Here is a 134613-nt window from a genome sequence, read left to right as displayed (position 1 = left end):
CGACAACCTTCGTTTTCTCGCTAAAACTGCGCATTCCCACGTGGTAGGTTTCTTACCGAAGTCGAAATCTCTATTTTTAAAACCCGCGGCCGCGTTTGAATTGCTTCCGTGTAAGCTCCGCCGTCTGAAATGCGTTCCTTTAATCAAACAATAAGCGCCCGTGCCCTACCAAGTACGCTCAAACGAATAGTTCTGCTGTCGCATTCCACGTAATGAGTGCTTTAATTAAATTTTGGTTGAAGGGCTACGAACCTGTCTTTTCGTTGTCATTGTCGACTCTATGAGAATACTTAACCAATCTTCCTAAGCAGTGTTTTATTGACAGTCTTCCAAACCAGCCGAGGAGAATTTTCTTGGGAAATGGCGAGAGATGAAAGACCGTGTCTTTCAAGAACTCAGGAATTTCCCGTTTACAGTTTGACGCAGTTATAATTTAGTCGAGTGTGAATGCGAGAGGAAAATATTTGGATTTCGATGCAGTGGAAGTCAACACGAGGTCAGAATATGGTTAGGGAGTGGTTCTCTTTCAAGTAATGGGTTTATTTTTTAATAAATAATTAGTGAATTTGCCTGACATTTTAACCTGTGTTTCATTTTAAAAAATCTATTCATGTGTCTACCTAGCTTCCGCGTTCTAACTAGCTTCCGAAAGGTCACTTTAGCATGTAAGTATTCGTTATCTTCGCCATTTACAATCTTAAGATTTAGGAGATGTATTGCTGGGCTCTGTGTAATGTAATGTTCAATTATTTGACGTGGTAACATTTTAGTAGTTTGATGAAACTTTAATTTGATGACTTTCTTGCCTTAAACTTATGCTCAGTATACGCTCACTTACAAATGTGTTCAGGGGCTTCAATATATATTCTTTCCGAGGGCTGAAGGGAGGATTATCAAATGAAATAAGTTCTGGGATTGCTATGATTGCGATGTTGTATTGTGTTGATAGTTATGCAGGTAACAGACCTTGGAGATACTACCTTGATCAAAAATTTCCCGGAATTTATTCAGAAAATTAAAAATACAAGTTTATTCATCTAAATCTATATTGTCCCCTTCAAAGTAATCCCCATCGACTGCAACACACTTATGCCAGCGCTTGATCCAATCCTCGAAACATTTTTTATATTCGGTTTTCGGTATGTCCATCAGTGCTTCCTGCGATTTTTCCATTACTTCCTCTCGGCTGCTAAAACGCGTTCCCCGTAATGGTTTTTTAACTCGATTGAACAGAAAGAAGTCACAGGGAGCCAAATCAGGTGAATTCGGTGGCTGTTGGATGGTATTTGTTGCATTTTTCGTCAAAAAATTACGAATAATGATAGCACTGTGCGACGGTGCGTTATCATGGTGCAAAATCCACGAGTTTTCTGCCCACATTTCTGGTCTCTTTCGGCGAATTGCTTCACGCAAACGTCTCATAACGCCCAAATAATACTCTTTGTTTACTGTCTGGCCTTCTGGCAAAAATTCATGATGCACTACACCGTTGTAATCCATGAAAACCGTCAGCATTGCCTTCTTTTTTGGCTGAAAACGACGTGGTTTTTTTGGTCTCGGCTCATTTGGTGAACGCCATTCACTTGCCTGATGTCTGGATTGCGTGTCGTACTCATAAACCCACGTCTCGTCTCCAGTAATGATCCTTTTGATGAATGTGGGATCGGATTCAGCCTCGCAAATCATGTCTTTTGCGACGTCAACACGGTCTCTTTTTTGCATGAAATTGAGGTCTTTTGGCACCAACTTTGCTGCTACACGACGGAAACCCAAATCATTAACCACAATGTCTTCGGCGGATCCATAGGCAATGTTCAAGTCCTCCGCTATTTCTCTGATGGTTAATTTGCGGTTATTGACCAACATTTCTTTTACTTTATCAATTTTTTCACCGACTTTCGATGTCGATGGTCTGCCACTGCGTTCATCATCTTCGATTGACTCACGACCACTTCTGAACCGCTCGTGCCACTGGTAAACGACCGTTTTTTTTAGAGAATCGTTGCCGAAACACTTTTCCAACATTTCCAACGTCCGTGCGCCACTAAATCCGTTTTTTACGCAAAATTTAATACAAGTTCGTTGTTGCAAATTTAAATCCATTTCTGAAATTGTAAAAAATCGCCAACACACACAGAGATAGATGTACTCTTGGCTACGTAACTTTTGCAAATGTCAAGTTATGACACTAAGATTTAAAGGGAATATCAACAACAGATGTACCAATTTAACAAAAAAAAACAGAACTCAAATCGGAACGATGGGAGCGCCACACGGTGGTTATTCCGGGAACTTTTTGATCAAGGTAGTATTGTTCCTGTTCAATGTGCAAAGTGCCAGAAGAGCAGCTACGCTCATTAAATACCGAAAAAAATGCTAACTCCACTCATTCAATTTTGGAGTTCTGTCCTAATAATTCACCTGGACATTTACATTTTCTTGTCTGATTTACCCATCGCTTAACGGGTAAGAGTGGATTATAAAAGGAGTTTCAGTTGAAGGGCTAGAACTCTACCGTTCAGACTATGCGATGTCGAGTATCGTGAAGTCGATTGGGTATGGGAAGGATCAAGAATAGAACTCTTGATGCGGAAACTGGAGAGCGTGAATGCATGCAGTCGCGGTGAAACGAGAGACCAAGGAGGAGAGAAGAGAATGAAAAGTCTTAGATACAGCCGAGGAAGAGTTCCAACTCCCTCTTGGCTGTACAGCATTAGGAGCATATTATTTAATTTTCATAAGCACAATGCTATATGTAGTTTCGAATTTCCCCATAAGATACATATTCAAGATTCAATTACCGCAAAGATATTATAACATTTTATCCCACACGTAGTGAGTATTAGGGCTATTTTTTGAGTTTACTAGTTTTTTTTCCTTGAATCTGAGCCTTAATCGAGGGAGTAAGATGTGCGCTGGGAAACTAGCACTACTCTTAATCCTTCCTCATATGGTGTGTGTTTGAGACATCGAGTGATCTAATGAAAAAAAAGTTTAATATGTTGACTAAGACAACATGGCACACACTAGTTTATTCTTTTCCTGAAGATTTAGATTGACGTTATTGATGTGTTCTACCGAATAGGATTAGAATGAAAGTATCAAAACATTAAGAGGGTTAATCTTTCGGCAATTCCGTGAAAATTTTCATATTTTATTTCTCATTCAGAACCAAAATTCGAAGAAGTTTTTATCCGTATATGTTATCATACTTCAGAGTGATAAGGAATATCTCCGGTAACCGTTTATAAGCATTTAAAATTTACTGGTATTTAATCCATTTCGTTTTAGTTTCCACTCTTGTGCAATAAAACAGGAAATTTCTTGTGTGTTTTAAAAAGTAATATTACCAGCCCTTTATGGTGCAAAGTTATTAATAGGCACAGTTAGATTATTATTAAAATGTTCAAAAGAAAATCCCTGTCCTGTCACTCAGCATCAATTGGAAGTCTACCGTTTAAAGTAGGTTTGGGATGGATGTAGATTGAACACCACATTTCTAAGCTTCCCCTTAAAAGGTACAACCTTACACCCCGCACCACAATAAACTCTTCTTTAGTCCCTCATACATTCTACCTCCCTTCATTCCGTCCGAAATCTTTATCCTTTTCTTCCCCATCCAAGTTATGCATACTTGCGTACTTCTAATGTATACTTGAGTACGCACTTTAATAAATTCATTAATTATACCCAATTCTCTTAAACGCCTTCTCGAAATCTACGACAGACAAATACATATATCCTATTTGTATTCTACGAGGGTCATCCGGAAAGTAGTACCCGTTCGTGAAATAAAGACACAAAAGTAAATATTAACAAACATAAAAAATTTTATTTGAAAGAGGATACTTTAAACTACTTCTCAACATAATCTCCAAGCAAATTAAGGCATTTGTCATAACGTGTGACAAGTTTCTGTATTCCTGCTGCATAGTCCTTCGCCGCCAGCTCATTGAGATACGCGAGGGACCCATCTTGCACAAATTTTTGCATAATGCAGATGGTGTTTAACAATTTCATGAACAATTGTTCGAGAAACATTGGGAAAATGCTCACAGATGTCATCAATTGTGACGCGCCGATCGTTCCTCACGAATTCGTCAACTGAGCTCACCAGTTGGTCTGTAATGACAGACGGTCTCTCCGAACGCTCATCGTCGTGTGTGTTCCCCCTCCCCATGTTGAAGTTGCGACACCACCGCCGAACAGACGACTCGTCCATTACATTGTCTCCATACACCTCCTTTAATTGGCGATGAATATCACATGGGCGAACGTTTCTTGCATTGAGGAATTTAATCACTGCCCTCACTTCACAACTGGCGGCGTTCTCAATTTTTTTAAACATTGTAAACAATCACAGAAACAACACAGGCAATGCTAGCGTCACGCAACTTGGCTCAGAGAAGGCAGACAAGCCACTGAAGCTATCTGACCTCGTCCAGCGGCTACTCGCGTCGTCAGCACTTCATGCGGCACGAACGGGTACTACTTTCCGGATGACCCTCGTATGTTCATTTCTATTAGTGTCATAATCATTATTACTATTATAGCATCACGTGTGCCCCAACCCTTTTTGAACCCAAGGTTATCATCCCCTAAGTTATCATTAGCCCTTCTCTCAAGCCTTTTATTGACGATCTAAAATATTACCTGAGCTGCATTTGAAATCAAACTTCTAACTTCAAAAAAAGGTTCTGTAGCCCTCTCGCATGGTTATCTTTCCTTTTTTGGGATGCGAACTAACTCTGATTTGATGGAATCTACCGGCCAAATTCCTCACTCGTAATTGCTCAGAATTAGACCATAAAAACTCCAACTTCCACGTATTCCTTAACCCTTAAGTAGCTCCGCGGCGATGTTATCTATCCCTGTGGCCTTACTTGCTTTCAATTTCCTTAATGATGGACCGCTGAGCATATACGAGCTCGTATTTTAAAATGGAAAGTGTTACTTCCAACTCCATAGATTTGACAAGGGCCTAGATATCTCAAAGGGAGCTGTGCCTGTTGTACTTAAATCAATATCGGCGATACCGCCTTCAAGATTTTTTTCTTGCCTTTCTATGGAGTCATTACTTAGGAACACCCATACTTACAGTATTTTGAGTCCTAATCTCGAGAATCCTAGAAAATCAAAATAGATGGAAAAATTGGTGCCTTTAGATAAATTAAAATGTTTCAAAAATACAAAAATAGGAAAATCAATTGGTACATTTACATAATTATTCAAATTTTCAAAGGAAAATACCTGTCCTGTCTCTAAGCATTAATTTGAATTCTACCATTTAACTTAGATTTAGGATGGATTTAGCCTCAATCTGGGCTCTGGCAGTGACTTTTCCAGATAATGTGTGTTCATCGTACAATTAATTCTTCCGGCTGAACTTAAATCAGTCTCACTTGTGCTTTTTTCCACTTTCTTTTCTTAAATAATTTCTAAGCTCAATTTTAAGTTGAAGAAATGTATTCATTTATATTTCGTAATGTATTTTCGCTCATTTAAGTACCAATCATGCTGCAAAGAGACACTAATTTCTTTGTAAAAATATATACGTTTTTGATTTTAATTTTTTCTTCTGCCTAATTGCCATAAGTTATCCTATATTTCCAAAACAGTTACTTTCATCCAAGCCACCAATTAAAGATAGTCAACCGGTTAATAAAAGCTTTCAATTGACGCAGATGAACTACCGTTACATTTATAAGCTTCACCTAGCAATCGACCAGCCGTAATACTTTACATTACATCGGAATTTACTTCAACTCCGCTTTCTATCTGCCTTTACGAGGGTGGTCTGAAAAGTTTCCATCCTCAGAAAATTTCAGAAAAAAATCTTGTATCTTTGTCAGGTCGGAAACTTTTCAGACCACCCTCGTATTCCGTCCAGCATACTATTTTTCCCACCCTCCTACCTCGTTTACTTAACATTCTCCAACCACAGTGTACACCATTCAATCGACAAAATGACCTGCATCCACTTTTCTTGCCTTCTTGATCTCTCCTCTCTTACCATGCCTCCAACTTTGCGTATTTTCTTTCCTTCCCATCCATTTTACATTTTCTGTTCTTCTCCACACCCGCATTTCCAAAGTCCCCAAACTAATTTTATCTTTTTGCATCAATGATCAGGTTTTTCTCACGGTAAAAAACTACTTCCCATATCAAGGATAGATTGAAGATGTCATTTTTCCTCGATAAATATCAATATAGAATAAAATCACGTTTGTCCGATCGCTCTATGAGAGAAAGGTGTTTTTGGTCAAAATTAGTTTGGTGTGTAATCACCCCCTGCCACACATCCTACTGGTGGCTCGCAGGATGCAAAATAAAACTAAAAGCAAAACTTTCCATTCATCCATCACATCTGCAATGTTATTTCAGTTTTTTGTCTGCAGCACTCTCCGTTTTATTTAAGTTTTTTTACCTTTCGAAATTCTAAATCTATGTCCCTACTATTTTGACCATTTTGGTCCGGAACACTTTAAAGACAATTAAATTTCCTCCTGCTATGTCTATGCCTTAGCTTGGTTAACATAATTTTTCATTCCATGCCTATCACAATGATTTTCTAATGCATTCAACAATGATTGTAATCCTTAGGCTGACTGTCTTATTAAAGCTTGGTCATCTGGAAATCTAACCGATTTTATGATTTCATTCTTAACTTTAACTCTTATCGAACCTCCTTCGCCATTTCCCTTTTGTAAACGTTCAAAAATGCATTTGATAGTCTCCACTTGTGCGGTCTGATTCACATACAATATCCGGATAAGTCGCCTATCCAGTCTACCGAAGCTGTCGAAGAAAAATCAAATTGCTCAATCAAAAATAAAAATTGCGATTGAAAATTCTAATATATATTCTTAATTTGAATTTATCTCATTTTTGCGAATAATAGTTTTTGAGGAGTTCAGTTATCTCGGCAGGTCTCCCTCTATATTTATGACACTAAGAATCTGGTTCTCCGTGATCTCGTTCATATAACGTACGTGAAGCATGAAAACCATATTGATAGTTCCACTGAATGCTTGTCTTAAATAATTAATTCGTTCATGAAAGTTGTTTTTTTTTCAGTAAAAGCAATTTTTCCTTTTGTCCTGCTTCAGACAACCTGAAGTTTGTTTGAAGTATGTATGTTTAAGTATGGTTTGTGTAGAATTGTATTTATTTTGCATCCTTTTCTAAAATTCATATTTTCATTGTAAATTCAACAAATTCGACTCTTCTTTGTTACCAAGCTCTAAAGTAATACGCACTTCATTTTTATTTAACGGTATGCCCTTCACAAATTAACGCACCTTTTTTTCTTCAATATTTCTTCGGGGGAGTAACTTTTAACCAAAGAATATTTATTTCGATTAATGTCGCTAAATTGTGTCTCCTTCAAAATCCGTCTACATTTTAGTGAAATTACTGAGGCCAATCCGAAGTGATTAGGTTTTATTTTCCGTCTGAAAGGTAAATGTCAGTCTCAGCCTAAAACATCCACTGCATGTCGATTAGGTGCGGAAAAATCTTAATATTGGTTTGCATAACGCCATGACATCAAGAACATAATACGAACCCCAACGTATTACGGGCGGAGGGATCACGAATGTAAGATTAGAGAGATTGACTGCAGGACAGACAGATTTAAATGGTCATTTTTTCCGAGAACAATAAGAGACCAGAATTCTTTTAATCGAAATCGCCCAGGATCCGGCTCGACATAATAAGTATTAACCTACAAGGTAGCAACTGCGCAGGGTTATACGCTAATATTTATATTTTATATATATATATTTTTTTTTTGCAGGTTCCCCTTACTTTTCCCCATCCATTTGAAAAACCCTAATCCCCTCATCCCTTACCCTTTCCTCCTGGTGATGCACCCCCTGCCACACACCTTTTTGGTGGCTTGCAGGGTATTGATGTAGATGTAGATGACATATGTATCATTCATGGAGCTAGAGAAATTAGGTTGAGAAAAAAGGGGTATATTTATTGCAATATTTTATTTGCAGATATTTTTTTAAATTATCCTGTGAATCGAAAGGAAAACAAATAAAGTTCTAAAGCATGATAGGTCAGGAGAAAGATTTTGTCGGGAGAAACTTGAAGGAGAGGGAAAATAGATGGATAATAAATTGAGTGCCTCTGAAATGTTGAAGATTATGTAGAGAGAAAAATGTTGGGCAGGCGATATAGGGAAAGGTAAATGCTAGGCATTTAGGACTGAATGGATGGTAGCAAAAGTATGTGCTGTTGAAAAATGGTTTTTGTAAAATGTAGAGTTGCGGTATAAAGTATCGTGTTCAGGGGCTCAGAGTGTAGCAGCGCTTTGTATCAATGTACATAAAAAAAAGTCCACGTAACCAAAGTCTACCGTTGATAATAATCAAAGTCAGTAATATTTATTCTATGGTGCTTGTAAAAGTTGCAGTTTAACGTGAAAATTGATTCAATAGATGTGATATTAGCTCATTAAAAATGTTATTATAGTATATCCTATCCTTTGTTTTCAGGTGTCTCTTGTTATATATTATCTCTTTCCCTTGATTTGTTAGTAGGTTATGTTGACCTGAGACAGCAATAACAAACTGTTTTTGAAAGTTTGCCAAAAAATTATATGTATTTTAATAATGAATGAAAAAAACTACTCTAATTAAAAACAGATAATGTGTACCTTCACGATTTAGATTAATAAGAATGACAAATGAATGAAAATAGAGCGACCACCGCTTTTACGAATTTGTAAGTACTCGTATTTTCCCTGGGCTGGAATAAAGACTTTTTGAATGGTCGCGTATAAGTGGTATTCATAGATGGTGTTAGCTCTAAAACAATAGAATTCACTTCATTTGCTCCTCAGCGAAATTTTATCGAACCTCTTTGATGCCATATTTACATTTACGACATTAAATCTGTGATTAAGTTTATTTGCCAATGTTGGAGTGGTTAACAGATGCATCCTTAGTCCTGAGTTATATTGCGTTTATTCCACTGACGACCCTCTATTCAGATGCGATCTCCGATCTGTCGGCAACATATGAGAGTGGAGTAGCGCACCAAAACCAATCTTATCTAACTAAATCTGGGCATGGTTACATTGTAAATTGTATGTAAGTGTTACATTTTATTTGCCACTATTTACGCTTTATTTACTTTAAAAAAATAAAGTAATTAATTTCGAATCTTTCATGTCCTTTTATGAAGTGATAAAGCATATAATAGTACTCCTTCCATAAAATTCTAATTTTGTTATTTCCACTTCTGAATTATGCATCAAATATCTTTCTTGGCTGAATTGCATTATGAGGCGGCCCGTAGTTTGTCGGTCCACGCTGAACATAAATAAGACCTAACATTAATAGTCCATGCTAAATGAAAAGTTTCTCTTCGTGGCGTAGGGATGATACAGCCTAATAATGGTGATTTTTTATTATTGTTAAGTGTTACCTGCTATGCTGTGGTTCACCACTTTCCGAGAGAAATATCCACACGCGGGACACGTGGAGAGTAGAAGGGGTTCGGGGTTAGGCGATGAAGGACGGGAAGGGAAGGTTTGAAGGCACCGGACGCGTTAGGGGTTCAAAGCCACTCCGGGTAGGAAGATTAATAAGTGGCTGGCACTCGACGGCTGCGACGCGGTCCCCAAATAGACCCATCCTTGGGGGGGGGGGGGGGGGGGAGCGGCGGGGGAGAGTCGCGAAAAAATGTCGGGTTGGCGTATTTCGCGGATTCGAAATGCGATGAAAAGGATGAAACTTAAACTGCAGGCCACTCAGTCTGTGTCGACGGAGATGGGGGGTGAGGGGGAGGGCAGTGGGTGTTGGTGGAGATGGGAGGAGGCGGGGAAAGAAGGAAGGCGGTGATGGGTCGGGAGGCTGACGAAATCCAATACATCGGATAAACGCCTGGAGGAGGAGGGGTTTGTTGAGAGGTCCCACCTCCAGGGGATCGAACTTCTTCGCAAACAGATACCGTGACTTTTCACGCGGAGGATAGGGATTCATTTTCCAGAGGTTTTCTTCCAGCGATATTCCAGATGACGACTAAAATTTTTGAATAATTTTTTTACATTGCGGAATCACCTATCCAATCTCGGTGATAATCTGGAATGGCCACATTCAATAGCTTAGCTTATTGTAACTATTCTACGGAAATATATTACAAATAAAAATTTTGGAAAATACAATTTAACTCGATTGGTTACATTTAATTAAACTCTGGGAGCGAAGACTAAATTACGTATTAAATCTCTTGCGTAAAATGGAAGGATGTCTTTTAAACAATGATGTTGAAAATGTACAATTAGCCTGCGTAGGTCCTACGGTAAGAGAGTTCCAATGTCTCGTTCCAATGGAATTCGAGAGAATAAGTGCGTGGAAAAAAAACTTAAGTAGTCATTCTTCCCACGAACGATAAGGAATCAGAATAACGTTTTCCGACCAATCTAGGAGGTATAGGTGATTTGGGTCCAGGGTAGTCTGGTTTTTAATCACCCCCCTGCCACACACCCCAGCGGAGGCTTGCAGGGTACTATGTAAAAAATTCTTTTTTGATGTTGCATACCTGGTGTGAAACCACCCCGTGCGACATCCCTCAGGGGTGGCTTGCATGATACCACGTAGATAGAAGAATGAGCGAAAGATACTATTTCTTATTAACCTTTTTATCGCATTCATCCAGTACTCTTCTAATAAATACTAATTTTTAGTTAGCTTGTCCACATATTCCCCGTATGAGTTTCACCCAGGAGATGTCGTGAGTGAGGGTAACGCCTAGGTATTTAATTGAGTCTACGCATTGTATATCGGTGTTACCAAAGTAGTAGGTGTTCGCGAGGGAATTGCTCTTTTTCCAAATATTTATCGCTACACCCTTATTTAGGTTTAATTCTAATTGCCAAGTATCGCACCAGCATTGTATAGAATTAAGGTCAGCTGATAAAGCTGGTGTGTCCTCAGAATCACGGATATCACGGTAAACCACTGGATCATCGGCAAATAAACGTATCTTACTAGTGACTACGGAGTTAATGTCGTTAACGTAAAGTAGAAAGAAAAGAGGTCCGATAAGACTTCTCTGGGGAACACCTGAAGTAACTTTTACTTCATTTGAGCTAACTCCATCTATCACTGCTCTTTGTACCCGACCATTCAAAAAGTCTTTTTACAAACCCCGAATATTTTTATCAATGCCATAATCTTCTAGCTTTGTGAGTAGTATAATATGAAGTACTTGTAATAAACCTTTTTATTTTGAGTAGTAAGCTATTCGTCGGTTAATAAGTATTTAATGCTGAACTAAGGCAGTTTTTCTGAAAAATATATGGAAAAGTTATCTGAAATCAATCTTCAGTATCGTTTTTTTAATCACTTCCCGCGTCTTTCAGATATGTAGTTTGAGCAGGTTTATTTTCATAGAAAGTGATGAAATAAAAGAGGTGGCCGCAGTAAAATGGTGACGTCAGTAAAAGTAAAGTAACGAGATATTTTAAATTGACTTGAACTTTAAAGAAATAGGGAATTCCGCATTGCTATAGTACCAGTTCCTAAGTTTTTCCACTTTTAAACCTTAAATCATCTCCCTGACTCGTACACAATCATGATGACCTTTTTAGAAATCACTAAAAAGTACAGTTGATCTCAGCAGTAATGCGCGCCCCGCAGTAACCTCCATGCTTCCTCCCTTCCGGCCATCAGTTTTCCCTTTTGCCCGCCGACATATTAATCGGATCGGAACCGAGTTTTTTCTCGAGTACAATTTAATGTTCCCAACTGGGCGATTGTTTACTGCGTCGCGGAAATTAAACGTAAGCACTTTCTCATTTTTCTGGCATATTTATATCATCTTGAAGACAAAGCAAGCGCGCGTTTGCCCCATTTAATCATCAAGCCGGCAATACAAAATCGGTAATGTGCAAATGAATTTATTCTGGTACCGCATATAAACGAATACTTATCTTAGGAACTGTGCCGTTACATACACCTATTCAATCTGTTTAAACGTAACCGATTTTTTAGATTAAAGTGTAGGTCAAATATCTTAAGTCCTCTTTGTCAAATTATTTATCTTCAAATGAAGTGAGGATTAGTGCTAGAGATGCATACAATACTTAATATGCCTTGATATCATCTTCACGTAACATGAATCACATATCGGTCGGAAAATTTCATAAGGGATTCGATAATAATGAGAAAAAGATCCCTGTTGAATATTCTGGCAACCGTAATGTCAAGGAAACGTTATATGTATTTGTAGTTAATTGCCGAAGTTTAAAAAATAAAGTCGCTGAATATCATCACCTGCAAAGTTGCAGATATAATTGTTGGATCTAAAAGCCGGTTATCCACTGATATCGCCGAAGGTAAAATTTTTCCAAATTTTTTCCGTTTACCCATATGATGGAGAAAATATAATCGGGGGCTCGGTATTTATTACAGTCAAAAAATTTTGCGTTAGCAATGTTGAGGTAACTCCAGATAACGGTTTGGAAAGCGTTTGGTGTTCAATCCTGAATCCGAAAGAATCCAAGAATGCGCATTTTAAAAGGTCGTCGGATGACAAAGATACTCGTAATTCAATTCTAGATCCAGACCAGCAAATCAAAAGTTTCTTTCGTGGCTTAAAGTGCGTATTGAAGAGTTCATTTAAAAATTTTATAAAAATAGTAAACACCGAAATATTGTGTATACGTGTAATCACTTCCTCGATACCGCGCGCTCAACAGTCAATTGGTTCATTCCGAATAAATTTATAAAAGATAAGGTGGAACCTAGATGGTACAAGGTGGGTGTTAAAAATTTGTTTCCACGTCACAGGCTATGTCGCGCCCAGATGAAAAATCTAAGGAACGATATCTTTAGCGACAAAATGAATGAGATCACTAATGATTGTGATATATCTAGGGCGAATGCCAAGGAGTAATTTTAGAAGGGTTCAGAAGGAAAACATCATCAAAAAATTTGAAAGAGAATCCAAAACCATTTGGCCATATGTAAGAGAAGTTTAGGTTCACATCTACGGTTAATTCACTCAAAAACAATAAAGGCGAGAGAGCAACCAGCAGTTTGGAAAAGACCAACTTATAAAATTCCTTATTTCAAAGCGTCTTCACCAATGTCTCACCAAATGTCTGCGATAGCTTAACAATTCCTTCCCGTCAACCGATACTCAAAATTGAAATCTCATGAATTGAATGTTTGCTGAAAAATGTGAATCCTATAAAATCCTCCAAGCCCGATCATATAAGAGATCGTATTAAGGATCTAGGGTCCGAATATTGCGCCGTATCTACGATTCATAGTCAAGGAAACGCTATCAGATCACAAGGTTCCCAGTGATTGGAAAACGGCTAATGTAACACCAATATTTAAAAACGGAAACTAGCAGAAATGGAACATTTACCGACCTATTTCCCTCACATCCATGCCATTACAAGAGATATCTGTGATCCTGAGGATAGAGCAGCTTTTTCAGATGACCTTAATGCTATACAACGCTGGTGCGAAACTTTGTAATGAGAAATACTACCTTGATCAAAAATTTCCCGGAATTTATTCAGAAAATTAAAAATACAAGTTTATTCATCTAAATCTATATTGTCCCCTTCAGAGTAATCCCCATCGACTTCAACACACTTATGCCAGCGCTTGATCCAATCCTCGAAACATTTTTTATATTCGGTTTTCGGTATGTCCATCAGTGCTTCCTGCGATTTTTCCATTACTTCCTCTCGGCTGCTAAAACGCGTTCCCCGTAATGGTTTTTTAACTCGATTGAACAGAAAGAAGTCACAGGGAGCCAAATCAGGTGAATTCGGTGGCTGTTGGATGGTATTTGTTGCATTTTTCGTCAAAAAATTACGAATAATGATAGCACTGTGCGACGGTGCGTTATCATGGTGCAAAATCCACGAGTTTTCTGCCCACATTTCTGGTCTCTTTCGGCGAATTGCTTCACGCAAACGTCTCATAACGCCCAAATAATACTCTTTGTTTACTGTCTGGCCTTCTGGCAAAAATTCATGATGCACTACACCGTTGTAATCCATGAAAACCGTCAGCATTGCCTTCTTTTTTGGCTGAAAACGACGTGGTTTTTTTGGTCTCGGCTCATTTGGTGAACGCCATTCACTTGCCTGATGTCTGGATTGCGTGTCGTACTCATAAACCCACGTCTCGTCTCCAGTAATGATCCTTTTGATGAATGTGGGATCGGATTCAGCCTCGCAAATCATGTCTTTTGCGACGTCAACACGGTCTCTTTTTTGCATGAAATTGAGGTCTTTTGGCACCAACTTTGCTGCTACACGACGGAAACCCAAATCATTAACCACAATGTCTTCGGCGGATCCATAGGCAATGTTCAAGTCCTCCGCTATTTCTCTGATGGTTAATTTGCGGTTATTGACCAACATTTCTTTTACTTTATCAATTTTTTCACCGACTTTCGATGTCGATGGTCTGCCACTGCGTTCATCATCTTCGATTGACTCACGACCACTTCTGAACCGCTCGTGCCACTGGTAAACGACCGTTTTTTTTAGAGAATCGTTGCCGAAACACTTTTCCAACATTTCCAACGTCCGTGCGCCACTAAATCCGTTTTTTACGCAAAATTTAATACAAGTTCGTTGTTGCAAATTTAAATCCATTTCTGAAATTGTAAAAAATCGCCAACACACATAGAGATAGATGTACTCTTGGCTACGTAACTTTTGCAAATGTCAAGTTATGACACTAAGATTTAAAGGGAATATCAACAACAGATGTACCAATTTAACAAAAAAAACAGAACTCAAATCGAAACGATGGGAGCGCCACACGGTGGTTATTCCGGGAACTTTTTGATCAAGGTAGTATACTTAAAAAGTGTGTAGTGATGAAGTTTTGGAATAGGAGTACATCCGTCCCGAACGCCCCCTGCATCAGGAATACCGACATAGAAAGTAAAGACTTTATTAAATACTTAGGCGTTACCCTCTCTCGCGACCTCTCTTGGGTGAAACATACATTTAAGGGTTATAGGTGAACAAGCTAACAAAAAATTAGCATTTTATACAAGGTATTGGGGAAATGTGACGAAAAAATGAAAGAGCCTTGTCATCTTTCGCTGGTCATGCTTCATTTAGAACATGCTGCTAATATGGGATCCTCATGAAGTTGGATTGATTCCCGAATTTGAACGCGAGCTCGTAGAGGAGCTAGATTTGTGGAACGTTGTTATAACAAAAAGAGTAGCGTATCAAAATTATTAGAGTAGCTAGATTGGAAATCACTCACGAGCGATGGTTAAGTTACCCATTAGATCTCTAGCATAAATTGGAAGGATATCTCTTTAGCTTGATATTGAAAATCTATTATTAGTCACATCATATTACGGTGGGATAGATCATGTCAGTAAAATTAGAGAGAATAAGTGCGGAACAGACTTGAATGTCATTTTTCCCTCGAGCGATAAGGCATCAGCATAAACTTGTCCTACCGCGCAATGGGAAAAGTATTTTGTGTCTGGATTCGTCTGGTGAGTAATCACCCCCTGCCACACATCCCTGCGGTGACTTGCAGGATGTTTTGTAATGTATTGTATAATGTAAATGCAATGTACTGAGTTTCAACACTTCAACGTTCCTGGATTTCGCCTAGGTAGCGTTGATGGCATTACATGAGTTAAGATTGCTTTGATCATAAAATGCCATTGTTTGAAAATTGCAAATTTATAATTAAATAAATATGTAGTAATTTGAATAGTATAACTTTGGATGCGATAATTATAAAACCTACAATTACAATTTTGCATAGGTAGTGAAATGCGCCATTAAATGGAAATTGTAGATTGAGGAGTGATTTGGTTCCTACTTGGCGCTTTGGAATGATACCGTTCATACTCGTAATAGAAATTGTAGATTTATTCCGAGAGTAAACTGGGAGCATTCAAATTATGGCTTACAGAAATAATGCACAAAGCATTATGTGATGCCTGTAGGTAATAAATATGTATATTCTCGCGAATGCTTAGAGGATTTTCTTAAAAAAAAACAATAATGCAAGTATTCAGATTTCCGAACGGAGGTCTTAGAAAAACACTTGCTCTAGACTCTAAAAACCGCACAAGGAAAGCGATTGATCCATTCTGAACTGTTCAATATAATAAAGATGGGTAGCTAGTTATTGATATCTTATTCATAAACCATATCCAGCCTCATTCTGGCTTGCAGGTTACAGCCACTTTATTTTGCCACCGAAAGAGTCTTTTACAGCATTAACTAGAACATACCCTGCGACAGTGTTAGCCATGAGAGCAGTACACATAGCGTACACTGCACGTCGCAAATATGATTGTGTATTTTGATGCACATGTATATATTTTATCGGTAAAATTAAAGTCCAAGGCCTGACTAAATGGATTTTCATATGAGGAATCGGTTCAGGGAAGAAAAACCTATTCAGTAGTATTGAACATACCAAAATAATAAAAAAATGAGTGATTAAATGAACACAATAATAAATTAATAAAAGTTTAGATACTTAGAGATATGCTCAAGAGAAGTTAAAGTTTACACGTGGAACTTCAGAATATCACTAGTAAACTGAGATTTTACTAACTGCATCATCTGTATGCCTTATCAATAATGCAGGGCATCGCCGTCTGTGATCGAATTCAAATCGGGTGAATCCCATTTGCCATCAAAGGTGTCAAAATTCTCAGTGACTTAAAATAATGTGAAATTCGGACAATCTATTCTTTCGGCTAATACGACTTGAAAAGTATTCTATCAGGAAAATGAATTGCCTTGCTTAAATTTTGTTTTTTCTGACCTGCATCGGATTCTGAAACTTTTTAGCAGCCGCAAGACACGCACGTACTTTTCACAAAGTGAGACGTACGACCGGAAAAATAACAGCAATTATGGACATGAAGAATCCTAATATGGCCAAAGGACACACGAGTTGCTTCCACCTCTGACGGCAGTAATAGGTGCCTGAAGTCGGTGGTCAGGAAGTGTTTAACGTTTTGGGCATCTTTCCAGACGGCATTCCTCTCAGCGAATGGAGCATCTAGGCACTTAACTAATGGGCTCGGACTTGGTTATAGATAACTGAATCACGTTAATTGCGCCCAGATAATAGTGGTAATCTTTCCAACCAATATCGCATAATTTATGTACAATACAAGCAAAGCTACTACTGGTTGTGAAACCTCCTGCGAATTCAAATTACAAATAAATTAAAAAGGATTAACATTCATAGTCATGTTGAAGGTCTGGGTACAGTACTAGGTATAGAGTTCAAGGTGTAAAACTTCTACACAGGTAAAAGAAGGTAGGAGTGTGCATTAAGCGTTTTAAGCAAGCTATTACAAGTATAATTTAAAATGTAGTATTCAACGGAAGCGGTATATAAAAAGAATACCCCTCACCAGGATATTCAGTGATTTGTTGCGAGCATACTTTAGAGAAAACAAATCGATCACACGATTAAGTATGGTTTAATACTTGATAAAACGTAAATTGCTTTAATAATTAAGGGAAGCTTTAAAGAGGATTTGGGTATGCTGAAAACAAAGTTAATATATCCATTGAAGGCAAATGGTTCGCAAAATGTGTGGGGAAGTTAATTTATGAAGACTGATATAATCCGCGGTGAGCGCGTGGTGCTCATCAGGGATTCAGCCAGCCGAGGGCAGCGAGGGGTGGGAGGCCGCGGAGGGGATTGCCCGGCAACGTTGGTGAAGGGGGTCGTTTGAATGGGAGCGATAAAAAGGTTCACGGGAGAGCGCGTGAGGCGCCCTTGGCGACGCCTGACCCAATTTCTGCCTCCCCACCCACCACTGGTCCCTTGCGACCGCCTGCTAGACGCGTCCTGAGTGGGCTTTAATTAGAACCCCTTGAAGCTAAGTGCTTCCAAGTTCGCAGGTGATATGTTATGGTTGAGACGCAAGCGACATTCCGAACTATATATATACCCCCTCCCCCACCACCAACAACTGCATGTGCTTGCATAGAGACCATCTCTTTGCTTTTAAAAAGACCACCGCCGCCTAAAAATAAAAGTAAATAGCAGTCCTGGTAAACATTGAAAAATCTCATCAAAAACCTCATTGATGGGAAATTAAATGCGGCGGAAGGAAAAAAAGCAATAATTCATCCCGATTCGTTCGTTATGTTTTACATTAAAAGTGTGTCATTTCATAAAGGATTTGCATCGTAAAAGCGAAACTATTCACTCGTATTGAATTATTCATTGAATTTTGGAAATTATGTTTTCTGCTGACAGTGGTCAGCGAGAATTCCGCCATTTGAACTTTTCGTAAATGCAAACGACCGCTTATTTTTTGCACAAAAATATTTTAACGGTATTTTCAAGAACGGTTTTTTGATTGAGTTTTTGTCATTTTTAAACCTTTTATGTTCCCATTGATATCAGATTAACGTTTGAAATGTATTAAGGAGCAATGCAAAAGATGCCTCTTGATATTTAAAATCTTGATTTCGTGCTGGAATCATTTTGCAGTCGCACAAAAATGGAAGATGAGAATCTAGTCATTTCCATATCATAGCAATATTTTATTGTGAGATAAAACATTAGATTTCCATAAAATAATGGAATAAATCTATTCTTTGGTGCAATTTTAATATTTTAAAACAATAGTGAATTGTATTTGAAGTATATTTATATAATTAATTTTATCAAATAGAAGTATTTTTATAAGTAATTTTTATCTTTCGTTTCTTTACTTTGACAAATGTTTTCAATATCACTGAATCTGCAAGCGAATTTCAACGTTGCTGGATATGCTTGCATCAAAAGCAGGCAAATAAACTAAACAGAAACCTTCCTCCGAGAGAAAGGCGATTCCTATGGAATTATTATCGTAAGTGGACTTGTTAGCGTGACAGATATTCTTAATTTCACAACATTAGTCAACATGAATCTTGTACCATCTGCAGGTGTTTCAAATTCTCAGTTTTTCTTCGAGTTTCATTGCAGTATTGCAATTTTACTCGAATGTTTTATGACGGAATTATAACTGAGCACTCAATTATCGGACGGCATATTTAAGAGGGGATAAGTCGGAAGGAATTATATTTGATTGCGATTTTTTATTAAAGTAAGTTGATATCAGTTAATGGATTTGAATTTTTAAAACTCGTGCAGAGATATAAACAGAGTCTAATATTCCTGAATAATCAAAATCGGATATGTATAATGTTAGACAGTCGAGCAATTCGCTTTATTGTCACCAAAGTAATTTCGTTCACAAAGAGCGTAATCAGAAGTTATGTTCGCCAAATTTTATTCAGAGCATTTGAAATTACGAAAATAAAAACCTCATCAAAGTTGTTATTTTTTAATTTTATTTATAAATGTCTTATAATAAGCATCAATATTTCATTATTAAACACAAAAGTTTCAGGTTTAACTTTGCGGGATTCCTTCATTATGAGGGTAAAAAAGAAACTTTACACTTCCGCAATAAAGATTTGATATATCACGACCATGGTTTCGATGCTGCGAATCATCATCAGGTAACAAACATAAACATTTTTCAACATGTAGATACATATATATATATATATATATATATCCGTATTCGGTGTGTGTATATATATATATATATAAATATACATACATATATATATATATATATATATATATATATATATAATGAGGCTTTCCAGATGGGCGACAGAAGCGCTGTTAAAGTCGCTTTTCAAATCCTTATGGAAGGATGAACTCCTGCAGATTGTTTTTATATTTAAACCACAGGGTCGTTTGGGAACAGACGACCGTGGACCGAGGGAAAACAGTATGACGATCAACACATTTCTTCATATGTCCATAACTTACTCAGAACTCGAGGGCGGGAACAGGGGGGTGACGTTATCTTTGCAGTAGCTTTAGTAATAACATTAGTTAAACTTCAATTGGAGGGGGGCGCAAACGTATGTACATGAGCAGGAATGAATGTACTCGTAGATAGATGTATAAGTAGTCGTCTTTATTTTGGGGCTAGATTGAGTCTCTTCTACCACCTAACCCCTCGTCACACATTTACAATTTTTAACTTAATCATAAATTGCGCATATTATGCATGAACAGCTATAAAATTAATGCATAAAATATCTTAGGACTAACGTACAGCAATACAATATATTAGTTGCTTTGTTAATTAATAACTATAACACAAAATCATATACCACAGACACGAACACAATACATAAAAATGCCATACATAGACATACCAATACATGCAAACGATTCTTGTAAAACAGTATTCCTGGTTGGAACAACATATAACAACAGTAATAAGTTATATTTACAAGCACCAATACAGAGAATGATGCCCATGCGAAATAAAAAGGAAAGATCTCGAAGTCTGTTTACAACTGGATATTACTACTAAATTGTTTTGCAGGGAAATTAGTGATTTATGAAGTGCGCGGTTGATTAATGGGAGAGACGGTGCGATAGATGTAATGGGTAGCTCAGTCCACTGATGACATACTGTGACTGAAAATGACTAGTTGTCCCGGGTGCGTTCCAAAATTAATGCAATTAAATTTCCCGCGCCGCTCCTATTGGTTGAAGTGGAATCGAACTACTTAAAGTAGGTGGGGGGCGTTAATCTTTGCCGTAACCGGTGTCAGTGCTTTCCAAGCTGTGGAAGCGGCAGGCCGTCAGTTATTGTAAACCTCTGAGCGCCGACCGTGTCACGAAAGACCAACCGAGCGGAAATTTCAAGTGAACTTTTGCAACGTATTGAAAATGGACCTGATTATTTGGACAACGTCATCACTGATGATGAAACCTGGGTTTTTGGATACGACCCAGAAACAAAACGCAAAAAGCTCTGAATGGCACACTGGCCAGTACCCCAAGCCCAAAAAGGCAAGAATGAGCAAACAAAAAGTGAAAACAACGCTCATTGTCTTTTTCGATAGTAAAGGAGTGGTTCATAAGGAGTCCAGTCCTCAAGAACAGACAGTTAACGCTACCTACTACATGTATGTGCTCAAAAGACTCCGAAAAAGGGGAATCAGGACGAGAAAAGACATCTTCGCTACATGGAAATTCCATCACGGCAACGCGCCTTGCCACAACGCGCTAGGAGTCCGCGAGTTCCTAGCCAAACACCAGGTGCCAACGCTGCCCCAGCCCCACTATGGTCCTGACGTCGCCCCAGCAGACGGCGAGAGAATTGAGGGAATTGCACTCGCTCGGAAGCACTGCTCTCAACTCTCGCGCGAAAGGCGGGCTCACAGCGGGTCCCAAATTAATTTACTCTTCTTTGAGCCTTATTTTATTTCTTCCTTCTCCCTACTCCGCTTACCTAACCCTCTCCCTTCTATCACGGCCCTCAACATCCTACTACCTATCACTAGCTCTCCCAAATACGTTTTCCTCCTTCTTCGGATTCCACATTGTAACGCCTCATCTCCTCCCACCATCAATAAAACTTTGCTTTATTGTTATTCCATCGCAAAGTTTTGCGAGACCCCTATGGGACTCAGGATTTTAGAACTCAATATTTAAATACATAAAAAGATCAAGCGCAGGAGGGGGCACGTGCGCACATCATATAAACATCACACGCCGGATTCAAGCTCCCCTAAAGTGCTACCACAACCTCATAGGTTAGCTCATAGGCACTTCAAGCCACCTCAGGCTAAGGGTCAGCAACCCAATAGGTCCAACGACCAATCCGGCAGACATCTGCCTGATCGTGTCCCACGCAGGACCGGTGTGATGAATTACAGGTTTTTATTAAAATACCTACGAGTCGCGGTAGTCCAGGGGTAGAGCGTTGGACTACTGGCCGGAGGCCCCGAGTTCGATTCCCGGGTAAGCCTCTCTGGGCACCTACAGCTCCACCCAAGCTATGTGATTTTTCGGAATCACTACCAGATCTTCATCGGAAACCATTACCGGCACAGGGAAAGGACCTGGCCCCCCTACCCTGATGTGTGAATTTCACACGCCGTCGGGCTTAGTACTGGGTGAACTCTACCATCACCTACTAAACCGACCTTCGGGTTGATTACTTTGTTAATGATTTTTTTTAAATTACCTGTATCATTCCACTTATTGGATCGGAGCATAGAAAAGCACCACATTTAACGCAAATGTATTTATCCATCTTACGACCAGAAAGGGGGGAAGTGTGGGTGGATGGGTGGCGCGGAAAGTGAGAGTAAAGTTTGAACGGCTTAACGCCTCATCGGCGTACACCGATGGGACGGCGTACTCACTCAAAGTGGCCCCCACGAAGCACCTGAAGTTGGAATCGAGATACAACTGAAAAATATGCAACACCGCCGGTGGGAAGCCAGTACGATAGCCACCGCAGCATCTCGATCCCCCACGAGTTCCGATTTCGGTGCACCACGAGAATAGTGTTGATGGGAGCACGTGTAGACGATTCTCTAGGGAAGGAAGGAATGGGAAGGGATGTGGAAATAGGAGGCAAGAGAGGCGATGGGAGGGTTGAAATGACTTTTGGGGGATGATGAGTGGAGTTAGTTTGGGAGTGGGGCGGCGGGATGAAACAGGATGTGGGGGTGGAGGGAGGAGATGATCGGCTTCCTCCACTCCACGGAAACCACGTCGACAGTAATCACGCGACTCCTTATGTTTTCGGGACTGCGTTCCATACTTCGGCTCTACTCTGCCGACTCGATTGCCGGGGGCGTGCGATGGCTATAAAAATACATTCATTCGAGTGACTGCATCCCTTCGGTGATCCTTCTCCCACTATGCGAGGCCCTGGTATATTTCAAGGGGCCTGAGTGGCCCTGGTTTCCATCAAAAAGATGACCATATTATTGGTTAATCGATGGCGTATTACGCGAGGCGATGTGGGTCATCTAATTCGGGGTACTTCTTCGCACGTATTATTGTAAGTCACCATGCTAAACATTTGACGTCACCTCTCCAAACAACATTACCAGTGGGTCAATGAACCTGCCTCCTGCGACTGACACGTGAAAGTTACCAAATGGATCAAAGTAAACATTTCTTGAAGTAGCGTATGAACACAATTGATTTGTTAACCCTAGACTTAGCTTTGTATACTCACATTCGCTCACTTAACCGAAAGTAGCATATCATTAACTGGGGGGGGTCTTTCAATCAAGTCTGTTTGCAACTTGTAATTTTTTTCATAGTGTCTTTTATTGAAAAATTTCCACCATACATCATGTCTACATGATACAGAATGAGTTATTTAGAATGTTCAATGACGAATTTTACATTGATTTCTTGGTACTTTTAAATGCATGCACTTTTATATTTGTCATTGGGTTCCTTGTTAGTCGTTAAACAGTGGCTGTAAATATTAAACTAAGACTTCGTATTCCATGCATGGGATTTTGAGATCATACCCGATTGCGACGCTGACAGCATGTAATTAAAAGCTCGAAGTACTTGCGTAGAAGCGCCAGGTGGGAACCAAAAAGAAATAATGTCTCCCGTATTTATTTAGAAGTGCCTAAATAGAAATTCTAACTTTGCTTTTGGATTCTTCGTCTCACGGCCTGCTTCCGAGAAGACTGCGTGCTCATTTTCAAAAGAAACGCAGTACCTCCCTAATCCTTTCCGAGGAAACGTAGTCGGAGAGCGTCGTCGCAACGGGCGCGTGGCCTCCAAAATTAAGTGCGCCGCCTTAAAAGAAACGGGATGACTTCCTGGTGGAAACTAAGATCTGCGTAATTATTCGCACGGGGTTGAGGGAGGCGGCCAGGGGTCTACGCTCTCTCCGCGAGGGAACTCCGCGCCTCGTTTACAAAACATCGCGACCACGCAATGTTTCGTGTTCAATGCGTATTCGAAATGAGTAAAAAAATGCCTAAAAATTCTAAAAACGGAATTAATGTAGAGCTTAGATGAAACTGGGTGTAACAGTATATTCAAATTTATGAAAAAATGTTGCATGAATTGGGAAGACAGAATAATAATCCATCATTTCTACAAGAATGTAGGTGAAATACGGAATCAACATGTAAGGCAAAATATTAGAACCTGAAAAGAATTTTTCTGTTACGAGACTTTTTACTAGATGTATATTTTTAAGAGGCAATTAAAACAGTACAAGGAATTGTAGTCAAAAGAATGAAGTGGACAGCAAAAAAAAATAATTTGTTCCGTTTCGTATGTGGCATAGTATTTGTATTAAAGGGTGAAGAAGCCCTGCAGAGATCCTTGAACTCAATAGGTCGAGTGATTCACGGACGTTGCATGAAAACCAGGTATAAGAAAACCACAATCTTAGTACCTAAAGTGGGATGCTAAAGGTAGGCATCTCTCGACGAGGAGATAAATTAAAAAAGTGGAATATTTTTCCTGCCTCGTAAGCTGCTTGCCACGGAATGGAGCGCGTACTTTGTTCAAGAGTAGATAAGTTCTAAAGGGGACTGCATGATAAGAAGCAGCCACCATGGAACGGAAGATACAGCTACAGACGGGGAAGCAAGATGGGAAACATTCCCGTGGAGTTCAATACTCTCGGATCAGAAACATTGACGGTTACTGGATTGGCTTCCGTGGTTGGCTGTCTGTGGAGTATATTTTGGTTCGATGTTTACTTCGCTTCAGAGCGAGGGGCTTCAACGAGGGAAGGGAATAATCTTCCCCGGAGACGCTCGCTGCAACGCGAGGGAAACGTCGAGTCAGAAGATGGTCCACACGCGTCAATCCTCGGAAGACACCTAAGCATTTGCGAACAGCTGCCCTAAATCGAATTCAGAAAAACATTGGTCATCGGAAAAACAAATTAGAGAAGATGGGAGCCCTTAAAATCTTGAGCTGAAGATGGATAGTGAATTTTAAATAGGCAGATAAGATAAGACACGAGCAAACGTGCAGAAGAATAAAAGAAAGACTCGGAAAATTAGAACCAGTTGGATTAGGCTCTACTAGACACTAAACAGAAAAATTTTAAGAGTAAAGCCAAGGGACACATGCTCTGTACAAATAAAGAGGTACGTAGCAAGAGAAAGCTATCCGGGGATAAGAGAATTAGTATTGGATTTGGAATAATGGAAGAAGCTTGCAGCCAACCACTCATGTGATTGGAATTAACTCTTTTCGATTTCGGCTTCTCAGTCTTTACGTCCATTTGCGAGAGAAATATAAATTCGTTTACCGGAATAATAGTCGAATAAAGGTTTTCTAAACATTTAAACTTTTAAGTTTTAATCATATTTCGGAAAATAGTTTTAAAAGCATAGTATTTCTGAGATATTCAATCGTGCCAGGTGAAAACATCGAACTTCTATGGAATTGCAAAGAGCAATCTACATCTTGTAGCGTTTAAATTTCTTACCGAAATGCATGACTATTAATGCATTCGCATTATTACAAATATTGGAAGACTAACGATTTAAAAAAAACGAATAATGCAGTATTCACTGCATAAATAAACTTAGTATTTTTTCACAAAAAACAGTAATAACAGCATGCAGTATTAACTGTTGTTTACAGTTTGCTCTAAGGAGTGTATAAACTACAATTCTTAAAACATAAGCTCTACAATTTCAGGCATTCTTATTCAGCTGAGCTCAGTATATGGTTGAAGAGTGCTCGTCCGATACACCAGACTTTAGGCATGAAAGGTTCAAGGAGAGTTTTTTACACGAATGATTTTCTCTTCAGTGCGATATCAATTATATGTGTATTCGTTTTGAATCTGAAAATTGCGTGAGAGATATTCACCGATAAAATGATCCTTAAATTTCATAATACTCTTTTGCGTCTGAATTGATTTCACTTTCATCGTGCTTAATTCTCTGCTTGTCCGCAACAATTATGCCTAATTGAATCCCAAGAGAGCAAAACACAAAAACAATTATTTATTAGAATTTTTCGAAAGTATTGATAATTGACAATGCGACCTTAATGCGAATACACAGTAACATTGAGAGAGAGCTTTGATCAGCATCTCACTGCCATCCGTGTTTCTTGAACCCAGTCCCTTTCATTCATCCCCGATGCGCGAATAGCTTTGAAGGGCAGGAAAGAAGGGTAGGGTACAATGCATTCAAGATCAAATACTACCTTGATCAAAAATTTCCCGGAATTTATTCAGAAAATTAAAAATACAAGCTTATTCATCTAAATCTATATTGTCCCCTTCAAAGTAATCCCCATCGACTGCAACACACTTATGCCAGCGCTTGATCCAATCCTCGAAACATTTTTTATATTCGGTTTTCGGTATGTCCATCAGTGCTTCCTGCGATTTTTCCATTACTTCCTCTCGGCTGCTAAAACGCGTTCCCCGTAATGGTTTTTTAACTCGATTGAACAGAAAGAAGTCACAGGGAGCCAAATCAGGTGAATTCGGTGGCTGTTGGATGGTATTTGTTGCATTTTTCGTCAAAAAATTACGAATAATGATAGCACTGTGCGACGGTGCGTTATCATGGTGCAAAATCCACGAGTTTTCTGCCCACATTTCTGGTCTCTTTCGGCGAATTGCTTCACGCAAACGTCTCATAACGCCCAAATAATACTCTTTGTTTACTGTCTGGCCTTCTGGCAAAAATTCATGATGCACTACACCGTTGTAATCCATGAAAATCGTCAGCATTGCCTTCTTTTTTGACTGAAAACGACGTGGTTTTTTTGGTCTCGGCTCATTTGGTGAACGCCATTCACTTGCCTGATGTCTGGATTGCGTGTCGTACTCATAAACCCACGTCTCGTCTCCAGTAATGATCCTTTTGATGAATGTGGGATCGGATTCAGCCTCGCAAATCATGTCTTTTGCGACGTCAACACGGTCTCTTTTTTGCATGAAATTGAGGTCTTTTGGCACCAACTTTGCTGCTACACGACGGAAACCCAAATCATTAACCGCAATGTCTTGGGCGGATCCATAGGCAATGTTCAAGTCCTCCGCTATTTCTCTGATGGTTAATTTGCGGTTATTGACCAACATTTCTTTTACTTTATCAATTTTTTCACCGACTTTCGATGTCGATGGTCTGCCACTGCGTTCATCATCTTCGATTGACTCACGGCCACTTCTGAACCGCTCGTGCCACTGGTAAACTACCGTTTTTTTTAGAGAATCGTTGCCGAAACACTTTTCCAACATTTCCAACGTCCGTGCGCCACTAAATCCGTTTTTTACGCAAAATTTAATACAAGTTCGTTGTTGCAAATTTAAATCCATTTCTGCAATTGTAAAAAATCGCCAACACACACAGAGATAGATGTACTTTTGGCTACGTAACTTTTGCAAATGTCAAGTTATGACACTAAGATTTAAAGGGAATATCAACAACAGATGTACCAATTTAACAAAAAAAACAGAACTCAAATCGGAACGATGGGAGCGCCACACGGTGGTTATTCCGGGAACTTTTTGATCAAGGTAGTATACTGAGGAAGAGATCATTTGGGAAATGGTTTTACTTGTTTAAAATCCAACCGTAGGAAACTCAGTAGCGTAAAACGAGTTTGGGGTCAAAAGAAGACATCTATAAATCCATCCTCTAGAGTTCCGTGTTCTTTCAAGTTTCACTGTTTGGTTCCATTGATTTCTTAAGAATCAACTTTTTCAATAATGTTCACTGGAGTGATATACATGTATGAGGAATGATGTATGAGAGGGGGCAAAGAGTGGACAAAGAGTGAACGGTGAAAGAACTAATGTCCAATGAAAAGAGGTAAGAAGTAAATAAGCAAAGCAGGGAACGGAAATACAGCATAAAAGGGGCCATAAAGTTGTCAATGAGGAAATAGCTGTATTTTATTTTATATCGGATATCAGACAAATATTGAGACAACCTTCTGTAATACTATGCTTAACGCTTTACTTTATCTTACAATATGCTAAATTTTATTTTTATTGTCTTTAGTGGGATTCACATCGCCCGAAAAATATGCGCGATGTTTCACTAAAATATATTAACATTTTTAAGAAAAGATGCCTATTGAATATGAATTCTCGTTCATTTCAAATTGCTAAAAGACTATGACTAGAATTATTTTACTTTGTAAATTTAATTCATTGGCACAACGAAACTGGACCTGTACCAGTGTCTTATGAATTAACAAACAACTCTATCGCCTAAAGTTCAAATATGTATGGTCGATCGATTTTATGGTGAAGTTAGCATATCTATTCTCATTACTTTACGAAGGAATTTGGTGTCAGATCAAAGAAGACTTTCATTCGAGCACTGTGTTCATCTTCCATTCTTTCTTAATTCCCCCGCGGAGAAAAAAAACTCACTCAAAAGTCTCAATCTATCAATCATAAGGGTTTAGAATAGACGCAAATAAAAGCAGCATACTGACTCCGGAAGGAAGCGAAGGAATCCCACCGAGATAGATTAATGGCCCAGGTCACATCCGTCCAGTTCTTAGGCAAAGTTTTCGTTTGCGGCCATGAATAACTCCGTCCTTAAAATGATGACTAAGTGCTTCGGAAAGGAAAAATAATGGATGGGGAATAAATGTTGAAAGACTAGAAATCATCATGAATGCATAATCGAAAGGGAAGAAACGAACATCGGTAGCATCTTGCGGGCAACGGTGAGCGGATCAAAAAAAAAAGAAACATAACGATCGGAGTGCGTAAAAAGGAAGGAGAAACAACAGTGCGCAGCGGTGGGGTCGAAGAAACCGAGAATGAAGGAAAGGAAAGGCGGGGGAGCGAAGAAGGGAGGGGGGGGGGACTTGGGGAATTCCGAACGGCGGTGGAAAGGGGACGGGGTAGGGAGGGGGTTGTTTCTTTGGGGAGGAGGGGCTCGGAGTGGGGGTCGAACGGACTTCTGCGTCGTAGGAAACCCGCGCCCCTCCTGAGCGCATTGCCCAGGAAACCCCTCCCTGACTGCGCCACAAAGTTTACCGCCCGCCATCGTATTCCACTTCCTCCTCGCCACCCGCCCGCAGACACATCATTTCCCCCTCATCGTCCCCCACCCCCGCCCCATTTTACAGCCCGGCCATTTCAATATTTCATCCATGTTCCTCCACCCGTGCGTCTCTCCCCCCTCCCCCTCGTACGCACTTGTTTCACTGTTGGGTGCGATCCCCAGCCACGTGAACGGGTTGAAACGGCGGGGGGAGTAATTTACGGCCGAAAACAAAGAGTTGAATGAAATCAATCCCCTACTTCGTCTCCTACCCCCAAAATAATCCGAAGCCAAACCTCTTCGAGTGTTGATGAAAATTATGTATATTATTACCTTATTTTATTATCTTTCCATTAATGATTATTATTTCTATGGTAGACTGTGAAAAAGTATGATTCAACATAGAGCCATAAACACAGTTCTCAACTCAAAGGTCGGTTTGATAGGTGAGGGTAAAGTTCACCCAAATCTAAGCCCAATTGCGCGAGAAATACATCAGAGAAGGGGGGGGGGCAGTTCCTTCCCCTGTGCCTCCTTTGGTTTCTCAGTAAGTTCTAATACCCGAAAAATCACACAGCCTGTGTGAAGCTGTGGGTGCCCAGAGGTATCTCAGGGAGTCGAACCTGGACCCTCCGTTCAATAGTCCAGCGATCGATCCCTGGAATACCGCGCCCCCTTAAATTATGATTATGGGCATCAAAATTCAAAAATACATCGGAAATGTATGGTTGGACTTCCTGAGTCCTAATAATACTGTGGATACGTATTATGTGTCATTAATATACATATTCGTGGCTTTTGGGACTCCAGAACTCGGAGAACAAACAAAAGAACTACGCGAAAAATCTAATATTTTTATCAATTAGTTCTTTGCTCCGACAAAGAACCAAGTTACAGTCGAAATTATATTGGTCGAACCAGTGTGATAAAGCAACTTATGTCCTCATACATATGTTGTAGGAAAAGTAGAGTGGCTCTTTTTTTGTTTAATACTACACTTAGTAACACAGCGATTCACCAAAGAGACGTTCCCACGAAAACATCAATAGCTTCCGAAAACCGGATTCGGTATGTTGTCTGAAAAAAATATCTCCCTCCGCAATGCATGAGAAACACGAAATCTTCCCGAAATTCAATGAAATGTATACGATTTCGTTTTCATAATTTTCCCCTAAATTTATCAATAACTTTTAGCCAGCAAAATAACTCTCAGGAGTTTTAATTTTAAAAATATTAAGACTGCACTATAAATTGCGAAGTTCAAACTTACCCATTTGTTTCCGTGGAGATTTCTAAATGCCGACCAACTTCCTGATACGAATTTTTATTTACTCGTCTTTCGGACATATTTAACTGTCATCTTTGATTTCAGGACTTCGATTAATCACAGGTTCAACTTAGTTACCCTTTTTCCGCTAAGACATGTATTTTTAAAATACCCTGCGAGGCATATGGTAAACAAGCAATTAAGAAAAACTCACTATTTAATGGATGTACAAGAAACAAATGCTTATACTAAATTATTCTCTGCTATGGAAAAGGCTGCCGATACCAGATAAATTGCTCGCTTAGTTATAAAAATTAACCCCGTGAATACACGTTTCTCTCTTCGCATACGAAATTTGCTCCATGGCAATTGAATTTGATTAAAAATTAAGAGATAGACTATGAGTGAATCGGAAATTAAAGAGATAAAACGTACTGAAACCATTCAATATAATTCCTGTACACTTTCTCATTGAAGCTATTCAAACGGAAACAACACCATTTTTCTCATAGTAGAAATTATTGAAAATAAATGTTAATTTATACTCTGTAATTCGAGCACTTCATTGAGGATAGAATTAGAATAAATTGGAATATGGATAATTCAAGGATATTAGTGAATTACATTCGGGTATCTGTAATTAATATTCAATTTCCTCATTTAGTTGGTAAATACCTCTTTAAAATTAATTAACGTCATGCCTACTTACTTCGAGGAGCAACGACAGAAGCTTCGTACGTCCAAATATAAATAATCTACCAGATTGAGGAATGAGGAGCAGTCATGTTTTAATGAATGCAAATATAAGAACCAGACAAATATTTATCGAGAGCTGTACCATATAGTGTCTTTCTCACTAGAAATTCTAGTATCCGGGACGCGAGTACATTTAGCCTTTCCGGATGAACTCAGGGTTAGACCAGGAAGGAATTTTAAAACTTACTGAAATTAAAGCTTAGACTTTTCAAGGGTCTAATGAAAGGTAAATTTTAAATAAAAATGTATAGCTGGTTATTGAAATCATCACAGTACACTCATAAATTTGTGGTCATCAAATTTTTTATTACGTTAAATTTAAAAAAATTTTCTTGCTTTAAATTCCTTTGTTTTACGACGATGAACAAAACATTCTTACGATTCATCAGAATATTTTGATGAATTGATTAAAATATCAATACAAAGTCAAGCCAATTTATTCCGAGAGAGTAAATTATTTATGACACACATATCAGTCTACGAACCGCGCCATGGGAGCATTATCCTCGATCGCACAACTTAACTTATAGTTTAAGAATGAATTCAGTAAGCAAATAATATAGCTTCTTCGTTTCATTGATTACTCGTCACAGTTTTCTCCAGGTTGCTGATAAAAAAACGTGAATATGAGATGTATTACAGCGATCATTGCTATGCAGCATTATCGCAAATGAGATAATTCTATGGTCGCTGGCTGACTGATTCTGTTGGTTTCAAGAGCATACGAGTTACAGTATCAAAAATTACGTTTTTAGTATCCTCCTTTAAAAATTATGTATAAACGTGTATCATATACCAGACGGGTGAGTTTCCCTTGATGGCTTTCGCAGAGAATACTAATTTTAAAATACGAACTTATTGCCAGAATATTTAGTCTAAGCTAAGCTGCGTCTGTGATTGTTAGAGAATTATGTCCACACCGAGTTCCTTGAGAAAGACTCCATGTATACTCTTTCGGTCTGCGACTCATACTGTCTACCCTCCGTCTTGCTATCCTAAATATCTATACTTTTCATTCCTCTTCTCCAGTCACTCAATATTCTTTATTCCGGAGCAACCTTCAGCATCCCACTTGTTCTCAGTATTTCCTCCGACCACTTTTCCTGATTTCTTTGAATTTCCCCGGCATTTTCCTTTCTTCCCTTACCAACGCAAACATTTTCTCGTTTGTCTTCCCCTCTGAGTATTTTATTTTCTCTATATTTCTTGATACACTTACCTCATGAGCCAACTAGCCAGTTTTAGCCGATTTTCTTTCTTCGAAGACAGGGTTTCGGAACCACACGCTAAGCTTCACATCAGAATTGTAATATATTTTTCTCTTTCCGTATTTATTCATTTTCTGTAATCATTTCTGTCGACTTTAACTCCAAATATTTCTATTACTAATATTCCCATTTACCCCTGGGGAATTTTTCTGTTTGGTCTAGTTTTTATGCTCTCTTACTTTCATCCATAGCATGGTGTTTTTTTTTAGGACTTCATCATTTACCTTTTCAAACGTCAATTTTGATAGTTTACATACACAATTCTTCCTCTTTAATGAAGATCCATCAATGTTTATTTAGCAGTGATTAAAAACTGTATTTTACCATTTGCGAAATTTATATCCTGGCGTTCGTACACTTAGTACGTAGTAGGTACATCCTAATGGTGGAATTTTATTGATTAAAAGAAATCGGATCGCATATTGAATCTCGACTCGGAGACAGATAATTGGCTCAAAAAGTGTTTACTCCGAGTGTGGACAAACTTTCTTTGGACTCTAATGAAGTTGCAATGTTTGAGGAGTAAATTCAAAAGGGGTGGAATGACGCAGTAAAGGGAGCCGCCTACCCTTCATAAGGGCGACCTGTCTAAATACATTTTTATCGAAGGTATCAGTTGTCACGGATCTCAGACACATCGTTTGCTTAAACACTTTAGTATTTTTCTTGGCGAAAGTTAACGAGAAACAATCGCACATTGAGTGTTACTTTGGTTGTAATCGTATGATGTTATTTCGAATAACGATCGCTAATTGGCGCCTCGCTCTGAAGTATTACCACCCCTTCACATTCTCTCCCTCTCTCTCCAGCACCCTTCGTCCTTCTTCCCAACCAATTTCAATGCCCCCCTTCCCTGCCTCTTCCCTTTTTGAAAACTCTCCCCGAAATATAATTTCTCAACATCGACCAATAATGCCTCGCTTCGTCACAATCCACTGCCAGGGACTCAATCCCATTTCCTGATTTAGTTTCTCTCTCTCTCTTTCATTGCTTCCACGCTTTCGAGGTTTCAGGAGTGGGAAGCTATCCTTCGATCGCCCTATACCATCGCAAGCCCGCAATTAAATCAACTCGTTAAGAGCCGAGGGACTCGCTTTGGGTAGTAAATCCTCCTGTCCGCCTTCCTCGCCCACACAATGAGAGGCGGTGGCGAGTTATGATGTGGCAAAATTCGCTTTCTTCCGATTATTCCCAGCCAAGATAGGAGTAATCGTTTTTTGAGGCTTGAACATATATAGTTCGTATTATTCCAAAGTTCCAGCTTCCAGCGTCTTAAACGCTGGAAGTTACTTCATGGAGGTGCAAAAAATTTTAGCATATCCTAATTAATGCAATTTTACCTGTCTCATATGATAAGTCTCCTTGGGAATAATTCACTCTCTTGCAAACTTATTATTCGAGGTTTTGAATCTCACCTTGGATTTGGATGTTGTGCTTTTGTCTGGTGGTTTTAATGGGTTGTTTGTGAACGGTAGATTGTGCGAATAAGCGAGCCGAGTACCTAAAAATCAATTCAAGCTCAAATGAATGCCATTCAATCGCCGTGACTACAACATTCCCTTCTCTTCACTTGCCGACAAATGTGAACCTCGTGCATTCACGGCGCATTATTGAACCAGCTTCGGTCCGCGCTAATTAGTCTTCCCCAATGCTTGGATCGATTGAACTGGATTATTTTCGACCAATAAAATATTTTCACTGCCAATATTTACATTTTATCATTACCAGGAATTCGCAATCAATTTTCAAACGTTTTACCATGGAAATGTTGGCGGCTGCTTTGTTTCCGTTCAATGACTTAAAATATTCAAAAGAGTACTAATTTGATTTTTCAAAAATTTAGAAATTATTTGTCTCGACCTACGTTTCCACAAATCAGAGTTGCCTACTTCAAATCTTAATATTATAACTTTTGCTTAGCGCCAAAATTCGCAGGTGATGTGTCATGAAAACGAAATAGCCGAGACCGTAAACTTCATTTGCACTAGGCCTTTCGTTTAAATGTTTATTGTTTTTATTTCCGAGTGAGTACCACGGGTCCCTGGCAAAGGAGATATCCTTGCAAACCCTGAGTGTGTGTTTGAATGCGATTCACGAGAGTGACTGTTATTCCTTAACGCACCCTAGTGATCGAGTGGTTGTAAGTTTGTCTTATTTTTTATTAATATTGCTTTTTTGTGTGTGATTGAGGTATATAGTACGTGGGTCACTGTTTCCCAAACACGCCCAAGTGACCTAGTGTGTGTTCCCTATCTTTCACCTTACTTGTAACTTTGTTTTACCCCCCCCCCCCCCCCTTCACAAGCCTAGGGCCAATCAAGTTTACGGTCTCGGCTATCTCGTTTTCATTGCTTCACGGCCGTAGGTACGTTCATTTTATATTTACATTGATGTGTCATGATTAATTTACTGACGTGGCATGTCTACATCGCCTGGTTTAATCTATTTTTATACATAACGACAGGGACTCACTTTAGAAAGGGTAATACGCGAAATAACAGTGACACCCGAGGACTTTATTCTTGGTAATCTTCTAAATAAAGAAAGCCGGCGTCGCAGAGAACGCGTAACTGATTCCACTGTTTCCGAATGGACAGAATTTTAATTAAAAGACATATGCTAAATAATTTTGAAGAAAATAAAATATTTTTTCACAACTATTGGTAGAAGAAAATTATTTTTCTTGCCATTTCCAATTAGGGTTCAAAAAGCGCGGATGGGTGTTGAAACTTATGGCTTTTAACTTCAAAATGTTTAAATTTGCCAACTACTCTCCGAATCGTAAAACTTGTCGAGAAGAAAGCATTTTCTTACGTTTAATGGGATCTAAACGATTACCACAACATCTGATGGGTGATTATACTCCACGCGAGTGTTATCTAAATTTATTTATTGCAATACATATTGTGGACCTCGTATTAAATCTCCCCCCAGGGGCAGAGAATTATTTAAAAATCGTTTACTTTGAGTGCGGAAAAATTTCCATAATTAGATTAGTACCTACCATTTTGTACCCACATCTGATGGAACCATGAAGCAAGTGATAGATTTTGGTGCAGTACTTTTGGTTTTCATGGTGTAAAATGGTCCCTTGTCGGTTGGAAAACAACCACTCGCTAGGCTACGACCTTTCTACAGTCCACCGTCCGCGGTCCAAATTAGTTAAGATAGCATATTCGGTTACTCAACAGCTACGAATTTTTTCGAATGAAAGCAGTCAAAGTGCATTACTTAAATTGTGCGGGTACCTTTCTGGAATGAAATCACTGACAGTACTCAATTCTAAATTTCTTCTGTAGATTATTTTCAAATATTAATTAAATAGATAATAAAAATATTTCATTTGTACTTGAGTTTTTTAATTCTGTTTTCATTTAACATTGTTTTGTGAAAATTCTGATGAACCACGTAGATCTAGTAATATCGTATCTTAAAGGGTGACAGAATCAAGTTGGCTTTCATCGATGTCTTATGGTCTGTCTTTTAGTCCGTTTGGTTATTATGTGGTGTTATTATCGTGTATATGTTGTTTTTTAACACCAAATAAAAAAATTAATTTGCATCAATCCAACTTCCATCGCCTTAGTTTGCCTTTGAGGAAAAATTTAATTTGTTCAATTACACCAGAATCACACTCAAGCGGAAATCCATCGTCAAACACCAATCACATCAAGCAGACCAAGCAGTCCCCATTAGTTTCCATGTCAATGAGCTATGCTGATTGAGTTTTATGTATAAATATTGTTCAGTGTAAGCGGCTAAATAAAAATTCTAACCTCGTTTTCGGCAATTGCTGTAAGTACACTTTAATCTTTATGGTTACCTTAGCTTTTCTAAGTCTATAAATTTCTCAAATATCTGTAGTCTCGCAGCTCGTATGTCTCTCTACTGGCTAATATCAATGAGTTGCGCGTAACACCAACCCCTCGAATGCATGGCACACCGTAGGCTCCACCGTGCGCTGATCCAGCGTGGTTTGGCATATGGATACCTAATATGCATCCAAAGGCATTCAAAGAGCCCCCAGCATTCGTCGAAAATGGTTTTACGTCCAATCTGAATTGCGAACCGTGGAAAACTGAGCCGATAAATCTTTCGCATTCACATTCTCCTCGATACTAATCGATCGAGATGTATTTTTAAGCTACCCACTCGATATAGGGTCAACTTTTTATTTATTAAAATGAGAGATCGCTTTCATAACATTGATCACGCGGTGAATGCGGTGAACTTTTTCCACCTCGATATATATTTTTTTCTTTTATAAACGCTCACTCAACTAGTGGATGGTCGAGTTGGAGTTTTCCAAGTCCCCTCTTATTTCAAAAAGCTCCCGTGTCCTAACTAGCGGCCTCGATCGAGGAAACTAGGAAATGGCCAACGTGGAGAAACGGTGGGGAACTCTTTTTAACTCGAGCGAGCCACCCGGAACGCCGCGCTTTCCTTTTCTTCCGGAAACGCAGTCGTCTTCTCATAATGCTTCTCCGCGCCGTCCTCTTGTGTATGCCCCCCCCCACCCACGCTCCTTTCCCACCCGATGCACAATCCCATGCACGCACGCATATACACCTTTTTTTTATGTCACCCCCCCCCCCCACCCACCATCCATCCTTCACACGGATCCGTCCAGAAATCCATCCCCTTCGACCATCTCTCACTTAATTCTGACCCCCACCCACGCGTCGACACGTGCCGCCCCGTGTTGAAAATCTTTCTCTCACAAAAGAGCCGGTCTCCCTTCCCCTCCCTCCCCAAATGCCGTGATGATCGACCTTCGGTGAGTTTTGGTTTTAATTCCCTCTCCTCTCTGGAGGAAAGAAAGGCCCATTGTCTCGAGGGAATCGGCCTCACGCCTTCGTCCCTCGAAGGCGTGAGGCCGATCGCGGCTCGGTGACGTCCCCGGGTGGCAATTGGCTGGAAGGCGACAACCCTTTAAGCTCTCATCCTCCCGCCGCAATAGCCCTTTCCTTTCTTAATCCAGCGAAGTTGATCGTTGAGGGTGGAGAATTCAGCTAATCTCACCTTAAGTGATGATGATTCCTAAGGATACCCCACGGGGCGAAACAGACGACTCTGATTCGCTCACATCACTGGGGAATATTTCAAATATTTCCCTGTGCGTTCGTAAAATTGATTTTTGTCTCTCTTTATTCAATATACTCTAATGAAATGGGAGTGATAGTCCGGTGGTAAGAGGGCTGGGCCAATGACGTTAAGAAACGGGTTTGATTACGGGTGACGCCTCTGGAAACTCTCGGCTTCACCAAAGCAGTGTGATTTTTCGGGTACCAGATCTTCCAGAGAAACTATAGGCGGTACGGTGAAAGGAACTAAACCACCCCCCCCCACCCTGACGCGTGAATGCTACTTGTCGTTGGGCTTAGTATTAATTGAACGCCGCCCTCACCTATAAAACCAGGCCCATTACTTGTGACCCTTAAGGAATAATAGTTGGTAGGTTATTAGCCTGCACTATTTGAAGTATTATTTCGTTTATATTCATCGCGACCTCGATCTTTCGAAAATGCTTCGACGTGCTAGTGGCGCCGCAATTTAATGTCCTAATTCCTCCGCCGTTCGCCCTTAACCACCACTTCCTCTCTCCCCCCTCTCCCCTCAAACACGAAGACGGGATGGAGTAGCCTCCTCCCCCACCTCCCACCCACCTGCATCGATATGGACCCGTGCCCTCATAATAGCATACATCCCATTGCATTCACGTCTACCTCCGGTCCACATAACATAAATCTTAACTCCACCCGTAGGATGGAATTTCTGGAAGTTAACCGCAGTTGGGTTCATTTCGTTCACCCTCGTAAAATATAACTCAATTTGCGACGAGGGGTATGCGGCCTAGCTTTCTGACCCTGGGACGTGGCTACTTAACCAATATTCGCTATCCCACATCGAGCTAGAACTAGCGAAGGTGAAGTGGCCGGTGAATACTGCTCAAACGCCACCATTGAACGTGAACAATGAACCATATGCGAGTCGGCCATTAAGTTCAAAAGAGATGCAATTAAACATAATTTACAGCATCTGGAAATCCTTCTTCGCGATCGAAGGCCCTAAATGTGTAACATTATGTTGTCTGTTTAACAATCTAAAAGGACTTGTGAATAATACTGGAGGAAGGAACATCTACAAAAAGTTGTATCATTGACAGATTAGCAAAAGAAGGGGTAGATTCAAAGCTGAAGCTCAGTATCTTATTGAAACTTAACATGGGAATGGATAGAGATTCGAACGCAGATATTTATTTTGCAAAAATTCATAAAACAGTCATTTTTCTTTCGTTTATTACTTGGGCTAGAAGGAAGAATGTCGGGTAAGCGAAAGAGAGGGTGGAAGAGATGGGCCATTTCGGACGGAGAGAATGGAGACCGGAAGTATCCGAAGTTTAAAATAGTTTATTTAAAGTACGGATACTGTTATGAAATTTAGTTTCGCATTCAGTATTTAACATACTACTCAAGAAATGTAAAAAAATCAACTGAAAACTTAATTTTTCAACCATGGATAAGGAGGTTTTTCTTTATCCATGGGGGGGTGGTAATAATTAAATAAGTTAATTTTTGCATCAATGACCTCAATTGTCAAAAACAATGCATAAGCAACTTGACACAGTATCCCTGAATGAAAATTCGGAAGTGAATTTCCTGCTTTTGCTTTTTTTTAATAGGGGAGGAGGATATTAAATGCGGCTATTATTTTAAATATCCATGTGAAAAAATATGAAAGATAAAACAGAAGTTAAACCCACACCGTTGGAGGTGAACAAAAATACTCAGTCGAGCGGACTGAGACAATCGTGCCTTGACCTGTGGAAAATATTTAAAGGTGTAATCTCGTTTTTCAAGCAAAATTTTTGCTAGGCAAGTAACCCACCAGAGTGACGAGCCAACAAGATCGCAATGAGGACACAACGCTCTGCATGGAGTTGAGCAATTTGACTTCAAGACCCAATTAGGAAAGGGGAACGTCGTGGCCAACAAAATCTTTGGCTATAAATTGAATGTGGCGTCCTTGACGTTAAATGTTTGGCAGGAATTTGGATGTCGCCATGATACGTGTATGCAGAATATTGCACTCAAAATGAGAATAAAAAACTAGGCATTTACATGAACGGACTGATATTTTCAACGAAGTTTTAATTAACGCTATTTAATCAGAGGAAACTCTTTTATGATTTGTGATTGCGTTGGGACGATTCAATGAATAGTATGAAAAACATGGTGTTTTATCTTATGATAGTTATCAATTACCTGGGTCTCTATTATGTACTTACTCATTAGGCCACTTAGTCCTGGCTTCAAGGCCGATACACATCAAACGTACTTTTTTAACTTATTCCTCTGTCGGCACTGAATCTTCTTTTTTAATATGTCGTAACCCCGAAATAGGCCGATAATGACTTGCGTCACTATAGACCTCGGTAAAGGTCTCTCGTTAATGTATGGAATGGATATTGGCAATAAATTGATTCGAACGTAATTGCTCGTGGAATCCGCAACTGTTTGGAGCCATTCTATTGAGTGTCGGATTCCAAACCAAAGTAAAAGAATTAAAAATAGTCCGAGGGGTTACTGTAAACACTCATTGAGCTCACAGCCACGCGGCAATAGCGTGCGGCACGTCAAGAACCTGGGTACCTTTCCATGCGCCAGGGACTTGAGCCCAAGCCAAAAAATGTCATAGATGGGGAAAGGTGCTCAGGATCAAGTAAAATCTTCGCAGCATGAAAATTATCCCGGCATTTCTTTTCATGGCTGCGATTTCCCTTAACGCACATATTTTACTTATTCCCTAATTATTATTTTTTTCTTTTATCACTCCTGTCGTCTAGAAACAAGGCATTCGCTAAGTTTTCCTGCTAGAGAGCTTTCTAATTTACAAATCGTTAGTTCAGGTGATTCAAGCACCATTGGATTTGGATTGGAATGGAAAAATATTTTGAATAATTGGATGATAGATGGATACGGGGGCCTATAAGCTTTTTGCTATACAAGCGTGTAAAGCATCTTTCGTTTTTTGAAAGTGATACGTATCCAGCAGTTATTATTTCTAGCGTCTATGTACCTCATTTTAATCCGCTTGAACTACAAGTATGAAAACACCTTTTTTTATTTTTTCGATAATTTTTATGTACTCTATAGTTTTTTATTCACACATTTTCATATCTGTCCGCATCAAATATATTGGAGGCAAAATCCATATATACTATATGTGTGCGTCTCATCCTCACAAATTAAGAGTTACTTCCCCATATTCAAATCACGTCTTTCGAGAATTATTACTTATATTGAGTACCTTGTGATGGCCAAAATGGTTATCATGGTGCGCTCTTTTCTTCTATTCTTCATTTCAAATCACGTAAAATGTAACATATTCTTCACTTCGCTTCTAATCAACCACATTTAGTTTATATATATTAATTCATGCGAGGTTATGCTAAAAATTAATTACACTCAACTCATAAATAGTTCCTTCTACCATATATAGATATTATCAATCTAATTCTCTCACAATTATATGCGAATTGTTTCACTAGACCCGTCATTGTAAAATATAATTTCACCCACAGATGTCTCTCTTTTACTTCCAAGTCGTAAGTGTATGCCTGGAAACGTAGGGGCCCAAGCAAACTTCCTTGAGGTACATTTAAAGTGATTGACTGGTGTTGAAAAGTTTAACGATTGGGCTTCCCTAAATCCTTGCTTGTTTTTATGCTTCGGAAGTGTACATAATAGAATAGATCTTCAAACTGTTAGCAAGAAATTATTATCCAAATTGTGGTTTAATTTATTTTACCATGTAATTAATTTTTTATGGCAATTGATTAATATTGGCTTATTTGTGTATGTGTTTATTTATTTTAATATTATTATTATGCATATATTTCATTTGCGATCAGCACTGTTCGATTGTATAGGACATCCAAGCTTTCCTGTCTAATTCTTAACACTTCTACCGATGATAATCACGATGGTCACTGATAGAACAAGCTTATCACTCTCCTAGAACGGGTTTAGCAAAATAGAACGTACTCACACTTACGTTCAACTATTCCACCACAATATTTCCTTGACGAATGCCGCATTGATCAAGACTAATAATATCTCTCTGCATGTTACTGGTGGACTAAGTTATTGAACTACGCAAAATAGCAGTGATTATATCTCCCTTTTCGGTAGTACTAGTGGTACCAGAATAGGGTTTTCTATTTGGTGATACCTGGATAAATGTTCAATGTGGTCCTGGAGTGGTAAAAGTACCCCTTCGAATTATTTCTAAAATCTTTTATATTTTCATTAATGTCCATGGAAATTGATCTGCTCCCTTTTAATCAGTCATGAAAAACTCTCTGGTTATGTGCCCTCCCCACCTCTCTCTCAATCCGCGAGCGATTCCAATGCCATTTGAAAATTCTCCTGTTGGAAAGCCGTCTCGAAGCGAAGGAATCTACCCTCTCGACAGTCTGCTGGCAATTAGCACCGCGCCGCTTAGGAGGGTGCACTCGCGTCTGCTCCCGGCCCACTCCACGGGAGCGCACTATCCCCACATTTATTTTGTCTCGCCCTCCCCTTCCTTTCCTCCTTCCTACTTCCTCTTTCTTTCCCTCCTCGTTCCTTCCCTCTCCCTCATTCTTGTCTGCGGGCCAACGTCCCGAGTTCCCTGACTCCATGTCCCCTTGTTTACCTGTTTACCTCCGGGGACATTCCTTCGAGTGAATGCCCACTTCCGAGCGAATCTATACATACACACACCCATGCGTATGTATATATGCACGTGTGCATATATATATTTAACTTGAGGAACTAGCGCTAAAGAGCAAAGACACAGTGCATTAAAAATGGCTACCATCAAACATAGAACATAGGAAAAGAGGGCACTCACACATTTCTTGACGTTTCGACAGCCCGAGCCGTCCATCTCGGAAGAGTTTAGAGCATTCTTTGCCATGGATCCTCTCCTTCCTTCCGCTTGAAGATAGTTGCTCCACTGCAAACTTCCATTTCTAACTTTTCTAATTTATGTATTCTCTAATACTTTAACGCCTGTGTCAACTAAACCATTTAATTATCGCTCCGCGAGGCTTTCTGCTTGTGTGTGTGTGTGTGTATATATATATATGTATTTATTTATTTATTTATATATATATATATATATATATTTATTTTTATATATACATATATGTATTTATTTATTTATTTATATATATACATATATATATATTTATCTATATATATATATATATATATTTATCTATATGTATATATCTATATATATATATATATATATATATATATATATATATATATATATATATATATATATATATATAATATCTTCGAAATGGAACGCTCTTCGGCCACAAATATGTAAAAACACAGATTTAGATTTTTAGAATATAGAAACACAAAGAAAGGACACTCACAATTTGTTATTTAACGTTTCGACAGCACGACAGGAAGGAAGACGACAGCCGTGCTGTCGAAACGTTAAATAACAAATTGTGAGTGTCCTTTCTTTGTGTTTCTATATTCTAAAAATATATATATATATATATATATATATATATATATATATATATATATATATAACGTCGCCATTACGGCCATGCACACTGAGGGTTACAGATGGTGAAGAAAAAGGTTGAGATGTTTTGGGGTATCAAAGGCGGTAACACTCTTTCATGACAAGATTGCAGTTCTTTTTACCACATTGAGTAAAAAAATGTGCATCTCCCTTCTTCTCGGACACTGGGCGGGGTGCCCTAATGTTTGTGTTCTATGAGTTTAAACATTACTCTGACCTCTTAAACCCTCCAAGGGATATACCCGTAAGAAAAAGAATAAGTTGTTCAACCGTGATGATACATATATTTTCATAAATAGATATTGCCGAATATAAGAAAAAAGCAAGTGTAAGTGTTTCGTCCATTCCCACACTCGTTTTGGAATCCTTCGCTTCCTGGTGGAGAAGTAATGTTCGCTGTGATTATTCCCTCTTCAAGGCCTATGGCCACGGGAATGACTCCATTACGAAATATGGCAACCTTTGAACTTCTGCTATTTAATTAAACCAAAGGTTGTCCTGTAATGATCCTGGCCTCTCTAAAGGCTGTTTCAGTCGTTTTTTGATGAGAGAACCAACTTCAGTCGTCTTGAAAACTATTCTACAGGTAGCGTGGTGTTATTCATTGTCATTTTCAGATTCTATTGGAAAATGCTTGGTAACGGCATTTCAAGCAGCTAAAGTTCAACTTACTGCGTATTGAAATGTACAATGGTTTGTAAGAAGAAGTAGGAATTACATTGTAACTCATAATAATATCAACGTTCCATGTATATTATGCGCACATTTGTCATGTTATTGTGCTTTTGGAGAAATATGGAATGCACGAGGCCTTGATAGTAAAAACGTCCTAATTTTATGAATGGTTACGTTATTAATTGCATCAGTTCGTTTTGAAAAACATACGACCTTGTATTGATTTTAAATTTTTTTATCTTAATTGTTTTCTTTATCAACCAAGTCTTTTAGAGATCCTTTCATTTGACTAACAACATCATAATGATTAATAGGCAAATATCCTTCGCGTGATGGCCTTGAGAATCAAGTATGTCCTTTTCCACAAAAGCCTCGGATATACAATAGTTTTATAAATGTAATCATTTCTAAATAATAATATCAAGGGTTAATTTTGGAACTCTGTTTCACGATGATCATATTTTTATTTCTATTCAATGTATTTTAATAAATAAGTATACTCAAGGAGAAGATGTGTTTTTGTGTCGTGGTTTTTTGCCTTCAAAACAATGGATAAGTTTAATAAGATAGAGAAAAACCTTTTGAAAAAGAAGCGGAGATAAGAATCGGGATCTTCTTTTGCCGCTTTCATATTCATGGTTCTAGAAAATAATCAATAAACATTTTACATTTGCGCGGTGTGGCCATTACGACGTAAAGTAGCAACTGAAAAGAGGACGCTCACACCCCAGATGAGAGATCCAATTTATTTACGCTTAAATCCAAGGTTTTGCTTCTGGCTGCAGCTCTCATTATTATATTCAGTCCTGATTCTCTTTATCTCTGTTAGATCTTCCACATCACACTACATCTCTTTATTTGGCCTATGCATTTTGCCATTCAGCACCCTCGATGATCTTCAGATGCGGAAAATAGAATATACTGGACCGTTTAAAAAATATAACATCCATGTCAATGCCTCAACAGCCGTAAAATAAGATAAGTAAAGATTTCTAATTGTGAATATAGTGGTGGTGTTATCAAAAACGCTCCGAATCGTAAAGGAACAGTTATTACCTTTAAACATTACAATAGCAGACCCCTTGGAAGATATAGAAGTTACCCTATTGGGAGTCTTATATTGATTTTTCTAGCAGTGAAAATATAAAGACTTTATTTTCTTTGATATTTTTTCAAATGTAATTCTTATCGTTATATTTCATATTTTTATTTAATGTCATACAAATTAATGAAAATTATCAAGTGTCCGAGCCTCGCTACTTAAGTACTGATTACAGGCCCAACGCCAAACTGTTTGTCACCTATCAGTAAATTGCATATACGAATGAATTAACAAATTTTTGAAGGTTGTCTCTAAGGAGAGTGTGATATTTCCCTGAAGAAGAATAGTTATGAGTATCGCGCGGCGTCCGTTGTAGAGAGTGTCCACCATAGTAAAGGTCCTGGTTCAATACACGTCAATATTATGCTACTAATGAATTAGAGACTGTACGTCACTGGGAGGTGTCTGCCATTTAAGGTGCCCGTTAAAGGAGAGGTTCACCTTTGTAATGGGTCCTGATCGGTGTCCATGTTCGGTGTTTAGAGATCGTACATCCATACACAGCTGTCAGGGAATAATGAACTGTCTAAAATTGGGTGCACTTCGCTAAGGGAGGCTTCACTGTAGGTCTGAGTAATAGAAATTCAATTAGCCAAATAGGCCAATGTCCCAAGCACGAAAAATAACATTGAAGCTGATATTGTACATTTCACTGCTAAATTAAAATAAATATCCATAACATGTAAAATAAATGAAGAATAATTAAGCCTACATGCGAAGTGCGTGCAAGGGCTGTAATGACTGTTTAGTGATTACGAACATACTCGTCGGTATCTTGTACGGGAGGCCATGTGGGAAACCGCTCAACAGAAGCGCTAGCTTTAATGGAAATGCCACAACGCGCCGTTATACGCAGTAAGACTTTTGATTTTTTAAAAATAAAAAAAGAGTTACTATAAAAAATTGTTTATGACGAATGTTTCGGATCACGTTCAGCTTTTTTACAATTAATTAACACTCATAGCAAGTGCAGCCTCATCACCATAGAACCGGACTAAAATCGGCAACCGTCAAAAAATATCAGCAACCGTCAAAATATGCCTTTCAAACTCTGATCTGTTTATGAAGTACATGTCTCCAATCCCGCCAGACTTAGCCACGGAAAATAAGTTTAGATATCTTTTTCTGGAGTCGACTGAAGACCCCTCCAACATTTTATCGCCAGGTCGCACGTGTGAAGATGCGTTTAGAACGTCAGTTACATTGCCGACAGGAATTTTATTTGCACCCTTTCGAACTCAAAGTGAAGAATAAAAATATTTCCAAACGGAATTGATTTTATTCCCTGAAAGAAAGTGCATTTAAAGAGCGTTTTTGAAACAAAATATATTTTCTATCTCTGCAATCGACTTCGTAAATCAAATAATAATAATGAAAAATTAATATCATTATGTTTTGCGATTTTTTTAAAATACCTAATTTTTTTACCGAATTCCTAAATCCCATAAAATTTTTAATATAGTTACATGGTGATGCAGATACATTGCCTACTATTTACACATTGGTCATCAGTGTTGCCATATGGGAATTATTTCTCTGAAAATCGCCATATTCAAGGCTCTTTTTTAATAAAAGCCGATTTTTGTCCAGCATATTCCGATACAGCCTCCCCTTACAATAAGGTCTTGAGTACTTAGTTTTAAATGTAAATCCTGAAGGTTTCATTCCGCTGTTCAATTTTATTCAAACATCCAATGGGTTATGTACTCCAAATACTGGAGTTTTTGGAGGTGCGAAAAAGCGTAGTCCATGTAAAGGTCAAGCGAGGAAAATTGAAGAAAAGATAATACTGAAAATAAGTTAGAGGATGGATGTCAAACCACGAGGTCGGTAGTGAATGCATTTTTTTCTAAAAACGTCGAAATTAATGAACTATTTGGATCAGAGACTACCGCATTCTATTTCTTCACATGTTATAGCCGACGAGAAAACCCACGTCGCCAGAGAAGCATCCTGCCTTCCCAGTGTATCAATCCCCACTCGCCGGTTGCAGCAAAGCCAGTACACTCTGAATCATATCAGCTCTGCGCACCTTTGCGAGAAAGATCTTTCACTTTTCAAACCAGTAAAAGGATATCACGCGATTGAGCACTTTCCCTCGGCGCAATCTCATTCTGGCAATCATGAGTTCGGACTTTAAAAGAAAATGCGTTCAAGACTCAAGAGTTTCGGAGTTAACTACCAAAAAAATCCCCCACCATCTCTCCTTCAATTAATTTTCTTCCGATACTTGCGATATTGCGACTCCCCCCCCCTTCTCTTTACACCCATCTGTTGTTCCTTATGGTTCGACTTCCGGAGTGCTTCAACTTCCACGTCTTCCGTGTCATAATTCTTACCCAATGTTCGTTATTTACGGCCGAGACGAAACTGCTTTCGTTCACACTTCTGCGTCCAATTAAAAAAGAAACTCGAAAGACATGAATTCCCAGTCTTTATCGAAAAAACATCTATGGCTTTCTAGAATAATCGATTCTGATTTTATACAGATTTGTATGCGTGTTAATTCCTCATGAAGTCAAAGATACGATATTATTAATTTACACCACGCGGTAGAAGCTCCAAAGCATGGCAGAAAGGCAAAGGGTGCCGGTTCACATTTGACACTCTTCATAGTTCACTTGCCGAGAAGTTCAGCTAGCTCTAATGAACTCACTCAAGACTGCCTCGCACTCCAATCCATCAAAATAATTTCCACTTATTCCTTGTAATTTAAAACACGTGATTGTTCAATAAACTCATAGATCTTTAATACTTCATTGGAAGGATATGACCATACTAAAATGCTTTTGAAGGAGGAATTCAATTTATGTAATTCTACTGTGAAATTGTTCCAGTATCATTAGCTAGTTTTCCAGTGGTGAGAACCGGATTTTTGAAAAGATTTGCCAATAGAAAACTCGTCACCATCTGAGAAATAGGCTGTGTATCTTTAAAAAAGTCAAATTCTCTGTCAAAATATTTTACATGTCTGTTTCTCAATTCAAAGAGCACATGTAAACTTGTAGAAAGCGTGGTCTTTGCGACAAAAGTAGCAAAAGTAACTTTTTATTTCTTCTAGTAAAAGAGGAGCTAAAAGAAACATAATATCCTGTTCAAGGAGCTGCATAAATTTAATTTGGCAAACGTAAATAGTAAATAATGAAAGAAACTTAGCATTTACGTTCGCTTATAACTCGCTAGTTTTGAAATCAATTATGCGAAAAAGCGGCGCAAAAGCCTATCCACTAGTTACAACTTGGCTCTAGGTTTTCTTGCATGAGATTTTATGGCCTCGAAAAACTTTATTCATCGAGAAAAAATGCAATCTTTTAGTTTGATCAAATGGTCATAGAATATTCTTTCTTTGAAATAAAATTTTACTCCAAACTTCTATTTATCTACGTGATTTTTTCCTAATCGGTGTCTCGTTAGTATTCGATTTGGGGGAAATTCAAAGACAAATAATGTATCTGTAACATTTTTCTTTCATTATGACTATGAATTAAATCTTAAACATATCACCTATGGGTGTACGTGTTATCCAGTGCATAGAGATTTGGACTGCTGACCGGAGAATCCGGGTTCAATTCCCGGGGACGACTCAGATTCACCCAAACCGTGTGATTTTTCGGCTACCAGATCTTCCTGGAAAAACACAGGTGGCTCAAGTAAAGGGACTCGTTCCCATACTTTGATGTGTGTGAATTTCACACACCGTTCGTTGGGCTTGGTATTACGTGAGCTCTACCCTCACCTATCAAACCAAACTTTGAGTTAATAACTGTGGTTTGGTTTTTATATCACCTATTTCCCTCCATTGATGCAGGCAGTGACGTCTACGTGAGTGGGAACAGAAAATGTAACGCTATATTACAATTATGCTACATGAAAATACTCTACCGTGCATGTTAATTGTTAGCGGTATTGGTATAATAAAAATACTGATGGAAAAATATCAAAAGCGTGATGGCACAAACAAAGTAAAGAAATTAACTACTTAATTTGAACCTGAAGGCATGCCAAAGCGAAAAGATAATGATTTTGGGTATAATAAAAAGATTAGATAAAGAACGTCCGATAAAACAATGAAAGGAAACTAAAGACAGCTCTAATCCGATACCTTTAATAAGCATATTTCATGGAAGGCTCTCACTTCCATCGCATGCGCATTTTTGCTAGTATAAGGCCGCCAGCGGTGCAGACGACAGTCGTCTGGTACTCGGAGACGCAGAGCTCTCAAAAGTTTTCAACCAAAGCCAAGGGCAAACTTTTAAATAAGATTCTATTCATTAGGATCCAAGAGCCTCATCTCAAGAGAAGCTACATGCGCCGATACGAGGAATAGTTTCAAAACAGAGCCCCGAGATTTCCACAAAATTTAGAAGGAAAAGTCCTAGACCAAGGCCACCTATTCATGGAAGCTAGACGACAATCTGTCTTCAAGCCACAAGGGGAGTGCCGGGCTTCCGGAAGTATAAAGTAGGCCACGAGTTGGGCCATCAAAGGCTAAGTAAACTGAGTCACTTTGAAAAGGGCGATGAAAATATAATTATGCTCTGCAATAAACCAAAGTTATGGAAGGATAAAATCTACCGCTCCAGAAATATTATGTCGCTTCGGTAAAGTGCCCTGACATCTATGATTTATGCTGCACAATTTTTGGGAACTGGAATTTCGAATCTGTACTCAAGCACTTCTAAGGGTGGAATGTACTTTCATCGATACCAATAATCAATTCAGAGCTCTTTCCAAACGTTCTAGAAATACAGTATATACTAAGACCTATTCAATGAAATGCAGCGTATTTCGTACAATTTACGCAATATGCAAATTTTTTTAGGAACTTCTCATACCTATATGGGCACGTGATAGTATTTGTGATCTTAGTAAATCCGTGTACTCATTTTCACCTTGTCCCCATACATTGCATGGAAACGTTTGTATGAAATGCTAGATAATATTAGTCAGAGGCAGAGCAGCATGAATCCTTCAATGGAAGAAAACGTTGTTGAAGAAAAGTTTGGATTCAGGAAAGGAATGGATGTAAGGGATACTATTGAGGGGAAGGCCAAAGGTTATGTATGTGTTTTGTAGACTTGATGAAGAAATTTTATTGTGTTACGTTGGGTATTAAAGTAGGTATTTTACCGTTTAAGTTAAGTTCCAGTTGGAGACATCATGCATAACTGGTACATTTACTTCCCTCTTCCAACCAGAAATTTAACCTGAAATCGGTCGCTACTGTAAGTCCCTCTACAAATCCGCATACTTTTTTCCTCCTTTCATTCCATACAACATGCATATCCTATTTCTTCCCCTTCCTCGTTTGTAATCCTCTCTATCAGATTCTTTAACATCTCATTCCCAATCATCTCCCCACTATTCCCAGCACTTCCTCGTTTGTTTTTCTTTCCGACCATTTCACCTTTTCCATCCATCTCCGTACCCACATTCCAAGTGGCTCCAATCTACTCCTAGCATCTTCCTTCATTGGCCTTGTTTCCCCGCTATACAAAACCACGCTCCATATTAATGTTTTGACGAGCCGTTTCTCAACTTCCTTACTCAACAACCCTCCTGTGATCAATGCTCTCCTCCTTGCGAAAGCTTCTTTACCTAGCACAATTCTTCTATATGTTGATGCCTATTTCGAAGAGAAATGGATTGAATTAGAAGTACAGATGCCTAATTAAAAACTTCTATATGACGCAGGTGACATCATTAAAATTGAGGTGTGAAAGAGCTGACCCATTTTGTCCAGGTAGAGGTGTGAAGCAGGACTTCTCTTTGTCCCAACACTGGTCACTATTTACTCGGAAGTTGAAATAGTAATGGAGTGTTGGTAGAAGGTGAAGAGCAAAAACACAAGAGGAAGGAAAAAAGCATAAGTGAGGTTTGCAGTTGACATGATGTTGACGACAGAGAGACAAATGGAGTTAAATGAAATGCTGAAACATTTGAAACTGAGAAAAGAGAATATGGTCAGAGAAGAAAACTTGGGTGATAAAAATCGGAGATCCGGATGGATAACTTAAATGTTTTCTGTAGATGAATTAGGTTAGGAAATGTGAGAAGGTATTATTATATAAGAACAGTAATAACGGAAGACTGGCAAAGAGAATGGGAAATAAAAGTGAGAATGGAAATGGTCAATGCGTCATACATGAAAAAAAGCTTATTGTTAAGCAGCTGGATGTATTTGGATCTGAAGAAGAGTTTAATGAAACGCTATGCATTGAACGATATCCTATACGGATGTGATGCATGGCTATTGATGGAAAGGAATAGAAAAAGAATATAAGCCTTCGAAATGTGGATTTGTAGAAAGATGCTGGTGATCATTTGGTCTGAGGGAATGAATAATGAGTAGGTACTGAAGAGAATCAGAAAAGAGAGAAGCTTGATTGACGTCATCACAAAGAGGAAGAAGTAATTGCTTGGACTTGTATATACTGAGGGTGAACTACTTGATGAAGGATATCTTAGAAGAAACAGTCGAGGGAGCAGTGAGGGAGGGAATGGGAAGGCTTAACTTTGTGGACGTTGTTAAGGAGAATTGATACGCGAGATTGAAGAAAATGGCAGAGGGTAGAGAAGGGTGACGAAAGAGTTGTATCTGCTTAGCAGAATACTGCTGATGATAACCGATAAGAAATGGATCGAACTCACCTCAATGCAGTTGAAGCATGAGAAGAATAATAGATGACAAATCCTAAGGGAGTGTATTTCCAATTCACTCTTCTGACTTCCCTCTCTCCCCAAAACCCTGTCTGTAACATCATTTTTCCACTTGTATCTTAAGTCTTAAATACCGTAGTTAGTAGTCGGTTTCTCCCATAATTATACCCAATATTGCATCCATGGCTAAAAGCTACCGACCGTCAGTGGCCAGGGTAAAATTAATAATGATCCGAGGAAAATGAGCTCTTCATCAAGATATACTGAAAAAGAACAAACTTAAAATCTAAGTCAAGATCAACGTGCGGATGTCTCATTTACCATCCGCGGGGTCAACCCAGATGATACAGAACTTCTCCTCCGATAGGTGACGACTATAATTGTGTCCATTGTCTTCGCATTTCTCCGTAAAAGATGACTGGTTCCTGTAGCCAACGGCCACGAAGAGAACGAAATTCGGCAACAATGGACGATTCTGTGCCAAACGAAAGGTTCCTTTCCAGTTGACCCGATATCGGATGAAGTTAAATTCAAGGGAGGGTGGTGTATTAGCCCAGTGGGTGGAGAGTTCGGCCACTGGCCGGAGGGCTTGCCTCGGGCCAAGGGTGCATAGGGTTTGATCCCCGGTGGCTTCGAACACTCTCAACTTCACCGAAGCTGTGTGGTTTTTCGAGTACCAGATTTTCCTGGAAAACTACGGGCGATTGAGAAAGGAACCACTCCCCCCCTCTAACCTAATTATAATGTAATTAAATAATTAACATATATGGAACTTACACGTCGTTGGGTTTTGCACGGGGTGAGCTCAATTTTCAGTGAGATTACTGTCATTTTTCTAACAATTTCGTCGTCAGATGACCCTTAAGATTCTCATTCTCTGAAATGAATTTGTCGATTCACTAAAGAGATTTCCTATTCGCATTCTTTTAATTCAATGAACACAACTCAGACTATCAATAATGATTCTAAACTTAACGCGATCATATCTTCGATATAGGCACGTGCTTCGCGTGAAAAACTTAATTGATAGACACAATACTATTTGATTGAAGAAAAACAATAATTAAAGTATTCTCTCCTTTGGTAAGTTTAAAAGTTTTCAGCACGGAAATGAATTTGGGAGGTTTTTTACGACAACCACAAGCTCCGCAACCAAAATTAAATCACATTTTCCAAATGAAAGACGAGAAATTGTAATGTTTCCAAATTCAAATGTATCTTACTTAAATAGAACCTTAGAAATTTGGAGAAATCATGAAAAGACGTATCATAAATTACCCCTTAGAATGTATGAATAATGAAAATAATTACACTTTTATCATGTTTCACATTAATTTTCATTTTACACAAAAAATAAATGTGACTTGATACATTTCCAAGTAAATTACCTCCATAAAGTACACTTGAATGTGAGTGGAGAAACCTATTGTGGTGAAATTCGACGAAATCCAATGAAAAAATACATAAAATTCAAAACATTTTTCGCCAGCAAAATATCATTACACCACATTCTCTCTTCTTACCTATCACGCTCGTTTGACATTCAAATATGCACGGATTATTCCTCTTAATCCCTTTCTTCTTGATTAAATTATTGATTAAACAGAAGAGGATCAAATAATTGTCTGCGCATTCATTAAACACACTCGCATTCCCTTGGATGGGACTCGGATCCCGTACCTTGGACCGAAGTAGTCAATTAATTCTTTCCTTGGCAGTTCTTCGGCTGGCAATTCCCGACGTGATCCATCATCATTCTCTTGCTATTGTCTCCACATTCATTGCTCCTCTTCACTTTCACCGTGATCAATGCTGACGAATTTCGTTTCTCCAAAGGCCGTTCTCGGTTTGGGAACTTTCAAGTACCCAAGGCGCGAAGATCAATCCAAGACCCTTGACGGGGCGCGGATTGGCCCTTGGCAGTCGCCCATGCCTTAAAGCGTTCCCCGTTTCATCGGAACCGACGCTCCACGAACGAATCATGTTACCTTCCGCATCCCCGTCTAATCCATCTCCCCGGCCCTCCACGGCGTCCCACGGAAATCCAGTCCCTTCCTCTCACGCGCTCTTCTTTCCTCTCAAATCCGACCGTTGCTTCGCGTTGAAAACCTTTCCCTCTAGGTTGCAAAACCCTCATGAGAAGTACTCGTAAGTGAGCTTGTTTTGAATCGTTTCTGATGAAAAAGTGTGCGGTGATTCGACGGAAAAAATCTAGTCTCCCGCCAGGATTTATATTTGTGTGTGTGTGTTCATGCATATTTAGTGTTTATGCAGTTATAGTTTGCAAATAGCAGCACCCTTATGTCAATTTATGAAAAATATATTGGGAAAATGGAATTTTTTTGACGATTTTTTACATTTCCTTTGGGCCTTGCGTATAATTTCCCTCCACTTCCGTAGCGATTCATCATGTTATTTGATTGGTGCTGGGATGGCAAGACGAGTCAATTTGCCCTCCTTGGAAACATCGGTTCAATCAATCCACCAAATTCAATTACACTAAACCTGGGCTTGTGCTGACCAAAAAGTTACTATTCCCTGGAAGCAAGGTTTACGGTTGACTGCACTGAGGGTGTAAAATGAAGCTCATTCGCACACAATTTTAGGGTCGATATTAAAATAGTCCACGCCCACTCAGATGAAACAGGGCCGGGTGGTAGCGTAGTGCTGAGAGCGATTGGCTTCTGACCAATGCATCTCCGGCTCAAATCCTGATGAATCCTCTGTAATAAGTAGAAGAGGAGAATATTCGAGCAGTGTGCATTTCTGGGTTCCCCGAATTTTGTGGTAAATCGCTGGTGGCAAGCGAAACGTATTCATCCTCCTGCTAGTTTAATTTTGTGTTTCTCTACCCCTTGGAACCAAGAACGAGTTGAGCTAGCACGTCATCTATCAAAGCCAGTGTTCGGGCTGATTGCCTTAGCGGTGGTTTATCCTCCCTCACGCACTGCTTTGGAAGTTTGGCGACCCTTCCCCTTGATGTCATCAACACCACAGAGATCAACCTAAATTTTGGTTTGGACGGGTGAGGACTAAGCCAAAGGACGTTGGTAATGCACACGTTAACACGGTCTATTCCTTTCCCTATGCCGCCATTCCGTTGGGTTTTCAACTCCCCTCTAATTCATCTACAGTTTGGATCTGCCGAGTAAATTCATTTCTCGGAAACATGAAAAGAATCGAGGATCGTCTTAACCCATGCCCTCCATCCCTTCGCCGTTTCCTTCCCTTCGGCCGCTTAATTATTCATGGCGTGCGTTGGAAACCCGTGTCGCAGCCGCGGGGTTGAAACACGCGGCGCAACCACCCTCCCCACGGGTTCGATCGAGGAAAAGCAGCCGGGTGATCCTTCAGGACTTTGTTCTTTTATTTTCTCTCTGATCCGAAGGATGGGGGAGGGTGGGAACAATGACGGCCGTGGTGCCCAATCGGACGAACCCCATCCACTCGGAAGCGGAGATAAATAAGCAGGACTTCGCGTGCACCCTGTACTTGCCACACACATACGCGCACGAAACCTCCCCACATTCCCTCTCAACTCCCCCCCCCCTCCCACTTCATTGCCGGAGGAGAAACATCTTCCCGCTCCTTGGCCAACACACTCACTCACTCACATCAGACAGAAGCATCCCCCTCCCCTCTCTCCCCTTCCATACCCTTTCCTCCTCCCCCTTCCCCCGCCCGCCCCTCCCCTCTTCCCCTCCCCTCCCCCTTCCCCTCGTTCCCCTCCTTCCCTTCCCCTCCCCACCTCCTCGCCCTTCCCCTTCTTTCCTTCCCCTTCTTTCCTTCCCTTTCTCCCACCGCGCAGTCAGCTGATCGACGCCCCACGCTCGCCTCGCTCAGGGACGTCGTATATAAACAAAACACTGGAGCGTGCTCGAGCAGATATTCACGTGCAGTGAGAGGTGGCACTTCTCCCACTCTATCTCTCTCGTTCTCCGGGATACCTTTTCCCTTTGTTTCCCACTCCGCGGAAAAAATAGCGAAAGGTGGGAAGGAGAGTCGCCGTAGAGGAGATTCGGAAGTGGATACGGGGAAGTTGTATCGTCCCGACCGTCGGCAGAGAGACTTGTAATCCCCTTCTAAGGAATCTCGGTTTGTGGGCGCGGAGCAAGCTGGCTGACTGATCATCCCTTCGGAGTTCCCAGGCCAGTGCGGCTGGTTTATCCCTCGGCGTTTCGGGCCGCAGCGCAAGTTCGTCGCTCCGAAGGATACGTCGTCGCGAGGGAGGCAGAGTCAATCCCTCCGCGGGGACTGTTGAGGAGTCTTCCTCCGCCGCCGTTTTTTGGCCGTCGCCCCGCCCTGACCTTCCGCTCCCGTTGGCGATAGAGAGTGTGCCCCGTGTCGGTGTGGCCCCCTTCTCACTCGCCCAGTGAAGTAAGTGTACTCGGTTTTGTGTTCCGTCCCGTGATATCCTCGGAGGAAATGGTCTCGCGGGACGGCAGGAGAAAAATAGAAATGAGAGTGAGGCGTAGGTCTATCCCGGATCCCTGTGGGTGTACGTTTTGGAAATTTGATTCCTTTCGTAAAAAACAATAACAGGATTCAGATTAATTCTCGGATTAAAATCGACCTGATGGAGAGGTCTGGAAGGTGGATGTAACTGTATCTTTCATTCTCTCCCTTACTCTGCTCTCCGCGACATCCCTTCGTTGCCATCGGTAGTGTCTCGCGGACTGGGATTGATTGTTTGTTTGTTTATTGGACGATCGAGCGATCGCGGCGAGACTTTACTTTCTTGTCTCCGTGGACTCGTTCCCTAGGCCACTTCGAGTTTCAATCGAGAGTCCGAGGGGGCGTGTTCGCCGTGGGGGAGGGAACGGGAATGGATTTCATAATCTTTCACGTCGTTCCACCGTTTCCATCGCGTTCACACCGAGCGGCGGCGTTCACGATAATCCCACGAGGGTAGCACGTTGAGGAGAGTGGGGAGGTTGTGGATGAGGGAAAGGTAGGAGCGAGATGAAATTATTGGAGTGAGAGAGAGGCGGAGAAAAATCGGATCCGCTTCCGGTTTCGGGAACTCTTTCATTATGGGAAGGAAAAAAATAAATAACTTTCGCCGTCGAGAAGGGAACGGAGTGCTGATCTCTACGAGGTAGGCCGTTTCCCTCTTCCTCGACGACTCGAGGAGTAAGAGCTCCGTCGGGAATTCTCTCTCGTGCGCGGCGCAATAGGCAGAACCCTCCATCGTCCCCCTCCCCGCTCCGTGCGTGGGTTTCTGGATAGAGAGAGAGAAAGGTAGTATGTGTGTGTGTGGGAGTGGGGAAAAGGGAGAAGAGAGGGAGAGAGAGAGAGGAAGCGGGCGTCCTTTGTGTATATCGAGCGAGAGGACCAGTGGCGGTGGCTGAAGCTGCCTCCTTCTCTATTCCTCCCTCTCTCTCTACATATATATGAGCCGGAGGGCGCAAATGGGGAGGGGATTAAAGGAAAAAAAGTAGGAAAGAGGCGTGGTCGCCTTCTCTCTCTCTCCACCCCACCCCCCGGGGTCCACCCTATATCTCCCGAGGGAAGGGTGACCGAAAGTGCTTCGCTCTCGTCACCAATTGCAACAGTCCGCTCGCTCCGCTGAAATCAGAGTTCGCCCAAAAATATTGTCCTTTGAGCCCCCCCCCCCCCCCCCCCAATGTGCCTAACTCTTTAAAAGCTGTGTTCAATTTGGAAAACTAGGATTCTCCCGATTCCCTGCGTCCTAACAATCTGATTCCAAGCGTGTTTCTTACGGTGCACTCGCAAAATGAAAACTTAGATTTTCGAAATCTAGATTAATCCAAGGTCATCTCGGTGCCTTCGGCGATTTAAAGTTTTTTTGTCAATATTTTCGAGGAACGAGCGTGGGGTGAGCGCGGTCATTCCTTTGTTTTTATTAGCACATCACGCTGAATAAATTGAACTCGAGTAAATCTGGATTTATTTGACCTCCGCCGTTTAATATCACGAGGAGTCATTAGCGAACCCATGATTTTAACCCATTTTGTCTTGATTCGAAGTGCAGACACATTAATGTTTTAATTCATGATCGTTCGTTCGCCGATGGGTTTTGTGTGTCATAAATTTTCAACTTCTCACGTGATTTCCAAACGAGTGATTGATGCGGTTCACCTCATAATCATCCCCCCGACCTTCCGAGAGAATAATCTCGCCTCTCGCCGAGGGATTTCGTTGGCGGATGCCTACGGTAGGCGAATGAGAAACAACGAGGCTCGTGTAGATCGCGCTCATCAATATTTCATGGCCGCCAATCGGATGGGAGCTATTTTCTTTAAACAAACCCAACTTCCCTCTCGAAGGGAAAGGCCGCTTCCCCCACCCCTCGATCCAAACGTTAACGGGCGCGAACAAAATCGATGCAGGAACCCGTAAAACTTCCGACGCGCTGACATGTAGTCCTGCCCCGACGAGAAACGACCCGTGAAATCGCCTAACGAATCCACGTAGGTGAGAATTTCGGAGTCGCCCGAGTGCGTTTTCGTTCAAATCTCCTCCCTCGCGGTCTTGTCGAGGTGTCCGGGGTTGTCCCTCTCCATCTCGGGACGGGATTGATTGTTACGATGGCGCGAAAATTGGAGGTGCGATCAACGAATGGGGTATTTTCACGATTTGTGGCACCCGTCCCTCTTTCGTTCCCGATAGGGGCCGGTTTCTCAGGTGGAGGCGGGCGTTTTCGACTCCATCGGCAATCCTTATCTGAATCAGAGAGGAAGTACTGGAGAAAGCAAATCGATTACCCCCCCCCCCCCCCCACGGACCAGTTTTTTCGTCTATCCTAAACGAAAACTTTCTATTTCCTATTAAAATAGCGCGTAGGAAAGAGGAATAGATGAACACCACCAGAAAATTTCTATCTCTTGAGTGAACCTTTAACATGATACAAAATATGTATTACCTTATTGATCGATATGTTAATGTGAACTAAGCTCACGGGAAAATATTGTAATTCAAATTCAATACAAATTTCCGAAGAGTTTTTTGGTATTTATCATTGATAGATTTCTATTGGCATTAATGAAAGTAGCGTCGAACAAAATATTGCACGAAATACGTAGAGATTTTCTGATACAAACGTTTTTGTACGATAAAAACAAAAAATCAATGCCTCGGGTTACTTTTATTTACTTCAGGAAGGATTTCCAACATTTTTTCGGTGCTAACATAAGTACTATTTGGTTCTCTGTGAATAGAATATATATTGTTTTCCTAACTTCCCATCGCTAAATTTGTTTTTTTAGCCGGTGTCTCAAATAAGATATTCGATGCGATTTATTTTAATTTTGTTACCCAAATGAAGAGAGATGAGTTTTTATCTGATTTAATTGACAGATGAAAGATTGGCAGTTAACATATAAAAACTATTTGTAAACTGATCCGTCTTCCAAATGACCAAATATTCGATTGCAGTCAAGGGAAGTCGTCATTGTCCTTCCTCATCAAACACTGCTTTTTCACCGACCAGATTGCGAGTCGCGAGGCGTACGCGACCTACCACAACGCCATCGAGCGTATGCAACGTGGAACGTCGAATCACATTGCCAGCACATGACAGTAAATTAGACCAGAATGTACAATATCGGAATGCCCCCAAAAATTAAACTTAAAAAAACATTTTCTTTAAGATAAATAACCTATTGGTGCATCCAGTTCCACTTTTCGGCATGATAAAAATATTGAACCTCACTTGCTTAGGTTAAAAGAGGCCACAAAAATATTTATATCTCCAGTTACGTAGTAAAAATGGTTCCGAATATATTTGCGATTATCAGCTGTTCATGCAGGAAGTGCGCTGCTTGGGAAGAAGATATCTATGGTGGTTCTAGTCGTTACTTCCTGTACTGATTACCGTTGTAGGAGGCCTCGTTATCATCCTTGATAATTTGAGGAAGCGTACGAGACCCTTAGATAAGAAACCTATTAAAAACAAATGGAATCTCTCGGACAAGATAGAAAGCCGTTAAGTTTCTGCGACCTACATCAATTGTTCCTGTATAATTCAATTGCTCGTTTGGAGAAATATCTCATGATTTCGAACGTAAATTCCAACTTAGTTGCCAGAGGCGGATAAATGTGCCACTACAGGTGTATCGGTATGAAGAAATAAAATATGTAGCAAATTTCCTTTCAAATCCCTAAAAATTTGAGACCAAAAAAAGCCCACGACCAAATGAGATTAATGTGGTCATTTATTCTTTGCATTCCTCTGAAAAATAATTCAGCTGGTGGGAAAGCTAAGAAATATAAATTGACGTATTTTCAAACGAATTAGTCCCATTACATCCCACATAATTATTATGTGCGCTGCTATAGGACATTGAAGTAACATATCGATCCACAAACCGAAGCGATTTTTAAATATTAATTGCCATATTTTAGGTTAAAATATCGCTCCTCTATTTTTAAAAAATCAATGGATAATAATAGTTATCAGAAATATGTTAAATAGTTTTACATTTATTAAAAAGATCCATTTCGACGAAGCGGTTTCATAGGGGTCATGGGCATCAATATAAATCAAAATGTTGAGAAGTCTGTAAACCCTAATTTAAATGCTGCATCACCCATTTACTCTTAGATGTTGATGCATAGTCTTTTTTGTTAGATGCTCCATTCATTTCTCACAAATCTAAAAAAATTTAATAGCTTAAATTTGCCGGGCGATGGTAAAACTTTGAGAAATATTTAGAGTAATGATTTTTAAATATTTATCATATCCTCCTCTTTCTCACTTTCCAGAATTTTCGGAATCAGAGGCCCTTAAGTGGGAGCTCGTTTCCTTTTGCAGAAGAAGAAGCCAATCGGCTCGACAATGCGTCCTCAGTTCGGAGCAGACTTGACCAACCGCCAGCAGGGAGGAGGCGGCGGTGGTGGTGGACAGGAGAACAATGGCGAGGGCAACAACAATGACAACGCACCCCCGGTTCAACCTCCCCCGGGTGGCGTGCTCATGTGCTCGCGATCGGCCGGGAAGGCCATCATCCGGGTCGTGGGTCGTTGCAACGAGGCCCAGGAGAACTTCAACCTCGGTGAGTCGGGTGCAGACCACCTCAAAAGCCCCTCCGCCTCCTATGTGCCTCACACTCAGTTGTCCCAATCTGTCGCTCTCCTTTTTTTTATTTCTTCAATACGCAATCGCGGGTTGATTTCAGCCCCACAGCAGAGAAACGGATGCGTAATCAGAAAAATTGTTGGAGTGGTCGAGGGCGAATATACTACTTCGTGAGGATTTAAAATTCGTTATGAAAACAATCAAGGAGTTTGGTGTAGTGGGTGAGGTTAGGGCTCACCTCTTCGTAAGCTCGTGATAAAATGCACTCACAAATGATACGGGGGGGTTACACACTTTTCCCTCTGCTACCAATTGCTTTCCCAGGGAGAACTATTACACTGAAATGCACTTATCGTTGATTTCATTTGGGGTGTTTAGAATCATACCCCGGCAATGAACCCGAGGCCATCCATTCATTGGAGGAGAGCTTTATCTATTGGGCTGCCTTATTGATATTGTTTTTATTTTTTTTAGTTTGACGTGCAGCATACCTAAAACCCCAAAGCAAATTTAATAATTAAACACTAAAAAGCAGTAGTTTTTCTCGACAATAAGACCCAGTCCCATTTTGAGTGAAGACGTTTCGGTGTGAAAAAACGCGTTTCTTTCAATGCTGGGGCTTAGTTCGGAGTCTCGATACATCAATAACCATCACGGTTAAACCATAGGAAAAATATTTCTTTGTGCTATTTTCAGCGTTGACTTCCGCGGGAGCACGAAGAGGATCGTACCATATAACGTCGATTGGCATCACCACTTTTTTATGTGTGAGCCATAAAGGTTTCAAGGAGCACGCCAGTCACATCCCATTTTCGTCATCTGCGTAGTTGTCGCAGCTCGTATTTCGAGAGGTCGAGATGTTGGGGTGGATTCTCGATTTTTCTTAACTTGCACCACCACGGGGGAGAGGGGGGTTTGCTCATATTGATCGGTTTTTCAAAGCCACTGAGCCGTGTGGACGGGATAACTCACACGCGTGGGCGTCGCACCTCGGCTCGGGTTGGATTTCCTGCGACGCACATTCCCCTCATCCCCTTCGACGAGACGTTCATTCCTGAGCACGCCGCCCCATCGAATCGTTACACCGGCGTCACTTTTTCAGGTGAACCCCCACCTCCCTCACCCCCCGTCCGTGGTGAGGGAACGTTTCCGTCGGCCTTGGTGGGAAAGAGTGTGCACGGAGAGGGACAAGGGCTTCGAATGGGAAACATTGGTCGGTCCATCTTTTGTCTCATGGCCCTGTGCATGCAGTGGGGGTATGATTTTCGCTCCGAATCGCAGGGAAAGAAATTTAGATCTCCGTGATCCGACTCTTTCATGCCTCCGCGACCTGCCCCAGATACACTCATCGCAACGACATAGTACGTAATCTTTCATAGTGAGTAGTGGTAGTAGCCGATAGATATTCGAGTACGCCATAATCTATTCCATAAATGCCATTGGGGATAGGTGGGAAATTCGGTAGAAGAAGGATTTACCGGAAAGTGGGGAGAAAAACCCAGCGCTGGCATTTGCCTATTCTTAAAATATGCCAAGGGGTGCACAGTTTATTAAATTCTCATCCGACGGACGGCGTAGGTGCGTACTACAATTGGTGTACTCTTCACATGGCACCCCCAATCCGAAATGGAAAGACACCTCTGAAAAGTCCTGTCACCCGTAGGAAACGAACCCGGGTCCTCGGGGTGGGAAGCCAGTAGCTACCCTAGCCGCCGCACCAAACCGATCACCGAAGCGCAATTCTCCGAGTTAATCACCGAGGGAGAGAGGGCACGCTGACATTTATTGCGTCGATTGAAGGTGGCAGATATGCATGGATGGAATCGAGGAGGGCGAGGAAGACGCCCGGGAGTTGGTTCTCCGTGAGGACTGGATAGCGAATCGGCCGCGGTTTAACTACGCAGCTGATACATCGTCTCGTCGAGGCCGTAGCGTGCTTTGTTTATGCGTGAGCACACCACGGGGCACCACGTGCCCGCGCGCGGTCGTGTCGATGATCCCGACGACGATGGGGTGGGCGAGGGTGCGGTATCAGGCGGAGGGGAAGCGGGGATGGGGAGGGGGGGAAGGGGGGAGGGCGTCAATCGTCGCCTCCCTTCCACCGACGGTCGACCGTGTCGCGCGGAGATCTCTCGGTGCGCACCTGTCGCTCGCTTTTAAATGCCCGCGCGGGGAAGAAAGAATACCGCGTGCATAATTTTTTTAAACTCTCCATTCCTATCCTGCTCCCTTCCCTCGAGTGCGTCGCACTCATCACGTGTGACGGGGCGGACCTAATCTCGTCCCTTTCTCAATGAGCTCGATCGAGAGGACGTTCGGTTCGTTCGAGTTCCTATCTCGCGGAAAATTTCCATTTCAAAATTTTCCTGACCGGAGAGCAGGGTGTAAGAATGCTCATTCGGGAGATCGGAACGACCGCCCGAGAGAGATTTAGGCGTTTCGACACGACGCTGTTCTTCCGTTGTCTTTATTTTTTTTTAAGTCGAACCCAAATCAGAAAGCGAATGCGAAGTCTAAAGTTTAGGTCATTTAAAATGCGCAGTAAAAATACATTTTCAATGATAACGGAATGATGCTATGTCTTTTCAAAACTAGGTGCTAAGCGACGGAGGATAAGTCAATAATTCTCAACTTGGATATTATTGCGCGTCGTGCTTACTCTTATTTCAAAAGAATATTTAGTTAAATCTTGGAAATCATTCATGAATTTCATTCACCAATGTAAATCAAAAGTGATAAGGATAGGAAAGAAATAGCTTCAATATAAATATTGCTTAAGTTACCCACATGTGAATTTAAGTCATGAGTTGTCCAGTTTTACGGCTTTGATTCAATTATCAGCAGACTTTTCTCTTTTTTATTCGTTTTGTTTGTATCGGAAAGGCATTTCATCCTGCGGATTAGTAGTAGTTGCGGTAGTTATTGAGGGGAGGCGATCGATAGCTTGAGACTCGTGTGCCACTAGAAATTGATAGGGAATATATCGGATTAGACGTACTATCAGCTTCATGATCTTTCCATTTGATATAATACATATATATATATTATATATATATATATATATATATATATATATATATATATATATATATATATATATAAAATATACGTATTTATATTTATTGTTCGCCATTATCATTCCATCTAATATAGTGTTTTCCTTTGTCGGCTGGGATGACTCAGAATAAGAGATTACGGTCGGAAAAAAAGCGATGATATATATATATATATATATATATATATATATATATATATATATATATATATATAATGTATATATATATAAAATATACGTATTTATATTTATTGTTCCCCATTATCATTCCATCTAATATAGTGTTTTACTTTGTCGGCTGGGATGGCTCAGAATAAGAGATTACGATCGGAAATAAAGCGATGATGTTTTCAAACTTCAGATTGTACCCAAATCGAAACAGGAAAAAATCATCTTGTCGGCTGGCAGATGGCCAGTTCGCGGTATTATTAAATCGTCTTGTATGCTTTTGCATACGAAAAAAATCGAATAAAAGACCCGGATATCGGTGCGAATGTCAAACGAATTGGCTGTGGTTTTCGAAAAAAAATGAGCGACACTCACAATCGAAGCCAAAAGCTTGTTCACGTGGAAAGAGTACCCCAAGGGTGAAGGTAACGAGGGTGATTTCCGGAACTCATTGCCCATTTCCACCAAATAGCCTAGGAAGGAACCCACTCCTCTCTCACGGTGCCTTATATGCCCTCGGCTATTGATCGCCTAGAGAGACCAAAAGAGGGAACATTTGTACGTGCAAAAAAAAAACAATGGTAGATTTGGCAACGTGGTCTTCCAGAGCCATATTCCACATATGCTCCACTCTCTCTCTTTCTCTCTCTATCTGAATCCTTCACTACGGCGGCACGGAAGCCGCAGCGGATTGTATTCCAAGGGAATCCTTTCATTATCCCTCGCGGAGTGAAAGTAACGAAGCGGGAAGGGAGGATATTACTGTTACTATTATCATTATCCACATCGTCATCTCCTTTCTCTCCCACAACCCCCCTCCCCACCTCGCCCTTCTTCCTCCCTCCCGGCGCAGCCTCTCCCAATCTCCCTCCTCCCTCTCCACCATCCCCTCCGCCTCAAATCCCCCCCCCTCCGACCCCCCGGCACCCCCCTCCCGCATGGTTGGGTGGCCTTCTCCCGTCCTACTTAGGAATCCCTTTGGCGGACGCGCGCCTCTCTCCCTCCCTTATATCCCCCGGATCTCCTCGGTGTCGAGAATTTCGTATCAAAAAGGAAGTGCATCGGGAAGCAAAGGGGAAGGGAGCCCCAGAAAGTAAGGGGTTCCTACCCGGTCCACGAGTCGCGAAAGATATAAGTGAACAGGAATTTCTGGGCTCTACCTACCAGGACACTTATATCACGCCCCGTGATTTTATTTCCGAGCGTTGAATTCACATGTCTAAATCAAACTAATCGACCCGTGGGCATCTAGTCTTATATAGTTTTTAATTATAATCGTGCGAGGTCATCAATAGTTTAAAAACGCTTGAAAGACTCGGCACCTGAATTCAGGGCAATTCGAACCGAATAAATTAGCTTACGGTGAAATTATTTTCCTCATCCATCGTGCCGACTCTTCCTCCTTTAAAATTTGAACACTGAGATGTAGAAGAACGCGTTTGAGTAATTCAACATCTTTGAGTGTATTTAAACGTAGCACACATCAATTCTCGTAATTAATTTTGTCGGACATGACAAGGACTGAGTTTGTCATCTGTAGCTATGAGTACAAACATTTATTCTTTGTCGCGGTAGAAGCTACCTCGCTCCAAGTCACTTGGCAAATATTTTTACGGCCTCATACGAGTTTCGGAAATTCTTGGTGATGTGATTGAATCAAATAGTCGATAGTCATTCAATGGAAAGCTTCGTTTCCATCGCCCGCAAACCTTTGCTGCAAGGAAACCAACCCAATCGAGAAACAAAATTGTCGTCGGAATCTTTTTCTTTTAAAATCTCCCAAAATCGTGAAAGCAGCTATTCGCGATATTTCTTTTCATGAAGCCCTTTCTGTAGAGTGCACGGCCGTTAATGGCACAAATGGGGCAGTGGGAGACAATGCTGGGATGCCTGTATTAGATATGGGCTTCCTTTTTTCACCACGGTCTGGAAAAACGTGCTGGGAAACTTTTTTTAGGAAGCACTTCCCTGAAAAATGCGCTAATTAACATGGTGGAGAGGTAGGGGAGCTTAGATATGAGGTGCAGGAGAGCGGAGGGAGGGATTGAATTTTCTCCAAGCGCCGAATTTAGGGGGAGATCGAAAAATCCAATTAGCACTTCCTACTGGAAGCGGGGGCGTAAAATTGGTCTTTGCTCGCGTGGGCTCCGAAAATGCCTCACAGTCCTTCTGCAGCAAAGCCACTGCATAGAGAGAGAATGTGTGGGTGTGTGTGTGTTACATTAAACGAAAGGCATTCCTTTGAAGGGATAAGCTTCCGATTGGTTATTTATAACGAAAACCGCAAAACTTACCAAGATGATTAAGTCCTAGCCAAAACATCTTCCTGAGATATCCTTTTGTCAAAAGAACCGCCTTTTGAGGAGGATAAAACGTTTGGGATTATCTTTAACGTAGTGGAAGAAATATTTAATTAGAATTCCCTCTTCAGCCAGTTCTTTGAGTCAACCCGCCTTTCATCGATCACTTATACATCAGTTGTCATGTTAGACTTATTGGGGAAGCCAGTGTGAAAGTCTGAAACTCTCTCCATTTTTTTCCATCACTCATTGCTGACGATGGGGTGTTCTATCGTTGTAACTACATCGACATTATCGAAGTTTCTGTGAAAAATTACGAATATTTTGCGGGTGTTTCGGAATGAGCATATTTCACGCCTTCGAAAGTGATATGAATGCCTGATTTGATTTCAAATTTTTTTTCCATAGAGAATGATAATCGTCTCCTTCAAGAAATTAACCGTCACTAATTTAGAAAGTCAACCCTGGAGTACCGGTAAGGTCTGCCTGTAAAATAAATGGCAGGTGAATGAAGGTAATTCTTCAAAGTTGAGTTTTTTTAAATACGAAAGCAGACACAATTTTAAAAAATCTGCTCATTTAACCGAAAGCCTTTTATTTATTTACGACCTAATCCAACCATTTAGTTCTAGCAATCGGTAGAATATTTAGCGTATCAACTTTATTTTTCTCAAGTTAAGTTTCTGTTTAAAAAGGTCTGGTCATTCAATAAATTGGGTCATTTAGTTTGGGCGCATCTGTCACAATTCCAGTGTGATATACCTGCGCTCGGCGACTGGATCATTAATTTGACGACTGCTCGTTACACATTACAGTTAGCGCTTCTGTCCATCCGCATGAAATATTCCATACTGTGTGCTTACGCTTTACGGGAACGTCAGAAAACGTTCCCCCGAGTGTGGGTAGTTGGGTACGTTCCAGGGTGACTATTCCACGGGATCTTCCACTCTTTCTTGATCTAGCATTAAAATTCACGCCGCAAGAGCAAACGATCGCACAGTCCGACGCCGAGTTCTCCATCCTCGTGGAAATGGCCCCGCTCTTTCAGTCATTCAAACCGCAACTCCGCTGCACCTGCGCCCGTGGGCACCTGAGCCTTCCCCTTTGAGAACCCGCTCGGGTGCGTGGTCAATCCATCTTCTCCCCCCCCCCACAACCCTGTCCCCGCCTCCACTCACCTTCCGCGGGATTCGAAGAGGAGGCTCACCGCAGCGGTTCCTCGCCGAGCCGCTTGCCTCCAGGCTTACATATAGTATGCACATCCTTACGTTTACCATCAGGCGCGAAACGGCCGGCGAGATAGCCCACAGGGTATTCGAAATATCTTTTTCATTTGCGGAGACTTGATTTCTCTTCTGGATCCCGAAAAGATACAATTAAGTAATATTACGACTACGAGAAGTTGAGGGAAGAAAAAGAAACTCTCCACGTTGGAAAGAGAAAGTTGTAAACAGGGATATAATCCATTCGAATTAGGTATTCGTGTCGGTCTTTTCGGCCGTGTCCATAAAAAAAATCTCGTCGGGATAATTCTGACCAAAGTTTTCATCGTTTCGTTTGAAAATACGGTGAGAAATGCTTTGAATTTTACTCCTTTGCCCGTAGAATATGCCAAGGTCATAGCTATTATTATAAAGTCAAATTGTTAACATTCATCCCGAGTTCTTCCTAGCACCCGATCAATCTGGAAGCTGAGTGGCAGTTACCACCGCGTCGTTCTACGTGCCTTGAAGAACATGACGAGAAAAATATTAATTCCGTGCTAGTACATAAAATTTTCGAGCAGAGACTCCAGCTTTAGACGGAGATGTGGGCGAGAACTCCTCTGAGTCCATTGCACATTTCCTCCATCCTAGATTCCTGAGCACGTTTGCGAGCGAAGGGCTGCACACACATTCATCCCACGGCGACTAATTTTCCACCGACCGTAGAAACGCTGCCTCCGCGATACCCTTTCTCCGCAGATACAGTCACCCATCCACCACCCCGCCCCCAACCCTCCCTTCATTCTCCTTCGAATCTCAAGGGGGAAATAAGTTGATCGCCAAGAACGACCCGTATGGCATTTCGAGGCAGGCTGAGTGGGAAAGGAGCTTTCCTCTTATGGTACGGGCAAGGACAATATTCAAGTGCCCATGACAAGGAGAGAGGTCCACGCAACGTTCCAACACTTCCGCAGGAAATTATGAAGAGTGTGGTTTACTGGACCGTGTACTCGTAGTTACACCTCTCCTTGGCCATAGTTAAAATGTTTAAGGAGTAGAAAATGGGACATAAAATTGTTTCGCTCCAAATTCGAGCACATATAAATACAACGCCGAGCAATATTTTAAAGTGCATACGTTGACCCCTTGACCCCCTTCGCTCTCAGTATTTTCATGAGTATGGTATTTAAAAAAATGGGACAAATCAATCAATTTCCTCTGCGAAAACTGGTTGACGAAAGCCAAAAGTGAAATGTGACGGTCCTTGAGCATAATTATTTTTGACCGAGCAAAATTTGCAAGTCGCACATCAAATGAGTGAAAAATAAAGTTAATTTCAGGAGAAGTTAAAATGAACGATCTTAAAATTGTACTAGCTATATTCAGACTAGTGATATATTCAGTACAAAAAATGACATAATTAGAAACTGACGTTTCAGTGAAACTGATCAAACAGATAAAGTGTGAAAATGATTGAACGATCAAAGTGAAATCGCACGGGCAGACGACGTGTGTTACATTGGAGTGAATATCGGACTTGTTGGATGAAAACGATCTTAAAATATGGAGAGTGTGTGAATTAATCTTTACCTGGACGAGAGGACATGAGGGTACTGATATTGGAAATAGAAATGGTGGAACAAATCGGAAAAGAAGAAAAAGGGAGACCCCAAGCATTTTGAATTAGTGTGAAGTATGATGAAAGAGAAAGAGGGGAAATCAACGCGAGGAAGGACGAGAGGAGAGGAAGATATCCATCCAGTCAGGTTGGGCATTTTTTACCTTTTTGAGATTTTACCTGTCCGTAACAACTGTATCACGTGACGAGAACACGAGGTTGTGCGAGATTTGACCGTGACACCTCAAATACGGCGAACCACAAACCATTCTCAAACTCCTTGGTTTCTGATGGATATTTCTTCGAAAAAACTCAAAAGGACAACCCCGGGATAAATTGAGAAAGATTCGATGACATGGGAGATTCTAAGCTTCAATGGAACAGGAGTGACTGGTGGGACACTTAAAGACGATGCACGTAAAGTAATTTTTCAGCCGCGCGACTGACCTTCGCCGTCTGACTAAGACGCGAGTGATGTTCCGCTGATGTTCGAATGTGGAACATTGAGGTATTGGATGATCACCACGAGAGAAGTGAAGGAGGAGAGGGTGGGAAGTAATCGGGTGCCGTCAGTGATTTAAAAAGATGGAGAGAGTAAGAGAGAGGCAGAAGAGAGCCTCTTCTCTTCGCCGAAGGAGGAGGACTTGGAACGGATGCGTGAGGATGGTGAAGAGAGACGGCCTTTCACGGGAGATGAAGAACGATCGCCCCATCTGTATATCAACCCCTCCCCACGGCCCCTTACATCTCCTCGCGGGGAACGGAGCCCGCGACACGTCAGCCCTCGAAAACTGAAAAATATCTTGGGAGTCCGCCGATTCATCTTCAACTCCTCCGCTTCTTCCTCTCTCTTTCTCTCACACACACACACACGCACACACTCACACGTACTCACAAACACAAGAACGTTCACAAAAACACGCACCCTGTTGCCTCTTTGATTTTGTTGCAGGCCGACGGCGGCGACGGTCAGAGCCCCTCTCTCTGACGAGAGGGCCTCGGGGAAGGAGGGGGACCCTCCCACACTCCCCTCATGTCCTCCTCCTCGTATGAATCCTCCTCTTCCATCATCCTTTGAGTGGAGAATGATGAAGTAGGGGAGGGAGGGAGGCAATTGGAGCCGCGAACATGGTTACTGCAAAGACCCCCCGGAATGCGGTACGCTCCCAATAATAACGAGCGTTATACGTAATTCGAACAAAACATCATACCTATTTCCAGTCGTCGTTTACATTTCCCTTCGGTGTCCCACGCCAATGCTTAGATTCGTTCCACGAGCTTATTTTACTTCTACGACCGATCGAATTTTGTTTTGAATTTTCACTTCGAGTACCCGATAATCCGTGTCGTCGTTCCAGGGGATCAGAAATTCCAACGCGTCGATGCTATGTGTCCCGAAGAGTCAAAGTACAGCGAGAAAAGTGATGTTTTTTCATCGTTCATTCGTCATCCTAATTAAATTCCAAGTCCCTCTTCGGGTTTCTGACGATTTATGTCTGAAAAAGTAATGTGAATATCCAGGACATCTTTACTGTGGACATTCAAAACAATAAGGAAAGGCTGCTAATTTCCCTTCGAGTATAACTGTGAGCTTAGTATTACGCTGAGCCGAAGACGTTATCAAATTTTTGGAATAAAATTTGAATGTCTGGTTTTTTTTCTTCTTTTATGTTTATCATCGACAGAAATTATAGAAAGCTTGTACGTGGTGGTAATGACGAAACCTAGAACGGATAATTTTACTCTTAGAACTTCAATTCTTTTCCTGACATACTTATAAAGTTTTCATGACACAAAATTAAACTCCGCGATGCAACAACAGCTTACCTATTATGTAATGTTTCCCGGGGCTCTAGAATAGATAGGGATTTTGATATGTGGAGTAATCTGCGAAACGAGCATCGATCCTTGTTACGAGTAATTTCCCGCACCACTCATAAGTACACGATTGACTCTGTTTCCTCTCTATCGTAACATTTCACTCGATTGATTTTCAAATAAAATTTTACCGGACGTTTCCCTTGGCTCGATGATCGCTCAATGGGGGATTCGTTTTCATGGGGCAAATCCAGGGGTCAAGGTGAAACGTCCGGCTTTAAAATAATGAAAACTTCGACGTTTGATGATCTAAAGCCTTAAAAAGGTCATGTCTTTGTCAACGAAGCTGCCGAACGGTGTCTTCGGGACGAAATGGCTGTTTTCCCGGGAAATAATCCCCTACGGATGCAGTTGCGACGAACGCGTGGGCGGAAAATCGGAGCGATGCGGAAGGAAAGTGTGTCCGAAGTGGGACGGGACAGGAGAAGAAGTTGATTATTTTGGTCCGAGACAATAAGACCCATGGTACAAATATGCATCTCATTATCGAGTCGCGTACAATTTCATAGTACACACTTGTAAGCACACATGAAATACTTAAAAATAATCAGTGAGTACATAAATAACGATAAAATTATATACCTTTTACAGTTTACATAAATGTTCGCAATTAAACGATTTAACAGGTATTATTATGCAAATATTTAAGCATAATAGACAAAATGGATTTTGGCTGCTAGAATTTTGTTTTAATTATCAGGACGGGAAATAGTTTTGGGGCATTTTGAGAGAGGGCTCGCGCCTCTCCACAGGGGGTCACCAAGACTGTAGGAGAGGACAGAGGTGCTTGTAACCGGACTTGGGCGGCCGCGGCGCAGTCCGTGTGCCGTCGCGAGAGAATTTCCCAAGAGGCTCGACAAGGCGAATGGAACCGTTTGAAGGTCGATCCCTCCTCCCTCGGCTCCCCATCGCCGAGAGGGAAGGATGAGAAGGAAGATAGATGGATATGCGCCGTCGGACGCACCGATGCATTGTATTTTTCCTCCTGGAGCTTTCTATTGGCGAAACCTTGGGCTGTTCAATTTCTAGATTCCACCAGTTAGAAATTTGCATGGGATGAGAAGTTCATATTGCGAATGTACAAACAAGTAGAGAATCATTTGGAGTTTGATTGGATTGGAGGAATGGAGTGAAAGGATCTCACTCCTCAGAATGCTGCGTCTAATAGGCAAAACTTAAGGGGACGGATTCGAAAAAAAATCGTAACTCAAGGAGTCGAACCTCCGGATTGATGAACACGTTCAAATAAAAAATGTAGGAAATAATGAGTAAAAGAAATGATTCATGATGCATGTAACAAAAGAATGGAAATTAATCGAGAAAAAGGTGTTACGTTGTGGAAAACCAAGAGAAATTAGGCATGAAGTTCTTAGTAAGGCACGCACAGAGTCGTCGGGGGAGGGACTTTGGGAGAAACATAGAGGCTAGGTAAGCTAAAATGAGGGTGTGCTTCACGAGGAAATCATTAATTTACGTATGTGTAAATATGTAAATAAAGAAAGGGTTAATTGAGCTTCTTACGGCGTCTTTTTAGACTGACTGTATTAAATAATATTTCCATAAGCCGTAAAGGATTTTTTACACCACTGTAAAAGGAAAAAAAGTAAATAATGAGATTAGCGTGGTGATTTACGGGGAAAGTTAATCCCTCGCCAGTGATCAGACACACTTTCAAAATACTAAGACGCTCACATTCACATGGGGGCGGGGTGCTCACCGAATAGGTTTATAAGGAAATTAATCCTATGGCTAGGGACCGTATTTGGAAACAAAAAGAAACACAAACAAGATACAAAAGGAAAGCAAAGGGGGGAGGCAAAATATCACTTAACAACTAAGGAGAAACAATGGTTTGGAAAGCGGATACGCGTATTTCTTGTGTGTGTGTGTGTATTTGTAAGTTCCCAAATGCGGTCCCTGGCAATAGGATTAATTTCCTTGTAAATCTATTCGGGAAACACCCCCCCCCCCTCCCTCCGTGTAAATATGAACGCCTTACTATGTTCAACGTGTGTCTGATAATTTGCGAGGGATTGACTTTCCCCGTAAATCACCACACCAATCTCAACTTTCCCCTCCTTTTACATTTTTACAGTGGTGTAACAAACCCTTCACGGTTTAAGGAAATATTATTAATATAGCCGGTCTATGTGTAAATAAACTAGAGTGCGACTTTTATCGGGTAAGAAATGTATTCAGGAATGAATCATCTTTGTAACAAAAAAAACGAGAACCACGCGGTGTAATTTTTAAATTTACAAATTATTTTAACATGTACTCGTGGATACTGGAGCGAAACGGCAGTCTTATTGTATAAATGTTTTCATAGTGTAAATTTCAATGCGTGGAACCGATTTTTCGATTCTTTTAAATATGAAAGATTCCCGCTCATCGAAGGCCTTTACAACTTTGTCCTTTAAAACAGGAAAACGAGTCAAAAAAGCGAGCAAAAAGATATCTGTTGTGTTGGAGAGGCGGGTGGGGAATAGGGAAGCGGGAGGAAGAGGAAGGAGGTGGTAGGGTGCCGCCCAAATCCTCCTCCTCCCCACCCTCCCCACAAGAGCCCGACCCCCGTCACTTCCCCACTCCATCATAATACTTCGACCCGCGGATCTCACGCCTTGACTCGGTTTATCGAGAGTGCGAGTCCGAGAGGACCTCTTCGATGCGTGCACATTTCTCACGAGTGAGACGACTAGCTGGGAGCCCAGATACCCTTTCACACTGAGCGAAGTCCTCGTGGTGGCAGCATCAGAGGGAGTCTGAAAACCGCGTCCTTCACTCCTCTAAGCGGATTATTGCGATTACGCCGAGCGATTTATTGAGGTGTCACTGGGCTACGTCTTCCGGGTACCAACATCCGTCGAGGTTATCGCTTGATACCTAGGTTCGCTCGCGTTTCTACGTATCTATTTCTATTATGATATCTAATTAATCGAGTTGTGATATTCCGTCTACTTAATCGATGGATGAAAATGTAAAACCCTTGCGTTGTGACTGATTTCGTAAGAGATGAGTTTTTGAAGAATGCTAGTACTTTAATACAACCTGCGTTCGCTGCCAGAGTCTGCATGCTCGAGAAGTAATAAAAGAAGGCTAAATATCAACTTATTCATACGTGTTCCACTCTCGGTGTTAAAAAGGCTCATATCATTAGTATTTTACTGTCGCATTAATTATGATTCAGTTCCAAACGTTGAATGAATGCCTTTATTTTCGTTGAAGTTGTTTACAAGGAAACAAAACCAGCGGTTTAACAAGAGACGTAAATGGATGAGGCAACCACAATGGAAACAGTCAATTTTGTTTCGCCCGTAACGTACGTCTTTTATAAATATAGTGGGTATATTGTTTTAAAATAATTGAAACAATTGCCATTACATATGAATTAAAGTATTTCGCTCGCTAAAAATAGATATTCTTAAACATTACTGAGCTTCCATTTTTCAAGTGCACTGTAGAAAACTCAGTGGCTTACCAAAATAAATGTCGGTAATATTTACGTGTAAATTCCTCCAGCATCTAAGGTATTATCGCCCTGAAACGCTTCCACTGAAGCCATGTGCACAGGTCTACATATCAATATCAACTTAATCAAATCAGCTGTCCTTAGCACGGCCATGAAATGATTGCTTTAGCATTTAATATACCAACAGTAAACAGTTGTCGCCAATTTGCAGCGACAAATATGCGTGATTTGTTTCGTTCGAAACCATATTTACTGAAATAAATATTTCTCATTGACCTCATGGTCACTTTCAAATCATTAAAAATATTGTTTCCACGGAAATGAGAAAGGAAGTAGGTCTGTAAGTTGAACGGTTGCCAATTTTTTTACGTCCGGAACGAGGATTCCGAATGATCTCGGTAGAACAAACGAAAACAATCTGCCAACAAAAAAAATGAGTGAAGTAATTCTCGTGAAACGCTACCCTCTAAATAAAACGTATTGGCTCGAGTAGCGAGAATAGTCGGCCATACATTACCGAGGGAAGACTCTGATTTATCGTTGTTGGCACTTACTTTCCAAACACTTCGTCCGAAGCGGTCAAGATTATGTAACGGCTGACCTTAAAGCCCCATGCGTGTTCAATTAGGTTCGCCGATGCATTCACGAAAGTTACCGCCAATTAAAATCATTTCTAAATCAACAAGCCAAAAACTCTCCCTTTGCTCGCCTATCGTCAATCGTGGCATTCATTGCGCAATCCCTTACGACGGCTCTCTTACGAGGATTCGCATCGCTCGGTGCGTATGGATAAGACGCCCCCTAGGCAACATCCTCTCCACTACCGCGCGGAACCACCCCGGCGGCCGTTGGAGCCATCGTGCACCAATTAAAGCAGCCGACGCGAGGATAGAGATACACCGTGTAACGAAAATGAGTGTCGTCTCTCCTCGCCGGAGGAGAGACCGTTCGCGCAGGCCTCCCCCGTCACGCTTTCTTCTCCCAAACGACTCGCTACGTAACGTCGGAACATCGATGTTCTCTCCCCTCCCACCTTTCCGCCTTTCCCTCCCTCCTCCTTTCCCCTTGCGGTGAAAGCGGATATTCAATAACTGCCTCGAAATCATGGCTCCAGGTCAGTGGGCACCTATTTTTCCAGCTCCTCGGATAGCGGTCGGGGAAGCGACTCTTTTATTTTTTTTCTGCTCAAAGTGCCCGGAGGTGGGTAACGGGAGAAAACCACCTCTCGTGAAGGAAACAGTGAATTTAATTAACCCCGAAAGTAGGTTCGTTTTGGACCCAAGAGCATCTGTTTTCACGGGTCACTCGGTTTATTCAAGCTTCCTGCCGTCATGGTTTGGTGTCTCTCTCTCTCTTGGTTCTCGTTTTTATCGTTACGTACGCACACACGCATACACACAGACACTCTTGCTTTCATTTACCAGACGTAAAAGTCAAATCCGTTCAGAAGCCTTCAACATTCGTGAATAATTCAGTTTCATTGGTTGGATTTATATACCGAAGCGTTATCGATATACAAGTATGTCCCAAAACGTTGCTCGTCCTCCATAGCATTCATACCCACCCACAATTTTCGTTATCCTCTGCTGAATTGAAAAGTCTACGAGGTGTGACGGAAAGTTTGAAAAGTTGAAGAAAGCCGTGATTATTCCTTTCGCAACCTCAGAATGAGGAATGTTAAGGTGTTCAGGAAAATTCTCATTTCCCTGAGGTGATTTGGTTAATTACCAAGTAAAAGTATAGTTACCCAATCACTGGTAAGAGATAGGGGTTTCGATAACTTTTTATGGTCTTTCGCACAGTGCGCTTTCATTTTCACTGCATTGCGTAATGAATTCAAATTTTTTTTTTCGATTCAAAACTATGAATGGGTTCTCTTTGAGTTATTCGCCCTTTGATGTTTTTTTTGGAAAGCTTTAAATAAAAATTGAGAGCTCTAAATTGCTTGATTAATAAATTGTGATTATTTTCAGAATGGGCCCAGTGTTTTTTACCAATCATTTTATGTTTTTATAGCAAATAACAGCGACATCTTCCGCCTTTTTTTATTTTAAAAAAGTAGGAAAAAATAGGCCTATGGTTATTACTCGGACGAATTTACTATCGTTTTGGGATTCAACGCCAGGAAGTTTATGGCGTGGTTGCCATAAATTTGTGCAGCATATACTAATGAACTTGACATTTGCAGATTATAGGCTAGTGGCATTGTCCTGCTAAAGAGAAAAAAAACCGTTCTTTCATGTCTCTGTCCCCCAAGAATGTGATGACGGCGATAGTCACATGGATCGTAACAGTAGGAGAAATTCACGGAGGAAATACTTCGAGTTTCAATTTGGACCTAAAACTGTGATACCGTAAACTATTATCCGTCAACGCATTTTCGATGAAGGAGGTACCGCTGCATTACGGGGGGATAAACGGGGGAACGATAACTTTCTCCCTCATGGGAGTGGGTGGGAATCATCAATGGGAGCCAGCATTTCGGCCATGGGATTTAAAAACCAGTGTCCGCCCATAACCGGTTCTGCACTGCGGCGTTGTCGCACACTCAAAGGCATTTGTTATTCCCAAATCGGCGCCTTTCTTCTCTCGCACCGCGCCGAAGGGAGTCCTTGCCCGGGAATACGTCCCGGCCCTTTAAAATTATATATTTTGGCCGCCTATCGGAGCGCAGTCGAGAGGGGGTAGGAGAGGGGTGTCGGCATGTGGCGGAAGCGTTACCTTCGATGCCGGGCGGGTGTCTCGTGGTTTGCCGAGGACCCCCCACTCGTACTCCCCCCCACCCAAACGGCGGCGCGGCTCGCCGCTCGTGTTCGGGACTCCCCGTTGAAAGTTTAGTGAGGTCTCCCGTTGCGCCTTATAAATGTTAGAGCAGCTCCACGAATACATTCGATCTACGAAAGGCAAGGATAAAACGTTTTCTCCTCAACGGTGGTCGGAGCAATGGCGAGATGCAATGGACGCATGGGAATTAAAATACCTTCGCCAGCTGCCGTGTCGCCAGTCCTCTGCGACAGCACCACAAAGCGTTTTTTTCTCAGACGTCTGTGTGTGCACTAGTTCAGCACTGGTTATCACCAATGGTTAGCCATACGTGGTATTAGTCATTCGCGGTGAGCCAGACCAGGAGTTAGGACTCCGAAACCACGTCATGGTCACATTACACTCGCAGTTTTCCCTGAATTACAAATCATGAAATGAATGCGGTGGAAATCCTTTTGTGCTTATAATTAAGATTTGCAGTTATTTGGTAGTTTCGTATTTCATGTTTATCCTTGACGTATTTACAAAAATCGACGGGTATTTTAAAATCTCTTTCATTCACCGAGACCCTTAACGAGGAGCTACCCCTATGTAGTTTTCTAAACAAGCTTTCTTCGATAGCCGCGTCTTCTCGTCGGTCTCATAACATTCAAATCGTCTCCCACATTCTGAGGATTTCTGGGAAAACATTCATTTATTCGACGGCCAGGTTTATCTCATTTAAAATGAGACGGACATTTGAGCTGTGACCTCGATCAAGGGCGGGAGAGGCACGTGGGAAGACGAGACAGAAATTTGAACGTGCGGAGAATAGCCATAAGCAGTAAATTTGCACCATGAAGTAGGAAGTTGGGAGCGACTGTGTGATACGTTTTGTTGGCGATGAAGGAAAACAAACTCCTCAAGATGCCTGTGTCAGATCGAAGGACGTCAACTTAAAGAGGTTAACAAACGATCAACCCTTTCAGAAACAAAGTTGTCTCCATCGATGGGTTCGCCAGATGTTTAAGGTCAAGCGTAGGTGATTCAGAAATGTTAAAAGGAGCATTCTAAACACTAAGAAAACTGTCCCGATTGATAATTCAATTTGTTAGAAATATCCCATCTGTCTGTAAGAATAATTCAAATAATCATTATTTCAGGCACGAATGTTTTCAACGCTCCCTGAAGTGGAAGCAGCGGTACATAGTTGATTGTTTAAATTGACTCTTACATTATATCATTTCAATCTCGGTCCTTCATCGGTTTGATTTATAGTTAATTCTTTTTTAATTAAGCCAGCTTAAGTATGCCTATTATTTGTTTTTAAATTCCAAACTATTACACTACCATGGCGCTTATTGCTAAAGGTTTACGGAAGAAGAGACGTTACGTAACAAGGGTGGGAAAATATTGTATTCGCGGGAATTAATAAATTTTAGTTTAATATCAGAATTTGTTGATCAGTAGGTAAGTACTTAAATTGCCAAACATCTAAAATGTTGAAAACATAGCGTTAAATCAAGCTAGCGGGTTAAGCGCGGGAATAGTAGTAATTGCAGTTTAAATTGTGAGGAGTGTACCTCCACCTTTGCTGTGGATATAGATTTGGAAACCTATTTCTCGTGCAAGTTTTGCTACGTGCTAATGTAAATATCTAGTCTCTTTGGTTTGGGTATAAACTTTGATTGGCTTATTAACCATAAGCAGTTTCAACGATTATTTCGTTTCATTTATCATCATCGCTCAAAAGATCACCAATTTGTATAATTCATTTTGTTTTAATTGTTAACGATCTATTTCGTATTTTTCTCCGTCCAATCGAATTTAAAAACCATCGCCGAATAATGACTCTTAAATGATTTAAACGCGATCCAAATTATCACATCACCTATGAGAAGTAGACGAATCTACAAAGTGATAAACACTCAAACACCCTTGACGGCCTTCGCGTCCGTGATATTTTTTTAAGGCCTCACTTTAGCTGGACGGAGGGATTCGTCATTAGGAATAGCCAATTATAGCACTCACCAGATAAAGGTTATCGTTCGTTTATTATTTTCTTTTACAAACTAACTCCACTTGACAGAAGACAGCCAGCTGCTTTCAGGAAACACATTCGGGTTGAGGAAGGAGGTGAGGATGGGAAGAAAGGGAGAGAGGTACGGGGAGGGTGAGAGGAGAAGCGGGGGAGGAGTGGGAGGAGGAGGAGTGGGAGGTAAGGGAGGATAGGAATTGGTGAGGGGGAGAGAGAGGGTGCGAGGGGGAGATTTCGGAGGGAGATAAAAGGCGATAGGGGTGTGTGTGTGTGTAGGAGGGGAGAGAGATGGAGGGAGAGGGGAAGTGAGCAGATACGAACTTGTGTATGTACTAGGAGTGTGAGCGTTGTGTGTGTCCTTCCAGCGTCCGTCATTATGCCTTATCGGGGAGAGGCCGGTGGGTCCTTCGTAGCCCTTAAATGGAAGAAGCGAGAGGGATGTTTTTTTTCTTCAAAGGAGGCGGCTTGTTGGAAGGCCACGGGCCGATCGAGGGAAGACGAATGGGGAGGAATGAGAGGACGCGAGGGGCGTTTTAGCGGGCCGCGGCGAGGAAGCGCCCCGCGAGGCCCATTGGGGGCCTACCCGGCGCCCAAAATCTCATCGCCTTCGGACACCTCTGCGTGCACGGCGCCAAAGTTAGCGGTGGACGTGAGCCCGGGAGTCATCACTCGGGGGCGTCGAGAGATAATTCGTTGTCGTGTTTCCTCCGCTCTCCTCACGCGAGGAGGAGAGCGGAGATTTCCTCTGTCCCTCCGCGAAGGCGCCAGGGAGACGGCGAAGGAAAATATGTATTTGTGAGGCTGAGAAAACGCACTTCCGGGTTATTTCTTCCTTCAGTTCATGGCTTAAGTGAGATTTGTGCGGTCCTTCCGGCTTCCATAAATGGTCACTTAATAGTTATCGTCGGAGAAGAGATACGTCCCAATCCTCACCAAAGAGATGTTAAGTACAATCTATCCCTACAAATTATTTTTTCTGATTGCAACATGCCATTTAAACGGTTTTTTCTTCAACCCCCGGCACTCAGGTCGAATTATGAAAGAAATTTCAAAAAATGAAACAAGGCCGTTTCGAAAATAGCCTTGTGTGCTTTATTTCACTCAGGTGCTTCATGTTTGTGTATGTATAATGGAAATTTCCTAATTGATCTGAGGACATAGTTACCAATTATTTACTACGGAATGTAAACCGTAAAATAACCACAGGGACAATAAGAAATATCCGTGTATTCCTTGGACAAAAACCACGGAATCCGATCAGATGGGGGTCGGATACTCACATCGATGTCGGCCATTTTTATTCATAGAAGTTAAGTGTCTGAGAAAACTTGGGCCTAGCCAATCGCAGTCATTGAGTAGGCTAATTAATAATATTTTAAATAAATGTCTACACCATATGAAAATCGAATTAAGTATATTCCTTAGCATCATCAGTGGAGAGGGCAAAAATTACATTGCTACAGTTTTATCAATTCGTATGTTTGTGATCGTAAGTAAACTTACATCGTTCATCATGGTATACTTACAATATTATTATTATGAAATGAAATAGTAATGAATTAAACACATATGATTATAATGAATGGATATAATTAATTATATCGTATATAGGGATACGCTTTAGAGATATTAATATGGAATTACTCGATATAAGAATTCTCTTTTTTAATTTTTTCCTTCCATGCCTTTATTTATCCTAATGAAATGAGTTAAGGGTGGATTGGCTAACGTAATTCTTGTCAATGACGCTCTATAGCATCCAGTTGGTTATTAAAATATTGAATTAAAATATTCCGGCGATCTGTTGCCCACAATGTTTAACAGTATTTTCTCAATCACGACCTCTCCTGGGTGAAACACATACGGGGAATATGTGGACGAGCTACCAACAAATTAGTATTTATTAGAAGATTACTGGGTAAATGAGATGAAAAGATCAAAGATAAAGGTTATCTTTCGCTGGTTATGCTTCATTTAGAATATGTTGCAAGTATATGGGATCCTCACGAAGTTGGATTGATTGCTGAATTAGATCGCGTGCAGCGTAAAGGAGCTAGATTTGTAAAAAGTTGTCATGATAGTCCAAAAAATATTAAAGGAGCTAGGCTGGAAATCACTAACGGAGCGAAGGTTAAATTATAGATTAAATCTCTTGCATAAATTGGAAGGATGTCTATATAGCAATGGTGTTGAAAATCTATTATTACCTCCCTTTTACTACGGTATGCGAGATCATGTCAGTAAAATTGGATACATTAGGTGTGGAATGGATATATTTAAGATATCATTTTTTCCACGATTGATAAGGGATCATAATAACATTCTCCAACTGCGGTAGGAGTAAAAATATTCAGGCCAAAGTCTGTTGTGTATTCACCCCCTGCCACACACCCTAGCGATGGCTTGCAGAGTACTGAAAAACACAAAATAATATTGATCGACCTGTTACGGTTAACTCATTCCAAACACCGGCATGCTTCATTTTCTTTGAAAATACATGTATTCATACAATGACAACCTACCACAAAATTTAGAAACACTTAAAAGCCATTTGCTAATTAAGTTAAATAATTCATTTCAATCATCAACATTATAAACAAGTATGAAGCGCAATTGTTGTAAAAACTACGCATTAATTAATTTCAATTGGGAAGCTATTGTTAGTAGCGCGTTTGTTACTTTAAGATTACGGAAAGAGTGCGGCATAGGTGATTAATTTACCTTACGGCGGTCAATCAATTCCTTCTTGATCAGTTCAAGTGCTCGGGGGTAACTAGTAATACTGCATAGCAAGTTGGAAACCTGTTACTGTATTATTTTCAAAAATTACTGTATTTCACGTCACGGCGTGCTTCACCTCAGCAGCATGGCGCCTTGTCGTGCTGTCCCGAGTCGCTCGCCGCCGGGGGCGGGGGAGGGTCCCCGACGCCACGCGGGCAGCGGCGAATGGTGGTGACCGGGGCGCGTGATTCACCCCTTCGACTCCCTCGACGCTGGGAAACCAGTCGGGTGGCCTTGCGACCTCTTCCTGGTTTCAACCTCTCAAAAGCCGCGCGTCACTTCCGCCAATCGCCGCGGGTCAAGGATTGGAGCAAATCCCCTGGCGCTCCAGGTGCTCCTATTTCTTCCTCTCTCTCCGGAAAAAAGACCCTCGGAGTCTCTTCCTCGAGTAAGTTCCAACAAGCGGGACCGTTTCAGAGTGGAACTCTGCCCTCTCTCCCCCTCCCTCTCGGGTCTGCGTCGGCAATGGAATTCCCCAACCTTGGAAAAGAAATCATACCATAAGGGCGCAGATATATTCCTTGTTATTGTTACTTTTTTATCGGCGAGGGCCTATATTCCGAGACGCTTCGCGCAGTTCCTATTCTCTTTCGAGGCCCGACCATCCTCACTCCTCACCACCCCCGTCAAGTTCCCTTCGAACGGCTTCTGAAAAAAAAGCGCCGGCGCAGTTCCCCATCCACTCCTGCATTTCATGGTTTCCATATTCTTTAATCGCTCAGGACGTGAATCATCGGCAGAGGTCATCCGCGGCAAACGAGAGTGAGGAAGGTGACCCAGCAAACTTCATTCCTCGGCCTTCCTTCCTCCTCCCGATTGTACATGGCACACCGCTTCCCTAAAGTTTTACATTACTAAGCGCTGCACGCGACTCCATAGTGGAACATTATGCACTTTGCTTTTGTTGTTATGACAGCATATTTTGTTTCGCTCTAAAATTATTAGTCAGACATACGTGCTGTTGAATTGATGGAATCACTTACTCACCGTACATGTTTAATAGTTTCTTTCGATTTCATAACATTGGCGATAGTAAGAGTTTGGTCGGCCATGGCGTTGGGAGTAACTTTAGACCGTCCTTCGTAATCTAGAGCCCTTTGCTTCCTGTAGTTGCATTGCCATAGTTGCGAGGAACTGTGATTGCGCCGTTCTAACGGCGTGAAGACTGAGGTTGGATGGAGCCATCATTATCGTTGGTCCTCTCGCGAGAGATGATTCGAACGCTGGGTCGCCAGTTATCAACCCCATCACCCAAACGGCAATCCGTCTTTACCCTAAACGGCAAGGCCTTTCGCGTCGCATTAAAAAAATATGCTTGTTCACAAATACGCGGAAATGTCAACTGTGGAACTCATGATGCAAGGCCGGGAATTATCTCCGGATGTACCTTCACTGGTCGCACGAAGGCGAGGGGGCGGGAGGGCGGGGAGGGCGGGGAGGTGGCGAGGCTCCCTCGGCCGGCGGCGCCTCTAATTTCGGCCTCTGGTCGCGACGGTGGGGCGCGCTCTTCGACTTATCGCAATCGTTAAACTTCCACTCTTGTTCCCGTGATGCGCCACTTGTTAATTTATTTTTCTTTACCAAATGCATAATATTAAAAAAACACTTTATTTCTAAATACTGTAAGGAAAAATAAAAATATGCATAAATAAAATGTATAGAGTTATGTATTAATTCAGAGGATAATTCTCTGAATGAATTCAAAAGTATGATTGAACATTTAAACATTCTTTAAACAAAATGTCATTCGTGCGGCTTATTTTTTTTTGGATTAGCCTTAGACATCCACATTTAAAAGTTTAATGCTTTCACAGTATCCCTTGATTCACCATGAAAGAATATTTCAATCGAGCTTCACCCGATACAATAGTTTTTTCTGTCACTATCTCCACGAATTTCATTACCAGATCACCATTTCCACAACGAAAACTAAAGATCAAATATATTTTTATCATTATTCAAAAATTTTCATGCTCTACCTACATAGTGATTACGACCCTCGGAGAGCTCGTGAAGATTTGCAAGCGCGCGGTCCCCTCAGAATGCCAGAGCACGTTGCGCCATTAGGTTCCGTGATTTGTGTAGAAGACCGATAAACTGCACCACATCCACTCACATGGTGCACTGCATGATTCATGGCGCGGTATCTTGGGATCGATACGCTCCCCATTCGCTTTAGAAAAGACGCGTCCGCCGAGAGCACGAAGATGGAAGACGATGCCCTCGGCCCGGATCGAGGGAGAATTTTCATCCGTGGGACGCAGCTGCATTGTTATCACCCCGTCCTGCGAGTGACGTCAGGGAATCAATTACGCCTCCGATGGAAGAAATTGGAAGCGCAGTGTCCCACATGCGAATAGCATGCAGTGCGAATCGCCGCTCTTAAACATCGGGTTAGGATCCGAGAGCATAAATTTGTCTCTTTTAAGTTTTAACTTTTCCGTACACTAAAAATATACTTTACGACCCACACACGGAGGTATGCTAAGGCGCGTCATTGATAAAGGTGGCGAAGAGAAAAAATCGTGGTTAAACAATGATTTAATAACTCGTTTTACTGAACCTTCTACGTACTATATCTAAGAGAGCGGGAGATAGCATTCGGATACTATTTACTGCGCCAACTCACTAGCCCTCTTTAAGACTTTGCCCTCAATATTCACAAGATTTATTATCCTCTTACTTTTCAGATTTTTAGCAGCCATGCTTCTAAGATAATAATGTTGGCTTAAAGATATAATAACATTTTATCTTCTCAATCTATTTTCCGAAACCGTATTCTTTCTTTAATAAGTGTAAGAAGCCGATTGAGGACTGAGTTCAGTGAAGCTTCTGCGTAAAGCATGCTTTATTCCATCAATCGCGAATGAGCCCTGCCGAAATTAGGAATGAAATATTTATGCATCCTATGCATTAATATTTTTATACGCACCTAATCTTTTTGGTATTATTTTTCCAACTCGAAGGGTGGAAAAGGTTTTGCTCTTGAATTTCAAGTACATTTTCTCCCGTCCTTATCGTATTCTTTTACAGAAAATCCTCCTGGATTTTGGGAGAATTCTTTCCTCTTCCTACATTCTCCCCGAGAGAGTTGAACCAAATTTACCACCAAGAATTTTTCCCTGAAAGTAAAACTTCACTTTCTGTAGTGCAGCATGCGGCGCAAAAAGATATCGTCCCTGTAAAAGAAACACGAAAAAATCTTTAAGAAAAGAATCAGAGACGAACTGGAGTATGCAACGATCATATTCTTCAATTAGCTGGGATTAATTTTTTTCGGAAACCTTGGTGGGTCGTCCCAAAGTAGGGAGAGAGATAGGGGCGGATGCGGGAGATGGCGGAGCTGCATGACCCACATTACTGAGAAAACAGGCTGATCAATAAGAAATAAAATGGCCAGAGCCATTCCCCCCCGGTGCAGCTACATATCTTCTCGCGCGCACACACTAACAAACGCACAAACACGCAATTTCCACCCCCACACGAATAGGGAAGCAAAAGATCAAGGTATGGTCTTGATTACCCGCCCCGATCACCTTCGGTTGTTGTCATGTTGCCACGGGAATCTGCAAGATGTTTTCCCACGGTGAAGAAATGGGGCAAAGGTGAGGGCATATCCCCATGAGAAGAAGTTCGTAGTTCCACGCCGCCTGTTGCTCTTTCTCGCCGGAATTTCCGAATTGGATGGATCTCGAAAGTCTTGGACCATCATGTGTCAAGTGACTGCGTCCGTATCCTAATGGTTTGTCCGCACACTTTTTTAAAGATTGAAAATTGAGCATAAATTAATAAAAATTTATTTTTATTTATATATGATAGATGGTGTTTGAAGTCGATCGAAATACTCCTCCGACTGGTTAACCAAGGCCTCTTAGTGTAATTACGATCCCATCTCGTGATGCAGTAACGAACGATCAGAAATTCCAGCATGTCTCAACCGCCCCCCCCCCGCAACTATGTCCCGATCGGGTTTTTTTCTCAACGGTGCCCCGAATCGTTCCCGCGAGGTCGCGAACATGAATCTTCACGCCACGTGCCGCTATAGTTATTCGCAAAATGAATGATTAATTTTTCGTTACTCTTTTGCAAATTTCGCGATACGAAACCGATCATAATGCGATTCCTGGAGCTAACAAAAATAATCGGATTTGGATCGCAAAATATGTGATCGCCAATTATGCTACAGAGGAAATCGCGTCATAGATAGGTAGATATATTGGAGGCAACGCCAGCAAGAATTCCATGATCTCGCGTCGCGGGTCTGACGTGACTCATCGCGTACCTAACATGAATCGTTTCGATCGTTTTCCAACCCGATTTCCTTGGGGGGGGGAGGTGGGGGGTGGAGATGAAATCATTTCCTTGCAGACCTCTTCTTTCCCTCTGACTCTCATGGATGTCGTGCCATTTTCCCTTCGCGGCTATGCAGGTAAACACGTCAGAGAAACGCATGGCATATTTTCACCGTAAGTATGCGTAGAGGAAATGGTAAAAGGGATAGGGAAAGGGTTGCCGGTAGTCACGAAATAGGTAATAGATGAAGTCAGACCAATCACCTGCTAAATTTGCTGACCAAGCTTCAGCTAGGCAGTCATGAGATTGTGATAATTGTTTAGCACAAAATAGAATCAGTGCTAGAGATTTGGATTGAGAATAATTAATCAGAAAAAGAAGCTGATGTGTTTCTAAATAATTAGAGGGATAAGCCAAGCATGAAAGTTGAGAAGTATAAACTATAGCGGGTAGAACATCTCACTTATTGATCAATTGTAATGGACATAGAGGAGCTAAATTGTAAGGCATGTAAACAGAATTTGTATTAGGTGATGGAGGAAAGACAGTGGAAGTGAACAACATATAATGAACCCAAGTTTTGTGTGAAACTTTAGTTTTGAATGGGACGGAAACTTGATCTTTGAGTCAGAATAACAAGATACCTGTAGATTGAAGGCTTTTAAAGATGAGGGTGTGGAAGGGAATGGAAAGACAATGTAATGGGCAGAGAGGAAAACAAAAAAAGAAGCGCCAGTCTCGATGGGATGAAAGAAAAGGCTGTAGTTAAATATTCGAAGAAGGTAGGACAAGTGGATGCAGGTAATGCTGAGAGACAATCGAATTCCGAAGACTGTGACCGAAGGGAGAATGCTGAAAAAGCGTGTTAGAGTAAGGAAGAGGAATTCTGGATGAAATCAAGGAAGTTAGAAATTTTGCAGGCTTAAAGAATGAGTTAATTTAGTATTTAGTGTGGGTTTTAGGATATTTTGTCCCAAGAGGCACAGTAGTGCGTGTAGAGGTGGAGCGAGGGAAAGATTAGGAACGGTGGACGAAATGGTTGGAAGTGGAGTTTATTTATTGTGGCATTCGGTGGGGCTCTTAGAAGCGTGCTGGAAGTGCCAAGTCCCTGGGTCCATCAAAAACCATAGACTACTACCAAAAGGAATATGAGCAGATGGATCTGTGGACACCCCTCACGTGGGCCACAGGATCAACCTCTCTCTTGTGCTCCACGAGATGCTCCAGGATGTTCCATGAGACTGGGGAGGAGCTCGTCTTGGCCCAGGCGACCACAACACGCAGCCTTTTGGCGGTCACTCTTTTGTCTCCCTCACTCTCGGCGTCCTTGCGATAGCGCTCCCCGGGAAGGGGGTGGCCGACGGGGAGGGGATGGAGAGCGAGCGATAAGGTCACGGAGACAGGAGGGAGCGGGAGGGCCGGAGAAGGAGAAAGAATATACACGTATGCTCGCACGCGAGGGAAGGAGAGGGAGGGTAATATAAAAAAAATGCCTCTTCCGAAGGAGTAGAAACCGGTGTAGGTTTCTGGCTTTATAAGCAGTCCGCATGCGCGACCACGATGTGTAGTGCTGGTTAGGAGTGGATGGAGGAGGAGGGGCGGGGGTGTGGTGTGAGGTGGGGAGAGAGAAGTGAGTCAAGTTAACCTTCCATGATGCCCAGGACACAAACACGGGATGCAGGTTGCCCACCGACGAGATGAATGCGGACGGGTTCCCCAATTAAATGCCCTCGCTGCCGTCCCTTCTGGTAGATCTGGGGCTTTAAAGAGATCGTTTACCAATTCGCCCATCTTATGAGATTAGGGGAAAGGCAATAATTTATCGAACTCTTAAAGTTTGCGTAGACGAGATAATTGAAGCAGCCGGAACCATCCGCTGCCAATTGCCCCCTAAAGCGGGATCCCAAGTGCACAGCCTTGGGTGTCTGGTGCCCTGTGGGTGCATGAGGGAGTGCGGGGGGGGGGGGGGGGGGGGTTGGGGGAGGGGGTGCGAGAGTTGGAGATCGGAAATTATGTTCGCTAAGAACACACATTACGTCAATGGGAAGATCAGAGAAGATATTATTTTGGTTAGCTAATATCCTCTGAGTCCTGTTCTTGTGGCTCCCATTCTGATAATCACAGTATCACGGTAACCAAAAATATATTGCGCTATAATCTAGGTTAACCCTTGCGCGCTCCAAATATAAATGGCGTAAAATATAATACTGACAGAGCTCGGAGCGAGTTAGGGATTCAATAGAAAGAGTTCAACCCAAAACCAAGTGCACGAAGATAAATGTGGACAAAATAGAGTATAGCATAGAAATGATTTTGCTTTGCATTGAATATATGAGAGTAAAAATTCAAATTTAATCAGAGTTCTCAGCAACTGCAAAGGTGTCGACCCACGGCTTGTATCTCGCGACAATCATATCAACAGTAAGATAGATCATTTTGCTTCTTAAAAAATGATGCTACAACTCTTTTTAGGTCCTTGGTCACGCTCCAATTTATCAATCAATCATCAAAGTAAAATTTTTGGTTCAAACTAGATAGTGAATTCTATATTATCATAAAACAATCAATGTGTTTTATACCAATGACGGAATACAATATTTGTTGGGATAAACATATCACCAATTATTTTTGCCAGTGGAATGAATCAATCAAATCAAGTTATTTATTTAATTTTTTCGAAGTTTCTCTGCTCCTTATACATCTTCCTCATTATAGAATTATTAATTTTCTCGACATTTTTATATAACATAAGGCATAATACTTTCATTGAAATTGAGTTCCTGAGGGAAATTATTATATTTAATCGTGTTTATTAATTCTAAAAATTATAGTATAACGAAGGTGCACTAATAGGATGTAGAAAATTTTCCCTCTCTTCCCCGTGTGCTTTCATTTAAGAACCGAATTGTATTTTTCGTGCTTTGAACAGGACGCTTAACCACTCCTTCCCTCTGGTGGCGATGTAAGAAGTATTGCAGACGACTATTTTAGCTTGGCTCGTTCTTCCGGGGATGTCGTCTAGATGCAAGGATTACTCGGGTCTTAGAAGGCCTTTAAAGTGAGGAATATCGAGACCCGTGTGTGTGTCATTTTATGATTGACAACTCGAAGGAGCTTGGAAGGCATTCACTTTTGTTGGATTAATCCAGAACCGACACCAACACGTGAGAAATGGCCAGTGGTGTTACGCGAGTCGTCCACCGTTGCGAAGAGGCGCAGGAGTCGTGCCATCTGGGTGAGTCATCTCATACTATTTGGGCACCGCACGCTTTTAAAAGTTACGGGTTGGGTTTCCATGGTGGAAATGTCCAATGTTCAAGTTAATGCGGATCAAATATTTGTAATTTTTTAAAAAAATCTTTGATTTTTGTAGCCAATGCAGAAAGTCCTCTGCTAAATTTTTAGTTGCTAATCTTTGTAATCTAAAATGCCCCTTCCGTGTATACCGATTACGATACATGGCTTAAGCCGTTTTTTCGCATTCCCAAGGATAAAAAATTTATTTGCAGCTGCATTTGTTTGCTGTTATTGGATCCATAAAAATCCTAACTTGAACTGGAGATTACTCGTAATAATAACTTGTTAGCTACGAGAGTCCATTGCAGTGAAGCATAAGCCCTAGATGGAGTGCACAATTTGCTCCGAGAAACGATGACCTTTCGAAACGTTTCCACTGTGCGAGTGAGAAAGTGAACTCTTTGAGTTTAAGTAGGTTAGGGTCGACTATTATTTTCGCCCGTGACACCTGTGGAAAATGAATAATGGAACCAGCGGGCAACGGAAGTAACATTGATCTCATCGTAGTCACCCTCAGTAGGAGGCTTCGGACGATTGAACTGTTTTACTTGTAGTCGCCAAATTTATAGCTCGCTGGGGAGTATACAGTCAGAAACTGAAATGCTAACATAAGACGAATTGGATTGCATAAAAAATTTTCTTCATTCAAGTTTTATTTCTTTTGTTTGAACATCTGCCGTCACACAAAGCGTTCATATGCATAGGATATCGAAAAAAAGTTTGCCTAGCGTTTTATTTTGTTAAATATTATCTTTCGACCGGACTAAGTCAATTAAAAATTATGAAAAATCTCGGAAGACTGCTTAAGAAGAATAATTCTCCATCTGTGGCTGTGTGAATCATTCGTTTTGACTTCCACTTTGATGATCGCATTGCGTCGGCAGAAATAACTTGATCAGTGGCCCGAAAATTAGGCTTCCGGATTCCTATATATAGCCTTGACTGTAATTCCACCAATGCCCACAACAGTATATTTTCCTGAAAGACTCACTTAATGGTGGAATTTTATCGCAAAATACAAGTTTAGGGTGTAAACTATGGAATATGTATGTGCTGAATGAATTCCTATCGGGTCTTCCATCGGGTTAGGCTGAAGTTTTGATAACCGACTCGCTCATCGTCTTCAGGGCTTAAGAAGCCAGGAAGAAGATGATCTAGTCAGTCATCGAAACGTCGGTGGAGATGGAGAGTTTAGCCCGGTGGAAGACCAGAGAGGTATTATTCAGCTGATATGCCAGGAAAGCACCAAATCTTTCATTTGTGGTACATAATTTCCAACATATCGTTAATCGAATTTGAACTTTTGACGGAACGATATTGATATCGAAAGAAAATGAATAACATCGATACGCGACTCAAATGTGTTCGGGGCGAACATTTTACATTCCATTCTCGGTTTCAACTAAAAGGATGGCTGGAAGGTGTATTCACTTAAAAAAAAACCGATTTTTTTCCCGATTGAGGGGTGATGATAGAAAAGTAAAATATCGCTTGTCCCTACAAAATGGGACACAGAAATGCTCTATCCAAGAAATAATGCAAAAGACACTTTTGCAAACAGCGTAAATCCATCGCTCTCACATCAAGCGTAGGAGCCGCCGACAAAAGCCTCACTATTTTGGAGAAGTCACGTCCGTCCATTTGCGAGCGGGGCGTATTCCCTGGCAAAGGAATTGGGCTTGCGACCCAATGGTTGCTTTTGATTCTTTTGAGAGGGACATCGATCTGCTCGTGTGCCACTTCCTACGTGCAATTCCGCCGGACATTCTGCCTCGTGTGCCTCATCCCCAATCCTCCCTTCCGTGGGTAAGTGCGGAGTGCTTCATTGACGGGAGAGGTGGGTAAACATTTACTCTTTCGAGAGACGTGCATGCATATTTAATGTTTGCATTTCCTCCTATATGGAGAGCAGATTGGGATGAGTCGTTTGTGCACTGACTGTCAGAATGCACCCGGACGTAATTGTTCATTCGTTTAGCTTCATTTCTCGACCGAGAGAACTCTTGCTTGCCTCGCGTGAATTTATGTGCCTCACAGAATCGTTACTTGAGCTCTATTCATTCGTTTTTTTTAACAGTAACTTGTTCCGTTTGAAGCTAATAACGCGATGAGCAGAAAAACTACTGTTGGTTTAACCAGCCTTTGGATCTGTTCCAGTAGTCTATCGTCTTTGTTATAAATGGCTAAACGAGATCTTGTGGCTTCATAGTGTCATTATTTTAGCATATTTCTGTGCAATCAATCAAGACGAGAAGATGAAATTTTATATGTAGCTACAAAATAGAAAATCGCCAACATGTATAAAGTTAAATAATCCCATAATGCAGAAGATATTAAAACTAATAGCATAATGAGAACTATTTCATAATTTGTAGCATGCGATATTTACATGAAAACTCGAGCCGTAAAAAAACCAAAATTTCTCCATGCCCAACCTCCCGATTTTTTTACGAGATCAAGGAATACACCAGTATGTAATTTAACATATTTTTGTAACTAAAGAAAGAGCATAGCTGTAAACTAAATACAAGGAAAGAAAGAAAAAGCATAAAAACTCTAGGAATTAGTACAAGGTGTTTCGTTTCTTGAATCATGCAACAGCTCTCCAGAGTCACGCCGGAAACAATGTCCTCATTTCTTACTGTTTCACACATTACTTACGCAACCTTGGAATTAATATATAATGTTGAAAACATTCACTTCGATTGCAATTCAAGAGAACACTGTTATTTGTTATTATTGCGAGTATTATAACCACGTGATATAAAAATATCGTTCTTGAATCTGCACTTTTTCTCGTTTTTACGACAAATCGCCGATTATCGCCTCCTCGTTATAGGCTCGTTGAGCAAAACATGCCCGAAGCAGGTATCTATGCCCTCGCGTCTCGGGGGTCAAACACGTTAACCCCAGACTTGGTAGCCGCTCAGGTCGAGTCCTCGCCGGGAATAACAATAATAGTATGCCCATCGTCCACCCCCTCGGCACGGTGGGATCCAAAATAGGAAAACAAGGGGAGAGGCTTCGGACATCGATGCGAGGGATCAAGATCAATGATGGGCGGAAATGGGAAAGAGCGACATGACCGAGATGTCTGCTTTAACTGGCCGAGTGGAGGGATCCCACCCTTTGTTTACGTTGATACTCGCATGACACGGAGGATTTGCAGAGGAGGAGGGGAGGCGGGGACAAAAGACAACGGGAGAACGTGTGTGCCAGATAAAAAAAAACACACGAGGGGGGATCGCCACGGCACGCAGCAGAATGCAACAGCAACAGTTCGCCTCCCACTCTCTCCCCGCCCCACCCACTCAACCTATCCCTCCCTTCCCCAACCTCACATTCCCCTTCTCCCCCCTCCCCCCAATCCCCCCTCGCTCAAACAGCTGTTGAAAAAGTGGTCGAGTGAACCTATGTAAGCTCTCCGCTAGGTCGGTCGCTCCGTGGCCCCGGCAATCGACTCTCCCGAATCGATCTCCCTCTATCTCCCCCCCACCCGTCACCCCCCCCCTTCCCCGCCACATCGGGTCACCCGAGTGCTGCATGGCCTTGAGCGCTCCCTAAGCAAATGCAATTTCCACGTCATAAGCGACTTCCGTCCGTCTCATAAAGTTTTTCTTTGTTTTTTTTTTTTTTTTAATTCTTAAGACGTCCAGATTCCGATCGGATCCAACGCCCAAAATGCCAGTGCGGAGCTCTCACGCCTTCACCGTCTCGCTCCCGAAGACCCGGGTTGGTGGTAGACTTCGAATGCACCGAAGTCTGAAGTGACTCTGACATAATGGGAAAGGTTCGCATTTGCAGTTTTTCGCGTTTTATCCGCGCCCAGATAACTGCGTAATAGTCCGCCCGACACCACAGTAGTATTGTGGTTCACGAGACGTGAAGTGATTTTCCGGAAATAGGAATCGATTGCAGGAATGAATTTGGACTGGCAGGACACAGCGAAACACTCGTTACCGTCTATTATCAGCACGGAGGGAATGGGAAAGAAACGTTGAGCTGTATAAGGATATCATGCGAAAGTTACAAACCTCGCCTCTATTTATTTAGTCCAGTTTCATTTTGTGCAAGAATCCGGTCCACCCGGTGCACCCGGTCTCTTCTCCGCTTGATGAACCTTGATTGACCTGAGACCTAGAGATTGAGTTAGCACTCGACGTGATTGGATTATTAGGCTTTAGGGCATTGACAAGATTCGTGATTCGCTTATGACAGTTGCGAATTTAGTCACGCTTATCGCCATGGGTGATTGGATGGTATTGGGTTGGTTTCTGGCGATTCACACAAGCCCTATTGTCTTGAAATAGAAATCATTACTAATTATTACAGAACGATCGAAAGTGTTAAATAAATAAATAAAAAATCTCCACCTGATTGGTTCTCTTCATTCATTTCATCCTAAATTAAAGGACGATAATCGTTTCCCTTCGTGGTTTTGCTACCGAATATCGAATATATTTTGGTTACCGCGGTGAAGAATTGTGTCTCAAAAACCGTCTTTGAATAAGGTAATCCGAGGTAAAAATTGAAGGTAATCCGAGAAGATATGTAACAAGTAATCAAACCGCCATTCAAAAAAACAATACAATACATCATCTGTTCTTGTGCAGTGTACTTGTATTTGTTTTGAGGCAACGGAGACAACGTGAGCTCTCAGAGGGAGGTTTCAATTTCCGTCGTCACTTCATGTGGCGGTTGCCAGAGGAAGTAAGACTGCATTAAATCATTATCAGCCAAACCTTGACGACGCAATACGAGTGTCTGGCGACTAGCGTAGGAATGATTAATTCCTTTCGCGCACAACGGAGCGCTTAGGTCGTAACAATGGAGTTTACTCGCCTGTCATTCAGGACGCAAGTGAATGGAAACAACATCCCGGATTATTCACCGACTTCGATTCCCATTAACCACTTGCGCAGCTTGACACACGTAGCTACGCACGAGCGCTGAAATTAATTGATACAACGAGTCTCATTTGCAGCCCACTGGCGATCTAAATTAAAAATTGAAAAGTCGCCTGCGGACCCGGGGTGGTTACCCGAAGGGTAAATTCTTCTGGGTGGTGTAATTCACGATGGCGTGGGAGGGTACGAGAGACCTTCGCATATTTGTGTGGCGGAGATCTTGCGACGTGTGAGAGGTGCGTATTATTTTCATCTGAAAATTTCCCGTTGACAAAAAGAAAACAAAGTGTGTGTGAGTGTGTGTGTGGGTGTGTGTGTGTGTGTGTTTGCGTGAGTGACCCAATGGCCGGATTTCGCGCGGGCGCCATGTGAACCTCGCACGGGGAGATGGGGATTGGGTCGTGAGGTCATATTCCCTTCCCTCCTCACCCCACGAGAGACGTCGAAAACTTCCCTTCCGTCGTGTTGTGACGAAACGAAGTCCCGCCTCCCCTTTTATTTAAAACAAAACTGTGCGATTCCCATTTAGTAAGATTGTGACGAAGTAATTAAACATAAGAGTTTCAGGTTTAACTTTGTGGAATTCCTTCATGATGATGGCAACAAAGAAACTTTTCACTTCCACAATAAAGATTTAATTTTTCCCGACAATGGTTTCGATAATGCGCAGCAATCGAAACCATGGTCATGAAACATTGAATCTTTATTGTGGAAGTGTAAAGTTTCTTTTTTACCCTCATCGGGAAGTAATTAAATTGGGCCAAATTTTCGCATGTTTGTAAGCATCATAATGGCGTATTAAAAACCAAATATTTTTCATCTCCCATTGAAAGGATCCTTTTTGAGTTGGAGAAGCGGACATATTACGTGAATAGATATTGCTCTTGGAAAGATCAACTTCTTTGTTTCTTGAACATTGTCTTCGATTAAGAATGGGGACTGTCGAAACGGAACCTTCACGATAGAGAACTTATATAATTTCTCAAAACCTTTAATTTGAACAGCAAAGAAGTTCGAACACTATGAAATTTACAATGCAAGACCAAATTTTCAAGCTAAATCAGGAAAATAGACAGTAAAGAAATGTATTTATTTCACCAATAGTATTGGCTGAAAGTTAGTAAGCAATAAACTCTGTGCAGAAACATTTATGTTTCGGTTTCATTCGCGAGGCAAAATCGTGTGCTTTGTTTTAACTATTCAAACGAATGCCTCCTTTCGTTAATCATGTACATATTTTGTCATCGAAAGTGATATCTCAACCTCCACAGAAATGACAGGGGTCCAGGTATCTAAATGAAGCTATGTAAAACTGGCTTCAAGCAATGTCAACACTTGTCTCTTTCAAGATATTTAAATATATTTGTGATTTTATTCATATTTTAGGATGGAGGATTTTACCTTTGAAATATGCATCCCCTTATTGAGGCTGACTCTTCAGAAACCCGTGGAAGTGAATAGGGAAAATTAATTAAATCTGCAGAAAATCGGCGCCCTCGAAAAAGTCTAAAATTTAAGAAAAAATACAAAAAAGGCATTTGTGGCGTTTTTCCTGAAGTGCCAGACACTATTGAATTTCAATTGGCCAATGTTGGATCTGAAAATGTACACCGCCGTCAAGAAGTCGTCAAAAATTTAGTTGAAGCTATTCTGCATGCGTTTAAATGAACTTTATGTTATTGGTATGAATATTTGAAATGAAAATTAATATACTATATGTTTGTGTTTCGTCACTCTAACGATGAAGCAGGTAGCGTTATCAAGTGGTGCGTCGTAGCGTATCGTATGGGCGGCTCAGGCGTTACCGTTTAAGTGTCACCGGTGGTGTCTGATCACGGAGAGGGGGCGAAGCACAAAAGCGCACTCCACGCGTCCGCACACACGCGCGTGTTAATGGTTCGCAATCAACCCCGACCATTTTTTTTTGTGTGAATCACGCCCTTCGGCTACTTCCCATTCGTGGAACGTTTCGCAACTGTCGGCCGTTGGGCAACGCCGCTCCCCCGCACCACAGGTGCGCACCCGCATCCGAGGAGACTCGCCATTTCCTCCCGTGCGGCAATCTCTGCATCCGCCCGATCTCTTTGCACATACACGTGATTGACACACATGCACACGCGAACACTAGGCGCTTACGCTTGACATTAGACCGGTTTCTCGTTCCTTTCCCCCCCCCCCTCCCCTTTCAGGAGAGAATACCGTTTTATTTTTCCACGCAGCACTTTGCATTTCGCGAAGGTTACTCGATCTGGCGCCGGGAAAAATATGGAAATTAAGCTTTTTCTGAAAATATCAATGGTCGCGGTGAATATTCGAGGGTGGCGAGGGAGGCACTGGGGGATCGAGAATACCCGAAGGCAACAACCCACGGGAAAATTCCAGATTATCAGTTATGTATGAATACCTGAAGAGGTTAGTACCGTGGATATCTTGGTATTAGTTTTATTTTATGGATATATTGATATGAATTTTGATTGAGAGGAAATATTACAGTATCATCATGATTTTTTGTTCTACTTTCCTTGGAAGTACACTTTGATTCCTCTCGAATATCTTTCTTAAAATCAGCATGATTGAAAAATTTCAGTGCCAATATTAGTAGTCTACCTCTTGCTAGATAAATTGTATATAAATTTATTTAAATAAAGAAACTGCGGGAAATGCCGCAACAGTAACTTTTAACGGAGTCATCCACTAATGTGCATTTCAATGCAACAATTTCAGAGTTTAAAAATCATTCGCCTTGACTGGGATCCCAGTCAAGGCGAATGATTTATAAACTCTGAAATTGTTGCATTGATCTTGCTTGATAATTGAATTCTGAATTCTAAATTATATGACTCTGTTCGCAACAGCAATTAATATAACTTATCGCGTAATAGATCAAAGAAAATAAAATCTCGTCGTAATATTTGATTTAAAATTTAGTTTAAATAACTTGGCTATAGTTGAGTGAAATAATGTCGCTCGACATCGATTGATTCATAAAACATTAAAAAAAAGGGCCTGTAGACGACGCTACCGCGATGACAACTCAAATATTTTTTCATTTGATTCTACATAATTTATTATGCTCATGAATAAAACCCGCTCCATAAGTAAACACACTTGGAAACGGTACAAAACATACCTTCATTTCAAAAGCAATTCAAACCAATATTTGCGTTTCACGGCATTCATTATTGTCATCTATTAAGCCCATCCGATTCTCTTGTGAGCGTTAGGAATTCATTACATTTAGTGAAGAAATGGAAATAAATAATGAACGATCTGGCAGTTGTAATATTCGTAAGTCCTTCTCATAGAATCTTGGAACCATTGAAAATACTTTGATTTTCAAGATAATAAATTATTCTTTTTAAGTTAAAAGTAAAATAATACTTCAGGTTTTTTATTGATTAATTCGATACTATAGGTTTTTGCTCCTCATTGAACCTAAAAATCCAGAGATTCGGTTATTAAGTCTGCAAGAAGGCCCAGAATGCATACTTTTCGGTGACTCATTTAGAATTAGATTTGGATGTTGATCCCGCATGTCATCAACTAAACTATCAATTCCGTTTATCTATAGCAATAAAAATTCTCAGTCCTCGTGAACTAACTTTTCATTTCTTCGTGAGTCATTATGAAGTATTTATGAGGAAGAACTACCGGGCCCTGAGCAAAACGTCTGCGGGTTGAACTGATTTCATGTGCTTCGAAACCAATCAAATTCTCAATTACTGGTTCGTCTTAATTTCTTATAATCATATTTAATAAGTTTATTTTTACCATCGGATGAATGGACCCCATTATTAAGACGGATGGACTCGTATTAATCTCGTGTCCGTCGATGGAATCGAAACTTCTTTTTAGATGCGCGTACTCGTTCTTCGCTCTTGGAATACACCAAATGATTCAACAAATTATCAACTTCGCCACCCTGGAAACTGGTTTATCCTTTCAAATTTATAGTCACAATGGGCGTGGCGTGCTCACTTAATCTTATGGTTGCGGGAGGAAGCGTAGGGGTTCCCAATCCTCGCACGATATAACCCTTCCTCATCAGGTGGATCGGGTGGGCAGCTTGCTCTTTGGGAAACTCTATCCAGAGGCGACCGCCGCCTTTGACTCTCACTTCGAACGCTTGATTTTCTTTTGTGCTCCAATTCTCTTTTGGCTTATCCCTAATTTTAGAAATGGAAATGTACATTTTTATAGTCCATAAAAATTTTAATTGCTACTATTTTATTTATCTTTGGTATTAAATATATTTAGTGGACTGAACAGATATATTTTTGATTTCGAGACTGACTGCCACAACGTTACTCCCGAAACCTTTTTAGTACTTCTATCCTTGACTCTGTCAAAGGTGCATGATCCCTGAAGACGTACAAAATTTCGATTCGTTCGTTAGCCCAGGCAAAGTATTTCCATTTCTTCGCGAACAACCTACCTTGAGCTGTCCTGTAATTTATGTTTGCCGAACCTCTTCCACGCCACGTTACTCAGTAATCTGTTGGGGGCATTTTATTCCGATGGATAGAAAGTTGCACTGAACCCACCTTAGGCCTCGAATTCAAGTTCGGGATATTCCGAGCAGTATCAGCACAGTTAGACTCAAGCCTTGCGATTTTTCAAGTGCAGCATCGTCCAGGGAAATCGCAATTGGCACACACGGAAAGGAACTGACCCCTATAACATATAACGTGTGAACTTCACACGCCTTCGGCCTCAGTACTGAACGAGCTCAACCCTTTTACCTGTAAAACTAACATTTGGGTCGATTCGTATTGTGTTGAATGTGGAGAACTCTTCCATTCGCTTTGCCGAGTGAACCATTCTCCGCGATATTCTTCTCTAGAGAGGGTGGCATATTCATTGCCCTCTGTCTTTCCCTCCTCGAGAGTTCATTCCGTAGGTCTCTTGAGATGGAAGTCTCCGGCGACTCTTCCGTCTCAATCAAATGGAGAGGTATGTCGTCAAGGGGGGGGGCGGGCGGGAGGGAGGGAGTGATGGCGGTTTTGGCTCTTGCGTTCCCCGGCGCTCGGGAAAGAGAGATGGAGAGGGGGGGGTTAGTGGCGAAGGACGCCCTCTTATGTTAAGAGTCAGAGCGCGGGGAGAGTGACGCACAAGGGGAAAGAGCCGTCGGTCGCCTCCGGCATGAGCAACCGCAATTCATCACTCGCCGCCGGCCAAAGTGCCGCGCAACGTCTTCTTTTCCCGATTGACCGAACGGCGTCCATAAATCCGTCACGTTGGCAACCATCACTCAAAACAAACAATCTTCCCCCCCTCCACTTTACCCCCGCAACCTTCGACCACTCGGCGCCGTGGACTGTGCGCCTCACCCCTCGATCCTCTCGGTTCGCATCTGTTCATTTTCAGTCGCATGTTTGTTGGTTGTGTGAGTTAAAAAAAAAAATATGAGCGTCCTTTTTTTTCGTCGGAAATTTTAGCAGTCGCTTTAATTTTGATATTTGCCGAACCCTCATTTACGAACTTACGGTCGGCCGATGAGTGACAGCAAACTGCTCATGTAATTCGAGGTGAAAATTCAGCTCTGTTGAATAACAATGTTTAGCAATTTAATCGAAGTTTTGAATGTTTTCATTTTGATTGCTGCATCTAAACACATCTGTTAAATTATGACCAGGAGCTTAGTGATGAGTACATAATAAGTGCCCGAAAATAAAAAAGTTCCCTGATCCCCAACGTCAAAGTAAATGATAAAAATGAGTATTTCGAAAGAATTTTCCGAGCTACTCGCGGAATTGTAATGGAAGTACTTAATTTCAAGTAAGAAGAAGGCGACGCGTTCACATTGCGGGGCATGTGGCTCTTAATTCACGGTCGTGATTCTCTTTTTGCCCCCTCCAATTTATAATGGTTTATACATCTATCTCTGTAAAAAAAATTTACCTGTGATCTGTGAAATCCCATTATTCAGAAATTAATTTCAAGAAATGTTCGGACGGGGATTCTCTCATCTCTCGGAGAAATAGAGGAAATGAAACAATATCACCCGAGGGAATTTGTAAAACACAATTCATGACTCTTCAGAGTCCCGATGAAAAGAGAATAATAAAAATTGCCGTTTCAGACTATACCTTGTGGAATTTTTTATTACCATAAAACGGTTATAAAACCGAAGGCTGGCTTGATTTTATTCCCGAGAAAGAGTAGAACAGTCGCACTATTCCACAGATTATTCGTTGGTACGACGCTTTTCGACATTTTATGGCATCGTCAGGGACAATGCAGAAACTTTAAGTGTGAATAAACGTTTCCACCACTACGGTAAAACGTTGAACAGTATCTTACGGATATACAATCTAGAGAATTTTAACATTGGTCCTCCCATTTAAAAGAAAGGGAAAAGCCTGTCCTAATAATCAGGTCAGTAGCATTCCGATCTAACAAGCCAAAGGTCGCGCGTTTGAATCCCGCTTCGAGCGTGAGTGTCTTATTGAGGACAGCTATTTGCCAAATGCCCTTAGAGGCACTAGAGCACCTTACTCGAAAACCAACCGCAAGTAATGGCAGGGAAATTAATAAGCACTGACGACATGAGCGACTCCAGAAGATCTGAATGGTCAGAATGAAACCCGGTACTCATTGCATTAAATTTGCCAGCCTTCTTAATCCTTGTTCCCGGGGAGAGGGGGAGACCACGCGAGCCGAAGGGTGTCGCTCGCTACGTGCTCAAGGCACGCGTGCGCCAGGGGCGATTGCCCCGGTTGAAACGGGTACTTCCGCTCGGCGAGAACCGGAACCGGACCGAAAGACACTATCACCTCAGCGGCACACGCGTTCGCCAATAGGGTCAGGAATTTAGGCGTGCGGAATTTATCATTCGTCGGAGCAGCTATTATTGTAGGCCATGGCCCCCCGCGAGGCCCCCGGAGAGCTTGCTCATTGAACAGAACTCATAGGACTTCGGGGGCATGCACATACGCTTTTCTTTTAAATATCCATCAAGCAGTTTTTGCTACCGGAAACTCCGCATTCCTGACGGGCGTTGCTGTGGTTAACGGTAATTGATTTGCGTTTAAGAAATATAAGGGAAGAAGCATACTCTCAGCTGTTCGTTGGGTGAAAGGAGGAAGTCTTTCAGGAGGAGAACAGGTGAAGGCGAAAGTTTTCATAAGTAGAACTAATTAAGTGATGACCCGAACCCCAAAGATTTATATAGAATATAATTTAATTTAGAGGCGCAGAATTGACAAACAGGAATTTCTACCCGCTAAGACCTGCCCAGGCCCGATACTAAATATCCGTTTTATCCTAAATTAGTAAGTCATTGTGCATTCTTTCTGTCTCCCTTCATTCCGTTCGGTATTTCTGATGTTTTTCCTCCCTCCACCCAACATTTTCCGCTCTTACCAAGTTTAAAGGATGGAATATTGATGACGGAGAAAGTTGCCTCACAGAAGACCAAAGATATGCTGTCACTAATATTTCGCTGTTTTCCCAATTGACAGGAATATGATTCCAGTTTCCGGGATATGACTCGTTGGTCGTCGTCAATCGACAATTAGTTCAATAAAATCTTGGCATACCTGCGTTTTATATCTTTCGATAGGCATCAATCGCGATCGCATGCTTAACTACTAAGTGAAGTATTATTGGTATTCTTAGTGTTGGATTCCTCTTGGAGTTCGTCTCAATCCACGTAATTAATTATTCTCTTTTCACTCTCTTTCTGGATGATTACCATATCTCAAGTAGAACGGTTGTAGTTCTCAGTTTTTTCTTTAAAAAAATGGAAAGCCCGCGATTTCATCGCTGAAAATAAAGAAAAAATTCCAAAATTAGTGTCATCTTTTGCTACAATAACATTCCGTCAGTCGTCAACCCATAATTCTGGGGGATGGACATCCGTGAACGCCCGCTTTAATTTAGGATCATCGGGAGAAAGTTGATTACATCGCCACACGTCAATCGTGCGACAGCGAACTGGACGTTCGGGGCGTCATGTGGAAAAAGCACGACCCCTCCAACCCCCCCCCCCCCCGATGGACTTTTAAAGACGCGTGATCGCGATCCGTTTAAACAAGCGCGGTCGACCCTCACAATGTTGCCGAGAGAGCCACGCCGTCACGGAATGGTAAACAACAGAAGGGGTGGGCGGACCGCTCGTTGCACGTAACCGGAAGTCCGGAGCTCGGTTTCCGGCCACGGGTGGGAGAACTCGCGGGGTGGGTGGGTGGGGAGGGGAGGTGAGTGAGAGTCGGAAACGTCATTTTTTTGTGTTTAGAATGTGGAGGGATGAAATACGGCCGGAGGGGGGGGAGGTAGGGATGGCGACGAAGTGGGCAACACGAAAAGAGCGCGCTTTTTGCTGCCGCTCGTGGTTAATGGCGAACGAATCATAAAATGAGCCACTCCCCGACACACGTCCACGTCCAGATTTCCAACTGGGATATGGGAGGGTGTAGAACTACAAACCGTCGAAAGGTACGGGGCGAATTAATGGAGAAGAAAGCGGATTAATGATTCAGTTCGGGGGTTGGGGTGGGGGGGGGGCGTTCGTTCAGGAATGAGACACGGGGACGTGCGCAAGCGCGGGGTGACCACCCCTTCCATTCCTCCGGATGCCCCGAGAGTTCGCCCGCCACCTTTTAATGCAAATGCTTAAGTCAGACTCGCTGGACGTCCCGATCCCAATGAAACCACAACGCCCATCGTGAGAGGGAGGGGGTTATGGGCGGGGAAGAGGACCGCCTTAGCAAAAATAATGAAGATCCCTCGGCAATCGGAATAAAAGGGATTCACGACAATGGCCCTTCGCAAAATGAAACGTCCGTCAATGGGTGACGCCGTGCAAATCGGAATGCTCTCCTCTGCAAATTGAACGTGACGAAATCCCCCGGTCAATTCTCCCGCGGTACAATGGGCGGATATTTGATAATGGGCGAAGACGCGCCTGATATTGATTTTGCTCTTTATTCATCGCCCTAAAAGTCGCATTCTTTTCAAATAGAATAGTCATAATCCCCTGTGATGTTGTTAACCCACCACGTCGGTGAAGAACCATCAATACATATTCTCTGGGATTTTCGCAAGCCGATTCGAGTCATGATTATGACGGAGAGGTGTGACCAAGAACAGGGTATTCACAAGCTGTGAAGAATTTTTATTTGCGGGGCTTGTCGAAAAAAATAATCTGAAATGCCTTAAAAAATACTTCTGTTTTCATGAATGCATTATTCTGCCCAACGAAATGAGTACAGTACAGTAAATCACATTGCAAACACCTAACGTCGAGAAACATCAAATATTAATATATTCTATTGTTTCAGGCTTCACTTCGTGGAAGTAATTGATATCCATTATTGAAATAGAAAGAAAGACTCGTACTTTTCCACAGATTTTATTAAACGGCACAACGCGTTTCACCGACTTGCGGCATCATCAGGTACCTGATACGGTGAAACGCGTTGTGCCGTTTAATAAAATCTGTGGAAAAGTACGAGTCTTTCTTTCTATTTCAATGATGGATATCAAATATTAAATTTATCATTAGAAATAAAAAAATAAAACGCAACGTCTCAAAAATCATAATTGTTTATCAATCTTTGTTTGAAAAATATTATGGAAGGTTTATTGTCAAATGAGTTCTTAGTCGTTGTCCTATATGACTTTTTCTTTATGTTTGGTTTTAAAAAGTATTTCCGATGAGATTACGGTTAAATAATTTCAGTCTTTTCTTTGAGATTTTTGAGTGAATTAATAACGAAAATTTAAGTTTATATGCATCTAGGCACGAAATGCATATGTTGGCTGAAGTTGGGTTAGGTTGTGGAATTTGCGCAAAAAATGTTGCTTAGGGTAGAGTTGGAGTTAAAATACTGTAATTAATGTTTTCCCCTTGAGAGATTCTGGAGCGCAATATTTAATTGAAATATTTCAAATGAGCGATACATATAATCCGTCATGTAACAACTACTTGAATCGCTCGAACAGTTTATGCCGAACCCGACCCGATCTATGAGCTGCAAATTTAAATCAAGTGGAAAGAACAGCTTTTTTTCGAAGAGAAACTAACTCTAGGCTTTCAAAGTTATATTTTTTTATAGCCCCGCATTATTTTTTAACCAAATGTGTGTTAAATCCTTGAATTGAACCTCCTCCATTAGCTTAGAAATATTTCAGGCGGTTGTATGCCTAATATGCCTATAAAATTTCATGCCAATACGAACCTTTGGTCAAGTTAGTGTTTCCTATCACGCTTTTCGTTATTCGTTCACTAATGGTGTTAGGGAAATGCACCATTTCAAGATATAAATTGCAGGAATGAAGCGAGTCGCACCGAAGATTCGCCCCACGAGTTTGGCGTCGTGGTTCAGGATTCACTGCCTCCACCGTCGGAAGTTTATGGGGGAACTCATTTCCCACCCCTAGCGTATATGATGAAGCCCCATAAGTCTCCGGGCCTTCTTTTTCTCACCTCCCGACCTCTCATAAATCAAAAGCACCGCATTACCATGATGGTACTCCATTTTGATGAACCCCATCGTATTCCCTGATGATAGGCATAGATCATCGGTCGCATCGACGTCATTGCTGAGGGTGTGGCGCGCGAGCGATTTCAGGCAGCCGAGGGGGAGTATTTATTTTTTTTTCCCTCTTTCGGGGCGAGATGTTATATGCCCGCATATACAAATACACACACGCGCATAGTTATGAAAGAAAATTCGCCCAACCAAGAAACATATTCTCGAGCATTTGAATCGGTGTAAAGGAAGGAAGGAAGGAAAGGGATGGGTAGCACAAAAAAGACAGACACAAAGTTCGCGGGGGGGGGGGGACGTAAGGAAGAGGATAACAAGCCAAAAAAACGTTTCCTGAGCCGGGAACTGATTTAGGTCAGTTGGTAGAGCTCTGACTGGAAATATACAGATCCTAAGTTTGAATTCCAAAGTGCCATATATTTTCCGTTTAAATTTACTTGTCCTTTTTGTGTTCGTTCATATATGTTTTCTTACCTATTTTACTTAACTCTGTACGTTAAATTTTTTTAAACTTTATTATTAGACTCTTCTCATTCAAATGTGGAGATCAAATGGCAGAGGACGCGATGGGTCTTGAAAGATGCCTGGGAAATGCAGGGGGAGGGCGGTAGAACCGTGGGTGTCCTCCTCCCTTCGGACAACCAACGACTCCCCAGCCCCGCGAGGGCTCTCAGGTGCGCGCTCCGATCGAACTAGAACGAGCCCCCCCCCTGGGCGTGTGATCGCGCCCCCTCCCCCCGACCCCACTCGACCTTCTGCCGGTCTCTCCCCATTCTCCCGAGGAGTCAAGTCTCCAGTCGATCGACGGACGTTTTACCCTGCCGCCGCACGTTGCTGCTTTCTCCTTCCTCGCCTCCCTTCCCCCTCGCACTTCCAGGCATAACTCCTCCGCCCATCCCTTCCCGCGATCGCCCCCTCGTTGTCATCTTATGACTTGGGGAACGAGGCTCAATTGAGGAAGGGTACGAGCTCTAAGAAAGGAAGGGATGAGGCTCCGGGTTCCGATCGGAGATGAATTAGCAGTGCGGAACGATTGATGGTCTAGAGGCGCCCCAGTTTGTTGCGCTTAGCTTCCTCTCCATGCTCTCTTGATCGATAATAAACAGTGTACCCATTTTTTTCCGCGTCAACGTTGAGAAATTAGGTCGTCTTGATTATGAGTGCAGTTTCAAACATAATAGCAAAACAATAATGGACATAATTGCCTCATCACAGTCCAGAGAAACGATTAGGTTTGGGAAAAAAACGGACAAGAATTTTGTATTCGATGGTTTCTGGCCCAATTTTGTGGAAGTCCATGTTCATTAAATGAAGAATACAATGTATTTTTCTGCTCTTCAAAACAGTGGAGAAACACATTGTGCTCTTCATTTAAGGTACATGAATTTGATTGTTTACATGGACCGCTAAAGCGTTGTGAGTGAAAATCAGTGACATTATTTATGTTACTATTCCGCTATTGAATTAAAACAATAATGAGAAGAGCTATGTTTTAAGAATGTATTACGAATCATAATTCTCTGGATATACGAGTATGGCCATCCTCTATACACTACACTATCCTCTGTACACTACAAAGGAGATATAAACTTATTCCATTGAAAATTTTATTCAGCATTTTTCAAGAGGAAGTATTGCAAAACAAGTATGTTATTGCCTTGAAAGTGTAGGAGTTAATGGTCCTTTCAAATTGGTTTGACATGTTAAAATAGTAATATAAATCGAGTTACAAATTCTAAACAATAAGTAAGAAACGACTAATCAGATCCTCCCAGTCTCTCCCATTATACCTTTTAACTATGGGTGAGGCCGTTTGACTGGTTTTCTCTCAATTAAGAATGGAGCGCAGTTATTTGTTGCTCTATTATTGTGAGAGTAGAGTTTCACGCGAGAGTGGTTTGTGAAGGACAGGAAAATGGTATATTTTCGCCGTGAATGCAGAAAGAGTTGTGTAACTCCACCGATGAATGAGACGAGATGGCCAAGGCAGGAAATGAGATTGCCACATTCGCTCTCATTCCCCATCCTGCACGCAGAGGTCGAACGAGGTGCATTGAAGGTAATGCAAACCACCCAGCGTTCGTGCTGGGGGCAGGGCCTTTTGAAGAAAATACGCGAGGGAACGAAGGGTGTGGCGAAGACACGAGAGGAGGATTGATTCCGGTCAAGACGTTGGCCATCGGGAGAGAATTATTACGAGCTTGCATGTGTCTTTGTATATTAGTCGCAGATACACATAGCAGTTGTTTCTGCCAACTGCTGCGGTCTTCTGAGGCATTGGGGATAAGTGGCAATTTTTTGGATCGCTCAGATTAGTAGGAGTAAATGAAGGAAGGGGAAGAGAAACCTGGCATCGACATCATCCTGAGCGTCAACATTTAACAAATGTTAACCTGGAATCTGACGGACAAAATAGATACCTCACGTGAATTGCTGTCCACTTGGCATTTAAACAGTATTGATGTTAAAGTATTGCACATGAAATTAAAATATCACACATGCTCAGGATTTGATCCCTGACCTTTTGCCCAAGCAGCCAATACCTAGTGCAAAAGCAATAACTATTGCATACCTTCATGCCAATTTGATCCCCATCTTTCAATTATTGAATTGTAATCATGACTAGTAAACATACCATTTGATAAGTTGAATAGAACGAGGACAGAAAGAAAAGGACAAAAGACATGAGACTAGAACGACAACAGAATGGGAGTAGTTACGTGCTGCCACGATTAGAACTACGGCGCTTTTGCTTTACTCATATTGTTATTTAGAATAGTTTATTCAGTTGTGGGAGTGACTAAATTGCTCATTGTTTGATGTGGAATGTTTACGGCGTAATAATGCTGCGCAGTATTCTCGTAATTGTCGTATCGTCTCATATGATGTTTGGATTTAAAATTACTTCTCCTGTTTCTCTAACTCATCAGGTTTTTTTTTTACTTGAATGATGAATTTTCGTTCTGCGATTGTTTCACGGTCGGTGTTTTAGGGAAACCAGAGGCGGGATCTCCGCCAGTTCGAAATGGCGGCAATCCGTGGCTCGTTAACCTCCGTCGAGCGTCGGGAAGAGACGAGAGACTGTGAATGTAGGGAACTCGCCCGTGCGAATTACGCGGATCTCCCCTCCGCGGGTGGATTACAAAACAGTAAGAAAAGAATCCAAGCGGCGTGCTTATGAAATGCTAAATCAGGTTGTCGATCTCATAATGAGATTACACGAGCCAGTGAGTGTAGAAATGCAGGAATTTCTCACAAAAGAGAAAATGGACTTTCGGCGAAGGGAGGGAGAGAGAGAGAGAGTTTTTTTCGTAATGAAATATAGTGCGTTGAGAAATTGTTGCGGCCGGAATGAATTTTTAATACCTCGTCATTCATTATTTAATAGAGTGGCGAGTGACTTTGAAAAAGCGTCTTCGTCGTTGAAATGGAAAAGTAAAAGTGGGCACCACTTAGTCGAGTTTATAACCCTCGGCGTTCCGCGCAAAGGTTGTTTGAGCTCATTCGCTCACTGAAGGCTCAAGCGTTTAAATCCCTGTGACTACCACCATCCTTACATAGGCTATGTGACTGTAATAAAAATTTTTCATTTCATTGATAAATTTCTTGACAGCATATTGATAAATAATCATTTTTCGATAATGTTTTTCATATTCCAAAATTTATCTGCGGTAATCGATTGGAAAAAGTAAGGCTATGTGAAAAATGTATCGTGAAAAGCAAGTCTAATATCATCCAAAAATCGAAATTAAGTACATTTAATCGCAGACTTATAATAGTAATAATGTATTTCATTCAAGGACCGAAGGAAAATCCAGTAAAAGGCAGGTTAGAAAAATCACAATATTTATTATTGTGGTTTGAAGTATTGCCAGTAAGCATACGATGCAGTTAACATATTATGACCTTTTTCGTCAATTGCCTAACATACTGGGTGCTAGGTAATGAAGCCCATACTGAGGTTTTTAAAAGAGAATGACATGAGACCAGCTACGAGCTCGTATGAGAAGAGCGATTCACAATTGATTTCATTAAGAGGTGGTACGTTTTCTGCTCTTGCCATCAGATTGACTTTCTGTACATCTAAGACGGTGTTGCAATAACACAGATCTGATCAGTTAGGGAGTGTAAATTTCTCTGGGGTCTTATTCTTGCGAGAAGTAGGCAATCTTTTATAGGTAAGGGAAGCTACCCTCACAGGCATTGTTGGAGGAGCAATGGTGTCCCAGCGGTCAATCTCGCGCTTGCTTGAAGGGCGAGAAGCTGGCAAAGAAATAGATTTCCGCAACATGTGTGTTCCTTAATTAATATGTAGGTGTTCTTGTGTTCTCTCCTTTTCGGTGAAAAGCAACTTCTTTTCAAGGAGTTCCGGGCCCTTTGCCTCGTGCCAATTACTATTTCACGTTGTGAAATCTCCGAATGCTTTGACGCATTCTTTCCATGCCGACATGCGCCGTCGACTAATTAAAGGATCTTGGCATACTGCAGTAGGCATACAAATAGCATTTGCTCCAGTTAAAAGTCAGCGATCGAATACATTTAGACGAAATCGCTTGAGCGGTCGCATAACTGTAAACATTGACGATTGATTTGTTGATGGCAGTTGTTTATTAGTGATGTCACATCGATGGTTGGGAAAATGTTCTTGGCACCAGTTTTTCCTCCTTAACCAACTATCAAAATTCTCTCTTTAACTAGCAATTCCAGCCGAGGGGAAATATCGTGAGTCAACTAAATTTCAAATGTTTAATCAAAAATCATATCTTTACGCAGAAGTCCCAAATTAAAAAAAAACGCCTCTGGCACGAGTAAGATCGCTCGTCAAATATTTTAATCGCGGAAAATGATCGTTTTCTATAAGGAAAAGTCATCTTTCGCGGAACATGAAGTGAACTGTTCGTTTCATAAGATAACTTCCCAAATTACACATTTGAGAAGCTTCTTCGTCACTTTCACAAAAATACTTTTGAGTATGATGATTCGCAGATACATCCAGTCTTAAAAATAAATCCGCTCTTACCACGGAGAGTGGTTGACTTACCCAATTGAGATGGCAATTCTGGCTGCATCCCATTTCATGTCGAGTGCATGGGCTAAATTTATAAACACAAATATTACACTTCTTCACTTCTCAAAGATTGACATTAAAATTTTTAAAACTCTCCTTCCTGATTTGACCACCTAAATTTGTCAATTTATGGTGGAATGGTTTCTGAGTGAGTCTTTTCGTTTGAAAACACATTCCCCCCCTTTTCTTACCAACGGTTAAAACGATTGAAGAACCGCAAGTTCTGCATGGGATCCGACCCTATCGATAGGGGGAATACTTTGAAGAGGTATTGTTTGAAATCACATGGAAAAGTTAATATTGATTCGCACTGAAACAATCCTCGTGTACAAATAATTGTTTCAATTATTCGCTTCCTCCAGGCCATTATTGCCATTTTTGGATATTTTCTTACTCTTCCTGAATCATGCAATTGCTCATTAATCATTTTACGTAATTCTTGCAAAAAGGAATACCGTACTCGTCATCGTTTTGAGCTTTAATATTAAACTATATAATGAACTTTCCTCTATCTAAATGAATTTCATTATGAATTGATTCGGGCTAATTATTAATAGGAGCATTTTGACGCCAAAAATTCAAGTATGAGTAATTATTTGCAAATAGAAATATTTGCACATAATTACTCATATTTGCAAATATTAAATTCACCTGATTAATAAGCATGTGATATAAATACATAAGCTAATGATAAATTGTATGTTTTTGGATTGAAACATATATCTGTCATGAATATGAGCATACACACAAGCACATATTAATTTTTTTTACTGCACAAACTACAGTACAATTCTTCGTAAATGGATGTGTTTGTGTTTGTTCTTGTAGAAGTGTTGAGTATTCAAATGTCGGCGTGTTTCAAGCGCATCATTCACCGTGTAAAAACGACGACAATCAAACATTCTCATTGTCTCCCTTTCTATCTCTCTCTCTCTTGCCTCCTTTAGATCTCTCCGAGTGCCAGCTGATGCAGGTCCCGGACGCAGTTTACCACTTGATGCGGCACACGGAGCTGAGGGGCTGCAATCTCTCCTCCAACGCAATCACCAAACTCCCGCCCAAGTTCGCCGCCAAGTTTTCACTCATCACAGGTAATTAAATGCTTTCTGCCGAATAAGAACTTGATTCTGAAATTCTGAGGGGCCGGGTCGGAATTAGAATTTCCCTAGAGGGTGCCCCTCCCGAAGGAATACTTCGTGCTAAAAGTTCTTTGAATAACTGAAATTTTAATATTATATATGTATATATATATATATATATATATATATATATATATATATATATATATATATATATATATATATACGTATGTATATATATACACTTATATTTTTTAAGGTAATCTACCGGTAAAGGTAGGTTTTTCGATGGACACAACTACCAAATAAATATTTTATTCACTTATATATACATATATAAATATGGGTCGCGGTAGTCCAGTGGGTAGAGCGTTGGACTGCTGACCGCAGGGTCCCGGGTTCGATTCCCGGGGAAGGCACCTGCAGCTCCATCCAAGCTATGTGATTTTTCGGGTACCAGGTCATCCCGGGAAACCATAACCGGCACAGGGAAAGGAACTGGCCCCCCTACCCTGATGTGTGAATTTCACACGCCGTCGGGCTTAGTACTGGGTGAACTCTTTTGAAATGTGGGTGTGGAGAAGAATGGAGAAGGAGAAATGGATAGAGAAGAAAACAAATGAGGAAGTACTTGGTATGGTGGGCGAAGAGAGGGGTTTGTTGGGATAAATCCTTTGGAGGCAGGAAAAGTGGATGAAGGGGGTATTGGCCGGCAGTGGGATGTTGAAGACTGTAATAGAGGGGAGAATGTTAGGCAAACAAGGAAAGGGAAGGAACAGGATAGGGATGTTGGACGGGATGAAGGGAGGAAGAAAGTACTCAGAGATGAAGAGGGACCTGATATAGAGTAGGATGATGGATTTTGTGTTTTGTTAGTAGTCACAAAATGTTTTATCTAGTATCTTTGTCCATCCAAAAACCTACCTTAACCGGTAGATTACCTAATAATAATAATAATATCGTATATATATACACACACGTATATATATATATATATATATATATATATATATATATATATATATATATATATATATATATCTGAGATCACGAACCAATGTCATAACATCTAGTTCCTTTAAAAGCCCCAAAATTTCAGAGTTTAAGAGGACGCCTCGGTAGCTTAAGTGGCTAAAGCACTCGACCGGATATTGAGGGATCTGGGTTCGAGTCCCAGTCAAGGCGAATGATTTTACGCTCTGAAATTGTTGCATCAATTTTCTAGTTTGTGCTGTGGAAAGAACCTCACTAAAAGAGATCTACCAAACCAAACCGAATTGACTTTACAGAAATATCTTGATGTGTCTACTTGCTTGCTTTTCGTCATAACAGGATTTTGGGAACATTTAAGAACCAATTTCCTGCTTCTCTTTCATTTAGAGTTTGTACATTTCGGCTTAAAGCAAAACTTCGCTTTCTCCTTGAGTCCTTCGAAGTTTGATTCCACTTTGAATTAACACCGCACAAAAAGTAAGCGGGAACTCTATCTATGTACACTAAACCACGAACTTGTATATATCAGCAATACAAAACAGGGATATCACATCTTGCTTTTTTTTCAATGTGGCGGAAAAAGCTTAAAGCTCAAAATACTTTCATTTTCAAAGGTCATTCTAGACTCTCAGGGCATGCGAATTTGTTGCCCTTAGTTATCATGACTACTTTTTATGCACTGTCCAAGAGAAAAATAAAAGACAAAATCTTCAAACTTCACACACTATACTGAGATTCCCATATCACTGGTCTGAAATAATCTCAAAGTAAAAAGTAATCATTCGAATTAAATTCTTCTGGAATAAGTTATTCAAATTCCAGACATCGTTGGAAGATAATAGGTTGATAAATTTCGGCGCCCTGCATTTACTCAATCGGTGGTGAGACACCACTAAGTGTCAGTTTCAGTTGCTTCACTTCTGAGTGGATGAGTTGGTAATTGGGCCATGTTTGTCAAAACTTTATCTTTCGTTATTACCCAGTTCCAGTGACTGATCATACTTATTAAGGTGGAAATTTCTAGTCTGGGAAATTTTAAATCTCATTATTGGAGAATAATTCATCTGCAGTCCCTTTCGATTATCTCTTTCATATGATTGATTTTTTCCTCCGCTTACGATTAAATATTTCAGTGAAACGAATTGGATTTTCGGTGCCGAAAACATCTTCGAGTCTTTCCATATCTCACAGATTTCTTAGTCTTAGTCTTGAACCGTTTCTTCGAAATTCAATGGGGGCATAGGAAGTCAAAGTGAGATAGGAAGAAGTGCACGGAAGGAAAAACTTCACGATAAGGGCCAAGATAAGGAAAATAAGAACCAGCTGGTTAGGCCACTTCCATTCACATTGTGACTTTGTTCAAAGCAACCAGAAGTGAATGCCGAGGAGCAAATACGTAAGCCCAGTGAAGATGGAGGTTGGACGGAAGAGATATCAGGGCGTGAGGGAGTTATCACTCAAAAGTCGAAATAGTTGCAGCCGAGGAATATTTGTACTGGAACACTATCGATGATGATGTTTAAAAACAACTGATTATTTCAGACTTATAAACATTTTGAAGCTGCAACTACGAGTGCGACGAAGAAGGAAGGTAGAATGATTTAAGCGTTCGAATCGAAATATTTAGAGCATATCTGCCTAACCTCCTATTTTCTGGAAGGAATCCTTAGGATACGAAGAACAGACCCCGTGTGTCAAGCATCAGGCTGTTCAACCCCTTTCCCCTAATGTAAAAATCCTTACCCCCTCCACCGCCTCCTTCTTTTCCCTCCCTCCCCTCCTCCCTCTTTTTTCATCCCGATAGTATGTCGAGAGTGGGTTTCCCAGTCGCCAGACATCTTCGGAAATAAACACGGCGAGTTTGGCACGGCTATACGCTTCGCTCCAGAAATAGCGAATATTAGCGCGAGCACGTGGTTGGGGGATATAGGAAGCGGGCATGTCTTGGGCAACGCAAGACGTCGTTCGGGTTGCGACACGGACGCCTCAACGCGCACATCGACGCGATCGCGCGCACCGCCGGGCGGATGTGTCCTTCTGCAGTCGACGCACCCCGATCGGCGGGGTTGAGGGGCTAGTTTTTCTAAGTCTTTTGGCGAAGGGCCCGACGCACCGGAGGAGGGAGGTTACGACCGAGATACAGTGTGCGCAGTGCGCCCGAATCGCAATCTAAGCTTCAACCATCACCTGAATCTGTGGAACCCGCCCGTCTTCGAACATAATTTTGTGAGTGAAGCCAAATCGCATTGAGAGCAAATTAAACCCAGGAAGGGAACACGCGCCTGAAAGTCCCTGTCAATTTGGAAGGAAAGAATACGTTATCTTTTCAACCTTTCTAGCTTTTTCTTCTAATCAAATGAGTACAAATGGAACATATTCAGCCTCGATTTCCTTTCCTTTTTTGTCGACACGATATTCCTTTTGTACTATGCTCGCGAAATAAATATGGGTGTCTAATGTGATGATTTGATTAATCGATGGTCGTAAAAAATGACTGGTGGCTTCATCATATTAATCCGTGGGTATATCACCCCTATTGTTATCAACCCATCTCGGAAGGTCTGCCTCGGAAGCCTATGATATGATAATTTAAGAAGAAAGCCTTCACTTCGCGTGAAATTGTTCACAGCTCTTGGTGCGTACGCTGTGATATACCCATGTTTCACGAGCTGATATCTCTTTTGATTAGACATGTTTAAAAAATAATTATAAAAACTTTAATTTGCCTGCGGAAAAAGGTCTCTGCCTTTATGTACCTTTTGCTATATCTCTCAATATTCCGGATCTAAAGTCATTCATTGTGGTTGCGGCAGAGTAAATTCATGACCAAATATGCAATAAGACTAAATCCACAACATGCTATCGAATTGTTGACCAGTGAATCAAATACTACGACTGTATCTTATACGTGGATGCAATGAACTGTGAAAATTCAATTCGTAGAGGAAATCACTACGAATATTATTGCATACGAGCGTTAATTTTTATGAGAGAAGACTTCCTCAATACGTTCAAGATTGCGCAGGAGAACAGATGTCTGTTCAGAAAGCGTCTCGAAGCGAAAGTGCGCATCTCGATTTAATTATTTTCAGGTACTCCTTAATGCGGAAAGTGTCATACATCACTGGCCACAATAATCGTTGAATATTAACCGGAAGTAATGTTCTGACGGTTTGAAGCATCGAAAACGATATGTACGATACATATATGAGCCTTCATTCGCAGACCCAAATCCGTTCACCGACACATGTAAATCGGTACGGGTAAAACTGGCTTAGCTCTGAGGGAAGTGTTGATGGAGAGTGAAGTCTGAAATGTATAGGGTTCAAAATACTTCAAATGCCATAGCCCTTATAGTACCCTCGGGAAAATATCCGAGGCTTCGAACCACGGCAATGACCGAATTTATTAACCCGAGACTATTCTCGGTTGACTTGAGTCTTTCAAAACATTCTCGAAATCTATTTTGGCAAATCTTTGACGTTCGCGAAAACGAGCTCTATAAAAACGAAGGTCTTTCGAACGAGCATCGTCTGTCCGTCACGTGAGAGAGAGAAAAAAAACGTTTCCCCCGAAGGTCTCCCTCCGTCCCACGGCAAACGATGATGATGAAGACGCGCTTTTCTTCGGCAATGAGTTCCGTCAACTTTGCCAAGAACTCCACAGGACTTGGAAGCGCGAGCCGAAGGCAACGACACCTCGGGATTCAGTCCGAATCCTTCCAGCAGCGAGAGGGGGAGGGGAGTTTGGGGGGGAGAGGGGAGGGTGGGGGGAGGAATTCGAGGATGCCTTGAGCATTCGGAGATGTGCGCATCACTTTTCCCATAGTCACTGACCCACGGGGCGGTGGCGCGCGATTCTTCTCTCGACCCATCACGGCTGCTTCTCATCTTGGAGGGCGAGGACGTGGGGCCTCCCGCCCCACCGTCACCCCCGGAACCGCTCTACCCCCGCCCCCCTCCATCCGCCCGAAAGGCAGCGTAGATGCCACCAGCTATCTTCTCCACTCCCTTCGCCGTCACTTTAAAAATCAATAATAGTACTGACCTACCACTTCCGCGGAAATAAATACCGGGACGCCGGTATTCTTGTGCGCTGGAGTACTTATGTTTATTATTTATTTTAATTTGGTCTGAATACTATGCAAAATGTCATAACCTAACCCTTTTAGTATGTGTGAGAATAGGGTTCAATATAATTTCAGTACCTAACTATTGATAACTATTACGGAAAGTGTAACTGGAACAGTTGGGTTGGTAGGTATCGATTTCCCGTTTGGGAAACTTTTATCTAATGCCAGTGAAATGTCATGCAACCAACTGCAATATAAAAATATTTCCCTTGATTTGTTTTTACATTTAGGTTCGTATCAATTGTCATTATGGTATAATGTTGGTAAAGTTTATCATGATAATATTTTAATGTCGCTTATGAAATCATGTCCCGCACAACCCATAGCATTTACTTAAATTCCGTACCCCTGACTCCAGTTTTGAAATAGCTCGCCTATTCACCCCTCACTCCGATATTCGATTCAGGTTGTTTTGAGGCGTTTCTGTTGGGTACATTTATCAAAGTATACTTACATTGCTTAGGAAAAAATGAACCACTTGGAATTGTGTGGCTTAAAATCAACAGAGATTATTTCGTTTTTTGCCATTTTTTTCAGATAAAAAAAATGTAGCCGAAACGTATTCCGAAGCTAGACTCGTAGCTGCATGAATATTATTACTAGTTACAGCTCCAAATTAAAATGTTTTTTCCATAAATTTGCTTAAAACTTGCGTTACTCTTTGGAGGGAGATCAAATGCAATATTTAAGCATTCTTATGGTAAGTTATTTCTAAAGAATTTCATTCCAGTCCTTTTGCCATCGAGAAATATTTGAAAGCGAAGGGAAATTTAAGTATTCCAGGATTTTTAAAATAAAATATCTGAAAGGGAAAATGTCGGTTGGTGGGTTTATAAAATGCTGTGTTTTATGTGTGCTTCCTGCTTCATTTTTAATTTTGTTAATTGCCCAATGAAATAGCTGCGTTTTCTAATTCCCTTTTAAGTGGTTTGCATTTACGATTTAATGATCATACGATTCCAGAGCTGCAACAAAGAATTAATCCAAAACTCTGCTTTTTAATTAATTGATATGTGACTTGCACTTGCGTGTTTAAATGAATGAAAAACAAAATGGTTGAAATAGTTAAGACATATTTATTTTAAAACCCGACGATTGACAACGTGAGCCATGTATATTATTTCCTTTCTAGCAACGTTTCCTTTACTCCCTTTGACATTCCCTTGCGTTTGCTCGTGTCACATGGGTGTCCAAATGCACACTTCCTTTTTAATACTTGCTTCCTATGTGCTATGTGACGTGTTCCCAACTCATTTGCTGTATACGTTCTTCCCTTTAGAAGAAAGACGTTGAAAACATTGACATTAAAGTGGAAAAACATTGTGTTGCATAGATATTTTCCTCTCTTACTCTCCCGTATGCCTCGTCATGCCTCCACTTTCCATCTGTCTCATCCCAAAAGGTCGCCCCAAAAACCGAATTTGTTTTTTTTCCAGTACTTATTTCCAGACCTGCTCTTATAATTTGGGAGTAAATTGTTCAGATTCTTATATTGCCGCATTTTTGGATGAGAATTATCACCAATTGCATCCTTTTTTGCAAATTAATGTTTTTGGGGGCAAAGATCAAGGCATGATAAACGATGAAATCATTCCCTTTGAGTTAAAAACATATTTTAAGAGTGTATGAAGTTTTACCTAGAACATAAAAAGACACATTGGGAACTCAACATACAATGTACATTTATGATAAAAGGCTTGCAAATTAGATCGCCTTTGCGAATTTATTGAAAATTCTGAAATTAAATTTCCATTTGATAATTTTCCAATGTTATGAATTTAGTCATGTTTTTACTCCTAAAAATTGTTGACTACATCATTAAAACAGAGGCATTTATACGTATCTACTGTTCGTTTTGCATATGCAATCAAATTGTCATGTAACAAATTGGCTTGCAACTCAATTGAATTAGACCCAAATATGATTTTTTTTCGAAAGCATTACTTTTGACGGACTATCTAGTAATTACGAGCTTTTACAGCCGTTCTACAAGAATTTTAACCAAATCGGCCAAAACCCCAGGGATCAAACACACTTGGTGGAATTTGGACACATCTGTGCGTTATTTTCACTCACATCTTTCTGGAAAAGGCATTACCCACCGCTTAACTCATTTCCTCCAGCCATTAACTGAATACGATTTTCACGAACCGCGGGACTCAGCACTTGCTACAGAACTGGCATCATCAATTAACATTAGACGGCTGTTCGTGTACGTTGAGTAAGAAACCCTAAAACTTTTGTTGCACCCATACACACAGTCTCAATCTCGTTTGCATTGCATTCAATCCCCTCGCGCCTGGCTCACAGGGCTCGAACTAAGCGCTTGCGTTCAGAAGTGGATATTCCACACCTGACTCTTTTGGAAGGGATGATTCTTTATCCGTTCCGTCCGGGGTCATACAGTAAAACCTTCATCTGAATATAAATCCAAAATCGACGCCCACGGGTAGTCGGACTGCGTAAAATCCATCTACTCATGGATGGCGATCTGCGAATAAGAATGATAAAATGGAATGAAAATAAAATACGTAAATAAAAAGGAATGGGTGTTGGGCGTGGACAGGAGAACCAAGTCTCCACTGCGTCTCGTCCACGTCCCTTCCCCTCTCTCTATCTCTCCCTCTCCCCTTTCCTCTCCGGGCTCCCCTCGCCCCTCACATTCAGTCTCCCTCCGCGGAAACGTAGAAACCCGGGCACTTGGCAACGGCGGCGCCAAAGGGGGAGGGTTGTGGACGGGGGACTGCGCCCGCAGACTTCCTGGACACCCGCCTCCCCCCCAGGTATGGACCCTCCCGCGTATAACCCGTTTCCCAGCGACCCCCCGACCACCCACCCCTCCGAGCGCACATTCTCCTCCGCCAACCCTCCCCTTCAGCGCACAAACGCCCATCCCACAACCCCCGACTCCCCCACCCGACCCCGCCCCCGCCTTCACCATCGGCACCGCATGCATGCAATCCCGCCCTTTCATCCCCCGCCCTCCTGCCTTTCCATCGCGGTGAGAGAATGACTCCGGGGGCGTGAAACCGCACCGTCCACATGAGCGGAGGTTTGTTCCCGCCCTGCCCAGCTAACAACTCCCCCCCTCTCCATTCTCCACCCCGTCCGTGGAGGGGAATAGATTTTTAAAAAACCAGGGGCAGGAGGGAAGGGAAACAGACCAGAAGGCAATGAAGATGCCCCACCCCCACAGGGTGCGATTGTAAATATTTATCGCTTAAAGGCGATGCGCCTGGGTTCTGGTGATGCGATTGCCGAAACACTCTTTGGGCACCTTGGTTCGCGATGCGAAGGGTGGAATTAAGAGTGGAAGGAGAGCGGCCATGAGTTTTGCATCCATTTTTTTCAGTTCTAATTCCCTGGAGTCGACCTCAGTGACTGTTCTTGAAGAGGCGCTGTCGGTGAATTCCTGAATTTTCGAGCGCGTTCTAAAGAACTAATACCTCGTCCACAGGTCATTAATTCACGTGAGGCTTCATACGGTTTTCCAGTACTTCTCTACGTACTTCCCTTTCTTCTAGGAATATGGCGCGGTTTGCACCCCATTCGTTATATACCGGAGTGAGGTTCACTGTCCGTGGAGAAGTTGAACTCGTTGAAGCGCATTACAGGCAGAAATGCATAATGCGCCAGGAATTTGATATTCCATGCAGTTAGTTTGCCCTTTGTGGACGAGAAAATTCCGAATTCATTGGGGAATTGTCTTAAATGACGTAAAGGAATGATAGATAGCTGAAATGCTAATTTTTTTAATAGGTTTCACTTTCTTAGCGAGGATAACATCACTTCATTAAAAATAAGAGCTTACTATATCTTCACTTGCAGGTTTTTTTGAACGAAAACTCATTCCAATTTACCGTAAGTCGCTGTTATTTTGTTTCTAAATTAGTACTAACCATTATGATAACTATCCTGCCAGTTTATTTATGGTTACATTCATAGCCATGACCTCTGCAAATAATCAAAGGCGGCATTTAAGGCATCTGAACACACCAAATTCCAAATCCCTTTGGATTCGTATAGCACGGACAACGATGAACCAAACCCCCAACATCCTATTCTATTCTATAATAATCCCCTCTTCAATTCCGTATACTTCCCCCTCCCTTCATTCCGTCCAACATCCCTATCCTATCTCTGCCCCTTCCTCGCTTGTCTAACATTCTCCCGTTAATTCCCACAGTCTTCAACATCTCATTGCCAATCAAAATGCTGTGCATCCACCTTACCTCCTCTCTGCCACCTTTAGGTTTCGCCCAACAATCCCCTCACCTTTCCCACTATGTCTAGCACTTCCTCGTTTGTTTTCCTTTCTGTCCACTTCACATCATGGTCATATGAAATGAGATGATAGACTAATTCCAAGAAAATGCGGGAGATGCCGCGACAGTAACTTCGGACGAAGTCATCCGTTAATATGCATTACAATTCAACAATTTCCGGGTGTAAAAACCATTCACCATGACCGGAAATCGAAGGATTCGGGTTCGAATCCCGGTCAAGGCGAATGATTTTTGCACTCTGAAATCGTTACATTGTAAGATGATAGGCTTAGATCGGAGGCTTTTGAAATATTGTATGGTTGTGGAGAAGGATTGAAAAGGTGAAATGGGCAGAAAGGAAACAAACGAGGTAGGGCTGGACGTGGTTGGGGAAAAGAGAGGATTTTTGGGAGAAATCCAAAGTAGGCAGGATGAAGACGAATAGGTGGGAGGACGTTAGGCAAGCGAGGAAGAGGAAGGTAGGGAATAGGCTTGTTAAATGGAATGAAGAGAGAGAAGTATGCGGAATTGAAGAGGGACTTGCAGTGCATAGTGTCCGAAGCCAGGTTGTGTTTTTTGTTGGGAGAGGAGAGTAAATGTACGTATTGTTGTACAATTTTATAGGCTGTGTTCATCCGGTAGAATACCAATAATATAGATGTGTGTGTGTGTATATATATATATATATATATATATATATATATATATATATATATATATATATAGATATATAGATATATATATATATACACATATATATATATATATACACATATATATACATATACACACGCAATTTTTACGCTCAGATAAGCATTCACATAAAAACTCACGTTCACTTTCCTCCCGCGACCTTGCTGGCGCCAGTTCGAAGGAGAGAATCGGAGAGTGGGGGAGTGGTTCGTATTTTCGGTTCCGCCTCCACTCCTCCCCTCCCCTCCTCCCCCGAGAGGATGCTTAAATTTAAAGGCATCTCCCCGAACCCTTCCGCCTCCCCCTGCCCCTCCCACCACCTTTCCTCCCTCCCCACTCCATCCCCTCCCGTCCCCTCGGGTTTTCCCCTCTGAATTAAAAAAACCTTCCGTTGCTATTTTATCGCCCTCGTCGCTTTTATTTTTATATCGCTTCACGCCCCTACGCGAATTTTATTAGTTTCCCTGTCCCGCCGTTATAGTCTCTTGGGGAGGGAGGGAGAGGGTGGAAGATTTGTGAACCGTGGAGTGACCTCCACCTCCGCTCCTCTCTCCCCCACACGCCCCTACTCGCTCTCCCCCTGTCGCTTGGGCCAACCTCCAACGACACCCCAACCCCCGACAATCTTTCCGAAATCCCAGAGCGGACATCGGGAGAGAAGGTAGCACCACCACACTGTCTGCCTTGTCCCAGCCTCCCGCCAGCACCCTCCCTTCCTCCCTGTACCCCAACCCCCTAATCCCTCCTCCCACCGACCCACCCTGATGCCACGCCACTCACAAAGCCTCTCCGCCTTGTCCCCTCTTCGAGTTAATGACGCAGTCTTCCGCGGAATAGCCTCAGGATGTCTAAATGCGTTCGGTGTGGAGGGGTGGGGGTTTGTCGAGGAACCAGCCCTTCGACTCGCGGAATGCTTAGAGTCCCCTACCCCCGCGACCCTCCCAAGCGGTGACCCCGGAAGCGCGGATCTTTCCGCCCCCTTCTCTCTGTGTGTGCGTCGTGCTCTTCCTTGGAGAGCGCAGAGGATCTTATTAATTTTCTCCAAGGAACCCATTCGTTGGAAGTCTTTTTGTGGAATTAGTGGGGGTAAGTTGGTTGCTGGTGCGAGTATACACCGGAGTGGATGGGCTGATCAGAGCAATTTAAACATCGTTCTCGACGCACATTCATTCCCTTCATGCTCTTCCCTTTACGTGGTGTACAAAGTCAAATTGAAGCCCAATTTAAAGAATTTGAGTAGCTTTTTATAATTTCCTTTTTATAAAAAAGGACTACTGCACACCACATTGCCAGTGCGCAGTGCGTTTATACACGCTTAGAGTTGAATTCAGATATATATATATATATATATATATATATATATATATATATATATATATATATATACATGCACTATATATATATATATATATATATATATATATATATATATATATATGCACATACACATATGATATATACTTATATACACTTGAGATAGGGCTCGTATGCATATTTATGTATATATATATGCATATACATACGAGTCCTATCTCGTGTGTGTGTGTATATTTATATATATAGTAAGTTATAATTACGTAAGCAGAAATAAAGGTTTCCACTGTAGAAAACAGTATTCTCCCTTTGCATATATGCTCGTCAATTATTATCGCACCGATTTGCATACCATTATAATACTTTTGCAATCCGATATGGTGAATAACTCTTCCCAAATAACGAACAAGGGATTTGGAACCGTACCTTTGATCAAAACAATGTAAGTATTTCGTATTTATTTAAATTATCTGATCCCATTTTCAATAGACGATTCCCCTGCGCAATAGAAAAATGGGCTATCTCCTTTCATTGTTCTTTTAATCTCTCCGTAAAATGATGTTCAGTCACATAACGCCGTAAGTGATTGATTTTACTAAGTGATTCCGATTTCACTGCCTTGCACTCTTTAACCTTTATGGCGACCTTAACGGCTCAAATTGCTTTGACCTTCAACCCCTTCGACCGTTTCGGTCGGAATTTGCCTCAGCGTAAATTTTATTAAACCACGAAGACGCTGGTGGCGAAAAGAGCCGCCACGCCGCGAATCGGCCCTTTTGAGCTGATTTCAATTGACCGGCCGGCGATTTGCATTACAGCAATTAATGACCGATTTAATGGACTGCAATTAAAACGAGTGAATCGCCGCCCGGGACACCAGTGCGTGAACGTAAAAAAAATACCGAGTTGATCGTATTCTGTTCGAATGTGTGAGTGTGTGTATTATGTATGTACCTGCAAGCTCGCACAGAACCGCGCTTTTCTTTAAATGTTAGCCGGGCACAGCGTTTCTTCGCCACCCTTTGCCGGAATTTTCTCTTAAAAATAAAAACGCCTCATTAGCGTTTCAAAAGGACTTGCCGCTGTCGCATTCGCTTCCCTTCCTTCATTTCTCTCTCTCTCTCAAATGCTTCTCCGCCCATACTCCCCCATCCTGCGTCCTAATCCTATCTCGCCCTCCCCCGCCGTTTCATCTGAAACCACCCCTCTGCCCCGACCCCCTTCCCCGTTATCTCCTCATACTCTTTTAGCCCAACCCCCTCCCCATACACCATTCCCACTTCTCCGTCCCTCGCGGCTCCTAATGCCTCTCTCCGTCCCGCCACGTTCTCCAGCCTCCCCACGGGCGCTAACCCCGTCGTCCTCCCCCGCCCCCTCCAGTCCTGAAAACCTCCGACCAACCCTTCGACGCCGCCACCTCCTCCCCCCATCGTCCTCTCCTCCCCCATCGACATCCTCAAGGGGTTTTCAGGAAGCTCCCTGCCACTCTTCGAAGAAACTCACACACTCTTGGCATGTATCCCGCTTGGAAATCCCCGACCTAATTATAGAACCATACGCCCGTTGTAGAAAACCATGCCCTCCCTATCCCCTCTCATCCCCCCTCCACTCCGCCCGACCACGCGCGTGACCCGAGAGTGTGCCGCTCACGGAAACCGCGCTCCGCTCTCAGATTATGCCCTCCGTGGATAAAAGCAGTCCCGCCGTGGGATGAGTGATTCCCGATCCCATGCTACGACGGGGAGACCGAATTCCCTCATCCTGCTTATTCCACTCCCAAGGGGTTCCAGGGCGACGTTAACTGGGGATTTGGTGGAACGCCTTGCAAGTGTTTTCGTGCAAACCAAATGATTGAATGCCAGTAAGGCCGAATGACTACTTGTACACTCTGGAACCGATGAGTAGGCATTATATGCGCTACCTCCTATCGTTAGGTAATAGGCTCTGTTGATGTTTGTCTGATCTCACCCGACGAAAGAAGAAACATATGCGTTAGTTATTGACTGAAATAATAAAATTATTGAATTTCAGCCTTTATATATTCTATATCCATATTTATTTCCTATTATTTCGCCGCTTCGACGACTCATGACCCTTGGGCACCCATTATGGTCGGACGATCCTTTATCATATTAAAATAGGTAATCTAATCTCTTTCCCCTAGATGTAATATAATTACAGCATGATGTGTTTGGATATGCAAGCATTGCCATCCTTTTGTCTCACCGCAACCTCGGTATTTACCTTTTTTTGTAAGCTTTCCAGAGCAATAAGTACAATATGCTTAGGTTTCTCCACGCTCTCTGTTTTTTTCCAGGAAATTAAGATTTGTTCCTCGTCCATTGAACTTGTCGAAGATGGCAATATGTGTTGAAATCATGTTCCTTTGATAAGAGATTTAATGATTGACTCTACAAATGATGTTGACTGATTTTGTGGATACAGGTTTTGCCCAAAATATTTCATTCTCGTCATTGGTCACATAATCTTTTGTTAATTATTTTTTATGAATTTATTTATTTTTTAAATTATATTTTTCCAACGATTATTTATGTGTCTTCTCTACTTCTCTTTCCACAGTGCTGAATTTGTCACGCAACAGACTCAGTCGCCTTCCAGAGGAATTCTGTGACCTTTCAGCGCTGACCAAACTCGACATCTCACACAATGCCTTTATCAGCCTGCCAAGAGTAGTGTTCAAAATCCCTAATCTTACCTCTCTTGTTGCCACGGACAACCACATCACGGGTAAGAAGAAAAGATGCGTGTGTGTGTCTATGCATATATATATATATATATATATATATATATATATATATATATATATATATATATATATATATATACTACATTTACCCTCCACGCAGTTCCCTCTTGGGATTCGGCACTGCGTAGAAAAACCTGGTTTAAGGTCACGATATGAAAAGTACTCCTTTTTACTAATTCCTTCCACCCTACCCAATTTTTGCATGCTCATTTTGCCTGGGTCGCATTCATGTAATGTGTCATGCGCGACCGTTTGCTCCTGAAACTTTTACTATTCCATGTCCTGATGGTACACTACTCCGACTACATTCGCCCATGAATTTCCCGGTCCATTCTTAAACTATTTACGGCTCATTCTCAAAACATTTCCTCTTCTCTCACGTATCTTTTCGGTGATTCGACTCTTCCGCATTCTCTTTGTAAGACCAAATCTTCGGTGGACACTTCGTTCATAGTTGTTAATACGAATAATATCATAATTTCATGCAGTCGGTAATTTTCAATGAACTACCCTTTCATCACGCTATTTCGACTGCTTTTCCACTAACACACTCTACAAGTTCCCTGTTACAGTTTCTGAATTCAGTCGACTTTAATGCTCATCCCGGCATAACCAAGTTATTTCAATGCAATAATGTCAGAAGGATTAGGTACAATCCTGCATGATGCCATTTTTGCTGCCTTAGGTATAAATTCATTACTTCATACACTTAACAAGTTACTAATAACGTTTCTGCAAATATTCGCACATCCCAGAAACTGCGGGAGATGCCGCAACATTAACTATTAACGGAGTCATCCGCTAAGAGTGCAATGCAAAAATTTTGAAGTATAAAAATCATTCGCCTTGACGGGAATCCAAACTGTGATTCCTCGATGTCCGGCAGAGTGTACTAACCAGTTAAGACATCGAGGCGTCCTCTTCCACTTTGAGATTTTGAGGGCATTAAAGAAGCGATGTTGTGACGAAATATCATACACACAATGTCACAGGTATTCACAGTCGTGCGCGATGCATCACAGTCCACGAGGTAAAATCTGGATATCGAGGGATCCGGGTTCGAATCTCGGTCAAGGTGAATGATTTTAGCAATCTGAAATTGTTGCATTGCAAATAGTAATATTTGAATTACCCCTTTATTCAATGCCGCGTATTGATAAAGCGCTGAAATTATTATACTATTACCTTTAAGAGAATCTATGTTATATATGTATATACACATGTATATTTGTAATCACAAAATTTTTGTGGAATTTTTAATTGATTTCAGTGTGCTGAAAGCGTGATTTATCATGGGTGAATATTTTATGAAAAGATTTGTCCAAATTAGATGCGCTCAGATGCCCATTAAAATTAATTACTAATTATAATAGAACCAAAATTGACGTGCGTTGCTAATATTTGCCTTCATAATGACTTTAAATGGTACTTTCAAATTGCTTGGAAACTCTACATTATCTTCTTACAGTTAACTTGGTAATTACCCTAAATTGCGGAAATTTCTTGCTTTTTATAAAGCTACGGAACCGGTATATTATTTTTAAAGATATATTGATCGCCTTTCATTAAAGCTAACTGCTTGTGAAAGTGACTTACAAGCTTTCTTAAGACCCATCGGGCATACAAGTCATCAACTTTTTCGAGCTGGTATTTTGTCATAAAAACTTCGTTCTTACAATTTAGATTATTATCTGAGATTAAGATCAGATATATTATGTATTAATGTAAAACATTACAATATTTGTAATACTATTTGACTGGTAAATATCACGGTTTCTTTTTATATTTAGAATTAAGGGTTGTGTGACTAGCATCTACGGAAGAGATCGCAACTCACCAATGGTTTACGTACGACTATATTACTCGGCTTGGGTGACATCTATTAACCCATAATATTGATAATTCTTGCAATTTAGTTCATTAATTATGTCATTCGCTCCTTCTAAATGGCTAGTTTAGTTTGTACAAACAAATTTTACTCAACCATTGTGGAACCCTTGGTGACTTATGAGTTTCTTAACCTGTATTCAAGTCACGCAGTGATAAATTATGAGATTGCCTTTGTAATTATTTCATAGTAACTACTTGTTTACTCTCAAATTAACATAGCATTAAGTTCCTGCTAAGCCCTAACGTTTGTCAAAAGCTGCCCGCATGAATGCAAGTATGTACGTTTCCTAGTTTGTATCTCACATTTTAAGTAATAAGTAATAACAAAACTAAAATATGTAGAAAAAATAGAAGGGTAGTATCTTTAGCAAAACTGTACTCTCAGTAAAATTGAATATATGATATCTTTGAATTATTATAAGTCAACAATATTTGTAAATAAATGCAACTTTAACCTTTTCTTCACCTCTTGAAAAAAATTTCAAAAATGAGCACCTCCTTTGGTAATCTGTTCATTAATTTAGTTCCAACAACATTCAATCCACTACTTCTGACACCGTACTTATTGTTGTATTTTGGTATATAAGTATATCAAAAAGTACGGCATGTTGTCTCAGGGATATTGAAATTTAGTCGAAGTTGTTTGCTCTTGTTTATTTTTTCACCTCTAATTGTTTAAGCTACATGAAATCATTCCTGTTCGTTTCCCACGGCAGAGGTGGAAGTGGACAAGGTGGTGGCCGCCCCCACGCTCACGGACTTGGACCTCCGTCGCAACCCGCTCTCCCGCCGGATGCACACGGAGCTGTCGGCGCTACCCCCGCGGATCCGCTTGGCGCTCCCGCCACCGCCGCCTCAGGAGGAGTGGGAGGACCTCTCCGACGTCTAAACAAGCGGAAACCACCGCGTCGTCCACTTAAGCGCGCGCGCCAGCACCGCAGCTACCACGACGCCGCCACGAACCAACCCCACGGACGCCTCGCCCCCTGCGTCCATGCCGTCGCCCAGCGGCCAGGAAAAACTCCATGGAACGAAAATCATGACAAACAAGGGGAGACCGTCTCACCAGAATATTTAAAAAAAAAGAAAAAAATAATAAATAGATGCGAGTACTTAATTGAAGGTTATTAATGCATTTCAGGATATCGTCAAAGAAAGAAGGACGACTATGTCGCGTAGGGTCACTGGCTCGAGCAATGGATACAGTTCGTAATTGCTTGTGCCAATTTGTTTAGGAATGAATCGTGCGGATTCTCTATCCCAGTTTCGTGGCGCGGTCATTGAGCCACGAGACTATCGATCCGAATGAATGAAATCTTCAATCTAAGGAAGACGGTCATAGGTGCCGGTAGTCAAGATACGGCACAATGAATTCAGAATCACTGTAGCCGTAGGAGCTTTTGAACCCTTCGCAGGAAGATTGGAGCCCCCTTCTCCAAAAGGGCACGTCTGGATGACAAGCCGTCGCCAGGATCATCGCCAACAACCAATGGTGCTGGGTGCAGATTAGTCCTTCATTGTTCCAGCGCCGGGTAGGGGTTAAAGCAGCCATTGGTCTCCCTGCCTCATCCGATCGGGTTTTCGACCCGCTTCGATAGAATACAAAAGATTCATCTTAGACCCGGAACAGAGTGCAGTTCAGGCTATTGTGGCACCGGAACAAGCCAAAGCTAGTCGATTTTCTGTCCTGATACTCCCGTGGACGTCCTGCTCAAGCCATATCCACGGCTGGGAAAATTCCAACATACCCGAAGCATTTTTTTTTTTTTGACGGAACGTCTTCGCTGTGCGACGTCGGTCGATAAATTTACAAACGTCGCCATCGACTGCAGTGAACACAGCACTATTTTTCCGACAACATCTCAAATCAAGTGTTACTCCTTCTTCCGACGGTCGGACTGGGCTAACGTGGTGGACGAGTGAGGCTTCCGCCCCAAACATGTGTGCTAGATTGAAAACGGGGCTGTGCAATGCTGAAGTGATGAGTGAGATACTGACTGACTTTCGGGGTGCATCGCCGCGCAGTGTACCTTGTACACACGAGTGTAGTAGTGCGGGTGTACGTCATACACACGACGAGTCCTGTCGAGAGTGGTGACGGACACAACTGTTGCTGATGCCACTCCAAAATGTTTTGTGCTCCCGGAAGGCGACAAGCGTTTTCACGTATTGCTAATAAGTGTATTAATTTGTAAGATGTCACAAATGTGTGTTAGTTACCCAAGCCAATTGCCCAGTACAATGTGTTCCTTTGAAAGTACTGTCAGCATATGATTTATATGCGTATTATTATACATTATATATATTATTATGTATCGGGAGAGGTGTGATCGTTACGATTGCTACCTTTTCCAACATAGCCAAACCGCTGTAGTCAGTAGCGCGTTAACTTAACGGATTGGCTGTAATTTTTTTAATTAATCCCATACTACTAACTCTGCACCGGATTTTTTTATGGCTGCAGCAATCAGCGACAAGGGTTAACAAGGTTACGACTTACTCCCAATGGATTAATATGAATGAAAACGAAAAAAATATATAAACAAGAGGCCAATATGCGCTTGAGCGGTAAATCTACATTTTCGTAGGTTGTTTAAACGCTGTGCCCTGAAAGATCTTACCTTTTTAATTTCATGAAATTAATTTCGAAGGGCTTTTAATTTGAGAAACATATATGTATTTTTTGGGTCGGTAATTCTTCTTCTTTTGTTTTATCGAGAATTGAAAAGGAGCAATATTGATTTTGGAAAGATCTTTTCGTCCATTAAAATTCGATATAAATCTATTAAATATAACATGCGTGTTTATTTTGTTCTAAAAAAATATTCCAGCGATGATAATTATTCCAACAGAAATACTTACAACATTTTTAAATTCTAGCAAGGACTCAAATGAACGTTTTTAAAACAAAAATGCGAATGCATTTCCTTATTTTCCATCTTAAATATTAGCCTCAAATCCATTTCCGCATCATAAGAGACCTAAAAAAATATTAATCACTATCCTAACCGTTTGTCTCGGTGCTGTTCCGTAATGGTGTGCAACGTTTGCTTTAAAGATAGTACACGTAATATGTTTTCTCTAACCCATGGCGTCAGGAACGTCAATGCAGCTTTGTACACCAAATTTGGGCTGTGGTGTTACATTTTTTTTATATTTTGTAAGTTATTCGAGGTTTTTTCGTAAGTTTGTTGTACATATGTTTGTATAAAATGATTGTTTCAAAAGAATTTTTACAAAGAGTGACAGTATTTTTTTACACTTTGATAAAGCTGATAAAAAATGATGAGCAGATTTAATTTAAATCATCTAGTCATCCGCTGATTCGATTTTGATCGGTGAGATTCTAGCGGCTCCCGTAGTGGAAGGACGAACGCGTCCTCTCCGGAATTCTACGGCATTGCCACGTGAAATCAACGTAATCTGGGATGGCAAATAGTTGAGGAAGGGAGCACCAGATAGTAAAGATAGAAATATCCGGCTTATAGGAGAGCTCAGTCATCGCGAGTTAATGAAGAGACGGGAAGATACAGATCACGGCTTTCACTGACGGCGTATACCCCTCGGTGCATTTACAGGTATATGAGCAGAAGTCGGCAATCTCGAGCCCGCGGACTGGATCCGACCCCAGAAGGGTTTCAATACTGTCGGTCGTATTTTGTGCGACTTAGGTACCCAAAAAACGTGTGTTTTTGCGATCATGAGAAGCTAACGAAAAGGCTAAAAATGGACCAACAATGCCATAAATTGAGGTCTCATTCTTCTGAAAAGAAAATGTTGTCGATCTTAAGTACGGAATCAGCATCAGATCGCGATTAAGAGCATGACCGTAAAGATATTTAATGCGTTTCGAGGGGGAAATAACCGTCGCCGACAATGGTCTTCATCAATACTTCGCGAGAATGATGTTGTAGATAGGCAAATATAAATGCATTTACTGCAACTTGTATTTTTGCTGCCTGTTGGCAAGGTTTTGAAGGAACCATGTGAATTGGAAGCCGGTGTTGGTCGATATGCAATGGATTAAGTGCGGGTAAAGTTGACTGTTGCAATAGGCTTGTGTTGAATAATTTCGATGTATTTTTACAGATTGTCTTTTCTTAATGGAGATGAGTTGAATTAAAAAATAAATCGGTAACAAAGAAACCAAAAATGTTTATTCTTTATTCAATTAACCTCATCAAAAACTTTGCAAAAATGATGAATCCTCTTGGAAAAATCTTTTGGTGGAGCTTAATGGTTAAATAAATGAAAGAATGAGTTGAAATTCAACAAACTTCCACTTGTTCAGGCTTTAATAGTTAATTTAAAACTCTGATTTTCAATTATTGGTCTGAATCCTACGAAGTTTTGAAAAGAAACTAACAAATTCATACTGTTGCCACACCACTTGCACCATCCTTCGCACTTTATCTGGGATTACAACAAAAATTTTGTTTTCATATTTTGCCTGAGAAAATATGCAACTTTCAATGTTTTCACAAAATTGTTCCTTTTTCGTCTTAACTCGTTAAAGGTTATATTTTATTCTCTTTTGCCCAAATTGAATTGGCTTCCTGTATTCCTAATCAATTACCAATGTACTACAACGCCATGCACTTTGGTTTGGGTACAAAGTATTATTATTCAATGAATAATTATGGACGTCATATTGAGAATGTGTATCAAATATTGAAAATCTTCCTGAGGCGTATTCATTCATATGTTCAGTAACCCGAAGGCTTTTTGGAAGAGTGAAAAGAAAGATTACCTCATACGAAGCCCTTCAATGAAAATTTCAAGTGGGTTGCGAAGCAGCAGAAATTTAGTTCTTTGCTTTGTGTTTTGGAAGTTGATGCTTTGGAGAGTGGGTGTAGCCGAAACCTTGTATTCCATTGATCATCCAGGAGCAACTGGAACCACTAAAAACACCAGGTTTCCATTTTCCTGAGGTTGCCCAGAGTTCGGAGTTCATCCAAAATCGGGCACCCTGACAGGCACCCATTCTATCGCATATCATAGTGCACCCATAAACTCAAATGCGTAGATACGCAACTATTAAAAAATATTTAAGGCCAAATGACGCCTATTAAACACAGATAAATGTAATTTTTGAAATGGATATAATTTCCACCGCAATAGCCTATGCCATTTATATTTCATCATATGGGAACATCGTCTCACCATTTTAGAGGTAGAGAAGTCAAGTTGGAGAACGCCATTATGCAATGGAACACGGCGAGGTAAGTGGTAAATTTATATTTTTGATATCAGCGTAAATTGAAATAATATCTTTAAATTCACCCCCGAGACTAGAAATAATCGTCAGGGTTTACTAAAAATGTCAATTTCAATTCCAAATATTTTCCAGCGAGAGTAAGATCTAGAAGGAATTGTTCACGGTCAAATGCTCCAATTTCACCACTAGATTGAATGTTATCTCTTAGGACTAGGGTTTCAAGTTTATAATAGCTAATAGATCTCAGACATGCAAGGACTGAGAAGCTTCAGTCCATTTATGACTAGGCGTTCACTAGAATGCGCTTCAAAAAGTAAATACCTTTTTCTATAAAGTGAAATAAATATATTAGTCAAATATTATTTTCTTTAATGTTTCAATTTTTTGGTTGATGAAATGAGTTCATAACTGTTTGCGTGGATGTTTCAAAAGGTATTTTCTGTTAAAAAAGTTCAGTCTGGGCATATACGCGCACAAATGATTTTCACTTCCCTTGGTTCCTGCCGCACGTAAACTTTTTTATTTATGCCCTAGATAATCTGATTGCTGCGATTGGCGGCGGTACACATACTAAAGATCCGGGTTTGATCTTTGAGCGTGGTAGGATAGAAAAATATTTCTTTACTTCCCACCAGAGGATCTCGGCTTGGATGTTTAAAATACCTTGAACATTCATGTATTTCAATATCAAACATTAAAAACCTTTTAGGGTTATTCTTTAATAGCAAAACGTTTGTGGAACTTCAATGATCCTTTCCACTTTTCACCACGCGCCATTCTGCATTGAGGCCTACTATTAATTATAAATTTATGTATATATATATATATATATATATATATATATTCGACCAGTGTTATATACATATATATTTATTTACTTATATACATCCACATATATTTTTTCCTTCGACCAGTGTTTCCCCCAACTATCCTAGAATCCCTACCCAAGTCAACCACCAATATAGAGCTGAGAACTCGCGAATCCGCAAGTATACTAGCTTCCAATCTTTTAAAATTACCACCCTTGACTGCCATCTTTAATTCCCTTCCCAGCATACCCTGCTCCCCCCCCCCCCCGACTCCATAGTTCCCGTCTGAGGCCTTCCAGTCGGGCCCGAAGAAGCCCTCAGAGAAGGCCGAAAGCTTAAACGATTTAAAATGTGAATATATGTATATATATATATAACGATTGTACGGAAAAACTCACACGAGCGGCACAATAATGGGCTGACACAATATAACACAAATAGAATAGAATAGCAACATTTAAAAGGACACTCACACGGATAATTGTTCGAGCTTTCGGCCCTCTCAGAGGCCTTCTTCAAGAGAGACTATATATATATATATATATATATATATATATATATATATATATATATATATATATATATATATATATATATATATATTCTAAATGATCCTGATGACCTCATGACTATCGCAATCCCCGTCTCGATGAGTACTCTGTAAGATTTCTCGGACGAGGTCTTCCATTTCCTCGTAAGAATAAAAAATCACTTCTCGCCCTGACTGAAGGTTTTGCATAGTGTTCTAAGACAACTTGATTTCGGTGTCTCACTTGACATGACGCCAATATTTTTTGCACTCTGAAATCCTCGCTGGCGTCAACTTCCCTTCAACAGGTTTTTTTAATCCGAACGTTGGTGGCATTGGTGAGAAAAATAGGGAAATGAACACCGACGCCCCATTAATGTGATGTGATGCGCGACTTTACCATAACTGCGCCTGCTTCATGGAGAGCAATGTCACTCTTCGTCCTCGTCATTTTGCAAAATGAATGCCCCTCTCAACAAGAAAGAAAACTGAGTAAGGAAAGCATATAGAGTACACAAAATATTTCTCTGAGCTACTTCAGCATTTTAAAAACTTAAGTAAATCATACGTATCGTTTCCCCAAAAGACGACGTCGATGGATGGCCTTAGGTATACCAAAATTCAGCTGCACTTCAGCTTTAATTTCAGATGTCTATTTTCTTTCGAAACTCTCTACCATATTAATTATATAAACCATATTAAATAATAAGTTACACAATTACATTACACAATTATTTACATTAATCGCAGTAAATTGATTACAATTAATGAAATCAATTAATTAATTACATTATGATTACATTAAATAATTGCATCGATCATTGTAATCGTTTTTCCATTCTCTATGAGGATTTTAGTGTTCATCAGTGTAATCTTGAATATCATAATGAATTAGTGATAACATCTGCTCTCTATGAACACCTCGAATGGGGAATTTTCCGTTAATTAAGTGATATCGAGAAGATTGATGCTGAGTAACTTGGAGTAAATTAAATGCCTTACCTACGAATATATAGTATTTCGGGTTGTATTTTTTCAGGCGTATGCTCCATGCGTTATGCTCTCATCTGAATTTTGAAGACGATTTATTTCCCCACTCCGAAGTCTTGAGAACCTTCTAAAGAAATTTCTTGTACGTCAAATTGCTGGAATGCCTTTGAGGTCATTTGCGACGTTTTTCGGTGACATTTGGCATTGACTGTAATTTTTTAACAGCCCTTTTTAGTCAAAATGAATACATTTTTCCCCAAGTTTTGGTGTTTTTGGACCAGGTCGGTCACCCTCGGAATCTTTTGATAGTGAGGATTTCGGGCTTGTCGCATTCAAGCTTCATTCGGTGCAGCCTTAGCCCTGGCTCACGGGGCTCCTTGCTGGTTTTGTTGCG

General features: G+C 41.3%; 1 protein-coding gene across 1 annotated transcript; it reads left to right on the top strand.

Annotated features, from left to right (window-relative positions):
- The first annotated feature begins 55067 nt into the window (after positions 1-55067).
- Positions 55068-130820, top strand: Sclp (leucine rich repeat containing protein 20 sclp). The gene is made up of 5 exons (XM_071588590.1): positions 55068-55562; positions 59913-60202; positions 110488-110631; positions 124597-124764; positions 127390-130820. Exons 2-5 carry the CDS (start codon positions 59986-59988, stop codon positions 127560-127562), a joined length of 702 nt encoding a protein of 233 aa, XP_071444691.1. The 5' UTR covers positions 55068-55562; positions 59913-59985; the 3' UTR covers positions 127563-130820.
- The last annotated feature ends 3793 nt before the right edge of the window (positions 130821-134613 follow it).

Source organism: Hetaerina americana, unplaced genomic scaffold (assembly GCF_022747635.1).
Source record: "Hetaerina americana unplaced genomic scaffold, ioHetAmer1.1.p SCAF_3, whole genome shotgun sequence".
In the NCBI taxonomy this organism is placed as follows: domain Eukaryota; kingdom Metazoa; phylum Arthropoda; class Insecta; order Odonata; family Calopterygidae; genus Hetaerina; species Hetaerina americana.
This window is presented reverse-complemented; position numbering and strand designations above follow the sequence as displayed.

Coding starts and splice junctions, on each gene's coding strand:
- Sclp (XM_071588590.1), top strand. CDS start 59,986: ATGCGTCCTCAGTTCGGAGCAGACTTGACCAACCGCCAGCAGGGAGGA. Junction 60,203..110,487: donor CCAGGAGAACTTCAACCTCG/GTGAGTCGGGTG, acceptor TGCCTCCTTTAG/ATCTCTCCGAGTGCCAGCTG. Junction 110,632..124,596: donor CAAGTTTTCACTCATCACAG/GTAATTAAATGC, acceptor CTCTTTCCACAG/TGCTGAATTTGTCACGCAAC.